Genomic DNA, 144,179 nt, shown 5'->3' with positions numbered 1-144,179 from the left:
CTTAGTGCGGCACTGCAGTGAAGTGAAATCAAAATAAACAGCACACAATAAATCACCTGTGCTTCGGGGCACTCCTGTGAAATGTGCTGAAATGAGTTGTGCATCCCTCTTTCCCATAACTGAGACCACCCGGCAAAGACGAGATTCCCAAAATACCGATATCACTAGAAATGACTAATAATGTTTGAAATATCCTATTAATTCATTTATGTGAGATAGAAAAACATTTGAATGTCTTGTTAAAAAAAAAATCTGTGTGCATGTGTGGGGTGCGGGGGGAGAGAAGCCGTAAACATGCAGGGCAGGTGTTGACGATGCAAATGAAACGGACGACAGATGGTGAGCTTCGCGATCGCTCACTGCGCAGATAATGGATGAAGGTAATCAAATTCCTCTGCGGGTTTGTGACTTTCCTTAGAACTTTCTCATCAATGGCGCGATCAAACACAGCACTATACGCCTGTTCCACTAAAAAAATAAATGAATAAAATATACACCTGCTTTTACTGATTTTGTAGTTCTAGCTGTATTATAAAAGTGAACATCAAAATGCAGCACATTTCATGTAATGGCTTTGCTGAGAAACTAAGTAAGCCATCAGAAGTTTGTTGGTGTGGCATTAAACATTTATAGTTGTTGTGCTTCTACCTGTTTTTGTGTGATGGTTTCCAGAAAGATGTTTGATCAAGTGGCAGACATACTTGCCCCAAGCACAGGCACACACACACACACACACACACCTACAGGCAAGCACTTTGACACACACACAAACACATACACACATATATAGTGAAATGTCAATTTGTTCCCCCAATTGTATCAAGATGACCTGAAATTGGGGGTGCTGTGGCGCAGCAGGCTACAGCGCCCGTAACATAGACGGGTCCGAGTGCCCACGGGGACCCAGGTTCGAATCCAACCTGCGGTCATTTCCCGATCCCACCCCATTTCTCTTTCCTACCTACTTCCTGTCACTCTCTACTGTCCTGTCCTAATAAAGGCAAAAAAAGCCCAAAAAATATACTTAAAAAAAAAAAAAAGATGACCTGAAATTATGATCCTCTCTCCTCCTCCTCTTTTAGTCATGATTGGCTTGAGGCACTGTGCCTAAACTAACTCAAACTGGCCCACTGGAAAGGAGAAGCAGCCCACCTCCTCAAGTCAGATGAGTGCATCCCTGCCCTCCAGGAGAGGGTTAACAAAGTACCAGTATGTCTTTCTTTCAATATTTTCAATAAGGCCTATCAGTGAACATATGCACAGTGCTTATATGCACTCTCTCCAACAGGAGAGGGAAGGATTGGCTTTGGCGGTGAAAGACATAGCATTAACAAAGGAAGCCATTTCACAGGTTTTCTCTTTTGCACAGATTTTCCATTTTCCAAATGAATGTGTTAATTGTGCCTCACACTGTCTCGGGGCATGATGGCATATTGGAGGCAGAAGGTGCGAACCTCATTCACATTTTTGTTTTGTGTTTGCAATGTTGCTGATCGTATCTTTTCTTGAGAAAAAAAGGGTAAGAATTCTGTGGCAGGAAATAAGGGTAAGAATTCTGCGCTAGGCTCTTATAAGGCTTCGAAAGCAGTTTGGGAGGGCATTTGATTCCCAAAAGGAATGACAAATCTCCCTCATTCCACGTGACCATGTAAAGGTGAAGGTAGAAGTAAGAATGTGATAATAATCTAGCAGAAAGGTATGTGGGGGCATCCATGTTCTGTTATTGGTCAGCCAGTTCACTGAAACTTTTCAACCAGGAATTTACCAAATTACTCCTGTGCACTTACGCTGTCTGTAGTTTATACATGTATACGTACATGCATGCACACACAGACACACACACACACACACACACACACACACACACACACACACACACACACACACACACACACACACATACCGTTACTACTATGCGGCACACGTAATGGAGCGCGGGTGTAATGGTGTCCATTCACAGCTGATGGAGCGCTGCTATCCCCGGGCATTGCTGCCAAGCTGCCAGTCTGTGCCGTCACACCTTACTGCCTTTAAAAATTACCCTGCAGAGACGACAGAGGAGAGGGCTGCTTTTTTACCCCCTCTCTCCTCTCCTCTCCCCTCCTCTCTCCACACCATGCCAGCCCGGGAGAGTTTTACGAGCCAGGCACAGTGCCAACACATGCCCACCGGAGGAGGAGGAGGGGTGTGTGTGTGTGTGTGTGAGAGAGAGAGAGTGTACAGATATGGGTAGGGGATACAGACTGGATGCATATACTCAAGGAGTGCTTCTCTGAAGGCCCATCGACAAGATAGGGATGGGGCCAATTTATTTTTTGGCAAAAGCAAAAATGTCCCTAGACTCACCAGAGTGATGTAATTTGGAAGGCATGATTACAGTACGATTTCAATTAAAAAATATTTGCTGAAAATGCTGAGCATTCTCCTTCCCTAACATGCCATTTGTTTACATGTGTTACTGTACATTCTAGTCTTGAAAAACCTTAACCACAGAAGTAAGATGTGTAAAATGCAACATGAGAAAATGCAACTTGAGAAACACCTTTTGACTACATTTGTTCTGTCAAACAGTCAACAGAACTACGCCATTATTAAATTAATAAACATTCCCTGGCACTATATACTACACCATTAACTAACATGTGCTTTCACCATACCTGGACAGGTAATCAATTCATCAGGCTTACATGTGATATATGCACACACATGTCTTTTCTCTGTGCTACTCTTTTTCCTCTTTCCTCACTAATCCTCACAAATGGCGCTGGGCGCTGGGACGTAAATCAGAAGGTTATTACTCCGAAGCGTTCATCAAGCCGCGCTGGAGAGACTTCAATGGCCCTGATGAATATGCATGGAAATTTGTTAATTAAGTTAATTATTCTGCTGAAAATTCATTTGTCTTTCCAAGGACATTTCAGCAATGATTCTAACATGTTTCTGCCATTAGTCATGCACTGTGCCGTTCAAAACCCCCCTGGTCCACTTCTCAAAAAAGTTTCACCCATCACAAAATGTTTGTCTGTGTGTGTGTGTGTGTGTGTGTTGTGTGTGTGTGTGTGTGTGTGTGTGTGTGTGTGTGCAGGTGTGTGTGTTCTCTGAGTATGTTTGTTTGTGTATAGACGTGGGTGGTGTAAAAAGTTACGTATTGATCACATTTCCCCATCCAACAACCCCTAATCCAAAACGAAACAAACCAGACGACCAGCTGCTATCCAGTATGAACATCAAATCACACAAATATTTTTTTTCAGAGCCCAAAATAAAACCGCACGGGCAAGCACAGTCTCTGAGGTTAAACAGAGACTGACGCTACTGATTATTCACTGCAAGCACATATGCATGTCCTCATGGAGATGGAGAGAGACAGCGCTGGCAGGTAGCCGCTCTAAGACTGCTATGGAAACTCTAAGGTGAACAGATGCGGATCTGCTGCAATTAAATCTACATCTGGCTCATTAATTATGCTGTATACTTCAGCTTTGTGCCTTTCTGCACCTACTTAAACTCAGATGAAAGAGAAATAAAGTAGGATCCTGTCGCTCTTTAGAAGGTTTTTTATTTTTAGTTTTAAAACTAAAACTCTCTTTTTCTCTTTCTCCCACTCATACTGTTTATGGTAGTAAAGTGGTAAGGTGCATGATCAATGACTTATGTTTTAGTAACTGCAGTGTTGTTTTTTGTTGTTTGTCTAAATGATCTAACAATGAGCGTAAATGATTCTGTGCCTGATCACAAGTCCTGCACAATGAAGTCAATTCCTTAATGCAAAGTCAGGTGTATTCCAGTGACTGTGAGTATGTGTGTGTGAGAGAGAGAGAAACAAAGAGAGAGAGAAAGAGGGGAGGGGGTCAAATTCCCTGCACTTGTCATGTGAATTATCGTGATCTTTATTTCATTCTGTCTCCTGGACAACCAGCATTAACACTGCAGCTGGTAGTCATCTGATGAAGTCAGAGATCACTCCTCCACCTCAGCCCTAGAAATATCCAGACTGTGTTCCCCCTCTGGTGGATATACTAGAAATGGCATCTCAACATGACTTATCCATGCAACCCACGGGAGAAGAATGATCTCTCTCAAAATTAAATTAAATTTCCAATTCAGATGAAAAACAAATTGATAAAGCAAAAGCACTGATTCGGCATGTTTTATCATAATAAGTCCTGAAGAACACACAAAGACAAACTCTTGAGAGAGTGTTTGTGAGTAAGCACTTATACTAGCAGCGAGAGAGAGAGAGAGAGAGAGAAAGAGAAATGTGAGAGAAGATGGTCAAAGAAGTCTGATGAGGAGCAATCGAGCAGAAAACAACAGCTGTTTGCCTCCTGGCAAAAACACAATTGTGCTTTTGCCAAGGAGGCACAAAGACAGTAAAGGAGAATGTCTTTGGGAAAGTAGCCGACAGATGTAGAATATTGGTTTATGTGACACACTCTACCCCAGCCCCCCCCTATTTTTTTTTTTTTTTAAATGTCCCTGCAGCACAAAATAATTCTGCTACGGTCAGCAGTGATGATACATTCCACACCGTTCCCCCATTGGTGGTCACATCTCCATTCTCACTGCTGCGCCTCCCAGTGTCTTGCGTGGCAGTCACCTGCTGTCTGAATGCCACAACATAGCAGGTTATGGAATGGAACTGAACAGGTCAGGATCAGGGCTGGATCTGGACCTGAACAGAACCACATCTGGGCCAGAGCAGCCATTTCAAGAACCAGCAGCTACGACTCACAGATAGCCAAGAGCAGCCTAATCCCAAATGGCCAAGAAAGGTTGTTTCCAATATAGACAAGACAGTGTCCGATTCCGACATAGACAAGACAGAGGCCAATTTCCACATAGACAGTAGCTGCCGGCCCCGTTCAGACTCAGAGCCGTGCCAGATCAGGGCCAGTTCTGATTGGGGAAAGCCTTTACAGAGAGATTGTTGACTGACTCTCAGGCCTCAGTGTAACAGGGGCTCAGTGTTTTTTTCTCAGGAGGTCGCTCAGTTTAATTTTGTGCACAAGGCTTGCATGCAGGGGAGCATGTGTGTGTTTGGGAGCAGTAGCTTGGCAACTGGTCTCTGATTGTTCTGCCCTTGGCATTCAGCGGAGCGTGTAAGATGTTTTAGTTAATTAAGTTTAATGCGTCCAGAGAGAATTATGCGAGCGCCACTCAGAACCTGGCACTTTGCTCACTTTACCCTCCTCTCTCTTTCTATGTTTCTCTTCCTCTCTCCTCTATATGTGTCTGTCTCTCTCTTTCCCTTCCTTTCTGTCCCCCTCTCTTTCTCTCTCATTCCTTCTGTATCGCTATCTCTGCCTCTCTCCTCCTCTTCCCCTTTGTCTCTCTTCACCTCACTATCTCTTACTCGCTCCTCTGCCTACCACTCCCTGCCTGCTGTGGCTAGTTTCACATCAGCGTTGCCAAGATGCACCATGGAGGTATTTCAATCAGGATATCAACCACTATTTCACATAGCAGATCACTATAGTGACTAAATTCTACTGTCTTTTATGACATGAAAGCAATTGTCACAAACTAAAAACGTCTACCATCAATCAGTTACAAAAGAAAGGAAATAAATCATTAAAGTCAGAGAGACAGACAGATAATGTAGATGGTAAAGATAGCCCCAAAGCCCTACATATTATTGGTTTTGTGGACAAGTATTTGGTGAATATTTTATATTCAAGCTATTCTATCCTATCCATCCAAAGCTCTGTGTGCCACCTGCTGGTCAGGAATAAACACTGAAGAACCAATTCATAACAAGCATTTATATTGGGACATAATTATTTCCAAAAAGGTCAAGATGAGGCACAGCATGTCTATGAATCAGATCTGATCATTTTATTGGTAGAAAATACAAGTAAATGAACAGATGTGTTTTTTGAGAAAGATTTCCTCAGTTCTTCCAGAAGACCTTGACTCTTTCTCTTTACTGATTGGATACTAGTTCATTTGGCCATGTTACAGCCCACACAACTGTGAGAATCCCTCATTAACCCCTGAGTGCTGACTCTAGAATAGATTAGGTCCAGCTCTCAGCGACTTGTCACAACATTCCCTATTTACGGAACCATTCTGCCTAGAAAAGGGAGGTCTGCCATAGGATCAAAAAAGCACAACAGAATATGTTCTTGACCCAGATCGCCTTATTCCTATCCAGACCACTTTTTGATATATGGGGCAGTGTTAACATAGTGGCCAAGGAGCTGGGCTAGCATGCAGTAGGCCTAGCCTGAAAAGTTATGGGTTCAATACCCAGCTTCCACTTGAGGCACTTAACCCCGAGTTGCTCTGGGTAGAATGGCCCTTGTAACAGGGATGGGCACAAATACATCAACATGTATTTCCAAATAAAATACCAAATACCCACATATCCCTTCACTTTCACACTAACTGGAAAAACATCTGAAAGCAAGAGACTCCTTCCATCATCAGTCAACAGGCATTTTCATCATCTCAATAAAATACAAATTACAAAATAGTATTTTGCATTTGAGATATGTATTTTAAATATCTATTAGAAATACTGCCCATCCCTGCCTTGTAATATAATTGACATATGTAAGTGGCTTTGGATAAAAGTGTCGGCTATAAAACACAGACAAACAAAGCCTAACTTTGGCTTGCATTGTTCTAAAATTATGAAACAATAATGGTTGGCACTTCCCTCCATAATCGCAAGATTGAAAAGGAGGAGTCCAGGCAGGATAACGTTTTTTTCTTGCGCAAAATAGTTACAAATAAGCACATTGTTACAGTGAGAAATTTACATTACATTTCATTTATTTATTTTTATCCACTGACTTACAATTGCTTAGCTATGATAATCTATTTATGCACATATTACAAGCGATTTCTGAATAGACAAGACAAAATAGCCTACAATACACATCATATGTAGGCTACAGGTCTTAAACTGACCTAAGTGAGTTGAATTCTTATGACAACCTTTATATGAGGGACAAATTCACACATTTAAATCTTGTTAAAGAATAATGCTAAAATTAAAATAAGCACAATAGTCATAATATGAGATAGGGGCCTAAGACTCAAACCACATGGGTCACTGACCAATCTAGCTCCCGTCACCTTGTATTAAAATGAGAAAATACAAGCTCCTTATCTGTCACTTACTTCATCCTAGACTTGAATCCTTTTCATATCTGTTAACTGTTGGATTCTGTATGAAGTAAGCAAGGACAACACTCTCAGTTCTCTTTCAAACTTTTAATCGCCAACAACTTTTAATCGTCAACTATTGGATTCTGACCAGTGTGCCGAGCCTGACATTTCAAGGGTCTAGGCACGCTCCCCAACCAAGAAGCATTTCACGCTTCTGCACAGGGGCAGGTGTTTTCGGACATTTTCAGCACCAAAGATGTAAATAAGAGGACTGAGGCCACAGTGTAAGTAAATCAAAATGTCTGATGTGACATGTGCAAATTGATAGGCGACTGTGTTGTTTAATCGTAGAAACTGTACCTGGAAGTTCAGTGAGAGAAGGAAAAGAAAGATATTATACAGGGCCCAACAGATGACAAAGCCCACTACACGTACGTGTACGTTTAGGAAGATTAGCTTTATCGGCTGATGCTTCTTTGTAATCCTGCACTGTCGGATGCGGATCCATATGCACAAGTAGCAGAACATGATGACCGCAAATGACAACAAGAAAAACATTACCTGCAAGTAATGACCAAAAATCCACTTATAACTCTGCCTGCAGAACACGTTGTCGCCAAAGTGGTCTGTCTTTAGCAATATAATGTCAGGTATGCTGAAGATCAAACTGAACAACCAGAAAGTGGCACACAAAATATGAATATAGGCTGTGAAAGTGGATGCAGTGAGAGCATGCACCACAGCCCTGTAGCGGTGCACAGTCATGGCCGTGAGGAATATCATGTAGCCATGCAAACCCAAGGAGAGCATACCAAATAGGAGCTTACATGTTGCGTTTCCCATTACCATGTTCTTGTAGTATGTTGTTGCCACCCAGATTCACTTGTATTGTACTCCATAAACAAAGGAATCAATATTCCATATTCACTCGTTGTATTGTCCATAATCAAAGGAAATGTTCTAATATCTGCCTTGTTCTGTTAGAATTATAGTATTGGTCTGTCCTTTTCAATTTAGTAGCCCCTCACCACTACCCAAGTAGGATATCAGATAATTTCACAGAATAGCAATACAACTGTATATAAGACAAATAGTTCGGTGGAGGTAGGGCTGCCAACTTCCTCAAAAAATAAATGAAGTAAAATTGCAGTAAAGCTACTCTGGCTAAATTGTTGTGCCCCCTCTATCCCTTGGTGCCCTACACACAGTGTGTAATGTGCATGGTGGTAGCGACGGCATGTGCATAGATGAGTGTGTGTATGGTTGTGAATGTGTTTGTGAATGAGTCAATGTGCATAGATGTGTGTGTGTGTGTGTGTGTGAGAGAGAGAGCGAGAGAGAGAGAGAAGAGTGAGGGCGTGCAGGGGAGTTGGATGAGGTTTGTTAAATTTTAAACCGATTTTTTTGTAATTGTTAAATAAAACCCCTTATGGATTTGTATGGACTTGGAGTCATTTTTACTCAAAACTAATGACTGGGATAGATTCAGCACTCCTATAAAGCCCTAGTTAAAGACATCTCAAAAGGTAATATTGGTTAAAAAAAAAAAATGTTTTCATTATTTTCGCCCAGACCTCATTTGAGACGAATAAAATCACGCGCAAGGCGGCATGGGTAAACCCAGGCTACCGGGCACCCCAAACTTGATGGGCTCTCCAGGTGTTTGGCCGTGGATAAATTGGGAGGTGTTACTAGACACCCATAGGAACACATAGTAAAAAAGCTATTGGTAAGATTTTTTTTTTTGCCGATTGTTGAAATAAAAAAGCCTAACTTTTCCTACTAGTATTGTGCAAAAATAACACCAATGTAGAAGCTTCTAATATACAATACTGCAAGTGGGCGAGCCTATGTCAGCAACATGTTGAAGTTCATTGAATTTGAGCGAGGAGATGTAAGCATACAGAGCTGAGGGCGAGAGCTACATGCAACAAGAACTCAGATGGAGCAGGTAGGCTGTGTGACATGCCATGCGGACGATGATGATTATTACCATGTCATTACATTATCACAATTAATAGGTTAAATAGGTTGTGAATGTGTTTGTGTAATGACATGGTAATGGTAAGGCCGCGCTGTGATCATAATAGCAACAATAGCGCAACTTCAGTTTTCTAAATAAATGATTTGCAAACCCGGTCAGTTTCCATCAGACGCCCAAAATTCAACATCGACAGTATGAGTGGTGGTAGGTCTCTTAAAGTAGGCCGTCGAAAGGTTTCTATCTCGGAAGGGTTCTCTTGGGGTAAAGCTGGGCTAAAATACTGTAGGCTGATGGAAGTGTAAGCTACAAAATGTCAAGTCATATTACAGTTTTTCTCAATTGTTTACACACAAAAACTGGTACTTGAGACGCAATGACCACAATATGTAACACATTCATTAACCCCCTGAACCAATTCTGCTAAACTACAAGCACAATTCCTGCTTTACGCTCAAATTTCAGTTGTAAAACACACTTTTTTTCACAACACAATTCTCATGAAGAAAATCTCTTGTTTTCACAAGGTACACACTGACATTCAAATGCTAAAGTGAATTGCCCTACTATGCACACTGACTCATCACATGGGCAAACACCTGTCACACAGTTTTACAATTAGCAATCAGAGCTTTAGCATAATGCTTGTGATGTGGATGAGGTGCTGTGGCCAGACTGAAACAGAAGAGAGGATGCAGCATAGTTTTTTTTTACTGTGACTGTATACTACCCTAGAAATCTAGATGCACCCTAGCTAGATGCACCACAGGGCAGTCTAGCAACTCTCGTTGGCTTGCGAGCTGGAAAAATGAAACTTCGATCAGGCCAATCACATCGTGTATTCGATTAGCAGACACCCTCCCTATTGTGCTCTCGCGAGAACTCTGGATTTCCAGGGTACCTATTTTTAAGTCTAGACTGAAAACATACGTCTTTAGTGCCTCCCATAGTTAGCTATTGTGCTGTGTGAAACTTCAACCACCTCAGGATTTTTTGGAATGGACCACCCTGCTGTGTCCTTGTGTGACGTGCACCCCAGTCATGCGTGCGACAGTGGTCACTGACCATACCTGCGCTGGTGTTGACTACCCTTCACCATGCCTTAGTTATGCTGCTATAGCATAGTGCTGTCATGGACTTTTCATGTGTCACACCGTATAAACCCTCCTCTCCACTTCCCTCTCTCTCTCAACTCTCACTCACTCTCAGACACTGCCTATTGTCACTATGAGACTATATAGTATAAGTACAATATACTTATTAATATTAACCATTTTGATTTATAGTACTAACCCACCCACTCTCTGTCTCTCTCTCTTCCCCCTTACCTCACTTGTGAGGTATGCCATTACCAGTCATCAGCCATCCTTGTGTTTAGCCCTCATCTCACTCATTTCACCTGAAGTCCCATCCCTACGACTGCCCTATCATCGCTTATTGCTGTTCCCCTGCCCGGATTCCTGGCCCGCTCAGCCTAGGGACCCACTACTTGCCCCAATGACAACTCCTAATCCCCTTGGACAATTCATTTCCTACACTGGACTATTTGAACTTTCTGACACTAAATAAGATTCATGCATTATCATACTGGATATGTAACCATCCCACCTCTTTGTAACATACACCTCTGGTGGCTTTAAACACCATGTTCTTTTCTCTACACCTAACTAACTTATTCATTTATCATGTAAACAGACCTTACTGTTTAAGCGCCAATTTGAAGCACCTCTAGCCTATACTAGACAAAGCATATATTTTGAGCAAGCATAGGGTAGGCTAGGCCCATTCAACAGTGAACTGAGACCACAAAATATTTTACGATTTCAGAAGGCAATATGATTGATCCACCACAATCTAGTTAAGCCTACATGCATTCACTGCCCAACAACGTGGTATTCCTGGGTTTCCAGGATTTCGGGTCAACATAAAAAAAAATAAATTAAACTTGCTGATTAATGGGTTCAAGGAACCAGCTGTGGAATATCCATCCTTGTTTCAGCTCAAATTTAATTTTAAGTGCACGTTAACATCTTAAAAATAGCCAAGGCTACTCAGTTTTTCTCCCCAATTAGGCTACTCTTATCTTGCCTTATTTCTCCTCATTTCGAATGTTGCCTTTTAGGCTACTTATTTTATTTCACATTAAACATTAGGCCTAGGCCTACAATCTTCTATTTCTTGAATTTCCCCTTGGGGATCAATAAAGTATCTATCTATCTATCTATCTACAACTAGGCTCCATCCATCTATCCTAATATTATACATACATATATACATAGCCTAAACACACGTTAAACATTATGATGCTCCGGACCTCGCTGAAGATTAATTGAATACCCCTGGTCTACACAGTATTCATAATATTTTGCCAGCTCCATTCAAATATAGCCTATGGTCATTCCACAAACAACATTGTTTGTGCCACATTTAGGCCTATAGCACAATGATATATTAAGTTGGTGTAAACAACCTTGGAATTGGAAGCATGTAATGATGCTAGCTAGATATTTTCTGTTTGCAATTAAAAGTGAATTATGAACCTGGTAGCCACCTTTCTAAGTGGAAAGTGTTTCAATTGGCATAGCCTATCATGTGCTTCATGTAAATGCTTAGTTTAAGGGAAACGGATTATTGGAGACTTCAAGACTCACCAATTCCATTACACAAAGGCAATTGACCACTCTTCATATTCTATCAGTCCAAATCACAGTTCGTGCAGCCTATGACAAAGTGCCCTCACATTTTGTAAATGGTCAGTAGCATAGTGTGAACCGGATAATTCCGCAATCTCCTCGCGTTGTTTTTGTTGTTCTCACTGTCTATCTTTCACACACTATATCTACAATAGACATTGGGTGAAAAGCAAGATTCATCTTTACAAATTGATATTTTCGTGTTTTTTGATGTCGAATTTTGAAGGTAGTGTTTAATAACAATGTGTGTTACACTCAAACTTATTAACTATGATATGTACCATTTTAAAGGGCTAGTTCTCCTGATTACAATGGTGGGTATATCTTATCTTTGCCATGTAGCATGGCCACACAATAAGCCTTTTTGTCTCACAAGGGCATCAAGTATGAAAAATCGGAATGTTTCGTGCCGTCTGCAAAGGTCTAATACATTTATCATAACTTTTGAACAAAAGGTGATACATTGATTCTGTTTTCATCACTGAGTAGAGGACAGAATTGTGAATCTCCCATACACTCTAAGTTTTTCTCTATCTACAACAGAAATTGGGGGGAAAATGAGATTAATCTTGACAAACTGATAGTTTTGTGTTTTTTGGGGTTGAATTTTAAAGATATTTTTTAAAAAATATGTGTGTTCTCCTCAAAATTATTTATTAAATAATTTTATACCATTTGAAAGGGCTATTTCTCCTGATTATAATGGTGGGTAAATTATATCTCTGTCATGTAGCATAATCACACAATAAGCCTTTTTGTGCCATAAGGCCATCGAGTATGAAAAAATGGAATGTTCGGCGCGGTCGGCAAAGGGTTAACATGTAATAAACTCGGAAATTCTAATCAAAACACAACCATATTTTTATTGCTAACATAGTGAGTCACTCGTGGTGTTTAATGCATTTCATCACAATAACAAATTGCACAGATAACCTTCAACTCAGAATATATCCTACAGTACATACAGTATGAACTTAGATAGCGGGAATAAGCCTAATGCAGAACTGCATCTACCATCAGCAACAACCGGCAAGTAAAAAACATTTTACTTCTAGTAACACTGGATTTGGTATGTGTGCTTGCCTCCATACTAGAGCTTGATAATGTGCTCTTCTAATATGCCATTGAGCAGCATCACTTGTTGGTGGTAGAGCCTCCGATCCTCGACATCTAGAAAACAGAGTGGCTCTGTCATAGTGTTGTCACGATACCAAAATTATGACTTCGATACAATACCTGCCATAAATATCTTGATACTCAATACTGAAACGATATCCAAATCCTAAAATATCTGGAAGCAGGCCTCCAAGTGTATTGAGTCATTTGTGTTGAATTTGGTGCACTTTTGGTCAATTCTGGGTTGACCAAAGGAGAGGAGTTCTAAACTTCCTACATAATTATTATTTTTGTAGTCAGTAAAATAGTAGTTTGTGTGTGATTAAGTCCTTTATTGTTTGTTATAGCTCATTTATATTGTGTGATGTTTTGGCAATAAATTACCTTTAAATAGCCAAAGTAGGCTAGATCAAGGTCAGTGTTCAAATTACTGCATACCCATCACTTAATGCTATGCAGAAGAGCCTAATCTTTAGGTCATCTGATGTAGGATACCCTAGGCCTTCCTGTGTTTATGGGATTTCTTTGACAGTTGCAAAGGGAAAAAAGTAAAGATAGTCTGTTCTGTAGTTCTGTGCTCCCAGTGTTATTTAATAAGTACGTTTCAACCACTCTTTGGGTCTTAATCAGATAGGCCTACACCATTATTACATTACATTACATTACATTTGGCTGACGCATTTTTAACCAAAGCGACTAATAACATGGTAACAGTTAAGTTTTAAAGCAATTCTCTCAACAATTTTAGGACAATTTAAAAACGGTACAGTAAGAATAAGTGCATCAGTGAGTGCTGTTTTAAAACAGTTGAGTGTCAGTTCAAGACGGCTGGTAAGTGCTAGCATCAGCAAGACTTGTTGTAAGTGGTGCTATGAAAGGAGATGTTCTCTAAAGAGCTGGGTCTTGAGGAGTTTTTTGAAAATGGAGAGGGATGACCCTGCCCTTGTAGGAACTGGCAGTGTGTTCCACCAACGAGGAACAACAGATGAGAAAAGTTTGGATTACAGTAATCAAGGATCTTTGGTAGGGTGCAGCAAATGGAAGCTTTTGATAGCGCAAAACGCGAAAAACTATAGGGTGACCAGATGTGCTCTTTTTCTAGGACATGTCCTCTTTGAGACCTTACCAATCGTCCAGAATTTTGTTATTCTAGAGCCTCAAACGTGTTTACAGCGAAATTGCACTGCGTTTTTCTCTGTCGTTCACAAATAAGTTCAAAATAGCCTTTTGAGGCAGTGTTTTCTCTTATGTCCTCTTTTTCACAAACTAAAAAGAGGACACAATCAGGTCACCCTAGAAAAACAGAAAACCACCAGGTCAAACCACTCAGGGGTGTAGGCTACTCTGGAACCATCACTAGGTCACTAATTTGTGCGTTATTTATGTTTGATTACATTTCAGATGGTGGTGGTTGTTGGTTTCCTGTAGAGTTTTTTTAAATGTATTTATTTTTCTATGTCCATTATATTGGGGCATTTTGGTCATATTTGAATATTGGGGGACACACGTCCCCCTCAATGTCTATGGTGACTACGGCCCTGCTAAAGACATAACTAGATCTTGAGCATCTATTACCAGAGTTGAATGAGCAGTTTTTGCAGTGATAACTACTGGACATTCCACATTGCTAGACAGCACTTATTGCTAGGATAGACGTATTTCCACTTCACAAATAACCATCGCTATCTGCAATAGCTACAGAACTGACATTAATCAGTTCATAGCTGAGGATTTGTCCTAGGTCCACTTCCCTTTCAGAATCATATGCAGTAATGATGCACTGGAGAATGTTTCTTTTTGTTGCACTATAAAGGATATCTTGTCTAATTTTTTTGCAAATAATGCAATCTCCATAGCACTCTTCAGCAACCCTCAAATATGCACACTCTTCCATTTTTTTGCATGGCTGGAATTTGAATGATAGGAAAGAGCACCAGTGAGATGTTTTAACTAGGCAAGCACAGTCGCCTTTACAGTAAAATAAAATACAATGTAAATCCTCTGTAGAACTGACAACTCTTCATAATAGTTAGTGACAAAGTACTTTCTACAGAAAAATGAGCAGTCACCTACTATTCTATCAATTTATCAAGGAATCTATTTTGCTTCTAAACGTCATACTGAATTTTAGCTATTATTTCAATTTATATTTTAATTTTAGCTTATTTTCATTTGCTACTTGAGTCATTAGGGTAATTCCTGTCCTGTCCTACAACATCTGATACATACAGAGCATATTAATGCCTTATTTTTTGCAATTCCTATGATGGCTATCTAATGGCAAAACCAAAAAGTATGTGAATTATGATAATTATGCTAATTAGCAAGCTTAAAACTCAAAATTGAGCTTGCTAAACAAAATATTTGAATTCAGCACCCTCAAATTGTGTGAAATAGACCCTTTACCGACTTTTCCTCAAATTTGCCAACAGGACTTTTTCTGAACGTTTGTTAGCTATCTGCTCTCCCTCTACTACAGTGGTCCCCAAACTACGGCCCGCCACCTCATTTTGGGTGGCCCCCCAAAACATGTCCGTGGTATATCAACCGGCCCGCACGGGAGTACGACATCGTCAAACTATAACCTCCGCAATTTCCCCCATTCATTCTCTATGGCGAGTCTTAACCCTTAAAGGAGTAGGTTTTTGAACATTCTAAGTTCCGCAACAATTGAAGGTTCTAAAATTCTATGTTGAATTCAATGAACCCAGATATTCTTTAGAATGTTAATTTCCCAACATTCCCGTCACACCGGTGTGTACTCCTTTAAAACAGTACACATGTAATACTCTTTTTGTCCACTTGTGGTTATTTTGGCGCTGTTTCGCGTTTGCCATCAAAAACGGAATGAAATGTAGGCCTACCTGCAAACAATGTAAGAGGCCTATGCTGACTGCATCAGTGCTCAAAGTATTGTAAAAGTTTATCAATTAATTGTTCACGCTTCAGCGCTTCATAAAATTCTCATAGTTTGAGAACTTTACATTTTCAGAGTTCAGAGTTCACCCATTTTTAATAAAATATACTTTTGGGAATGCAAAAGTCTTTTTATTAGTATTATTTAATTTGAGTTACGTTTTACACTGATATGGCATGATGGCAATAAACACAGCTAACAATGGTATTAAATTGCAATAGCCTATAGATTAAATGTAATGGAATATTCGACTAAGGTAGACAGCTGTTGTTCACAGCACTAAGCTATTTATGGTTACTGATATACTCTGAGTCTCTGGCCCTCTCTTAGAGCCAGGCATAGTAAGCTGGCCCTCGGAAGAAAAAGTTTGGGGACCACTGCTCTACTACATGTATCTCCAATTCTGGGAAGTTTTTTCTCACCCCTGTTAGGCTACTCATGGGCATTCTCTGATTGTTTAACACTCTGTAAAGCGCCATGTTTTGGCGCTCTATAAGTGATATTAAATTGAATTGAATTAAGCGCTAGTCAGCATTTGTATTTTCAAGATACTGTCGAAACAGCATGTATGTTCGCCTTTTCTAATGTTTGTTGGTGGTTTCAGCAATTTCCCCTGACTCACCATTCCTCTAGGCCAGCTGCGAAGTGGTCAGGACATCATTATTGGTCTGCTGTCATTTTGTCCCATTTGAGCTGTTGGTCTTGCTATTTCCCCCACAGTTCCTGTAACTTGTCCATTTGTTTTGCATTGAACACTTACACATGAGGCCCTTTTCAGGAAGCACCATATTATGACTGAATTTGACCAGAACAATTCCTTGTGTAACGCTAGCTGGCACGGTAGCTGTAGCCCACATAAACCCCCCTGCATATGTGTTAGCAAAAGATGCTAACACCCACGGATTTTAGCCTTCTTGTAGTTTCAAGCCTGAGAAGGTGATGGGCTGAGCCGTGTGGTTGGTCAACACTATGCAAGTCATGCTTCATTGTGGTCATTAAAATACGCCTCTCACCAGACATGTGTGCAGAGTATGCCCTGTTAGAAACTGGGCGCTGGCGTTTTGAGCACTACCCAGGTGCATCGTATGCTTCTGAGCAGGTGGTCCTTAGCACCAAACATGTGAATGATGGGACTGCAAGTAACTCAAAGTGTACACTACATTATCACACATATTTGGTGGCTGGGTTGCTGAGTGGTGGAATCAGTCCCTGGAGTCTCAACAAGATATTTTAGCAGCTCTTCACAACCAAGTGTACCAATGTGAAGTGACTCGGAAAGTAGTGTTATAGCAGTAAGTACAGTATAGAATAGAATAGAAAAGAATAGAATAGAAACTTGAATTGCCACACAACAATGTTTGTGGTATTTAATGTAGGGAGGTAGAGTTTAAAATGTCTCCATGTGTGATAATAAATATCATCGTTTATGGGTATTTCCCAGAATTGGGGCCTATTTCTGTCCACAGGGTGTAATTCTATTAAAAACACATTAAATCTAATAATGTTTAGCATCACTAATTAGTATAAAGAAAAACAAGCCTAGACTCTTTTAATGGTTGCTCCTACTCATGATTTAGACACATTTTATTGGTGTTTTATGGTACAATATCAGTGTTTTGGTGTTGTCCGCAACCAGAGTTTTCACATATTGTGCCATATCTCAAACATTATTTATCAAAAATTAATTAAATTATCATGCATATGAATTAAATGTTATCTGAACTAATGAACTGCATGCACACATTATGCATATATATGCATTTCCTGTTTTATTTTGCTTAATGTTTACCTGTCCCATAGTTTAGCCGTCATTACCAGCACACTCTACATAAAGGCACTTTGCTACTGTTTTTTCATCAAAAAATATTTGGTAACCATGGTCACCTAATATCACAGTGGAATACATGGGTGTCAAGCCGAAAGATTGATGCCTTGATGTCCAGAAACATAAGAAAATCTACTCTTTATCCCTTGTTTTGGGCATGTACACTTATTATGTGTCATTACCATACGCATTGTATTTCTGTATTTTTGAATATTCCTGAAATTTTAAAATGACTTTAATAGTTTAAATGATGTACATTACATGTAGAAAGCTAGCTACACTTGCATAGTGATCATTTTTGCTTCTCAGGGTAGTTTTTCGGTATACATGTAAATGTCATCACCAACCCAGTCATTACCAGCACATTATAGCTTGAAATGTAGTGGTAATGACCACTGTGTTGGTGATGACATTTTTGCAGATACATTTAAAGTACTCTTTTTAAAAGAAATAAAAAAAAATTCTTCACAAAGTCAGTTCAACTTGGGTTTCTATAAACATTTAATTGCAATAGATTACGATCAGTGATTTGTCATCACCGCAACAAATGTCATTACCAGAACTGCAATGTCATCACCATCACCATGCATATTTTTGCCAATAGATTATGTATAAATTACAATAAATTACATTAATTAGATATTTTTGACAATGTTGGACAGTCTAAATTGCCACTGGATGAAAACAGATATGATATATGGCATTTATTTCAAATAAATGAAATTCCAAGCCAGGGTCGAGTGAAAAAATCTAAAAATAAGATACTTAAACGACTATAATTCATGTTGTAAGTAAAATTCAACAATTCTAATAAGTTCAAGATAAAATAGACTTCATGTGAAACCATAATTGATCATTGATTGATCATTGATTGACCATTTCATCTTTAAAATGTACATATTAGATGATGTGATGGTAATGACATTTACCTGAAAAATGACAAGCATAAATTCCCTTATATTGTGGTCTCAACCAAGCTCACAAGGTTACTCCTATCAAAATGACTGATAACTTGATGCATACCAATTAGTAAAATTTTGATTTTTATTTTTCAAAATTTCAGTAACCCAAATAGGCCCGAAATCTGAGAAATGCCCTTATATAGAAATACTGGATAGATTTTTCAGTTCAGAGGTCTATTTGTACTCCCTGACAATCAGACCCATGATAAGAGTTATGTGTTTGACTGTCTTACATGTGAGTGAATGGGAGTTCACTGAGTTGTGTTGCTCTAAAGGTGTTCTGTAAATGGCAGGGCACTTTGGTATTTCATAAGCTCACATAAAGAAGGTATTTCATTGTGCATTATTTTACTAAAGCTTGAAACTCTCTCCAGTATTTCTATTTAAACCATAAAGTTTATTTTCACACATTTTTAGATTTGAAATCTAGGCAGACGGTGAACAAATTTGAAAGATGTGTTGAGTCCCAATGTTTTTATTTGACCACTAGAGTGCAGTATAGCACAAAACGGATGCACACAAGCGGAGAGGTTGCTGATGTTCATCAGTTCACATTCATATACATTTAAAGGGATGATTGTAGTTGACATATACCAAATAGAAATTTCTGCACCTGCTTACATGGCCATTACAGTGACACAGATGAACAGCGAATGCTAATGTTCTATTGTTTACCTGCTAGTCAGACAGCAATACAACAATAGGAGGTGGGGCTCACCGAGAAAAACATACTCAAAAATAACTCTGTTATAACTGACTGTTACTGTACATGAATATATATATATTGATTAAAAATAGAAAAAAATGTACAATTTATTCAGAAGAATATGTGTGATCAAACCCATGATCTTGGTGCAGTTATCACCTTGCTCTCCATTTTTGTCTATCAGCTGAAACAAGAATACTTGCCGCCTGGTATAACTGGCAAATATGAAGAAAATAATGGCACATTTACAGGCCTACATATTTCAATAATGCTACAATTTTGGAAAAAAATCTAACATATAATTCTAATTTCTAATATATTTTAAACTAAACATGTATGCAAAGCAGTATACAGCTTCATCAACAAAACATCAATTGCACTAAAAGGTTATGGTCAAAATGTTCAGAAACTTAAAGCATTTAAGTCATTTTAGTGAAACACCATTTGAGATAACCAGTTATTGTGACATGCCCCACCATTGAGGTTTAAGTTGGCAGATTCTTTTGTTTGCCCAAAGATTAAAAAGCAGATGTTAATTGGAAGTGGTTAGACATAGTCAAGTAAAGTCAAGTCACTTTTATGTACAGTATATAGCATATTTCAAAACAAAAGCAGTTGACCCAAAGTGCTTCACAGGTAAGGCTAACTTTACAAAAATAGATAGGGAACTGATAAGCAAATAAAAAGGAGTGATAAAGGGGGGTAAGATGACAATAAGACACAAGCTAGAAATAAAGGTTATAATGCCCATACAACTAGAGATAAAGCATAGAATACCAATGAATAAATAAAAAGATAAATAAATAAAGACAAATAAAGGGGCTTAATAAAAAGGGCAAAATAAGATCATATTAAAATCAGTGTCAATAGTGCGCTGATTGAGCTGGTGACGATGCTGGAGGAGCCAAATAAAATCACTTCAGTTTTACTGTCATTGAGTTACAGATGGCTCTGTAGTCTTTAAGGTCACTTAGGTCTAAATTGGGTTTCTTTAAAAGAGGTTGGACAGAAGCATTCTTCAAACGGGAAGGGTCGACACCACTTAAAGAAATATTTATTATGGCAAGAATAAGTGTTGAACAACACTTTGGGTCTAATTGCATGATTGTTTATAAGAGTGGCTTAGTAGTCTGTTTTGGCCTCCATAACTGAATGTTGGTATTGTTTTAAAACATCTCGTAAAATTTCATTAGACACCTGGAGTTTATCCTTTTTCCCTTTCCTTGAGAGGGGATACACAGGCAGATTTGAAAATAGAGACTAGTTCAAGAGTGTCAGAGCAGGAGAATAGGGCTTGGGTAGGTATACGTATAAATATATAAGTATACTCTTTTGATCCCTTGTGGGAAATTTGGTCTCTGCATTTATCCCAATCTGTGAATTAGTGAATCACACTCAGCACACAGTGAACACACAGTGAGGTGAAGCACACACTAATCCCAGCGCAGTGAGCTGCCTGCTACAACAGCGGCGCTTGGGGAGCAGTGAGGGGTTAGGTGCCTTGCTCAAGGGCACTTCAGCCGTGCCTACTGGTCGGGGTTCGAACCGGCAACCCTCCGTTACAAGTCCGAAGCGCTAACCAGTAGGCCACGGTTGCCCCACAAGGTGGGTATTAGTAAAAGACTTGGAGAGTTTTATAGAATGAGACAGGGAAGGGGTGGATGTGAGTTAAATTAAAAGACTCCACAATACTTAAAAACTCAGTAACCATAGGCTTAGATGGACAGTGTGAACTACAGTATGTGAACATTAAAACCCCCTAAAAACAATAACTTATAAGAGTGAGAGGCCATGACAGACAAAAGATCAGAAAATTCCTGAATAAAAATATAACTTGTTTTGGGAGATCTGTTCACCAGAGCACATACATGTAGGACAGGAGTAGACAGATTAATCAACAGAAGCTGCACCTCAAAAGAGGAGTAGACATTTGTGGGTACTGTATACATCGACATTTGAAAGTCAAGAGTCATTGAGGTGAAAGTTTGAGAGTCATTGAAGATGGTGGCGAGGCCACCTCCATGAACAAAAGACCTTGGGGAGCTTACAGAGTAGAAATGGTGAGGGCAGATATCAACAAGTTACAAAAGGTCACGTCTCAGTCACAAATAAAAACTCCAGGTGATGGGACGCAATAATGTCATTTAAAATTAAGCACTTGTTAGTTATCAATCTAACATTTAATAGTGCAACGCTGACTTGCTGTGTCGCTGACAATGACGAGGAAGAGTTCTTTTGGAATGTTAGAGGATGGAGGTTTGCCGCATTTACTCCACCATCGGAGCGTAAGAGTTTTGGGGTGAGACGAGTAGACCATTGGAGCGGGATGATCGAATGTAGGTTGGTCCAGAGGTTGAGAGTGCTGTTTCATGGGTGTGTGTGCTGAGAGTCTGGGCCCTGTCTCTAATGGACAGCCACCGAAAGCTACCAGAGAGGCGTCCTCTGAACTTTCCCGCACCAAAGATGTGGATGATGGGGCTGAGGCAACAGTGGGAGTAAGCCAGGGTGTGGGACACGGTGTAGGCGTAATCGGAGGCGTCCGAGTTTATGAGTTCGGCAGGAATCAGGCCGTGGAGGCTCAGCGACTGGAGGAAGAGGAAGATGTTGAATGGTGCCCAACAGACAAAGAAACCGACCACAATGAAGAAGATTAGCCTTACTGCCTGGTTCTTCTTCTTCATCCTGCATTGCCGAATGCGAAACCACATCCGCGAGTAGCAAAACGTGATGACAGCAAATGGCAACAAGAAGAAAATTGGAATCTGAATGTCATGCATGACATACTCTGGCATGTAGGTCTGGATGCAGTGCACAGAGTCATATACATTCACTGTCTCTGAGAACACCATCTCTGGTATACTAAAGGTCAAACAGAAGACCCACAGCACACCACTCAGAAGGTGAACATTTGGCTTGAAGGAGGACGCTGTGACGGCGTGCACAACCGCCCTGTACCGGTGCACAGTCATGGCTGTGAGGAAGGCCATGTAGCTGTAGTAGCCCAGGAAAAGTATGCCACTCAGGAGCCTGCATGCCACCTCGCCCATCACCCAGCCATGGATGGGATACACCGCCCAGATTGGAAGCGGCATGGTGAAGATGAGGTCAGACACAGTGAGGTGCAGGAGCAGAAGGCTGGACGTCTGCCTCAGGTCCTCCTGCCGCAGGATGGTCCAGAGGAGGAAGCTGTTCCCAGCCAGGCTGACACAGAAGATCAGGCTGTAGCAGACAGCAGAGAAAATCCCATGGAAGTTCCCAATCACATCCTCGAGCAGTACTGGTTCATCAGTCAACGAGTAGTAGTAGTAATCATCAGTTGTCGGTGTTACATTGAATTCCATTATTCATGTAGTTATGGTATTTGGCAGATGCTTTTCCTGAAAGCAGCACATTTTAAAAAACATAATGCATAATACAGCAAAATGCATGTGATATATAATTTAGGAGCCTAAAAGTAGTCTATTTAAGTTAAAATATGTTTACATTTAAAAAGGTACAAGTTCTTTAAAAGGATAAATAGGATTTATAATTTCATGATTTAAAAATGTTAAAATGCATTGAATTGCTCTGTAAGCAGGACTTTTAATGTGATTCTGATGCCCACTATTGGGGTGCTTTATTTTGATATGTGGGGAGTGGGGGTAAATGGAAACAGAAAGGAGATTGGAGCGAAATAGTTTTTTGACCTCTCTCTCTCTCTCCATGCTACCCTCGAAATGTTTATATTTTATGGATAACTTTCTTTATTTTTGTAATGTTGATTTGAGTTTTAAGTAAACAGTAAACATAAGAAGTGGACTCGTGGAATCTTTTCAAGTGTTTTTTGAGACGAGGGAGTTTGCTGAGCGTCAAGCTAAAGCTTCAATTGCAATTTTGGAACCTAGGAAACTACAATTATGCAAGTATGGAATACAACCCCAAATCAAAAGAAGTTTGGACGTTGTGTAAAATGCAAATACAAGTAGAATGTGATAATATACAAGTCTTGTAAACCCATATTTAGCAGCAAAAAGGACATTGACAACATATCAAATGCTGAAAATGAAACTTTTGACTTTCATGGGAAATATATGATCATTTTGAATTTCATGCCAGCAATGTTTCAAAAAAAGTTGGGACAGGGAATGTTTACCGCTGTGCTGCTTCTTCACCTCTTACTTTAACAAAATTCTGTAAATATTTAGGTACGGAGAAGACCAGTTGCTATGTTGTCCCATTCCTGTCGATAGGATTTTAGTTGCTCAACAGTGTGAGGTATTCTTAATAATATTTTTCATTCCATGATGCACCTAAATTGACAGGTAATAATAATAAATAATAATAAATTTATTTATGATGCACTTTTCATCAAAAGATCTCAAAGTGCTACAGCTTAGAAACAAAAAAGATGAGTAGTTTTAAAGAATACGAAAAAGAAAAAAAAAGAAAAGAAATTGGTCTGGACTGCAGACAGGGCATTTTAGCACCTGGACTCTTCCTCTATGGTGAAATACTGTTTAAATATGTGCAGAAGGCCCCAGCCAGTCGCGCCACAGCTGGGGCCTTCTGCACATATTTAAACAGTATTTCACCATAGATAGATGCACCATACGCCGGCAACCGGTGTTCGATTGCCGCTCCTTGGTCCGTTCCGGATCCCACCCCGACTGTCTCTCCCACTCACTTCCTGTCATTCTCCACTGTCCTGTCTCATTAAAGGCATGAAAAGGCCAAAAATATATAAAACAAAACAAAAAAATATGTACAGAATTCATTTTGCCATTGTTTTCCTGAAATATTCAATGTCTGCCTTATTCAAGCATTGCCTGGATAGCAGAATATGTTGCTCAAAACCTATACATTATTCAGAATTGATTTAGCCTTGCCAGATGTTCAAGATGCATGCTGTAAGAATGCACCTCCACCAGGTTTTCTTTACAGATGCGGATTGGCCTTTCATTTACATGAAAACGTACTGTAGGTGGTATCACTAAAAACAATTAGTTATTCCAAAGTGGATAAATGGGGAAACTCCGGTTTCACTTTTATCAAGGGAAACCAGCGTTTTACAGTGTGACATGTTGTTCAGGAAGCAGCTAGCGGATGGTGAGGTGATGTTTGCTGTATAACAACAAATGTTTTAGCTTAGTAATATCACTTTGAGCAACTTCATTTGTGGAGAAGAAGGATGGTTCGGGTCTTCCTACAGTACATCTCAATGTAAGCTATTTCGTTGCTCTGATTGGTTAGGTCTATCCAATTGAGTGCAGAGCCATTTTCCCCACTGTATCGGTTGAATCAAGTCCCAATGGACCAGTATCAGACTGACTAGAATTATATAGTAGGCTATAGAGTATAACAACGTCAGGCTAGGTGGTAATAGCAATTTGCATCAAAACAACAATGATAACATCATTACGGCACTAGAGGAGGGGTGGCAACCAATGTTCCCTCATAAGCTGCGCGCGGCCGCACAGGCCAGTCGAAGTGGAAGATTTTTTTTTTCAGGGGTTAAAAATCTGAACATCAAAGGCGATGTAGGCTAGGTAATAAACATTTAAAATACTGACATATCTGACAACCAAGCCGGATGTACGAATGTTTACATACAAAGTATCCTTTAGGCTACTCCAGGCAGGCCCTATTATGCGAACTTCTGGGTACTCTGATTAGGCAGGCCCTGCTCCAGCAGTTATGCAGTAGGCTACTATGGCGAAAAGAAAGGCAGAGCAGATGCCCCAGAAAAGGTCTGCGTAACGTTTAAACATGAGTGGCTAGATGAAATACTCCAAATTGACACAAGATGGTCCAGGTAGGGAAAAACCTTCAGACATATTTACGAAAGCAGTGGCGTGATCTGCAAATTCTGCTCGGAGGCAAAAGCGAAAGGAGAGTTTGCTCGTGGGAAAACTTGGTCTGAGTGGAAGCTTGATTACCTAAAGCGTTATCTGACACACAGAAAGTCCATGTAGACGCATTGAAAACATTAAGACTTAGACATGGGAACTCTATCGATCAAATTCTCCCCGAAACGAACGAATCCCGAGAGAGACGAATTCTGAGAGCACGATCCGACCCTAAACAAATAAAATTATTAATCTTTGTTGTGCAGCCGTGGCCCACTGGTTAGCACTCTGGACTTGTAACCGGAGGGTTGCCGGTTTGAGCCCCGACCAGTGGGCCGTGGCTGAAGTGCCCTTGAGCAAAGCACCTAACCCCTCACTGCTCCCCGAGCGCCGCCGTTGTAGCAGGCAGCTCACTGCGCCGGGATTAGTGTGTGCTTCACCTCACTGTGTGCTGTTTGTGTTTCACTAATTCACCGATTGGGTTAAATGCAGAGACCAAATTTCCCTCACGGGATCAAAAAAGTATTACTTATACTTATACTTAATCGACAATGTGATGCTAGCAATTAACACCAACATGTCCATGTTATCAGTTCAGGATACACGATCATATGGCACAATGCATGGCTACATGAACAAAATGGTAATGTTTACTTCAGATGGTGCTTAAAGGTTGTATCAGCGATTACGGTTCACTTCTGTTGATGTTCAAACAAAACAGAGAGCTAGCTTGCTACTCCCTCCTGTGCAATTGAAACTCTCCTAAACGCGCATCTCGTCGGTTATTGGTTGGAACACTTTATTTTGCCTTTGAGGGGTTGCCAACTAACCTGACTCTCGCCAGATGAATTTCGTTCCGCTTAGCTCCGCCTAGCTTCACTCACATCCATCTGGGACCTCTTCCATTGAGAGTGATTTTTGCACCCGATTTTATGGTACAGCCAATCAGGACGCAGGGCGGGAGTTTCATAGATGTGACATAGCATAGAAGCGACTGTGAGACTGTTATCAGCGTCACGGGTTGGCTTCGATGTGAGTGGTTGAAGTAGCACGTCAATAGATGACGGACAAGTGGCTTATTCAATCATATGCAAGCATTTTTTGATTACAGACATCCCAAGTCTCCCGGAAGTTCCGGGAGTCTCCCGCATATTGATAACGGCTCCCTGATGCCCGCAAATTAGATAAAATCTCCCGGAATCTAGAGCGCAAGCGAGCAAGAGCGCGCACACGAGACCGAAACTTCAAATCGTGTATGCATCTGAGTGTAGCGCGCACACGACGGGGATGGAGAGAGAGAGAGGTAGTGCGTGTGTGGCTGTTCAAGACAAACAGCATCCTGATTGGCCTGTTTTTTATGTTCAGTTCAGTAGAAACAGGAGCGTCATGGCAGAGGCAGAGTGCCCCCCAAAAAGGACCCATTTCACATCAGACTACACGAAAGTTATACCCTTGTCTCATAAGAGTTCAAAATAATGATAGTCTTGCATGCTGCACTGTTTGTAGGCTAACAGTGACTTTAGCATTGCCCATGGCGGGTTAAATGATTGCAAAAGACATGCTGAGGTGAGTTTAACAAGTGTCATTTCATCTGCATATTATTCCAGACTAGCCTACTGGCTATTTGCTACATATTTTATCATCACAATTTCTAACTATAGGCCTTCCTTATTTGGTGTGCTGAGTAGAGACAATTAATTAACAAACATAGGCTATTCATCACTATTTCAGTATCTAAGAAGGCTAAAGTATTTTTTTATATTTATTTTATTTTTTTTTTATTTATTTTTTTTTTTTTTTTTTTTTTACCTCCCTGAAATGGCTTTTTGCAGGTTGGGATGTCTGTGATTAGGCCCAGCCTTCTGAAGCAACACTCCAAATGGATTGGTCCCAGATCAGGGCTTGAAATTAACTTTTTTTTTCTCAGTGTCAAGCCAAGCTGTCCCGAATTCTACTTGGCACTGTCCCGACTTAACCACCAGTGTCCCAAATTCAAGTTCTTGTTTTTTTTCCCATTCTACATAATAAACAGCATAATAATCAGTAACTTGCATCACTTAATTAACTCGTTCTGGTCCACCATGTCAGATCTGAACAATTTATTAAACACCATTTTATTAACATTAATCATCTGCTGTTTCACACAACACTCATTTTCAGAGATTGGCGCTTTTGGCTCTTTTTTTTTGAGGTTGCACTAGACGTTCTCATTGTCCATCGTTTTGACTGACAGGGTTGTAAAACATTACGCCAATAATCTATTTTCACGTGTCTTTAATTTCAATGTCAGTTTGGTGTGATGTCATGGCCACAGATCTCAGTGAAAACAATTAGCGTGGGAAATTACCAGAAGCTGTCAGATAGGCTACTCTCCTGCCGTGTTCTCACCCTCTTGTGCACACTCAAATGCGTTCCCAATTAAATAAAGTAGCAAAACGGAGTTAGATCTGCTGCAACTATCCCGATGTAACAAGCTGTTTTGACATTGTAAACATTCTCTAAGAAGAGTGTAAAGCAGTTTGCAGTAGCCACAACGCCGTCTATTGATGGAAAACATAGCGAAGCGGTCTATGATAACCTAAATGCTCGGCAGGCTAGATTAAAGCGCGTGGCGGGCGGATCTATGATAAACTAATAAATGCTCGGGCGGGTCGGATTAAAGTGCGTATGGGCCGCAGTTTGGACACCCCCTAGCCTTAGAACTGCCACAGCGAAATGTCAAATGCTAACTTAAATAACTGTTATCATTGTTATAGGCTATCTTGCAACACTATCGTTTTGTCAAATCGCAGTTGCAGTAGGCTATTTAGCTCAGCATGATATTGGTGACGTTTGTCTGTCACTGACAGAAAACACGCAGCGTTTTTAGTCAGAGAGGACTGTCATCTGCCTGTCATGAAAACAAATGCCATTTACCTGCCTGCTAGTTAGGTAAGTTAACCTCTATATCGGAAAGTGACCCATTAGGCCTACCGCCCGTCACTTAATATTCATTTAACCAATTAAACATGGATTCCTAAGGAAACGCAAGCACCCAGCCCATTTGGGTATCTTACTATATTTGTACCAAAAAAATAACATTGTAGCCTACCATGATTTGAAGAGCAGTAGCCTAAACAGTGTTGTAAGGCTGCGTGTAGGCTACAAAACCACTTATTTACAGATCAGCTGGCTGACGCTTTTGCCAGCTGTCCGTTACTCCAGGTCAAATGTTGTATCATTTTATCCAGACGAGAAAGATACGTTTAGATTCCCATGTGAACAGTTTAGGAAAAAAGTACCTATTTTGAAATTTGCTTTGCCATTTTTTCTACTGTCCCAGAGTTGTCCCAGACATCATTCTATTGTGTCCCGGAAGCATTTTTTATGGTCCCCGGGACGTCGGGACATCGTTAATTTCGAGCCCTGTCCCAGATGGATGAGTGGAGCTAGGCGGAACGAAATTCATCTGGCGAGAGTCAGGTTACCATTATAAAGGATACTGAATAAATATCAACCTTCTTAGACATATTGATGCATTTGCTGTTATCTCTTTAAATTCCCTATGGCTAACGCAGGCTCGTTATTTTCAGCAGGTCGTGTGGTTGCAAATTGCTCACAGACACAGTGCTGAAATGTGCGCTCAGAAAACAAAATATTTGCTCAGTGCTCAAAAAAATTAGAGGGAACATTGGTGGCAACCCAAGTTAAAGTTCACTTTCACAGGGCATAAGTCTCACGTCACACCGACACCACAGCCCCTTACCAGTGAGAAAGCAAAAAAGTTAAAAATGAAAAGCACAACTCTTGGAGAAACAACTTTAACTTTAACATGCGTCTATGTTTACTTGTGTGCCCCCATAGACAGGCTGACAATAAAAGGTCTTGAGTCTATAATAATAACAATAATAATATTAATGACACATAGCATATAACAGTCTGTATTAATATATACTTATAAAATAATATATATTATAAGTATTTATTTTTTTTGATGAGCAGATACATATAAAACACTTTTAAAATGTTTTAATTATTATTCACTCAACTTCAAAAAATATAAGAAAAACAACAGTAGACTTATATTAAATAACAGTAGGCTAATTGTACATAATGGTATAATAGTCATAAAAAATGTGAATGCATTTTACATTACCATCAAGTGCAGGATTTTAGGAGCATTTTTTGTGACTGCTGCTAGTATGCTAAAGACGAGTCTAAGCTGGATGACTTGAAGCTCTGTGTTTAAAGACGTCTGCAGAAGGGTACGCCCATTTTTGATGCTTCAACTCCATGACAAGGCTAACATTTTTTACAAATCCATCACTGCTTTAGAAGTAACCATTAATACAAACAGAAGTAGCTAGTACACAGACAAAAATACTATTGATTTAATATTTGATTTGTTTTGATTTGATTCTGTCTGTTGCTGTATATTGAAGAGACACAAAAGCAGAATAAAAGCACTCTTAAATAGTTAAATAGTGACAGTCTTTGATCAGACCAGTTAAAATATATCTTGCAAATATTCATATATTAGCCTTACTCCATCAGCGTCATCTCCACACACTTTTCAATAGCAGAATGACTGATTGGCTTATTAGCATTCTCCGAACAATGGGCGAGTCTGCAGAACAGGCTCCTGAACCTCGGCCTTAGCATGTAAAGCAGCGGATTGATGCAGCAGTGAGAATAAGCAAGGATCCGACAAATGACGTATGCAAGGTATATGTGCTCATTTGTTTCCCAGACTGATAGATCAAGAACTGTGAATAGGTACAACACAAGATTGTAGGGTCCCCAGCAGATGAAGAAAGCAGTGACAATACTAAACAGTAGCACAACTGTCCCATACCTGCCTCTCATATTTGGGACAGATAGCACTGTCCTGAAAATACAGCTATAGCAACACACAATGATGACAAGAGGAAGCAGAAAGAGAAAAACTATCTGCATGTAGGTCCAAAACTTGTCTTCCACCTCTTCAATTTCACATGAGTATGTTCCATTTGTGGAAGAATGGACGGAGATGAGGACCTCTCTGAGGCTCATGATCACACTGATGACCCACGTAGCTACACAGACCACACGCGCATAGCGCAGCCTCCGGCCTGGTTGGGCTGTGTACCGTCCCTTCAGCACCACAGTACAGAAGCGGTCCAGCGTTATGGCCGTCAGAAGCATGAGACTCCCGTACTGTCCAACAAAGTAGGCTCCAGTGAAGAGCTTACAGGCAATGTCGCCGAATACCCAGTGGTACAGAAAGTAGACAGCCCAGAACGGCAGTGTGAGTGTGAAGAGGAGATCGAATGAGGCAAGGCAGAGGAAGAAGAGGTTGGAGACGCGCCGCAAGTCCTCCAGGCAGACAAGGGCACTCACCACCAGGCCATTGCCCACCATGCTGAGGACGAAGACAATTAGGAGGCACACACCGGTGATTCCATCGTGTCCATCGAATGGGCTTTCAAGCTCAATGGGATAATCCCCAACATCAAGAGTAGTGTTTGATAAACTGAAATTTGTTTCTCCTGTCCAAGAGTCATGTAAGAGACAAACACAAAGAAGAACTGAGCTCTTTTGTACACCCTGGGCTCTTCAGTCACACATAAAACAATTAAGAACTACTGTCGCCTATTGACATTTCACTAAACTCTCCCTCTCACAAAGTATCAGATAGTCAAGTAAAGACATTAACAGAGGGTTTGTTTTTATTTATTTACTTTGGTGAAAGAGACAAAAACTTACCAGACATTTCAAAAGCCTTCTGGTAGAGTATGTCTTGAGAGAATGCGTGTCTGAGGGGCATTTACAAGAATGAGGAACAATTACATCTGTTTCTTCACAGATCGTCTAAACCCTTCCCAGATTATTCAGATATGTCTGCAAGACAGGGATGGACATTTCTTCAGGGTTTTCTTTTTTCACATTGTACTTTGCAACTAATTTCGATGTTATTCAAACATTGTATTTCTTTCTATATTTCTGTATTCTGCACAATATCATATGAAGGCTGTGAGTTTGATATAATGTATTAGTTCTTTCATATTCATAACATAATGAAAATTACGTTTCACTAAGACAAAATATTTAGGCCATGACCATATAAAATATGAATTCTTGTTTTCATTGTTTATCGTGGGATATTGATATGGATGTATGTTGGAGCTACATTAGTTTGCTTTCAGTAGTGGTAAATTTGTTAGTTAATTTGTTTATTATGATTGTGCTCACATTAGTAATATATATTTTGGTGATATTATTTTGCTCGTTATTTGTTTAGTTAATTGTTTTGATTTATATGTGTAGTCTTTATTTTTGGTTAGTTTACTAAAATATTTGGTTTAGACACCTGGGGGCAGTAGTGGGCACAGGTAAAGGTGAATAGGTAGGAAGTAGGAGGAGGCCTGTATGCACCTGGGCGGTGGGCACATGTTTTTTTACCAGCGCAAGAGATGCCGTGTATTGTTTGCTGCAGCTGGAAGAAAATAAACCAGCCACAAAATCCGAATCAAGCCTGGAATTGACTTTATTTCTTGCCTGCGTACATCACCTGCCCAGGGTGCCAGAAGTTGTCGTTTGAATGTTTGATTTAAGTTTAATTTTCTTTTGTTGACAAACGGCCACTACAATGTATAAAATAACAATTTGGTAGATCATCCAATGCTGATACTGATATTTATTTGTTTACTTAGTTTGTGTTGTTCATTGTACCCTTTAATAGAGTGGAAGCAAAAATATTCACAAAAAATAACTGAACCATTTTTAAGTCTTTCAGGCCTTCATAACATAGAATTTATCTAGAATTGATGCAACATAACAGCTAAACATCAGCCACTGTCATCGATAAATGTCACATCAATTTGCAGATAGCTGATATCATTCCGTAAGGCTGATAAAGTTTATATCCCTAAAGTTTATATCAAAATATTGATAAGAGCTGAGATTCCCAGTATTGGTATGAGACCTAATGACATCCTACCAGATATAAGAACAAAATTATCGATAGCCTGACGAGCCAGACCCACATTAAAATGTAGGGTCTGGGCACTCACCGTTCAGTGCTCAGTCCGAGGGGCGGGATAATCAGTTGTCTTTCAAATTCCCTCTGCACGCTAATAGACAGCGGCAGCTTATGAGTCCCGCGCTTCCCACCAGCGAGGCTAGTTCAAACGCTTGCCAACTTAATAAAAGCTTAACTCGTGGTCACACTGTTCGCCAACAGCAACATCCATCTTATTTGTTTTCAAGTAGCAGGGAATTCAAGCCAAACCGTTGCAACTCTGCCATCAATCATTATGTTAAGCCCACCTAACGACTCTATACACGATTTCATTGGCCTGATTGAGTTTCAATTTCTGGAGCTCACAAGCCAACGGAGAGTTGCTAGACTAGCCCTGGCAGCAAATGTAATTTGTTGCCGCTAGGGGCGCGTCTAGATTTTTAGGCTACATTATCGATACACTTGGGCTGAAACAGAGGGACCTGTTTCATTAGTTAATGCAAATTTGGCATCTAGCTGTTTTGTTTTCATCTGTCAGTAATAAATACTTCCTCTTAGTGAGTGACCATTTAGTTTTTCCTTTCATTCTTGTCATTGGATTATAGGCGGTTCAGAGAAGGTGTTTTTTGTTTTTTGGATGACTGTTCTCAAGAAATAGATACATTTCCTTTTTATATATAAAAAAAAAAAATTTGGAGTGCTAATATTAAAAGTCAATTTTGTGCATTACGTTTAGGGCTGTGAAATGTTGTGAAAAGGGTTGAAAACAAACCTGACCTAATAGGACATATGTACCTCTGGTGACGTTCTTGTAGAGCCACCAATACAAAAGTGAGGATGTAAAAAATATTGTGATGATGTAAAAATGTTGATGTAGAGTCTTCAGTGTGAACTCCAGACTAAAGAGAAGGACTGCAATGGCCACAGCAGACCACTAAGTCACAATCTTAGCCCTGGTTGTTCTTTCATTTTCAGATGTGGAGTTTGTTATTTAGCCTATAGATGTAGAGAAATAATAAAGATGAATAAAGAAAGTAAGATGTATTTATTTCCTGGGACTGGGAAAGTTAAAACCGATAGGGAAAATGGGATTGGGGGTTCCCCTCTTCTATTCTTGATTAATTATTTTTTATCGCCGGGGGATAACATTTCAAACATTTATTCACCCTCGCCCCTCATACTGGCGCTGCAACGTGAGAACAGTCAGGTAATAATCTGACATAAGAAACACACTGTCCATGGGCGTCGGAGGCATTCTGAAAGTGGGTGGGACATTTCAGCGGGGGGTATGGGGGTCCTCCCCCAGAATTTTTTTTTGGACTAGATGCAATTTTCTGAATTCTGGTACATTTTAACAGGTTATTTAGATACTTCTATATAACAGAATAAAGCTATTAATTCAATGACTAATTCGGAACCAGCTTTATTAACCTCATGGTATAGTTAACCATGCAGTTGCAATATCTGTTAAATTAAGTTATTTAATGCTTTGAATGCAACCCCGGAGTGGCTATCGGGAGCTTCGGGAGGATTCCCGGTGGGCCGTTAACTTTTTATGCCAGTCTGAATGTCGTGAGCTTAAATACCTAGTTTATATTTGCAACAATTAAGGGGAGTTTATGAGCGGCCCCTCCTCCAGTGGTACGGTCCTAACGAACGCCAGGGTGACACACAGTTACAATTGAGAGTTAAAAGAAATCGTTATTCTTCCACCGTCCAGTCCAGCAGCTGTGCAACAACGGAAAACAGGCGATTTTAGAAGGTGTGTAGCCTATCTGCTTTAACTTTTTTAATCTAGGCGGCATTCCACCCAGTCCACCCAGAGTCAGAGGCCTACCCTCTGTGATATGAATGAATGTTCTGCCTTCATATGCTCAAGCAGGCCTTTATGTCCATGTCGCAAATGTCCCACTTGCTGCAGCCACAATCATCTTGAAAGTAGCCTAGCCTAGGCCTGACAGGAGATAACATTCTACAATTTACACAGATTTTTTCTCCTCTGTTGATCTCGTGACGTTGTTGGCTAATTTGTATATGCTTATAAAAAACAAAATAGCACTTAATTTCGGGTTAAAATGCATTAACACGCGTTACTGAAGTTTGTCCCGACTCCCGAGTAAAATATGTACCAATTTTTTTGTAATGCCTTACATTAGCCTACCACGTTACAGCAAATTAGGCCCATTAGGCCTACATTATGCCATTTTTATAACGCGTTACTCCCAACACTGTATAGGCACAACAAAACACTAAGCAGGGAATTAACCCAAGTGCGTGCGTAAAGTCAAAAAACGCGTAAATACGCATATTTCACCCTGCCAGAATTCTCCCGTGTCATTTCCCCGCGATAGAGGGAGTTACGCGTTTTGGCACCCCAAACTCTGGGTGATCTGTTTCGACCTCACTCTGACCGTCACTACGGTCTAAAAAAAGAATGATCACCTTCGTTCTGCCTATCACCGAGACCATATGTCAACAAAGTCATGCCCATGACCTCCGGAAGCAGAACGACTCAAGCTTGTAAATAGCAGAGATTGCTCCCGGTTCAGTCTCTCACCTTGATCGCCTCATCTGAGACCTGTGATACGTGAGTACTTACTTTCACTGCTTTCTTGCTTGACTGTGTTTGTTAGTCTGCATGTGGCAGTAACCTGTGTTTTTTTCAGGAAACTTCGTTTAACTTTGTTTAACTTTGTTTAACTTGTTGACGCCTTTCCTGAGTTCACCCCATACCGCACGGCGGAGGGGCCGACCAGTGTGAGCCTGCTGCCTGCGTTCGCGCACTGCTGTGGGCCGCCGTTTCAGTGTTATTTTCCTTTTGTGTGTGCCAGGTTTCCGGGTTGTTGTTTGTTAACTACTGTGTACCTTATCTGGCTGTTCGCGGCTAGTTGGGCTTGGTGTGAGCCTGCTGGGTGTGTTCGCGCACCGGCGTGGGCTACCATTATTATTTCTGTTTACTGCTCTGGCAGCCGGAACCTGTGTGGGCCTGATCAGCGCCAGATGTGCTCGGCCGCTTAGGGCTTAATGTTACTGTGTGCTTCTTGTTAGCTTTGTTGTTGTGTGCTAGGCTACTTGCAAAAGGTAAGTGAGCTGTTTGTGTCTGCTAGGTGCAGTCTTGCACGAGGTGCGGGCTGCAGTGTGTCTTTTCTCCAGTTGTCCACTGATGTGCGCCGGCGTCGCGTTCAGCAAGACTGGTGGGCCTTCTTTGTGTATCTGTTGTGTACCCCGTCGCTGCTGTCCGCAGCTAGCTGGGCCAGTGTGAGCCTGCTAAGCGTGTCCGCACGCTGCTTCAGGCCACCCGTGTACTGTATTACACCACTGCTGTATCTCTTTACGGGCTGCTGCTTGCAGACCCAGTGCGTTGTACGGCCAAGGTAAGTGCCTTATTGTATTGTATTGTGTTGTATTGTATTGCATTGTGTTTTTCTTTGGTAGGCTATGGCGGCACACTACTGCAGAGTCTGTAGGGCCACGATGGCCCCCAATGATGGGCATAGAGAGTGTCCCGCTTGCCTTGGGGCCGCCCACCTCCTGGAGGATGTCGACAGCCCCTGCAGCGCAGCCTGTGACCTTCCTAGGGAGGAACGGCTCCGCCGGGCTGACCAGGCATGTGGCCACGTGCGTGGACGGGACAGGCGGCGCTCACCCGACCGACCATCCCACTCTCATAGGCATGGCCGTAAGCATACGCACAAGCGTAAACGGCAACATGAGTCACCTTCCAGGCATGATCAGGTGGAGGTCCCTGGACCTGCTGGCGCTTCGGCTCCAGCTGCCGCGGACCGAGGGTAATGGCACGGAGTCGCTTCAGATTCTCTCAGCTCTCCAGGCTCTGGCTAGGAGGATGGACAGGCTGGAGGGTCTCCAGAGCACGTCATCCCCTTGTGGATGTGCTGTCGTTCCATGCCCCTCGCTCTACGATCGATGACGTAAGCGGGGACGGCCTCCTGGATGAGCTACATTCAGACATGGTGGAGCCAACTGATGAATCCACGGTGCCAGGGGAGGTCCCCGTCGGTTCCTTGATGTCACGGGTGTTGAGTGCCTCCAAGATCCTGGGTCTTCAGGCCCCTATGCCAGACATGGCTTCCCTTGGGGGCATCTGGGAAGGCGTCTCGCACAGCAGCCCACCACCCTGTATACCCGTGGCAGAGGATTACACGAAGGTGCTGCGGACGGCATGGGGTAAGTCATTACATTGCATTACATTTGGCTGACGCTTTTTTAACCAAAGCGACTAACAACATGGTAAACAGTAAGTTTTAGAACAATTCTCACAATTTTAGGACAGTTTAAAAAAACATTAGAGTACAGTAAGAATAAGTGCGTCGGTGAGTGCTGTTTTTAACAGTTACTTGTCAGTTTAAAACGGATAATCTGTCCCAACGAGGTGGTGTAGATAGCAAAGAGGAGGGGGCCCAGCACTGAGCCCTGGGGGACCCCTGTGGTGAGATGGTGAGGTGCAGATAGCTGACCAAGCCATGATACGTTAAACGAGCGTCCTGTGAGGTAGGATTCAAACCAGGAGAGAGCAGAACCGGAGATTCTAGAAGTCGAAGATTTGAGAACCGGAGATTCTAGAAGTCGAAGATTCGAGAAGTCGCTACAGCGCCCCCAATTCAATCCAGGTTGCCGTCAGCTGGCAAAGGCTGCCTATCCGGCCGACTCAGGGCTAGGGGATATGCCACCGGTCGAGCAGTCTATCGCCGCCTGGACTTCCCTGGGGCCTGCCAGTGCATCTCCCAATCCACGCTGCCCGCGTAAGGAGTGTGCCAAGACGGACCGTCTCATCAGTCACTGCTTTGACGCATCAGCACGGCAGCCCGTATGGGCAACGCCCTGGCTATCACTCTGGCGACTCTGCGAAAAACGATGAGCCCGGAGGACAATGATGCAAGGGCCCTGGTGGATGCCGCACTGTCAGCCCCACCCCAGCTGACGCGTGATGTGGGGAGTGCTATGGCCTCTGCGGTGCTGTGCCGTAGACAGGTGTGGTTTGCCATAACCTCTCTCCCTGATGCCATCAGGACAGACCTGTTAGGTCTCCCCGTGGTGCCTGGGCATGTGTTCCATCCAGACTCCCAGGGGGTGCTGGACAGAGTGGAACAGGCTGGCGCTTCTAGAGAAACTGGTCAGCGTGTGTGCCACAGGCGGGCTCCGGTTCCCCACAGGGCAGCATCAGGTAAGTATCAACTATGCTGCCCCATGGGACCGGTGCTTTCGTGCACCAGACCAGAGCTCAGCCCCAACTCCCTGGCCCAGAGGACAGCGAAGACCTCGACGGGGCGCAGGCAGAGGTGTAGGCATGGTGGCGGTCCTGCCTAGGGATCCGGGCTGCCTCGATTGCCCTTCCCAGCTGTCCAGGACCTCCTGGGAAGGGATTGTGCCAGACTCTTGGGTTGTGGCTACGGTGACTCCACGGTTACCGCCTACAGTTCGGACGGGCTGCCCCCTACGTTTTCAGGGGTCAAGATGACGTCTGTGAAAGACCCCCCTTTAAATTCCGTGCTTGTCAAGGAGGTCCAGGAGTTGCTTCTGAAAGGGGCCATCTCAGAAGTACCGCTGCACGCACGGCACACTGGGTTTTATTCCAAGTATTTTATTGTGCCCAAAAAAGACGGAGGTTACCGGCCGGTCCTCGACCTCAGGCCCTTGAACCAGTACCTCAAGGTGCTGCCATTCAAAATGGTCCACGTTGGAATAGTGATTCGTTCCATCCAGGAAGGGGGAGTGGTTTATGTCTCTGGATCTAAAAGACGCGTACTGCCCAGCACACAGGTCCTTCCTCCGCGGGCCTTCCAAGGCAGGGTGTTCCAGTTTCAGGTCCTCCCATTTGGCCTTTCACTGGCCCCCCAGAATTTTTTCGGCGTGGTGGCAGCCGTGCTAGCCCCCCTCCAGGTCCAGGGCCTAAAGATCCTACCGTACCTGGACGACTGGCTAATTTGTGCCCCATCTCAGGTGCAGGTGGTGCACTTACACCCGACATGGTTCTGACCCATATCCAGGCCCTTGGTTTCACGGGTCAACTGGAAAAGAGCAACTTGCAGCCCCGCCAGCAGGCGGATTTCCTTGGTGTCCTCCTCGACTCAGTCAGCATGACGGCGTCCCTCACTCCACGGAGGGCAGACAGCTTGACCGAGGCTCTGACAGGCTTTCGGCTGGGCAGACTGGTCACCGCCCACAAAGTCCAGAGGCTGTTGGGCTTAATGGCCGCGGCAGCTGCGGTACTGCCATTGGGCCTGCTGAAGGCACGCCCCTGCAGTGTTGGTTCAATGCCTTTCAGCTCCACCCGAGAGACGACAGGCATGTGAAGCTGCGGGTGTCTCCTGCTTGCATCCGAGCCCCAAGGCCCTGGAGGGACAGGAGGTTCTTACTCCAGGGTGTTCCACTGGTGAGCCTTCCTCACAAGAGGCAAGTCATCTCGACAGACGCTTCTCTGACAGGCTGGGGAACTGTCTGGGAAGGGCTGTCAGCGAGGGGCGTGTGGCCTCCCTCCTGGACGTCAGAGCACATCAACGTCCTCGAGCTGAAGGCCATCCATCTCGCCCTGCAGAGGTTCCTGCCAGGGTTGCGAAGCCAACATGTTCTGGTGAGGTCAGACAGCACCTCGGCGGTGTATCATGTCAATCACCAAGGCGGCACGAGGTCCTGGCCCTGCCTCCAGATGACGTTGCTGTCATGGGCATGGCCGCGTCTGGCTTCAGTGAGGGCAGTGCACGTTCCAAGCGTGGAGAACAGGGCGGCCGACATTCTCTCCAGGACCGGGCCACTCCCGGGGGAATGGAGATTGAACCCAGAGGTGGTCAGCCAGGTCTGGGCTCAGTATGGTACTGCACAAGTGGACCTGTTTGCGTCGGCGGAAACGACTCACTGCCCAGAGTGGTACTCTCTTGTGGGACAGGGAGGCAGTTTGGGCCTGGATGCTCTGTCACAAGACTGGCCGACCGGCTTGTTGTACGCTTTTCCTCCATCCCCTCTTGTACCTCAGGTCCTGCGGAGGATCAGGGAGGGCCAACACACAGTTCTACTGGTTGCTCCACGGTGGCCGGCGAGGCCTTGGTTCCCAGACCTTCTCCAGCTCCTGCAGGGTCAGCCATGGCAGTTACCCTGCCGGGCGGATCTTCTGTCACAAGCAGACGGGCAGATCTGGCATCCGAACCCAGGAGCCCTGCGCCTGTGGGTTTGGCCCCTGCAGAGTCCGTCATTGAACAGCTAGCTGAGTCTGTGCAGGAGACTCTGAACAACACCAGGGCTCCTTCTACTAGAGCTTGCTATGCACTCAGGTGGAGGATCTTTTCGGATTGGTGTGCCAGCTTGGGTCTTGAGCCAGCGGTTTGCCCTGTGCCACAAGTTTTGCACTTCTTGCAGTCCTATTTGGATCAAGGCAAGGCGGTCAGTACTGTGAAGGTTTATGCCTCGGCCATTTCAGCCTTTCACCAGGGTGCGGATAACAGGCCCTTGGGTAGGCATCCACTGATTGGTCAGTTTTAAAAGGGGCCGCCGGTTGCGTCCAGTTCGTGACTATGGGCACCAAACTGGGATTTGCCCACTGTTTTAATGTCACTTACTGAAGGCCCTCAGATGAGCCCATTTTAGATGCAGATCTGCGATCTTTGTCTCTGAAAACTAGCTTTCTCCTGGCTCTTTGTTCGCCAGATCGGCCGGGGAGCTGTGCTGTAGCGCCCTCTCCTCCAGCTTAAGACTGCCTGAGGTGGCAGGCAGGGGCACTGGCATGTCACTTTGGCCTAATCCAGCCTTCCTGCCTAAGGTTCTAAGTCAGCAGTCTATCAACCAGGTTCTGGAGCTGACCCAATTCCAGCCGCCTGCCCTTAAGGGGGTACCAGCAAGCGATATCTGTGCAGCGGCTTCATGGGCGACGCCTTGCACTTTTACCAGGTTTTATAGGGTGGACGTCACTCGCCCAGCTCCAGTTGGCGATGCTGCCCTCATGTCCGTGACCGAGCGAGATTTTAATGGTTAGCTTAGAGCTCCTCGCGACTTTTTTGGTATGTGTCATCCCTTTTTTAGACCGTAGTGACGGTCAGAGTGAGGTCGAAACAGATCGTAAGTTACGCATGTGAGACCGAGGGATCTGTGAGACCGAGGGATGACCGTCACTATCCTTGTCGCTCGGACCCAAGGGCGTAGGTTTGGTCTCAGCTTTGGTGGGGACACATCCCCAACTCCTGTTGTCACAATACCAACATTAGTGTTTCAATACCAATACTAAGTGAAGAATCTCAATTTCGATACTTTTGCGATTTTTTAAAACTTGATTTGGTTTGTGTGATTTGTGAGATCATTCACATCAGTGGCAATCATAGAATTTGATTGACCCTCCACACACACACACACACACACACACACACACACACACACACAAACACAAACACAGACATACATAGAAAGTGATGGTTGTCATCAGTGTTGAGCAAGTTACTTCAAAATCGTATTATGTATTACTCATTACTGTACTTTCAAAGTAATTTGTTACATTATAATATGTATCTGAATTGTAAGGCATTACACTACTATTGTATTACTTTTGAGTTACTTTCACCAAAATATCTAGAAATATGAATTTAGAATTCTAAATGCAGTTTATTATGCTCAATGCAGCTCATTGCACTTCTAATGGAGGGTGATGTGGTATAACATAATGACTGAGCTAGGCTTAAGGCTAACAACAGTAGAATGCAATAGGCACAGTGATGGCTCATGATGCAATACAAGGAACAATCATAGCCAGAATTTTGTTAAAAGCAGACCAAAGGTCAAAGTCTGGTCAATTGTGATAGAAATGCTGTAACTTTAGGCTTAGGCCTACTCATTAAAATTAACAGAGCCCACTACCTGTATATTGCAACCCAAAACTTAGACATGTCAAGATTTCTGAAACATGTAATATGTATTTCAAATACAAAATAGTATTTTGTTATTTTTATTTTATTGGGTTGAAGGAAATGGCTCTGTATTTTGTATCAAAATACTTTATTGGTGTGTATTTTTGTATTTTAAAAATACTGCAAAATACTATGTGAAAAACACTAAAAAAAGTAGATACTATGAATAATTGGTAATTAGGCAACAGTGGTTAATGTTTATCGCAATCAGTTAATGTGAGAACAGCTGTGTTCAACGACATTCATAGCTTTTCAGTGACGGCCTTTGCTGAAGCATCAGCTCTGGTCTGAAGTATAAGTATAAATACTCTTCTGAAATTTGGTCTCTGCATTCATCCCAATCTGTGAATTAGTGAAACACACTCAGCACACAGTGAACACACAGTGAGGTACCCACTAATGACGGCGCAGTGAGCTGCCTGCAACAACAGGGGCGCTCAGGGAGCAGTGAGGGGTCGGGGTTCGAATCGGCAACCCTCGGTTACAAGTCGGCGCGCTAACCAGTAGGCCACGGCTGCCGAATTGAAAGCTCTGTCAATATCAAAATGTTTTACTTTGGCCTTTTATGGGGTATGTATTGGCAGACAGCCCTGGTAACTTACCGTTGTCGTTGACACACCTGCTCGCTTGACTGCCACTGCAAAGTAACCTGTGCATTGGAATTCTCCATGCGTGTAGCCTGCGTGTCAGATAACCCTGACGTTTCTTGTATTGTCGTGCTGGCTGTCGGAATGATCAGCAGTACAAATAAGTTTGCTAAAATATTGGTGGGGACAATTTTGTCATCTTAAAATTTTGATTAGGACTAGTCCTTAGCGTCCCACCCTAAATCTACGCCCATGCTCGGACCATCCTGAGGCGCTCAAGGTAGGAGACTGAACCGGGAGCAATCTCCGCTATTTACAAGCTCGAGTCGTTCTGCTTCCGGAGGTCATGGGCATGACTTTGTTGACATATGGTCACCGGTGATAGGCAGAACGAAGGTGATCATTCCTTTTTTAGACCGTAGTGACGGTCATCCCTCGGTCTCACAGATCCATAGTTACATGCGTAACTTACGTTTCTTATGTATACAACTCTTGCGTGCATTCGGCCACTGACTTTCCAGCTGGGTCTCCAACATGTCGCTCTCAAGCTCAGTCGCTTGCCGCCTTGCCAGAGCTTGCCAGAGGCTGAAACACGCTACTACATTTAAACACAATTGTTGCCGCGACTCGAGGCATTCCAGCCTACAAAATTAATAAAAAGTAAATTATGCATAATTTAAAAATAACTCAATAGGCTACTTGGCTACATAATAAGGTTTCCATTACAGCACCGTGGACGTTCAATGAACGCATGAAAGCGGATGGTTTGTTTGAAATCCCGACACTCTTTCAACTACATGGAACGTAGGCTAATAGTGATCATCAAATACCTCCCCAGATTTCAGTGCCCATCAGTCCCAACATTTAACAATATAATTAAACAGTCCAAAAGTAAATTAAATATCAAACTAAACCGAAAATGTCATGCTTTTGAAGGCCTACCAGTATGCCCTCCAAGAAACGCATGTCTCAAAATAAAACTCGCATAAGAAATAAAGGGCTGTCTCGAATACAATCCTGCCCATAAAGGCCTGTACTTTGTCTTAAGACCCCGGCCATAATTTGACGATTTACAGTATCGAAGTAGACAAACTGGCTTCAGATATCCAACAGAGTGAATACGAGATTGTGCAGTCTTAGCTGTGGTTAGTGACGTGATGCTGTTAATGGGGGAGTTTTACATAGCCTAGCGTAAATAGGTTATTATTTATTTGACGTACCGTATAAGGCTTTTTTCCTTATCAAAAGTGAGGGGGACGACTGATCTCTTCAACACTGCGGGGATTTGCGCTTGTGTCGTGTTAATGACGGAAGCGGAATGGGAGAATGCGTGTAACAAAAAAAAAAAGCTTACGAGCGATTTACGCACAAATGGGAGAATCCAATGAAAATGACAATGAAGCACTAAAAAGATGCTGAAAACAGCACTGGTATTTCGCACGGCAAAAGTGAGGGGGGTCCAAACTAACATTTTTTTTTTTCATTCTTTTTTTTCACAAATCGCACCCTGCGTAACTGTCCTGCAACTCTAGCCATCATAACAGTAATAATGCGAGAAATTCCCGCCCACATTTTATAGTGCTGTTTGAAAAAATGCGGCGGCGGGAATGCGGAACTATTGACTGGACGGACCAACTTCTGACTTCAATCGAACGTAGCCCCATGCAGAGATACACACACGCGCTCAGACCACTTTGCGGGGGCCTTTCTCTCTGTCTCTCTCTCAGCAGGATTTGTCAGCGCTGAAGTCAAATTAAATTATTATAGGTGCTTCTACATCTGCTAACCGACAGGAAAGGAAAACAAAAGTTTAGCGATCAGGAACTGTCAGGAATTTTGCAAACACAGAAGCATGACATAGCCTAGCCTAGAGTGGCCATTTGAGGAACGTTATAATCGATTGCGGACGTGAACAGACAGCTCCAGACACAGAGCGCACATCCTACTTTCACTTTCTAGAGTGCACATTCATTACGTGAAAGAAGCTTTAAAGCAGCCTACCCCCCATTTTAAAAAATGAATTTGAAAGGTGCTCTAGGCAATGCTGGGTAACGTCACTTCTGTTGACTTTCAAACAAAACAGAGAGCTAGCTATACTTCCTCCCCCTCCCTCCCGTGCTGCTCCCGCGTGCAATTGAAACTCTCCTAAACGCGCATCTCGTCTGTGATTTGCTGGAACAGTTTGTTAAGTTTTTATGGGCTACTCTAGGTTTGCCCAGGTTGTTTTTGTTGCCGTTTTTGGAGCCTGGGCTGTCCACAGAGATTGCGTTTTTTTAGTGTAAAAAACTCATGCATGCACACACACACACACACACATACAGTGTTTACAGAGTAAAAACACTCATGCATGCACACACACAAACACACACACACACACATAAAGACACATGCACACACATACACACATAGGCTACACACACTGTAGACATGCAGGCATACTTAAGCATGCACGCAAGCACAGGCGCACATGCAGACATCACACACACAGATAAATTTCCTTTTTTTCTATTATAAGAAAAATGTACTTCAGAGCACTTTTTTTAAATGAAATTATGGCCAATGTCATACATTATATTAGGTTTAAGGCTGTGAAATGAAAACGGTGCAATTACAGTAAAAATGTTGACCACAGTGTGCAAACATAGCTGTTTTAAACATCACGTGTGCTAATTTTCACTGTTAACCACATTCTGAGACGCTGTCAAGTTCATAGCTCTAACCAAGGGTTGAAAAAAACCTGACCTAATGGCACATACAGTATGTCCCTCTGATCACATTCTTGCAGACCCACCAATACAAAAGTGAGGATGTTGTAAAAAATAGTGATGATTTGGAGACTTCAGTGTGACTAAACTCCTGACTAGAAGAAAAAGACTGTGATGATCAGTATTAGTCCTGGCTGTTCTTTCATTTTCAGATGTGGATAAAAAACAAGTTGAATGTGTAGTTGGTATTTGGCCGACGCTTCTTCTGAAAGCAATTTATAAAACATTGAGTAGAAAACCACATTTTTTAAAACATAACTTAATACAGCAATCATTCATTTTCAGATGTGGAGAGTTATTTTATTAAGATAGAGAAATAATAAAGATGAAGCAAGAAAGTAAGATGTATATGTACTGGTGCAGACAAAACAGATAGAGAAATTGGAGGATGCACATTTTAAAGTCTAAAGCCATACCAAGGGGGCGTATAAGCTAATGGAATGGCTGAATAACACCAATTTGTATAAAGGACCAGGAGAGGCAAAGTCATGATTGTGGAGTTTATTTCAGTATTGTCACCATCTAAGCGTGTTGCACAGAGAAACGGCTCCCCAAAAAGGAAAACAGGTTCATTCATCTTCATGCAGCGCTGCACAGTTCTGGCTTAACATGATGCATGGTAGGTTGAACACAATGCATGCTGGTTAAAATTGCTGTCCAAATCACCCTAGCAGGACAGTCACAAGCCTGGTAATCAGAATCAGTACTTTGTTTCACTTTGTGAAGAGAGTCTCGCCTCTAATGATTGGGACATGTTTTCAACTCTAGCATAGTAACAGTCATAGACTTAATGTCAGTAACTTTGAAATCATTGGTCCAACCTAACCATTTGTTACTTTGTAACGTAACTAGAGTGCCCATCCGTCCGGATTTTGAGCTCTCTGTCCGGACAGAGAGAGTGTGTCTTCCTTTTTGAACATTTGTCCGGATTTTTGTCATGAGTGATAGCAATAATTTTAGGGTTTTAAGACTACTTTTAGTTAGCCATGTGGCCCCTCTTGGTATTAAACAAAGACACCCTCCCCTCCCCTAATGAAATGCTAATGTACTGGTTCCAAGGGCTATCAGATCCACAAGACAAAGATTGTTACCTTGCTATACTGTATCCATGTCATGAAATGTAAATATATTCATGTTTGGTATCATTGTAATAGTCTCAGTAAATTGTTACTGAATTAATTGTTAGAATGTTTGGAACATTCTATAAGTGATATTTCTGATGTATAGGATATCTCTCCTCATGCTGATCAGATAAGAATGGGTAGGTGTGAAGTAGGTGTGTCTGATGCCATCTGGAGAACCAACCACGTGGGCTTGTTTTGCCGCCAATTCTTTCTTTGTTTAACCCATACAAAAGTGACTAACTTGCATTGTTTGTTAGAAGAACTAGATGGAGAACTGAAGAAGAGAGAGAGAGATGGATCCAACAGAGGCCATGGCCTACATAGACCATAGACCATTTTTACCCTCTCTGCTTGTAACATAATAAACCTGATTCCTGAGTGTTCCTGAAGTTTGCCAGTCTAAGTTAATATTAAGTAATTGTTCACCACAATTACTTTCATGAGTGGCCATCTGTCCGCATTTCATGCACACTTTTTCCTTTTCGCGAAGCAGTCAATGCAACAACCTCCCTTGTGATTGAATGATCTGCGTGGTATTCTGAACACCACTTTGCTACCAAAAGCAGGACAGATGCATACCATGCATTTTGTAAACAGTGAAAAAGATATTGATGTCAGCTCCAGGGGTAAGAGTGCCATAGAGAGGTACACAAAGAGAAAGCCAGATCTGCCGGGAAATCTTCTGTGGCATCATTTTTGCTCCAGCAACAACCACAGCTGCAGAGCTCACTAAGTTATTAAGTCACTAAAAAGTTATTGAGTTAAAAAGGTGGCTGTTGACTAATGTGGAAAAAAAACACACACAAACACACACAAAAACTAATGTTACTATGTTATTATAATGGGAATGGGAATGCTGGAAATAGCTGACTAAAGTGAAAAAAACAACAAATGTTACTATAATAAATTATGTTATAATAATAAATAGGTGCCTTCTATAGAAATGGTTTATTTTTAAATGTTATTCCCCATATGTTACTCCGATTCCGTATGTGTCCTCACTTTTGGACCTTTGTCCTAACTTTTGGGCACAAGTGTCCTCATTTTCAGTGTCATGGCGGTGGTCACCCTAGTTGTAACGTTACTTCCTACTTCACCTAACCTTTCAAACTCTTATTATACGGCTCTTCCCAATGCTAGTAGAACGCTCCATTAACTTGAATGGGATTTCCCAACGTTCTACGGTAAAATATTTTCATGTAATTACTGCTGCAAACATATAATTACCGCTGTCAATGGCAACGGGTTTTGTGCTGCTGATTTAAGTTTTTCATATCACTCTGCAAGTAGTCCGGTCACTTCTTGCATTGGAACCTTATTCAAAAGTGAAAGCAGACAGTTGATCAGCTGTGTTCTAAAGAATGATGGATTCAAGTTCAGCGTGTGTTGCGAACTATTTGTTTCTCAGCAAAAGCCACGACGAAACGGTAACAAATAAGTGTAAAGAGACATATCGTGGAGTTTATTTTTTCGTTTTGGCAAGTAGCCGTATAATAAGCGGCATAATGTATAGAACGCTGGTCATTATTGGGAATATAAGTCCCAATAATGACCAAATAAGGCCCTGTCGGGACTTATTATGACCGTCGCTAGCGAAACTAGCGAAGCGGTCATATAGGGATTGTCAAAGTTTTTTTTTTCCCCTGTCATTTACTTATTGTCCCTGATTACTTTAAAACTGCAAGTTTGAGCCCATTGCTAAAGAAATCAGGGCTTGATCTCATTCACCGAGAAACCGTTTAATACTGTACTTGTTCCTTTCGAAATACTATAGCTCACTCCAAGTTGCATATATATGCTGCACGTGAAAATGATCTTCTACCCCCATTGCCCGCATTAGCCAATGAAAGAAAATACACGGAAAAACAAGCGATCAAAAAAAGCCCTTCCCTGTAACGCCGCAGGGAAAACAATTATTCATGGCCTCGCCCACCTTGGCTTGTGACCGCCCACAGGAAGATTTTGGCCAGGAGATTGTCTCTCTGCAGCTAGCTGGAGCTAACAGCAAGTTGCTAACATGGCGGAGCAAATTCGTGCCTGTGTTATTTGTGGCAATAACACATCAATGTTGCATGTCTTGTCTTAGAAAGAAGAGTTGAGGAAGAAATGATTGGAATTTATCGTTGGAACACCACCACCGAAGTATAGTGCAACATTAGTTCTGTGTTCCAATCATTTCGACCACACTCACTGTGCCTGCCTACAGTTAGAAAGTGGTTTTGCATCGATGTTCTGAAAACCTGGACCTGTACCGTCACGACGATCGACCACCAGCTCACAGGCTGTAAGTACAAACAAACTTTTCCCCCTAACGACTGTTACAAAATAGCATGTTCATATTCTTCACGTTTGCCTCAGAGTACCCTTGTCCTCTCTGTAGTATGACACACACACACACACACACACACACACACACACACACAGTTAGCATGAATCAATGAGCAATGTAATAGAATCATCACAGCCAACGAATGTGTTTTGTGTGTACTCCCTTCGGATATTCAGGACAACACAAGCCGAAACAACAACTCAGACCTTTTTCTCTAAATAATCTCAGCACCATCTTACAAAGGATCTGTAGGCCAGATGTCTGCATTGTCTGGCAAAAAGAGGACATTGTTAATTCTGTGCATAGTTTGGATGTTCTTGTTTTGTGTTTGCATTATTTTAATAGACTGCAAAAAAAAAACCAGTAGACCTACTTCAACAGTATATTACACAATAAGCCTTCTCACTGAACCACCTTGCTTATTGTCTTTGCACCTTGCTTATGGTGTCAGAGGATTCATATGATTTAAACTGGCATACTGTAGGTTACATCAGTGTTGCAGAACTATTTGGATTTACATACAAGTTGGCTCAATATTGCAAACAACTCATCTATTATATTTTACCACATCTACTTGTGGAACGCTTTGAGTACCACTGCTGTATGTAAATATAATAAAGCTATTTATTGAAAATTGACCTGTTTTGTATATTCGTTTTAGGAGTTGCATCAGTTTTTGTCCCTTTTAGGCTAAAGGTTTATCTTACCTTTCATATCTTCTGTCTCACAGGGGGCCATAGTCGTCATAGTCGAATGTTTAGTGCATTTTGAAGGGAGTACATTATGTTAAGGCAGACTGGTTCTAATCCTGGGTACAGGGTCATACAGACAACAGGGGTACTGGTGTTGCCAATTTTTCTAACCACATGAGCAATCCCCTTACGAAAAAGTAGTATAGGAATCTTATAGTATTTTGGGACAAAATATTATAATAATCTTATAGGAATACGTATTTTGGGACATACTGTAGAAGTACTACTAATAACTCCATAATATCCTATAACTGCTATAGTTTTTCTATAGTAGTCTTATACTATAAGATTCCAATAGTACATTTTCCTAAGGGTCATACGTGACAGAAAACAACTTGAGTAGGCTAACCTCTGCCAAGGCTATCAAAGCCATAGTTCTCATTACCAGAGAAGTCTTGCAGCACACGTTCTCTGCTTCTGTTGGCATTCTGGTGCAATTCCAGCGAAATATAGCTAGGAGTAGGTAAGTGTGTTTGCATTTAGATCTATATTGGGCTATGACCAAGTGGTCTTTCAATGATAGTCTCATGGAATTTAAACCATAACTATCTATTCCGATAGCATACAACTAGCAGGCTAGGTCAGTGGCTGAACTGCATTTAGGGTGCTTATAACCTGTGTTGTGAAGTAAAATATCTACTAGGAAGATTGCAAAGACTTTTGACTGTATAAAGAAATAGGTCTTTATTTTAAAACGTTTCCAACTGTTTATTACTTGAATGCAAGATGATGATTGCCACAAACGTTTACCTACAGTAGGAGAAATTTTAAGCTGACATGCAATTGTTACCATTCTATTAAACCAACGTTCACCGACAGTTTTGACTTGAGTTTTAGCCAGGTTTTAGCACTGTAAAGTTGAATATGGAGCATAGCACAGGCAGAATCGGATGAGGACGCACTGGAAGGAGCGTCACAGTACTGTAAACCAATAAGAGGTGAGGTCATTAACATGTCATGAATATTCATGAGCAAGAGGCAAATCCTGACGTTCCTCCCCTCCCACCTTCCCCACCAAACTAGAAGAGCATGAAATAGACGCAGGAGAGCATTTTTTCACCAAAACTGGCTCACAGGGCATTCATTAATACTAGAGACCACGGCAAAATTAATGAAAAAACGATGAGATGAGACCTTTAATCGCCCCTCTCTTCAGTTAAGATGTTCAGAACTGCACCAAATTGTATGTGTATGATTAACCTGACATTCTCTGGGGGTATGCCAAGTTTCACTTGGCTTACAGTATCAAGCGGACTTAAGCTGCCACCTCTTGGCGAAAAGTTGTAATGTTTTAGAGAGATGTATCCAGGGGCAGGGCTGTAGCCTACCTATTGCACGTGCTACAAAAATCATTCTGTGCGATGGATGATTTACTAACGTTACGTCTGATACAGTTTTGCCTATGGCTATACATGTGTGAGACTGAGACGCTTGTTTGTTTGTTTGAAGTGCTTGTTTAGGGTGTGACTGTGAGAGGTGAATCGATGTGCTTTGATTCCAGCTTGGTAGTTGTAGTGTCTATGCGATTAAAAAGCATGTGTGTGTGGGAAGTATCCAAACAATGATAACACTTTCATTATGGCTGCTTTAGCCACAGACCTGCAGCTACTGTACAGCGGGTCCCATTTAGAAGTGGCCACTTCTAAATGGGAAGTGGCCACTTCTGCGCTTTCTGTGATTCACTCAGCTGGGTGAAATGTATTACAACTTTTCGCCAAGAGGTGACAGCTTAAGTCCGCTTGATACTGTAAGCCAAGTGTTTTTAACCAGTGGTCCGCGGCACACTCGTGGTCCGTGAGGACATTGCTGCTGGTCCCTGACCATGGATTCAGTAGTTGCAATGTGGAAATCAGTATTTTTCCCACGAACAATAACAGACGCAGCTCTGAACTTGGCCCGTTAAAATGTGAACAATCTAGCAACGCATTTCATGAAGGCCCTTAACATGTCAGTTATTTGTACCACTGGTTAGATGTAAAACTGCATTTCGTTTTAGACTATTGGTATTTAATTTGTGCATTGACAATAAAGTTGAATATCATATGAACTAAAGATGACTAAAATTGTGCATATGTAGAAGAAGAAACATTCACAAAAATCCATGGCATGACCTCTCTTCTTGATAGCAGTTGAAAACTGCATGGGAATGACAGGTATTGTTTTGTTTGTTAATAAATAAATAAATACATAAATGTAAAACTGATACATTCTGCTTTCCCCAAATACAATGTAGCCTACAGGTGTACATGACCTTTCATCAGTCCAGTTGCAATGGATGAACTGTGATTAACTGCCCTACTTGTGATTGTTTAGAGATTTTAAAGTTTTTATAACAATGCTACAATTTTTTTTGGCTAGTGCTACAAATCTATTCACCTTCGCAGCGCCAGTAGGCTACTTGCTGTGCGGTCCGCACACACACACACGCACACACACACAGGCATGCCAAACAAGCATACACAAAAGTTTCAAGAGTGGGGGTTGAGTAGAAGATGGATACAAATTGATTAGTGTGATTTATGTCCGAACGGATGTACAGGACTGAGCGGCGGTCATATTTGTACCGCTATGCGGTACATCTAGTTTTCCCAATAATGACCGGCGTTCTATACATTATCCTTTACATAATGAACCGAATTAGCTGTCAGGAAACAAAAATCTCACTAGAGCAAGGTGTCTGCAGTCAGCATGTGCAGCAGTTTCATGGTGCACCCAAGATGTCTGGCTTTCACACTATCTCTTGGATGCTAATTAGACTGGCCAAAGATATATGATCTTGTTGAGACAAAGACTACATGTTCTTGGGGGGCGCTGTGGTGGGGCTGGCTGCATCACCCGTGTCACATTTGGGTCTGCGTGCCCACAGGGACCTGGGTTCGAGTCTGACCGGGTTCATTTCCAGATCCCATCCCGTCTCGCGATCCCAGGAGCCAAGCCAACCAGGGCCCCCTGCACTTACAGCAAGCTGTATGTTATTTCGTTGTAAAATCATATTGCAGTCTTACTCAGAACTACTCAGAGGGATGTCGTTTTGGTCCCCCAACAAAAGTGTACACCCATTATCATCTATCTATAAAATAGACCCTAGGTTGTTTTTAGATTGGAGTTTTCCTTTAAAATCTTCCCTTAGTCAAGCAGCAGATTCTTGGGAGGGGCTAACAATGTAGTGAAGTCGATGAGTTCACAACATCAAAGTCAAACACTCCAGCACTACATTACTCTCTCCCACTAAGCCACTGCAGTCCCACACTTTTCTGCTCACTTAACCATTTCCAACACCTCTGTAACACCTTTTCTGCATCAAAACCCAAATACAACAAAGCCGTATTGGAAATGTACTCAGTATAGTTAATACTATAACAATACACATTATTTGTTGTACTTACATATTTATTCTGGCCACAAGTGCACATAATTGAAATCCAGGCTGAGGAGCCCCTGAGTCGGACTAAAGGAGAGGAGAGTCTGCCTGCATGCATCACTCATAGCACCAGTAATAGGCTTGTCATCTCTCGTTCTCCCTATGTGTAATGTGGAGAGGGGGATGATGCGATGCAAACGATAGTAGAACACAACGGTGGAATTCTGTTTGTTTTATTACACACACTACTTGACCGATTGTATTTTTACGATTTATATTAAATACATTATGAAAGCAGTGAACTAGCTCATTGCAAATAATGGTAGTGTGCTGCGAAGAAAATATTGGAATATATAAGAATTGCCAGCTCATGAACAGGTGGCCATCCATTTATTCAGTGAAGACACTGACCAGACAGCTGGTTTATATTATGATGTATCAAATATCACCTCAAAAAATAGAAAGGGGTTGATTAGAGCGATGTGATGGCAATGGTCACCCCGTCGTTCCACTTGCTTTGTGCATTGCACCATTTGCTTCAATAGATTCTATTCAATTTTGCCACTCACCTGCCATAAATCGGTGTCGCATCACCAGCCATGTACAGTACCGTATGTAGGCCTTAAATGTTGTTACTCACTTTCAAGTCACTTTGTCAGATGTGCCACAAGACATTTTGGGCCCAATAAAATAATATAATCCCCCAGCCACACATACAAACAACATAAATAATACAAATGGTGTTCATTATATATTAGGTTTTATTACACGGCTCTTCAAACATGTAATTACCGCTGTCAATGGCAACGGGTTTTGTGCTGCTGATCATATCACTCCGCAAGTATTCCGGTCACTTCTTGCATTGGAACTTCGTTCAAAAGTGAAAGCAGACGGTTGATCAGCTGTGTTCTAAAGAATGTTTGATTCAAGTTCAGTGTGTGTTGCGAACTATTTGTTTCTCAGCAAAAGCCATGACGAAACGGTAACAAATAAGTGTAAAGAGACATATCGTGGAGTTTATTTTTTCGTTTTGGCAAGTAGCCGTATAATAAGCGGGCCGGTCATTATGGGGAAAATCAGTCCCGACAGGGCGAACCGGACCCTGACTCGCCCGCCAGCGGCATTCTATACATCATCCCTTACATACTGAGGGCCCCCTGTGGGTGTGTGGCCTTTGAATCATCCTAACTTTCCTGTGCCTTATAGTACCCTTGTGCTTTGGATAACAGCTGACTCATTTCAGGGGTTTTACATGCAATGTCATGATTCAGAACTCCTCTTCCTAACTATGTAGTATAACTTTATTTATGGCCATGTAATCTCAGCTTCATTGTAACTGAACTTTCCGAGAATTAAATAAAGTTATACTACTACTACTAGAATGAGATGCACTCCTGGATGGCAAAAAGAAGGTCCATGTTAGCAAATATAGCATAGACTTGTGCTTTGAGTAACTGCAGCTGACACATTTTGGGGGTTTTACAGAATGTCAGAATGAGATCCATTCCTAAAACGGCAAGAGGAGGGTCCATGTTAGCAAAATGGTAAAACACTGTAAAAGACAAAAACGTTTTTGAACTTTTATCTCATGACAAAATTTACTCAGACACAAATACAAGTACACATCAGACAGACATAGCATACAGTGTGAACCATACCATGCAAGACATACTCTACTCTATACGTGAATGTTTTATTAAAGATTACCAAATTCAAGTGGAGAAAGAACTGGAAATGAAAGGGAAAAAAAATAGGAAAGCCTCAAAGTCACATCTACTCTCCCGTGCCTCTTAATCAAAATGAGAGTTCTGATTAAAATGAGAAAGGTCCTAATCTGTCACTCACTTCGTCTTAGAGGCTTTTTCAAAACTGGTCTTGGAAGGAGGTAACAGTTGGCATACTTGCTGAAATGGAAAAAAAAAAAAAACATTTTATCAATTTTGAACTATGTAAAATACATGTTTTGAAGGTTTCATTTAACACTGTGTCTTTAGCAAAGGAGACATCACTGCAAAAGCTCACCATGATTTGAAACAAGCTCACATCAGAATTATTGAACAGCCAGTAGTAACATTACTGAAAGTCTCATTGACTGCCTTTACATGTTTTTCAGAATTCCAGTCATATGGTTAATCCTGATTTTGATCATATTCATGATATGGTGTTTACATGAACACAGAGACACTTGGTTATTAGGGCCACTTGTAGGGTGTACACAGTGTCCAGTATTCCAGTTAGCATAACCCTATATAAACCAGGATAAGGGTTTAAGGGCCGTTCACATCAGGAACAATAGCTATAAAGATAACTATAATGATAAAAGCATCCAATCCACACTGACTAACGGTAAGAAAAGTTTCTCCTCATGTTGATGAACGTGATGGCTAAAATTTGATGGATTCTGATTGGCTGTCAGCTTTTTATCGTTCTCAGAATCACTCCTGAAAGTGATCCCCAATGATATCGTTCTTTATGTCATTATTGTTATAGTTTATGTGTGGACATAGTCATTTATATTAGCTACTGTAGGACTATACCTTTTTGTCATTATCGTTATCATTATGGTTCTTGATGTGAACAGCCCTTTATTCTTACTCCTACTCGAGATGTTTGTATGCGCAAACACTAAGTCAGAAAAATTCAAAACCCAATAATAACTGTGATAATTCCATGTAAATGCAGTAATTGTGTGTGTATATATATATATATATATATATATATATATATATAATATAAAATAGAATATAAAAAAAGAGTATAATGCTTTGTGAGTAGTATGAGGGAAGAATATAGAGGGCCCCAGAACCAAACAACCTGCAATCAAGCCCTGCTCAGTACATTGAGCACTCCTCACCATTTGAGTATATGAGGCGACTGTGGCGTCGGTGGATGTTGGTCGTATCCCCGCAGTACCACAGCAGCTGCTTCAGATGGTTGCGGAACTTGATGCCCATAAACATGTAGAAGATGGGGTTGAGGCAGCAGTGGGAGAAAGCCAGCAGGCGACCCACATAAAACACATAGTCCACTGTGATGTTGATCTTACAGCTGTCGAAAGGCTTCAGCTGCCAGTAAGCCAGAGACTGCAGGAACAGGGTCACATTATAGGGCGCCCAGCCCAGGAAGAAGACCACAACAATAATGAGGATGAGCCGCACAGTCTTGTGCCTGGTATGGGAATTGGGCCGAAAAAGGCGTAGAAGGATCTGAGTGTAGCAAAAAATGATAACAGCAAAAGAAATGAGGAAAAAAACATTTCGCTGATAAGTGCCCACCAGTTTCCATCTGGTGCTTTCGTACTCGCAATGCAAGGAGTTGTCATTATTATTGACATAGCTGGTCTTGAAGAGAAGGGCCGGGGTGGCGGCCAAGCAGCTGGCCACCCACACGATGGAAGATGTCACCACACAATAGAAGCTCTTTCTGGAAATGACCACGGACATAGGGTGGACCACAGCCATATAGCGGTGGATGGTCATGGTGGTCAAGAAGATGATGCTGCTGTAGTAGCCCACATCAAAGATGAAGCTCACAGCTTTGCAGGCGGTTTTGTCGAAAATCCAGTTGTGGATGTCATAAGAGGCCCAAAACGGCAACCCCAAGGTGAATATGAGGTCGGATAAGGCTAGGTTCAGCAGGAAGGCATTGGTCATAGACTTCAGGTTCTCATACTTCCCCAGGATCACAAGGACCAATAGGTTCCCAACCACGCTGAAAACGATCACCACAGAGAAGAACACCGTTGTGACTATCGCTCCAAACTTCCGAACCTCTGTCTTTACGCACATTTCATCTTCATAATCTTCATTGTAGTAATCTGAGGAATTCTGCTCATAATCTGCAGTTACCATATCAGATGTAGCTATCAGATCACTCATCTCTGTTAAAAGTAGGACAAATAAATCAATTAAAAAATATATATTATTGCTTGTTTTTTATCAAATGTTTTGTAAATTCCTTTGGAAGTCTCTGCCGAATAGATAAGTCACTAGTCTGGTCACTAGCGCCAAATAGCAAACTTAGTCAATGTCAATGTTTTCTCTTTAGATTCCTTTCTAGAAAGCATGAACAGATGAAGACTTGTGGCATGTTGAAAATGTAATTTTCCATTTTGTCATTCCAACTTCCACCATTCATAGCTCATTTGATATGGCATGTGCTGCTTTTAAACTTGACAATGATGCTCCCCTGAGAGCTTTGCAAACAGTGTGATAGACAAAGCACCAATTTTGGTCCTATTAATTGACATGCCAAATGTATGCAGTAGGTTAAACTATTTTACTGTAATAAGAATGTCAGAATCATTTCTTGAAATGTGCCCTAAACACCATGTTTCAAAGCTGCACATGCTATATCAAGGGGACTATGAATATCAGAGGTTGAACTGAATGACCCATGACATGTTCAACATGTCCCCCAAGTCAATCTGTTCTAATATGCTTTCTAGCAAGGAATTCGAAGAGAAAAATTTGATAGGGGAAAAAAGCATATTTTTTCTAATAGATGACCTGTCTAGAATACTCAAACTTAAACTCTTCCCTTACTACCTCTACCTCTTCATCTCGCATATCAAAGTACACATCCCATCGAAACCAACAAGAAATTCATGTATAACCAGTACAAAAATCTCCGCCGCAACTTTGTGAAAATACATGGAAGGATGGAAAAGCAATTGAATTTTAACTGATGTCACCTGTTTACTGACCTTCTCTGGTGCAAATACAGATGCAACGTGACTACAGGTGATGTCTTACTGTACAGTAAGACTGATGCCCTCAAAGACAAAAGGATTATTTAAGTGAATCTCATCATATGGGTGGGTTCTGTAGTGAAAGTGACCTTTACTAGTACTGAAATTTACGTGCAGGTACCGAAATTGTATGTGGTTTTTAACAAGGAACAAGGAACTGCAACCAGATGTTTTTTGTTGGTGTGTGTATGTTTTATATTACTTTTTGTGTTGACCAATGAACAACTAAGCCAAATATATATTCTATAACATGACACAGAACAGCAATGCTCAAAGAGACAGTCGCAACACGTGCTGCACACATGCTGTACCTGGAATTCAGAAAGGCCCTTCATCTCAGACTATGTACCCTGTCCATAACCAATCAACAACTTAGCTTAATCAATATAACACAACTGATACAACCAAAAACAGCCACATGATGTGCCACATACTGTACCTGGGATCTATAGGCGCTCCTGCAGGCCTACAACATTTTTACAACTTTTGTATGTTGCAATGCTTGAATGAGAAATGCTTGGAAGGGGCTAAGGATATCTATCTATAGATTACAGGAACGTCTGTTTGTGTGTGTCACCGACACAGGCTCAGACAACAGAGATTCGGGTTCAAGACAGGCAGGGTTTAGTAAGTCATGACGAGCCCCTAACTGGGCAACTCTGTTAGCAAAATCTAGCCCCAGTTTCCGACCTCTGACTCACACATTACATGACGTGAATGATGCAGAATGATGATGTTTTCACTGGGAAAAGGTTTTTCCAAAGCCCATGACCGCTAGATAAGAGGGTAAGCAGAGTTGTGGCAGCATTGAATCAAGGCACAGCACGGGTCAAGATGCAAGATGTTTGGATGATTATCATGTCTGACATCAACAATAAACAGTGTTTCCCCTACAATGTATTCATCAGTGGCGCAGCGCCGCTCCTGGAATTCAAGCGGCACTGCAAAAAAAGTTGCATAATTAAAAAAAAAAATAGACGCAAGTGAACTTCAGGAACAGCTACCGTTCGTTCAGGTTTCATGTCAACAAATAATAGTAGGCTAACTTTGAATGAAGGCGCAGTCAGGGATTCCACAGGAGATCACGCTTGTTTGTGTTTATGTTTAAGTTTATTAGCAGACGCAATTTTGTGCAAAATAACGTAGCCTACATTATGTTGGAACCAAATTAAACACTCCAGTGAGATAGCTCGCCCCTACCTTCAGTAGCCTATTCCCAGATAAATTCCACACATTGTTTCGTTTTTGTTTGTGATACAGGCAATGCTTTCAAGCCCTGTGTTGCTAACATACCTAGGCTGTGAAACTAAGGTCTAGCTAGCCTATTGGTGGGTTTAATTGAATTTGAGTAATAGGATATGCAATCATTTACATCTGAGATAGTTTTCTAATTCCTGTAGAGCTCACCAAAATTATAGATATGATACAAGGATACAAGGATACAAGCCCCACCCCCACCCCCATCCCCTACACACACACAAAACACACACATACTTACATCATCACTGTCATCACCTCACATACATACAGCACACTGCTTGCTACAGTAAGCCTCCTCTACATACTTGCAGCACACTGCACCCCCCCCCCCCCTACATACACAGCACATTGTCTTCAGGATCTTCTCCAACACACATCCTCTACATACTTACAGCACACTGCCCCCACCTACCCACACACACACTACACACACACACAGTCACTGCTCCACTCCCCTCCCGCCCACACACACATCTTCACTGTCATCACTCACATACATCATACATACACTACTCTGCTTGCAATAGTAAGTCCCTTCACCATACTTGCAGTACACTGCCCCCCCTTTTCCCCTACATACACAGCACATTATTTCATCTGGAAGCTTCTCCAACACACATCCCCAACATACTTACAGCACACTGCCCCAATACACAGCACATTGTCTCATGAGGAAGCTTCTCCAACACACATATTGCACACTGCCCCTCTCCCCCACATATACAGCACACTATCCCATCTCCCTTGTCATCCACCCAACACACACACCAAGACCCCTGGCAGTTGGGTTAGCCCCTTGAGCCGATGGATCTGCCCAAGGTTTCTTCCTTGGTAAGGGAGTTTTTTCATACCCCTGTTGCTCTTGGGTGCTCCTTGTTGGTGCCCCCAATCCCAATCCTCCCCCACCTTTCTTATGCAGCCCTTGCCACTTAAAGGGGTGGTTCAGGATTTTGGACATAGGACCTCATTACCAAGTAAGCAAGTGTGATATTTATCAGTGGAGACCGTTTTCAACACGTTTCATCCAGTCGCTCTAATTGCAGAGGATTAGGTGCTAGGCTAAGCGCAAGTCAACGGGGTATGTGCTAGCCTGCCACTAAAAACAGTCTTACCTACTCCCCAATAAATGCACAAATAGGCTGACACCAGACATAATTTCACTGCATTTCTTACTTCCAGTAACTATATGCATGTGACAATAAACCTTGTCCCCTTGTATCCTTGTATCTGAGATAGTTTTCTAATTCCTGTAGAGCTCACCAAAATGATAGATATGATACAAGGATACAAGGATACAAGCCCCACCCCCACCCCATCCCCTACACACACACAAAACACACACATACTTACATCATCACTGTCATCACCTCACATACATACAGCACACTGCTTGCTACAGTAAGCCTCCTCTACATACTTGCAGCACACTGCACCCCCTACATACACAGCACATTGTCTTCAGGATCTTCTCCAACACACATCCTCTACATACTTACAGCACACTGCCCCCACCTACCCCACACACACACTACACACACACACAGTCACTGCTCCTCCCCCTCCCGCCCACACACACACATCTTCACTGTCATCACTCACATACATCATACATACACTACTCTGCTTGCAATAGTAAGTCCCTTCACCATACTTGCAGTACACTGCCCCCCCTTTTCCCCTACATACACAGCACATTATTTCATCTGGAAGCTTCTCCAACACACATCCCCAACATACTTACAGCACATGCCCCCAACACACACAGCACATTGTCTCATGAGGGAAGCTTCTCCAACACACATATTGCACACTGCCCCTCTCCCCCACATATACAGCACACTATCCCATCTCCCTTGTCATCCACCCAACACACACACCAAGACCCCTGGCAGTTGGGTTAGCCCTTGAGCCCGTGGATCTGCCCAAGGTTTCTTCCTTGGTAAGGGAGTTTTTCCTTACCCCTGTTGCTCTTGGGTGCTCCTTGTTGGTGCCCCCCCCCCAATCCCAATCCTCCCCCACCTTTCTTATGCAGCCCTTGCCACTTAAAGGGGTGGTTCAGGATTTTGGACATAGGACCTCATTACCAAGTAAGCAAGTGTGATATTTATCAGTGGAGACCGTTTTCAACACGTTTCATCCAGTCGTTCTAATTGCAGAGTTCGCAGGTGCTAGGCTAGCGCAAGTCAACGGTATGTGCTAGCCTGCCACTAAAAACAGTCTTACCTACTCCCCCAATAAATGCACAAATAGGCTGACACCAGACATAATTTCACTGCATTTCTTACTTCCAGTAACTATATGCATGTGACAATAAACTTCCTTGTCCCCTTGTATCCTTGTATCTGAGATAGTTTTCTAATTCCTGTAGAGCTCACCAAAATGATAGATATGATACAAGACACTTATCTGCTATAATCCAAGATAGATTTTCTTCGAGTTTTTGAGAATTTATTTTACCAAATGACATGGGAAACATAATTAATTTCATTCACATATTCTTTTGCACAATGCACAACAACGCTAAATTAGCTTAAAACCGTGAGAATCAAGCAAGCCTCACGGGTCGTCACGGCATTAAAGTGACAGGCACTCAATACGATTTGCACAGCACTGTATAAACTATATAGACTTCTCTTTCATGTCATTACACTGTAATGGCTAAAAGTTAAGACACCCATGCTGAAATTGACTAAAGGGAGGAATAAAAATTGTCTTAATGCCTTAATTTAAAAAAATAGGACATCAATTATTTTTTAATGTATCATGTATCGTAAATAATAAATGTTATTATATAAATAAATGTCTTAACTTATGCACAGCACTGTATATTCTAAATAGTAATAGTTTGTACAGTGGCCTACAGTGTACAGTTGTACAGTGGCTAATTACTAATAATGTAAATGAAAAAGGTGAAAGAAAAACATGAATAATCCTGTTCAAGTAGGCTACTGCAATAATCATGCTTTGTAAATGCTTGTGTTGATGGTTATGTCATAATTTGTAACTCAATTTGTCCATTTCAATTTCTAGGGGGAACACTGATAAAGATTCCCTGTATGCAGTTTGCTTGCATAAAATGATTTTGCCACAACACCCCAACAAATAAGGGTATGTGGCTATTCAAAATGATGTAAAAATGATGTGCAATAAACTGACAGTTTGAAGAGCAAAGGCTACTTTGGACTTGAGACTTTGAATAAACAAACGACAATTCCGACTGCAAAATCCCAAATTGAAACGAGCCATAATGGTCCCGAATTTAACAATGTTTCAGAACGCCACACAGCTAGGACGACGAGTGGCAGTGACCGAGCGACATGTCACTTATTATTCAATAGGCCAAACATATAGCCTTACATCAAAGCTTTAGGGTTATGTTATTTCGATCAGCTACAGACAAAGAGTGGCAGCGTGATGTCACTTATAGGCTACCAGAGATTGTTGAGTCACATCTTTGCAAATTTCATACGATGATGCATCATTCCATATAATGGTTTGTCTTCTCTATTTGGAAGTTATTCAATCAGCTTAACAATAAACATATAGCCTTAACTCAAAACAGCTGTTAGGCATATGTCATTTTGATCTGTAAGAATGTCACTCACATGCAGCCATGCCTAAATTCTGCTTACTGCACATTAATTATAGGTTAATATATTATAATATAATATTCAGTATTCATTATTGAATGCTTAGCTGGAAGTATGCTTTTTCCCCTATCATCCTGTTTTTAAAGCAGGTAGCCTATAGCCAGGGTTGGGTAGTAACTGATTACAAGTAATCTGGATTACGTAATCAGATTACAAAAAATAAGTAACTATAATCAGACCAGATTACATAAAAAAATGTGTAATCAGATTATAGTTACATTGTTGAAGATTACATTGATTGATTACATTTTGTTTATGTGTTTCAGTACATACAGGGATGGGCAAAAATACATCAGGAAGTAGCCTATTTTAAAATAAAATACCAAATACCCTCTTTTTAGTTTATCATAATGAACTACAAAATACTGTATTTTTGTATTTTGAAAATACTCAAAATACGTTTTACAAGGGGGCATGGAATCACTTTGTAAATCAGCTTTTTTATCCCAAACATTTAGGCTATTAATACTTGAATAAGGCTACATATGGAATATCACAAACCAGAAATTCCAAAAGTGTTCAATAGTTCTAAACAGGCAAATTTATGAGCAGGGATGGATTACTGAACAGGCCTAACAGGACCAGGGGCCCAAGTGTTCAGGAATCCCTGTCTGCGTGAAGTAACTACCATGTTCTCCAGCCCTGATATCGGAATAGGGCCCCTCAGCCAAATAACATAGGTTATGTTACTGTATGTGATATGTCTTAATAGGGCCCCTCAATCATATAACATAGGTTATATTATTCACCCTGATATCTAAATGGGGCCCCTCAGTCAAATAACACAGGTTACGCTATGTGTGATAATCATGCTTTGTAATTGCCATCTTTTTTCACAGCAAGATGCCTTACATGTGTTGATGGTTATATTTGTAATCTCAATCTGTCATTTATTTGCACAAAATTTGCCAGAAGTCCTAATTTAAGGGGTTGTTGCCTTTTAGCACAACCAACCGCGACCCATTTTTTTCACTTCATGTGAGTGGTTCTGTGCAGAAATACATGAGCAGTTGATAGTCATAATTTGTTTTTAAAAGAGGAAGTAGAGGCTACATGTATGCTAAATTGTAGCAGAACTAGTGACCGCCAACCAGACTTTGAAAAGGAGGACAAGTTGTGTATAAAGTGAGGACAAATTGGCCAAAATGAGGACACCCCCTAATGTCTGCTTATAGGCTTATTAGTTGTGTAACTGTAGCTAGCTGGTACATATGTGCATGTAGGCCTATGTTGTGTACGTTAGCTTCCTTCCCAACGCCTTAAGAGATGTGCTAGTTGCAGCAGCCTGGGCTTTTAGCTCGATTGTTAGCACGCTCGACTCCCGAATCCAAGGTGTTGCTGTTTGTGGGGCGAGTGCATGACTGAGCGTGCAAATCACCACAAGGCATTGGTGCCGTGACCCGGATCAGGGTTGAGGTTTAGACATAAACATGCAATTTGTGTGCTACATGTTTACCACAGTGATAAAACTCTATCACTTCTTCTGAAACAGACAAAAAGGGTAATTCTCCTACCCGTGAGAATAACATTAGGCCTACATAATGCAATAGAAGGCATTCTGGGTGTGCATTGGCAATGTCAGACATGTTATTCTCCGTAAATATCAGTGTAGCATCAAAATGATCTTGATTGAGTGACTTTTTTATTCAATGTATTTAATTTTTCGTTTCTTTACTTTTAAGTAATCCAAAAGTAATCCAAAAGTATTCAGATTACATTACATTATTTTTTGTAATCCAATGGATTACGTACGGATTACAAAAAATGGTGTGTAGTCTGTACTCAGTAATGGATTACGTTTCAAAGTAATCTGACCCAACACAGCCTACCTGCGGGGATGTTATTGGGCTACAGGTTTTCTACAGGAATGGCATGTTTGAATGGGCACTGCACTAGTTCATGAAATAACAAATATAAGTGTCTAGGTGTCCGGCCTCGCTCAGGTTAATGATACCTTAATTGGCAGGTTAAAACATCTTGTGGCTCTATGACTCAGTTTAGGCTACATCTTCTAAACCAAACCTCAGCAAACTTGACAAAGAAATTTTGAAGCGGAAAAAACGCTTTATTCAATCAATTTGTTGACAGCAAACAACCGGCAAGTACTAGCTAGAAAATCTTGTGAAACTGCTAATTTTAATTAAATTTCAATCTGAGCATAAGCCTATGTATAATATAATTACCGGTATTATTAGCCATATTTGTGTTATTTATAGTTGCATTGAGCTATAGGGCAAAAGTAAATGAATGGTGAATTGATATTTCTAACACTGCAGCCAATGGTGCGCCAAAGGCATCAGTCAACAGACTGCTGGTGCTCCATCCAAAAAGGCCAGTCCACATGGTGTCCACTCATCACCTCATGGTGCGTCACGTGCTCTGCGGTTTATTTACCTTGCTTATACAGTGCAACCGCACTAGGCTTTTGTCACGCAAGAGCCTGCGCTCTGGCAAACAAGAGGCGTTTCCATTGATTCACGGCGATGTCAATCATAGCCAATCCCCTCCTTACTGCCTACTAGCAGGAATTCACTGTAAACCTATCGATCTGCTGGATCATCTATCCCTTAACCAAAGTATGGTATATTTCGAGATGTGTGTGCTTCAAATGATGGGAAATACGTGGATTTATTAGCCAGTGTATAATGTCTATGACTGTTGAGTTCTCTGTCACTTCTCACGAATGAAAGTGAGTGGTGGAACAGCAGGTGTAATTCACGATACCATGTCGCATACGATCTGTCTGATTATTTAAATCTGTTTGTTTCCTGTAAGAAGAAAGTAGGACTCTGAAGTGAAAATGGTTAGACGTGGTGGGGAAAGCTTAAAAAAGTCAAACGTATGCTTGCCTGTTTTCACGTTGTTATGATGATGCCTAGTCTGAAATCTGTCTTCATTGCTGTGTGGCCTGTTTGTTGTAAACGTTATTAAAGTAGTCATATGAGTAAGCTATTGGAGAGCCCAGTGGTGTTGTGCAATGATGCAGGCTATGTTCGACAATATTTGAGTCAGTTGTGAAGGACAATGATATATGCTAGGCCTAGGCTACTTAACGTCAGTGGACTTCACGGTTTTGAGACACGTAACTGTGGTGGTGTCGGACACATTTGCATAGGATGTTCTAGTGATTAGAAGAGCTGAGGGAAGAGATGATGTCATGAACATCGAAAAGCATTTCCACACGTTTTTTAGCTAACCTTTTCTGTTGGTTAGCTCCATGAAATCCATAGTTGTAATGTAAAACCTCACATTTTGTCTACTTGTGACTTCTCAGATACCATGCTGACTGTTTGAAGCCCTACTATTCCCCATCAATCCGCCATGGCATCTATTTCCGTTGGGGAAAATCAGCTGCAGAGGATCATCAGAGATCTTCATGGTAGGCCTACCGGAGGGAGATAGTCACTGTAGCTTACCAATGTTTCTGATGATGTGAAAAATAAAGTAGGAAAGGATGTAGCTCACTGACTGACAACACTCAATTTGACAGCTTGGAACTTAATTTTGCCAAAAGAAAGTGGAAGTATTTGAAGTGGTATTAAAGGTCACATGTTTTACCCCTTTTCTCACAATTTAAATAAGATGTGGTCTTAATAAAACATCTATGTCATACTTTGGTCAAAAATACCAAAACACCAGAAAAATACTAGAAGCACTACAAAACCACTTTCTACCCTGTCTGAAGAGCCCTGTTCAAAGCGGCCCTTTTTTGTGCCTGTTCTTACAAACACATATTGCACAATGGCTTTGTTTCAACGTTTTGGTGACCGGTCCCAAGATTACTGGATAAAAGCAAACTATCGTAATGTCCACATAGGTTGGCTATTATTGAGATTGAATCTGACTGAATCACATTTCCAGACCTAGGCAGCCGATAAACAAACAACAGGGTTTTGTTATTTCTGTGTTTTTGCATTGGTAACCCTCCCAGATGTGTAAAGTATTTTAAAAAGTGTCATTGTCATAATATGTAATATTGAAAGTGTGTGTATTAACACATATTAGTTAAAAATGCAGAAATTAGTTGGGTAAATGAAGGTCAGACTATGAACAACAGGGTAGTGTTCTCTCACTCAGAGACAGACATGACCCAGGGCTGGTGTGTACATCTTCCACTGTGTGTGTGTGTGTGTGTGTGTGTGTGTGTGTGTGTGTGTGTGTGTGTGTGTGTGTGTGTGTGTGTGTTATATCTGGCATGCAGATGCTGTGGCTGAGCTTAGTAAGGAGCACAGGGAGACAGGAGAGCCCGTCACAGACGACAACTCCAGCCTACACAAGTTCTCCTACAAACTGGAGTACCTGCTGCAGGTATACAAACAAACACACACAAACTTGAATATATCCCAGAGGTATACTGCACGAAAACCCACCGCAATGTTTCATCAAGCCCTAAGTTTGTTTAATCATCATCATGTTATATATTTCTTCTTATATTTACTTTATCCCGATGACATGTCTTTCAGTGAATACCTAAGAATTAACCAATTATATATCATAGACCGAACAGTGGTTCTCAACTTTTTATGAATGAATGCCTCCCAGGTGTCCCAGTCTGATACCCTTTATACTCCCACCCACCACCACAACCAGACATCGACAAATAAGATGTTATGGATGCTTTGGGTCCATACATTGTACCTATGTCTATTTTGTTTGACTTGGAAGTGATTATTTGAGTCAACTCTTAATTACACACAGTGATAAAATGGCTGGTTAATAAGCTAATAAGATCAGGGAACCCCTACCTTATTCTGAAGACATTTTCAATCATAATGTGTGTGAAACACAATTTCACTTCAGTTTAAAAAAAATAGTGGTGTTAATGCAGGTTCTGACCAATGGTCAATAAGGCTGTCATATCGGTAAGGAAGCACCACAAATGTTCAGTTTTGGGTTAAAACTTTAACTTTGTGGTAAAATGTAGCTCAACAACCTGTCAACTATACCTGCAGCAAGTCTAATCGGGTTAGGTAATGAAACCAACATGGTGAATTCAGTGAAGTTTACAAATGAGCAAACTTAGACAGATGACAGTTACTTACCAGTTAGGATATCTTTATGAATTTGGTGTACATCTTATGTTTTGTGCAAGGCACTTGCAGTTGTGTTTAAAATGCAGTGCTATTATATTGTCACCATTATAGACCTATAAAGAGTATATAGGCTATCGTGATGCTGTTCTCACGCCTTAGTTCTAGTTTTGTTGGTGGTAGGTGAGTAGTCCAAAGCTTTTACGTGTTTGATTGCAGATACTAAGGCTTCTTCACCCTCTGAAACTCTATTGTACTTACTGTAGCCAGTATGTGGGTAAAGGTACACATATTTGTACCGAACTGTTTAGGTATAGGACATTAGGTTCCATATAGATACGTGTACCGAATGCAGTAATCAACACTAGGCTTTTTTTGGGTATGGACCATGTTTCAAATTGTGGTGGACCAAATGTCAGTGAATTTTAGGCTAGCATTACCTACAGGCTTACCGAAACCGTGACTTCAAAACCGAGGTATACACTGATCCGTGATTTTTCTATCCGTTACACCTCTAGTAGCCAGCTGGTACCATAGTTGTGCATGAAGTGCGTAAACATCCCTCCTGACGCTGTACTAAATGTGTTAGAAATAGACGCAAGAGCCTCTCAAACTGATACTGTTCAAAGTACTTACCGGTAAATGCCCTTATTCCCTCCATTGCACAGTGGCATAATAGTTAATTCAAATAATGTGTATATATATATATAATATATATATATATATATATATATATATATATATATATATATATATATATATATATACACACACAGTATATATTAAATTACAAGTCAATCAAAAAGATAGAGCTACAATGTATTCTTCCAAAAAAAAATATAATTATTTTTGTGCACATCTGGTGGTGATGGATCAGTGGTGGTTCAAATATGCAGTATATTAATGGTTGATTGTATGTAAACATACGGTGTGTAAAATAATTTTGATTTATGTGTGCTCTTTGTCTTTTGTTAGTTTGACCAGAAAGAGAAGACAACTTTTCTCGGTATCAGGAAAGACTACTGGGATTATTTCTGTGACTGTTTGGCAAAGTTAAAAGGAGCTAATGACGGCATTCGCTTTGTCAAGTCTATCCCTGAGGTAATCCTGCACAAGTGCACAAGTGTGACAAACAATTAAACTCGCAGTCTGAGCTACCGGTTCACTGGAACACCCATCCCTGAGATCTACAGGACTATAACGTCTCAGGCTGTAGTCTAACCATGTTTTTTTTTTACTGCCTTGCATGTAATGAAGTTACTTTATTATTAGTGACCAATGACTTGAGTATGCCAATGCATTGAGGTCTGTTGGGCTGTCATCCATTGGAGGTAAGTCATGGAGGAACAGACATAAAGAGGACTGTGAGATGAGGTTGGTGTTGAACTGTTGCTTAAAGAGCTTATTGTAGGGTGCTGCTTGAAACTCTGCCTGTGTTTGGAATGATATGAGTCTAGACATATACTGATATGCTGTATGTTAGTTTTGTGCTGATCTTTCACAAAAGTATTAGTTTATTTGAAGTTGTATGTAGTGTATGAAAGATATATTTTTTGTATGCCAAAGATGCTTGAATGATGCTCTATAGTACATAGAAGCATGCACGTAGTGTGTTTTCCACACAGTCACTCTTGGCTATAATTTAGAAAAAGAAAGATTTTATTGTCTTTTAAGCAAGAAACCAATAGCAATGCACAGGAACTCTCTGGAAATCTCTGGGTCAGGTGATATGTGACTGCTGATGTTGTTTGAGTCATTGAGGTTATTATTTGAGACCGCTATCTCCAGTACGGCTGCAGAAACAGCTGAATGGGAGTTGAGAATGATGCTTATTATAAGGAAATGACATTGACAGGAAGAAATAAACAACATTGAACATTGCAATTGAACTGTCTGTCAGGGTCGTCTGTAAGTGACCAAGTGTGACTGATCAGCAACTGACAATAAATCAACATTTCGGAATTATGGTTTAAAGCTACCTTAACAGCATGCAAACATGTTGGAAACACCACTGACAGTCAAGGTGGTTATAAGCTTGCTAACATGGTTGGATATATGCTTGTCTTACATTTTGGTGTGATGTTCCATCGCTGGCCACATACAGCATGGCTTGGATGGTTGGTGCATACAGTGGGTTTATCTGACCTTCACATGACCATATTCCATCAACATGAATTTCAAGATGGTAACAGAAGTAGTTGCCTGTAGAAAAAAAGCATGCCTCAGAAAGTGACAGATTGTTGCATTGTGTTAATTGATGCTAATTTGAGCCCTTTGAAGTATATGCCACAGGACCTTAAAGACATGTCATTAGTTGTTTATTTTGGAGTGAAAAGTCCCCATCTGGTGTTGTGTTGAATTTGGACCCATGCCTTTAATCCTGTCCATCTGTGCTTCTGTGGCGGTTTGTCCCAGTCAGGGGACACAAGGTATTCCTGACCGATAATCTACGGGATAACATCAGGTCAGCTTTTGAACCTCAGAACCAAAGGGACACATCAGAACACATCACATCAGTGGGCAATGGGAGTTGTGGGGCTAACAGGATTTGACATATTTGGTCACTTAGAAATGTACAGTTCAGAGCAAAAAGCCCTTCCTGACAAATATGTTGCGTGTGTGTGTGTGTGTGTGTTTCTGTGGTGTGTTTGTGTTTGTGTTTCCGTCTTCAAGTGTATGAGATGCAAAGCCAAACCACAGAGAGTAACCTTTCGGCTGTAGTCAGCTGTAGTGGCCTGTGAGACAGCTTCGCTGATGCACAGACCTGTGAAGATGAGACATGGCGTTTTCTCCTCAGGAGGACACTTTTCAGGCCTCGCATGTCACACATATCTGCTGACACCGAGACCACACTCTAATGGTTCTCTCTCTTGGTGAGCGACAGTGGTTGTACTGTCAGCGCTTAAGATTAATGGGGTCACATCAAGTCACATCCTGGATGCACATACTGTATACATGACATATTTGACCTTTGACCTCTGTGTCCGTCTGTGTTGTAGCTCAAAACTTCGCTGGGAAAGGGTCGAGCCTTCATCCGCTACTCGTTGGTGCACCAGAGGTTGGCTGATACCCTGCAGCAATGTCTGATGAACCACAAAGTCACCAGGTATGCAGCCAAAGGAGAACGCACGCATACAACATGCACACAAACAATTACCAGATATGGCCCCAGATACATTGAGATAGACATGCGGTCACAGTGGTCACATAGATACACAAATGCAAAGGTGTGGCTTTCTGGCTATTCCTGCTTACAGCACAGTGTGTCCAGCCACATATGCATCCAAACCTGTGTCCACAGTTAGTGCCACTCTCCAAGTACATCTAGACATGTACCAAATATCTCCAGTTTCATACAGACTCGCACAGGAGCATAACATTATCCTCACATGAACAGGAAACAGTTTTCTCATTTCCTCACCTCCTCGGTACCTGGAGTGGGATGGAGACGCACTATGAGAGAGGAACTGAGACAGTTAGCCTGACCATCACTTAGGTCAGCCTTAGAGTCGATAAAGAGAAGCCATTCATCTCCGAAACCCCACTTTTGACCTAGATTAGCCTACTTTAGACTGCTAATAGAGAGGTAGTTATGTGTGGTCTTGTGTTTGTTGTGACATGAGCTAAAATAGATGCTATGTCTGGACTGAAGTCTAAAGATTTCTTGAAGCTTCACTTTGAGCCTTCCCTAAACCTGTGAGCTGTAAACTAAGATCTGTGTCTGAAAGGGATGTCTCTTCCTTAATTTACTCTTGGTTCCGCATTCTTAGATTTAACCATTTCTGTTTTGTTTGAAATAAGCATTTCATTTTACAAATGTCAGCACATTTTTTTTAGGTGTTAAACAAAACATGCCAGCCTGTGGTTGATGTACACTTGGGTGCACAGATAGCAAGTGTTGAATGAGCAGGGCCAAATGGATGTCCAGACTACATTCCCTGTGAGGATATAAAGAAATATAATTGTTCATCTATGGTAATGTTGCATTATATCAGCCAAAGGACCTTTTAAGGGTTTTAAGAAGGGTCAGTCTAATCATATACAGTATTTGTATACAATAGTCTGTGTGTGTGTGTGTGTGTGTGTGTGTGTGTGTGTGTGTGTGTCTGTGTGTGTGTGTCTGTGTGTCTACAGAAAAGTAGTGCTTGGCGAGTGTGTTTATTGGCATACTTGGCATGCAGCAGACAGCGTGCCATCAGATCTACAGTCTGGGATCACACAGACCACCTGCAGTGTCCTGTCCAGATTTGTCCCAGTTATTGATTTGATCAGTCATTCTCTCTCTCTCTCTCTACCCCACCTCTGTTTGTGCATCTCTCTCTCTCTCTCTCTCTCTCTCTCTCTCTCTCTCTCTCTCTCTCTCTCTCTCTCTGTCTGTCTGTCTTTGTGTCTGTAATTCTGCACAGTGAGTGGTACTATGCCCGCAGCCCGTTCCTGAAATCTCACCTAAGCATTGACATCATCAACCACCTGTACGAGCTGAATGAGATCCAGTTTGATGTGGCTTCCAGAGGTCACGATCTAGACTCTGATTGGCCCACATTTGCCAGGTAACCCTTTGAAATCCCTGTTCATGTACTCCTGCCAATGGTGAACTTGATAAATCCTTACTATGACAGAATCTGGCCATATGCCTTGTTTTTCAAGCCTGATCATACAAAACATATTCAATTTGAACCAACTAACTTAATCTGCAGTGGTACATTTTTTCCCCCCGAAGAAATTAGCCATAATATCAATTTCAAATTACAGTTGTGATAGAAGGCCTGTTCCTGATATTTCTGCTTATATTCTGTTCACAATTTTTCAAAATGAATTGAGTTGAGTGAAATGAGTTGAATTAAAGAAAGTGGTTCATTTGAATAAAACAAAAATTATATAAACCTCACCTTCTCGTAGTAATGCTTATAATAAAAGCAGTTATGGCTTATCCAACATATCAGAAGGTTAAATAAAATGGCATGAAGTACAAATAATGCACAAAGGAGGAAGTAAAAAAATAGGGGTGTCGTGGATGGAGAGAGATATGCTTAGGGGTGCCGTGAGCCAGAAAAGTTTGGGAACATCTTCACAGTATGGGTATTCCACTCAGATTTGTATTTGTTTTCACAATACCAAGACACATAGCACCAGTAACCATGTGATGTTTTTCCTAAACTGTATTCACTGTGAGCAGTTTCATGTTACCATATCTGTTCTATATTAACTGCCCACTGAACCTTGGCATGTAGCAAGAACATCATGACTTCCTTCAAGATTTCTTTGGAATGTCTGGTTGTGTACAAGCCCAGTAGGAATGTCACGAAGCGTGTTTTCTTGAAGGATCTTTGCTTGTTTAGTTTCATTAATTTATGTATTTTACAATTTATTCTATTCAAGCCACTGGGGGGCGGTCTTGCGGGCGGTGCTTGGTGCGGGGGCATGGCCTTGAGCCCCTATTACCTAACAACCACCATGAAAAGCATTTTAAATCACTTTGGCTACATTCACATCACAAGCCTAATGCTCAGATCAGATTTGCCTATCTTGACGATTCACATTTGGAATTACCTTAAAAGAGTCCTTGTATTATAACTCTAGTTAAATGAGAATGCATCTATCTTCCAAAACGCCACGCATGTGCACATTGATTTGTTTTGGCATGAGTCAACAGGGAAATGAGAACCTAAGTTCCAATCTTAATGTTTTCTCTAAGTGACAAAGGAACTGCGACTTTGAGTGATGCTACTCTATAACTTTTCTGGGGAAATCTCAACCTCTGAGGTTGTCTAAAATACATCATTAAAACCGACAAGAAAACATCTTTAAAAAGTAGCTAATCTATGTATCACTTTTCACTCTGGAGGATGAGAAACTGGTGTGATCATGTAATCTACAACTGACACAAGCAAAGAACTTTTGCCATTTTTGCAGTTTGTTGTTGCTGCAGGAGATGTCGGTAGCCTTTGGTAAAGAAGCATCCATATATATATGCAAAAAAGACGCATGAATCTATGAATCTGTGCATTTTCATTTATGTCCCATGGCCACAAATCAGATGTATATCTGATCAAGAACCACATACGGGAGTGACTCAAATCTCATTGTAAAAAATGTGACGTTCTTAGAGCACTGAAAAAATCAGATATGTGTCACTTCGAGAAACAATCTGATTTGAGTCACCTCAGCCAGGTAGTGTGAGCATAGCCTTTGTTAATTGGTCTGCTAGTTCTAACTGCAGGTGTGTGTTTCTGCACTGTTCCAGGAGGACACTCGGGACAGGTGTCTCCACTTCTCACCTGTGGAGACCACCCAGTCGCTGCTCCAGTGTCAACAGCCTGGTCAGCAACTACTCACAGGTGTGTCTCACTATCTGTACGCTCACTGAGACGATGAAATTACAAGTGGTCAGTTCTAAATACAAGTGTAAACAACCTCCAGTAGTTTACTGCAATAGTAACTGGTCCTTCCCGTGTATATACTTTCATGACTTGAAATGGACCATAATATCTCAATTGCATAGATAAAACATATCAACATAAATGAAAGTAAATGAAAAGATGTGGTCAGTATACAGTATATATGAAATGTATACCATATTAACTGATATTGAGTGATTGCCGGTGTCTGGTTCAGTCCCTACAGCAGCCTGCTGAGTTCCTCCCTGGGCCCGACTTCAGTCCGTGTCTGCTGGGTGAGCTTAGCGAGCTGGGTAACCTCTCCAGTTGCAGCGCAGCCGACGACCTGCGCGTGGAGCTCGACCAGTCGGAGCTGCGGCAGCAGGAGCTCCTCGAGCGTGTGCGCCTGCTCACTAAGGAGGCCGGCGACCTGCGATTGGTCATCTGCAACCTCGAGGGCCAGTTGTCTTCCACAGAGAGCGCCGGGCAGAAGAAGAAGCAGCAGCAGCAGCAGTGTGCAGCAGGCGTGGTCAGCGGTCGGCAGGAGGTCGCACACAACCAGCAAGCGGAGGAGACGAAGGCCAACGGGGAGTTTGTGAACCACGTCGTCCAGGCCGACGCGCCACCAGAGGTCCTCGGCGTCAGGGAGGCGTCCGAGAGCGACTTGCAGGCCAAGCTGAGCGTCGCCGAGAAGAGAAACATGGAACTCCTGGCCAAACTGGACGGGGCGCTGACCGAGAAGAGTCAGCAGGCGGCCAGCTACTGCGACTCGGCCTGGAAGATCCAGGAGCTGCTGGCCAAGCTGAAGGAGGCCGAGGCCGAGCGGCTGGAGGCCCGCCAGCGGCACGAGGAGCTGGGACAGCGTGCCGAGCGCCTGGCCCAGGAGCTGCGCCTGCGCGAGCAGAGCCCTGCGCGAGCGGGCGAGCGGCTGGCGGCGGCTGAGGAGGAGCGCGCCGGCTCGCTGCGGCAGGCCGAGGAGCTGCGGGCGGCGGTGGCCCGCCTCCAGGGGGCGCTGTCGCTGAAGGAGCGCGAGACGGGGAACCTGCGCACGCAGCTGCAGGACCTGCAGGGGGCGCTGGAGACGCGCGAGCGGCAGGCCGAGGACCGCGAGGCACTGCAGCAGAGGAACCAGAGCCTGAAGGAGGAGCAGGTCAAAAGTCGCGATGCCCAGACGGAGACGGCCAGCGCGGGGCCCAAAAAGGACCCGACGGCTAAGAAAGTGGAGGACTACAAGGCCCAGTGCACCACGCTGATGGAGCTCAACGCCAAGCTGCTGCAGACGGTCAAGCGGAACGAGGAGAGCACGCGCGAGCTGGCCCAGGCCCGGCAGGCGGCAGAGCGCGAGCTGGCCGCGCTGCGCGTCTCCGAGGCGCAGCTCCGCACTCGGCTGGAGGAGGCCCAGCTGCCCCTGGAGGAGCGCGAGAGGAGGCTGCTGGAGGAGAACCGGCGGCTGGAGGAGAGCGCCCAGCAGGCCCTGGCCCGGGCGGAGGAGGCCGAGGAGGAGGCGCGGAAGCTGGAGAGGGAGCGGGAGGAGCGGAGGGAGGAGCATGCCGAGGCCAGGGAGCGGCTGGCGTCAGCGAGAGGAGCTGAGCGCACTCACGGCACGGACCGCCAAGCTGGAGGAGAGACGGGCCACCTCCGAGGAGAAGCAGGAGGAGCTGCGGAGGCAGCTGGAGGAGGCCGAGAGCAGGAGCAGGAGCGGCGAGGAGGGGGAGGGAGAGCTAGGAGCGTCCGGCCATGCGGTGGTGTCCAGGCTGGCCCTGGCGGAGGCCCAGCGGGAGCTGCAGTTGCGGGAGGTGCTGCGTCTGCAGGAGGAGGCCTCGGGGCTGCGCGCCCAGCTGCAGCAGAGCACCGAGGAGCGGCTCAAGACGCAGGCGCTGCAGGAGGTGACCGAGGCCTCGCGCGAGGACCTGCGTGCCCAGGCCCAGCAGCTCAAGGCGCAGGTGGAGGAGATGAACCGCCGGCACGTGGACGAGCTGCTGCGGGGCCGCGAGCGCGAGGAGGCCCTGGCCGGCGAGAGGGACCGCGAGGCGCGCGAACGGGCGGCGGCAACTTCGGAGGCGGCGGCGCTGCGCGAGGAGCACGGCGTGCTCAAACGGCGACTCGACGCGCTGGCCGTGGAGAACGCGGAGGCGCGCGAGGCCCTGCACCGCGCCAACACCGAAACGGCCGAGCTGGGCGTGCACGTGTGCGCGCTGACTGGACAGAACGAGGAGGCCGCCGGCGCTGGGAGGCGCTCTCTGAACGTCTCCGGCAGATGGAGGAGGAGGCGGCCGCAGAGGCGCGCAGACTCAACACGAGCCTGAAGACCCTCCTGGGAGGAGAACAGCAGGCTGCAGGAGGAGCTCAGGCAGGCTCAGCCGCTCCCCGCCAGTCTGCAGGAGGCGCAGGGCAACCTGGAGGAGACGCGGGGGAGGCTCCGGAGTCTGCAGGAGGAGAGTCAGCGGGAGATCCAGGACCTCAAGCTCCAGCTGAGCAGCAGCGGCGTGCAGCACGAAGCCAGGCTCCAGGTGAGACACGCCTGCCTGACCTGAACCTGCTGCACACACCCACTCAGAGGAAGAACATTAGAGATGTCAAAACAAAGGCCTCAGAGATACCTAAAGCTAAAGCATGCATAGAAATTGTCAAAGGCCGTTTCCAGACGACAAATGCTCTCAAGCAGTTTCCAGAAGGCATGTCATAGATCAAAATATGCATGGAAATGCACTGGGATAGGTGTAAGATTCTCACTTGTCTTGTGTTCAATAGTTATTGAATATGGTCTAGAATGTGAGAAATGCATTAGGAAACATATCCATAGCTAATAATAATTATATCCATTTAATAATAACCAAAGACAAACAAACTCTGATACATGCTTTAGAATACACGGTGTACTGGTATACATGGAAGCCTCATTTTGTCAGAACTGCCTCAGAATTCCCATACCACATGCCATCAAAATATCAAATTTCAGTTTCCATAATAAAGGTGATAATAGTGTCAGTGAGATGAGGTGTCTGGAGCATTATTTGTGGCTGATCATGTTTTGCCATTTGCAGTGCGCCACAGAGGAGCTTGAGGGTGTGAGGACACAACTGGTGGCCGCGCAACAGCAGATTTCAGTTCTCCAAACTAAGCTGAAGGAAGTGGAGGTGTGCACACTGGATGTTGGTGTAGTGTAAAAAATAACCAACTACATAACAAAGTGGAGATATCAACTCCCGGATTAATAAACCTAGAGTTTTTTGTCTTTGCCACTGCTCGGTTTGGATTGTTTCCGCTTTGTTATGTACAGTAGTTGGTTATTTTTTACACTACATTGGAAGTACACAAGGCACTACAGCAGCAAGTTCAGAGCACGCATACTGTACACAAGATGTCTCTGGACTGTCATTGTTACCTCATACACAATGCTTTAAAACAAATAACTTACTATCACTAAACAACATGCAATAAATGTTTGTTTTTTTTGGATCGCAGACCGTATCTTTGAACAGCGGCCAGTCATTTGAGGTCACAAACACCCACGTTGCCAACAGTGTTGTTCTTCAGAAAGAGGAAGAAGTGAGGAAACTGAAAGGAGATGTATCCAAGTAAGTGGAGAAGTGCCCACACAACTGGGACTGAAAATTCTGTGTATTTAGCTTTTTTACGCATCTATGACTCCACAATGGAAATCACTACTGTTCTCAGAACTGTCGGCCTGCCATGGCTGGGTCATGACGTCTGACACCACATGATTCCTCATTCAGTTGGTGTTTTCAGTGTGCTTCTCTTTTCTCCTCTTTCTCCTCCCACCCCATCTTTCCCTCTCCATCTCTCCTTTGCTCTCTCTCCCCCTCCCTCCCTCTATCAGAGCGGAGGAGCAGCTGGCGTTGGCCCAGAAGGCCTGTCAGGACCTGAGTGAGAGCCTGCGCCGCACTACCGTGGAGAAGCAGACGAGCGATCTGAAGACGTCGGCCGAGATCGACGACCTGCACCGCACCAAGAGGAACCTGGAGGAGAGGCTCATCGAGCTCATCAGGTGATCACGCCTTCTCATGGCGCAGGCTCTACTCGTCATTGTTTTATCACTTGTGCAAATGCCTCCATTTGCATACACTTTCTTGCCATAAATTCAGTCAGTATGAGGTAAATGAGTATTTGTTATACATAATATTTCAAAGTGGGACAACATTATTGTAGCTAAAAAAGAGAATGCTAAAGATTATATGCCTCTGTCTATAATCATCATAGTCATACGACAAAGCAAACAAAACAGCCATGAACAACATTTTGGTGTAACCCTTATTCTGAAACTCTTGGGCGCCCCCTGCAGGGATAAAGATGCACTGTGGCAGAAGTCGGATGCGTTGGAGTTTGAGCAGAAGCTGCGTGAGGAGGAGCAGACGGACCGTGAGCAGAGCCACTGCCTGGGCTGCCACAGCCAGTTCAGCTGGTGGCTCCGCAAGCACAACTGCAGGTGAGATGGGGTCAGACACAGAGACCAGATCCAGACCAGATAACCTAGTCTTTTTAGCACACAGACCTTCTCCATTATGAGAATTAGAAGTAATTGAGAGTGGGTCTGGAAAAGGTTCATTGACTTATGACTTCCAGCAGGGGCGTAACTAGTAGTTATTCTAGAAAGTGTTGTAGACCCACCCTACCAAGAAAAATAAGCAACCTTTCATCCAGACTCTATCCCTCCCTCACACACATGTGCACACACATGTATGCACATGATATGCACACAAACATGCATATCCTTTACATCTTTTACTTCTTTTGACAGAGAACAAAGTATTGACCAATAGTATCCCAACTGGTATAGTACTGATAACCGCCTCTTGATGACCATCAAAAAGTCTAGGTGTTGCAATCTAAACAAGAGGATGTATATGGCCTATGGCCTACTACTTAAGGGAAACACTCATGAATCACAAATTGACAAGAAGACTGCTGATATGGCTGTAAAATGTTAGACTAGGCTGTAATTACCGTATTTTCCGGACTATAAGTCACACTTTTTTTTCATAGTTTGGCTGGTCCTGCGACTCCGGTGCAACATATATATATTTATATATATGTTTTTTTCCTCTTCATGACACATTTTTTCACTGGTGCGACTTATACTCAGGTGCGACTTATAGTCCGGAAAATACGGTATAAACCAAATGAATTAGCCTAAAGGCTATTGCAAAAGCTTATTGAGTGTAGTGCGGGTGTTATAGTTTGGTAATGCAGATGATTGACAGTAAGGACACATGAACGGGACCCACATCCGCCCACAATGTGCAATGTGATCTGATAAGCTTGCCCACATCCGCCCAACCTCCTGACCAACCCCGTGACGACGAGACTAGGAAGGGTTAACGAGTGACTTCCTGTTTGGCAGGCTGTGTGGACGGGCCTTCTGCTACTACTGCTGCAGCAACACGGTGAGCACGCAGCAGGGAGGGACGCGCGAGCGCTGCTGCAAGGACTGCTACACGCAGCACAGCGCCGTGGTGGAGCGCCACCCGCAGGAGGAGCTGGGCACGCCGCCCTACCCGCCCTTCAACCCCCTCACGCCCCCCAGCTCCGCCGGGCCCAGTGTCAGAGGTAGGCGCAGGAGGAGTGGCCACTTCCACTGCCTGACCACACTCCTTGTGTGATTGGTGCTAGCACCCTCGTCCCATTTCACACACTGGCATCCTTGCCAACTTTGGTAGTCGAGATGGGGAGAGAATGAGACAGATATGATGAGGCTGCACTTCTATCTATCTATCTCACACACTGTTCACCTTGTCAAAACAAACAAAACAACAGAAAGTACATTTTGGAAGAACATATCACTTACTTTGGGAACAGCTTGGAAATTACCTTAGGTACCTCAGCATGTTATATACAGTGTGTATATATATATATATATATATATGTATATCTTCTTTATGTTAGGGTTCATATTTACCCCATAAATCTTCATGCTTGAGTTTGTATTTTTCATAAATGATTAAGTTTCTGAGACAGTAGACTGCGTCTCTGTGATAGCATCGTGTGCAGCCCATTTAGCCTGCGTAGTGTTATAGTGTAGTGCTGTGACGGCTCTAAGTGCTGTGAGCCATCCCTGGTGCTGCAGGAGGCGCCTGTGAGGTGCCCAGGGCCCTGATATTGTGTCACGTTGGCCCCTCCTGCAGTGGCCGAGCCGCCCCCCAGGGCACCCGATGACGGTGTGTTTGACATTATCACGGAGGAGGAGGTGAACTGCATCTATGATGGCGACTCACTCTCCTACACCACTGCCTGCTCTCCCGGGACTGGACGACAGGAGGCAGAAAAGTTGTGAGTCATCACACACCCACTCAAACGTTTACACAAACGTACGCACACATACACATACGCACACACACACACACAGCCCGAGCACTATTTAGATCATCGTCTTGCCTCCTTCGGTCTTTCTATCTATTTCTGTCCCTTCTATATCCCTCCTTCTCTACCTCTATCACATCACCTTTTCTCAGTCCCTTACCCTGTCTGCATTTTCTCTTCTATTTTCCCTTCTCACTCTCTCTCTTCCTCTCTCTCTTCCTCTCTCTCTCACTCTCTCTCTTCCGCTCTCTCTCACATTCTTCCTTTTTCTCAACCCCCTCTGTTTATCTCTCCTTCACCTCAATGTCTGTGCCAGGTTTTGCTCTCTCTCTCTCACACACACACACTCTGTTTGGGTCCCTCGGTTTTCTCAAGCATAAACAATTCCATTCTGTACACACTTAAACACACACACACACACACACACACACACACACACACACTCTCCAAAAAGCATTTATTAAGCCGCCCCCCACACATCTTTATGGCCGCATTGGCGCCAAGGAGCTTTATTTCCTTTGGGCCAGCTGGTACTGTGTGTGGGGGTTGTTTAAGCACATCTTCAGCAGAGTTGATCGCCTGTGTGTGTGTCTCTCCTTTCTGTGTGTGTGTGTGTGTGTGTGTGTATGTCTCAGGAACAGCAGCACCAGTGCCGATGACGCCACAACTGAGGAACCAGAAGAGATTATCGCCACTGTGCAGGACGCTGAGCTGTGCCTGCTCAAGTCTGGAGAGCTCACGTAAGTACTCACCACCACTCACACCGTGTGAGTGTGTGTGTGTGTGTGAAAGAGACAGAATGCCGCCATTACGGTTGAGTATGCGCTCTGACTGCCATACCAACCAGGCTTGCCCTCTGGCATTGAGGTCAAGCTGCAGCTGCAGGTTTAGTGCCCCAGAGACCTGGGTTCGAGGCTGGGTGGGGTGCCTGCTCTCTCCCTTTGCTAAATGTGTATGTGCAATATGACCTACAGTTCAGAAAGTGTTCTGGCTGGGTGGGAGGGATGGATGACGAATACCTCATGTGGTATCTGTTTTTTGTGTTTCTTGTGATGGTTTAAAAATAAGACAAAAACATCTGATGTTTGTTTGATGTTTGTTGTTTCCCAGACTGTCAGTGCCCTTTGGTGTGGATGAGATCGCCCAGTTTGGAGACGAGTTTCGGGAGCTGTTCGTGAAGTCCAGCTGCTACAGTATCATCCCCATTGCTGTGGGCAGTGCCGGTCCCACTATCAGCTGGGTGTTCTCCTCCGAGCCCAAGAGAATCTCTTTCAGCATGGTGTACAGAGACAACACTGACATCCCCCTGGAGCAGGGCAAGGTAACACACACACACACACACACACAGAGAGATATGTTTATTATATTGACAGTATCAATATACCAAAAAAGTATATTAATTTCACTACTGTGTAATACTGTGGAGTCCATACACATTTTGTGGATGATACTGTATACATCCAAAGCTCAATTTTGCACATTTCAGAGCCACAAATAAATATTTTATTTTATTTTTTTACTTGAAAGGTGATGATCCCTTTGACGAGATGCAACTCTCACAAGGAGACCATCCAGGGGCAGCTGAAGGTGCGAAGTCCTGGCGAGTACACCCTGATCTTTGACAACTCCTTCTCTAGGTAAGAGGCTCCCCGCTGCCCCACACCTCTCATGTGCAATTCTCCCCTTGACACAGCTCACCTGTGACTCCCCCTCTTTCTTCTCTCCCCCTCTCTCTCTTTCTCTCTCTGTCTCTCTATCTGTCTCTCTCTCTCTCTCTCTCTCTCTTTTGTGCTGGTGTAATGATCTGACAGGTTCATCTCAAAGAAAGTGCTTTATCGCCTGTCTGTGGAGAAACCAGTGGTGTACGACGGCAGCGACTGTCCTTAAACACGCACACAGAACCCTCAACCTCCAGATGTGTCCGTATGCATGTTTGTGCGCGTACGACAGTCATACAGACAGACAGATGGCAGCGGGTCTGGGAGCTGCTGCCTTCGGGTTTGTGTGGCACCTGCCAAGACAAAGAAGAAGAAGAATGTGTGTTACTGTAGCGAATTCAGTAGTGGCCAGAGGATGGCTTTCAGGGTAGAACTCTCCAGAACAGCAGAATGTTCTCCTGTGGAACCTCCCTGTCTAGAACCCAAAGAATAGAGCAGTAACCCAAAGCCACATGTGCATACGGTACTTGGGGGAAAAGGTGTAGTCTTGACAGATGATCATTATTACTATAGAAAGCTCTCCTATATTTATCTCTTTTCGAGAGTCTGTTTCATAGGAAATCTGCTAAGTTTGGAATGATGTGTTACATAGTTTGTATTTTTGGTGAAATAGTTTGTTTTTAAAGGTCAGGTTGTGTCAAAAGATATATAAAGGAACTGAAGTACACAACATAATAGATAAACTTATCTATGATATGATATTGCACAAAACTGTTTTTCTAAAAACAAAAAAGTTGAATTTTTTTTTAATTTCCACTGACAGCTTGAAGCCTTTTGCAGAGAACACAATTTTTGTCTTATTGTAGGAATGTTTCAAGATTGATTCTTACCAAGTCAGCCTTGACTGTCAAATATTTATACTGACTTATGAAATGCCAACTCTTAACTTTCATACTTGATGGCGAAAGTTTAGGAAACCAATGTGAAGGACCGTTTCAACTGAACGCTTGAATTGCATAGCATGTCAAAACTATGTAAACAAGATAAGCTATTCCTTGTGGTGACTGGAAATAATGCATGTATGCATTGTGGCTGTCATCTCTCAAACGGTATTGTGTAATAACATAAAGGTCAATTAAAGGTAAATTATTCTGTACTGATAAATCATTTTAATAGGCTAAGCAAGGTTAGAAGAGTGAGTGTATGTATCAGTACCCTTGTTACCCTCTCAGAGAGCTGACAGAAGCCTTCTCTCAGATTGGACTGGACTCCGCCAGATCAGGGCCAGACCTGCGCCAGGTGACCACACATCTCCGTTCTGGTGGCTCTCACGTAGCTGATGGAGACTGATGGCTGTGTTCCGTACTCCCTTGAAACATGACCATCCTAACTAAAAGAGAGAGTGTTCACAGGAATAGCACTTTGTCGCTTACAGATGGCCATTGCACAGTGCTCTTTGGAGATACATTGTTGGCCAATAGGAAACACTCACAGACTTGGCCGTGGCATTGCTGGCTGGTTCTCCATAATCAAATGCAGGTGGTTTTCCAGACCTCTAATATCATTTTTACATTGAACACATTTTTTGTATTCCATTGAAATACAACAACTTTTATTTCTCTCAGCTGCTGAAATTCTCAGTGCAGATTCATCTCAGTGCAAATGATGAATGTCTTTTATTATGACTTTTTTTTCTGTAGAAGAGAAAGAGTCCTGGAGCCTTTAGTAATCATGCACTTTTTGAATGTCCATTTTTCCAAACTGACCGCAGGCATTGCCATCAGCTGCACTGAGTTGATTGCTCCAGATTGTTGCCTATGGCTGTTTCGATGTAAACTTCAAAACAAGAAGAACCCTATCTGTCAGCCACTACTCTGGAAGATTTCAAGTGAACCTTGTGAATGTGATTACATCAGTAGTATGGTGTGGTACTTTTTTCTTTTTTTTCTGTTTTCATTTTTCATTTGACTTTTTTTGCTGTGAGAACTGAATGTACTGTACTGTGACGTACGGTGTGAATCTTCAATGAATGGACTGTCCTGTATGTACCACTCTTCCTCTGGTGTCTTTTTTTATCTCTAAATGTCATGTTCACACATTCACCTACATGTAAGCTCTGTGCTCTCTGCTTCACACATTACCACCAAAGACATGTTGACAAAAAGGTGGTTGATTGGTTGAGTCAATGTACCCTCCCCTCTGTACTGAAGCAATATGTTGATTGGCTGAGATCGCTGTTTGATTCACATTTACAGGGTCAGGACAGTTCAAACACCAGAGTTTAATTTGAGCTCACACACAGAACAGACAGCCATAGGAACACGAGGAGAAAATTGTTTAATTTGACAAACGTAGTGTATTGGAATAGAATCATGGACTGCTCTTTTAAATGTCACCATCACACGTTCATCTGACCTCAATGCTCTCTCCACGAGACATTTTCATCCAAAAGATGTTGGCCATGGCTCTCTGTTTTACTCCATAATGCTAGTTCGGGATCTGTGGTTGCCCGTGGTAACAGCAACCCCCTCATCACCACCCACCTCCCCTCTGTTGTAGATGGCTGTCCACATGCTGTGTGTGTGTGTGTGTGTGTGTGTGTGTGTGTGTTAGGGGGTGGAGTCCATCTGAAGGCTCTGTGTTTATATGGTAGCCGGGCCCGGCTATTTCCCAAGGTTAATGATCTCATTGTAAATCCCATCACATCCACCCCTGGCTGGCCAAGACGGCATGCCCCCACGGCTCACTGATTTATACTCAGGCTGAGCTGGGGGTGGGGGCAGTGGCAGGAGGAGGAAGGGGGGGGGTGATTGTGGGGGGTGCTTGCTTGTGGAGGAGAAGGCGACGTGCAGCGCATGCCAACGCTGTCCTGTGGCCAACAGCCAGGGAGAGAGAGAGAGATACCCCGTCATATCACAGGGAGGTGGAGGCACACACACACACATACACACACTTACACATATGCACATATAAAGGGACACATACAGTACACTAATGCATATGTACACAAACTGATACACACATAAGCACATGCACTAACTCTCTCTCTCTCTCTCTCTCTCTAATGCACTCTCTCTCTAATGCACACTTTCTCTCTCTAACACACACTCTCTCTAATGCACACTCACACAAACACACAGACAGTACAAGAAAGCATATAATGGTTACACATTCACACAGCCAACACTTTTGTCTCTCTGCACAGACACAAGCACACACACCATGGCACAGAGATGCATTATTAGTTAAACACACACAGCCCATGGTTTTGTGTCTCTACACACACACACACAAACACACATTTGCACACAATGCTAAAAGCAATTTCCACTGTTCAAGTAGCAGTAATGGAAATAGATGAGGGTGTCTCAGAGAAGCAGCAGTGTGCACTCCCCCCAGCACACAGAGAGAGAGAGACAGACGCTTTGTAAGGATCCCTGTAAGGAAACAGATGAGAGTGTCTGAGTGTGTTTTTGTGTGTGTATCTCAGTATCTGTGTACGTGTGTGTGTGTATGTGTGTGTGTACGTGTGTGTGTGCCTTTTCCCTTTTTCTTGTTCTTAATGATCTCCGACTGGAGAGTTGGTCGTGACTCAGCCCATAAAACAGTACACTGACGTTTTGTTTTACTACCGGAACTTTCCTGCCCGTCACACACTCCAGGCCATCCGTCACTATGGGAATACACACCAGCCTCCCAACACACACACTCACACAAACACACTAGCACACAAGGTTGACTGTACATTGTCAAGCGTGTGGTGTTCACATTTCAGACTATAACTAATTTTACACACTGTCTGAACACTGTCTTTCAGCTGCAGGCCAAGCACTGCTGTTTCTTTTAGGGGACACAGATATAGTAGTTCAAAAATCACACTACTCAGCATTGATAGCATCCTCCTTCAAATGTATTGCCCTCAGGAAGCAGGCATCCGGTGCATCAGAATACTGCAGCAAACAGGACCCATGGCATCCTCCTCTGTTTACCATGTCTCTCTACCCACTGTCCACCTCTGCACTGGGCATGGCGTGGTGTGTTGCGTGGCTGATGCAGGAAGAGAGAAATCAAGATTGGGAGTGTGTGTATGTGTGTGTGTGTGTGGGGGGGCTGGGTGAATGAAAGGCTGAGGGGATGAGCTGGGTATGATTCATCTGTGGCTGGCTCTGAGGAACCACTCATTCTTCCCTGCACCTCTTTTATCAGGGCTAGTGCACTTTAGCCAGCCAGTCCGCCTCGAGAGCCATGCGGACAGACGACAGCCGTGGCCTTTGTGTTTGCATTTCAAAAAACAACCTCACCTCCTTACTCTCATTAAGTAGGTGCAGTGATACCATATTAAAAGCTTAAGATATGCTCCTCTGTAAGTGACAGCCATGTCACTGTCAAATGGATTGGAGTCACACACGTCTCTGGTGACCACAGTTATGTTTGCAGAAGACAAACATGAATAAAGACAGAAAGAAATGCATGAATGGTTTGGGTGTGGGCGTTTGCAAGCTGAGACCACTGGGTGGCGATCTTAAACACCAGTGTGGCAAACCCGCAGGTGCTGTGAGATTTTCTGTAACTGACACTTTCCCATCATAGCAGTTCCTCACTCGTCTTCCTCTGCTTAGAAACAAAGAAACAATCAGGTCGCAATATATATGTCACATCTGGTACACAAAATCGGATATTTCAGGCAGTAAAAGCCCTGGTAAGAACCAAACTAGATTTTGTTCAAATCTACATACACTACTCACCTATGGCTACTAAAGAATATAAGGTTAATTTATCAAATGTTATTTTGAAGTATTAAAAAAACGTTGTTGTTTTAGAATTTTCGAAGGAAATGGTTGGTAATTAGTACGTTTACAATATATAACTCAAATTGTATGGTCATTACTTGAAAAAATCAAAGTAATTCATGAGGGCTGAAACGTTATCAGAGGACTCCCACTTGACCAGAGAACAGACTTAAACATGAAACCTTCCCTCTAGCTATGTTTTATGGAGCCACATGTGAGCCCCCTACTGCTAATTGGGCTCTGGCGTGAATAATACATACAGTTCATGCTACATTCATTATTGGGAATAATATGGAGTGCGGCTGGGCTTTAAAGCACTTCCGCTGAAACCTGTTTGCTTCCCTGAGGCTGTTTTTTATTACCATAATTGAATAAAACAGTGTCATTGCACACCCCTGCCTGGGAGAAAAGAGTGTGGCTGGTCCCAGTTTTACACTCTGACTCATTACACACACACACACACACACAAATGCATGAGTTTGCAATCCTCTCTTGTTGTATCATTCATATCCCAGTGTGTGTGTGTGTGTGTGTGAAGGGTGCTTCTGTAATCCTCTGTGGCTTCTTCTAAGTGTGTGTGTGTGTGTGTGTGTGTGTGTGTGTTACCAGGTTGGTTAATGAATGCAGAGTTTGTCTGTGTCAAACACAATTTCTTTACCAGTGTTTCTCCTGGAGTCTGTGGAGAGTTGTGTGTTTTGTTAACCCCCTCACGCAAACTACAGTACAGGCCCTGCAGATGACAAGACGAGAGGCACCCTGCCGTCTTGCTTTCCCTCTTTCTCTCTCATTATTTTCATCTGTCGCTCTTCCTCCTTCTTATTCCCTTTGCTGTTTCACAGTGTCTCTCCATCTTCCCATCCTCTTCACGTGCATATTATAGCTGCTGTTGTCTCTGCTTTTCTCATAGTTGTTTCTTTATCCAATCACAACCTGCTGTCTCATAATAGACCCAATCATGCCGCTTGACCATATCACCAAAGCAACTCTCAATTCAATTCAATTCAATTCAATTCAATTCAATTCAATTCAATGAGCTTTATTTAACTCTCTCTCTCTCTTTCGCTCTCTCTCTCTCTGTCTCTTTGGATGCTCATTGGAGGAGCACAGAGGAAATGACAGCCATAACACAAAGACTGTTGACCTCAGGGGATCCCAAAGCCATCCAGGACTTTTTACCTTTTTATTTTCCTTGCTTGACCCATGAGGCACCTTCCACTTCCTCTGATCCATCAGAGTGGATCACATTTTTCTCTCTCTAGCTCTGTCTCTGTGTGTCTCTCTCTCTCACTTTCTTGTGGAGTTTAATTTGTCTGCTCAGTGAGGCCCGGTACCTTCCCGGAGCGCTCAGTTCAGTCAGGAGTTGGCTTCTCTCTAAGAGCTCTGATGATGAATGAGTGAGAGGGTAGGCAGTGCTATGCTTGGAGATTTCTGCTACCCATCACACAGAAGAGAGAGAGACAGAGAGAGGGGGGAGAAAAAGGGGGGGGGTTCTTTAAATTATTCTGCTGCTGGGGATGTGATGGCTTCTGTGCTATATCTATGCTGGATACATTCTTCTGTGGCATACACACAGCTGGGGGGGGGGGGGGGTTCGCTACTGTATTCTCTCAATCATTTCAATGAAGATAATACACATAGATGCCTTCTTTTATTTTAAGTATATAAGTATATATACTTTTTTGATCCCGTGAGGGAAATTTGGTCTCTGAATTTAACCCAATCGGTGAATTAGTGAAACACAAACAGCACACAGTGAACACACAGTGAGGTGAAGCACACACTAATCCCGGCGCAGTGAGCTGCCTGCTACAATGGCGGCGCTCGGGGAGCAGTGAGGGGTTAGGTGCCTTGCTCAAGGGCACTTCAGCCGCGACCCACTGGTCGGGGCTCGAACCGGAAAACCTCCGGTTACAAGTCCAGAGTGCTAACCAGTGGGCCACGGCTTTTACACACATTAATGGACTGTCAAATATTCTGCAGTACAATGATTGACATATTGGTAGCTTTTATGTAAATTTCATCTCACATACTGTATTCCATATTCTTTTGTATTTACCTTTTCAATTTACCCTTTAACCCAATTCAGGCTACCACACTCCACATCCTGTACCTGATAAAAAAAATGGTCTTAAGCAGCGAATCTCTTTGGCTGGTTGAGAGCTTCTTATGTAAAATTATGGCAGTATGTTCAAACCAAATGAGACAGATCTGAGAACTAAGAGATTTTATTTATTGACCATGTGGGCACTAGACCACACAGTTCTGCTGGTTGTTTGTCAAACCAGGTCCGTTTCTGGCCTTAAAATCAGATAGAAAGAAAACCACTTCATTTAGTTCCTACCACTTCGCTAGTGCTGTATTATATCTGTTGTTTCCATGGCAACCTGCAGTCTTACAACCTAGCTCTGCTATACAATTTCAAAACATCAGCAATGTTTGCGAGGCAAGTGGATTCATGGTGGACGCTTCTGGGAAGGGAGAGGAATGAGGTGGGTAGACCAGAAGTGATGAAGAAAGATGCCAAGGCAACACATTCAAAGCCCACCAAGGATTTTTTTTTAAATCTCCTATGCTAACCCCCAACCTCTCCCACACACACACACACACACACACACACACATCCCTGTATGAATAATAACACAACCACATCACTGCCAAAGGGTTTATTCTGATGCCTGGATGGAGTTCAGCAGAGACATGGGAGTCATTGTGTGGGTTAAGTTGAATTTCTCCAAGTCTAGAAGTAACCTTGGTGCTCATGTTTGGTGATATAATGGGAAAAAAGGAAATTGTGTTTAGTCATTAATGGAGAACTAGTCCTTACACCTTTCTTCGTTTAACTAAAGAGGTTATTTTTTGTTGGTTGTAGATTTAAAGATCTAATGAAATATTGTAATAAAGAGTCCGTAAATCTCTATCCCTCTCTAATCAACCAGCTCAGACATGTGATCTCCCCCCCCCCTCCTCAGCCACTGGATAGTGATGTGCTGCATCTGATTGGAAGGCGAAGAGGGAGGAATAGGGGGGAGCGGAGATGGCGGTCAATCACCTATAAAGTCGTCCATATCTCTCCCTCTATCCTCTACCTCTTGAGAAGAGCCTCTGAAATGGATTTCTCATTGAGCGGAGATGTGCAGTAGGGTCTTTGTAGTGACTATGTGACTGGTTTACGTTTCGACGTGCTTATAAATGCCCTGAAGAGTATGTGCAGGACTGAATGTGAAGCACACTAAGAGTGCCTTGCCTGCAAAAGCGCAAAACATCTGGCAGGCCAGTAACTGACCTGCCTGAAACGTTTGTAAAAAGCTGTGTTGTGTTCTGCATGCATTGACACGGATGTCATGTGTCGCCGCTCAGGCAGATGTCTCCTTTCTGGGAGCGGAGGAGGTGTTCACTCTTGCCTCCTGATTACTGTGATTTGTGTGTTTTCTGATGTCAGCATAAATGGCTGTGCAATTACAACACACAGCTTCCTGCAACGGACATGCTCACCAATACCGGTTTCCATGGATACTCGGCCTAGGTCCCCCCACACACACACACACACACACACACACACGCACACTATAACTCCCACTGTAGACTTCCATTAGGCAGCATGTTCTCTTAGACACTAGCGAGGAGGGGCATTAACCAGATTATAGTAGGGAGGCTTAGACTTCTCTTCAGCAACTTGGCTCATCGTGACTTCAGCACAAGATTCATGAGAAAATGAGATTCATTTTGAAATGACCCCTTTGAAATACATTATTTTTCATTTTTGAGCAACCATCAGGCTTTGGACTTGAAAGATGTTGAACTAATCCTCTTAATAACTGTTGAAGTGGGGTGGGGCAGGAATGACACCCGAGTCTTAAAATGACACCATCCTGTCACTCAGAACATACACCATCTAGGGAAGTCCAAGAGTGATGGAAACTTCTAAAGTGTGACAAAAAGAGAAACAGTACTTAAGGTACAGCATCCCACTGTGTGTGCTATCCTCCTGCTCCGTGCGAGGACGCAGAGAGATGAAGTAGTCCAGTGTACTGTTTGTCCACTAGAGTGTAGTATAATTCAGAGTGGGTCCCCACGAGTGACTGCCTTGCTTCTGTGTGTATTTACATGGACACACACACATACACACACACACACAAACACACATAAGAATTTAAGGAACTGTTACCTGGACACCCAATGGTGCTTACTTAGAGATATCAGTCAAATGGATGACTATGGGTCCTAACTTATGTGTGCTAGCAAAGCATTGTTTGTTATTGTTACATTATGGATCTTTACTATTCATTCCAGATGAAGCAGTCCTCGTTATCTTACCCCGCTGCCTGCACCTAAGGGTTTGTTTGAGGCATGATCAGCATGACGGTAGTCATTCATTCATTCAGCTGTGACATGAAGAAGAGAATGGCAGCGAACCACAGCTTGGCAGTATGTCACAGAAGATAATTGGACGTCAGTGATGACAGTGATTTGAGATACACATGAAGTTGACTTTTCACTCCTTGCAGAAGAAAAGCCATTTCACAACAAACAATGACAAAAACATGATATTTGTAGTAGGCTATATAAATGTAAAAAAAATTGTTTGATTGATTGTTTTTACATTTAAATTAAATTATTCCAAGAGTCACTTATGTAAATGTTTACTACCCTATAGCTCATTTCAATATACAAGGAAGTTTATTGTCACATGCATATAGTTACTGGAAGTAAGAAATGCAGTGAAATTATGTCTGGTGTCAGCCTATTTGTGCATTAATGGGGGGTAAAAAGTGCAGTAGAAGAGGGGTTTAGTAGATTAAGGGGCAAGGGCTGCATAAAAAGGTGGGGGAGGATTGGGATTGGGGGGGGGGCACCAACAAGGAGCACCCAAGAGCAACAGGGGCAAGGAAAAACTCCCTTACCAAGGAAGAAACCTTGGGCAGATCCACGGCTCAGGGGCTAACCCAACTGCCAGGGTCTTGGTGTGTGTGTTGGGGGGGATGACAGGGGAGATGGGATAGTGTGCTGTGTATGTGGGGAGAGGGCAGTGTGCAATATGTGTGTTGGAGAAGCTTCCTCATGAGACAATGTGCTGTGTATGGGGGGGCAGTGTGCTGTAAGTATGTTGGGGATGTGTGTTGGAGAAGCTTCCTGATGAAATAATGTGCTGTGTATGTGAGGGGGGGGGGCAGGGACTTACTATTGCAAGCAGAGTACTGTATGTAATGTATGTGAGTGATGACAGTGAAGATGTGTGTGTGGGGGGAGGGGAGTGGAGCAGTGACTGTGTGTGTGTGTGTGTGTGTAGTGTGTAGGTGGGTAGGTGGGGGCAGTGTGCTGTAAGCATGTAGAGGATGTGTGTTGGAGAAGATCCTGAAGACAATGTGCTGTGTATGTGGGGGCAGTGTGCAGCAAGTATGTAGAGGAGGCTTACTGTAGCAAGCAGTGTGCTGTATGTATGTGAAGTGATGACAGTGATGATGTAAGTGTGTGTGTTGGGGGGGGGGGTCAGGGACTTACTATTGCAAGCAGAGTACTGTATGTAATGTATGTGAGTGATGACAGTGAAGATGTGTGTGTGGGCGGGAGTGGAGCAGTGACTGTGTGTGTATGTGTGTAGTGTGTGTGTGTGGGTAGGTGGGGGCAGTGTGCTGTAAGTATGTAGAGGATGTGTGCTGGAGAAGATCCTGAAGACAATGTGCTGTGTATGTGGGGGGGGGGGGGCAGTGTGCAGCAAGTATGTAGAGGAGTGCTGTATGTATGTGAAGTGATGACAGTGATGATGTAAGTGTGTGTGTTCTCAATATTGATGACTTGTTAAAACTCTGGGCAAAAGAGAAATGTAATATTTAACAGAAGTTAAGGTCAACTGCCGCACATGTTGGATTCCTTCTGATGTCTACTGAGACTTGCCGGGACTCCATTCCGAGACTCACAACAATCCCTTGGTGCCACACTAATTGGCCTGAGCACATGCTTGAATGTATACTGTAAATATACACACACACTCACACACACACACACACACAGAGAGAGAGAGAGAGAGAGAGAGAGAGAGAGAGAGAGAGAGTCATCTGGCTTGCGTGTTTTGCTTTTGAGAGTAGGCCTACTAGAAACAGACAGATATTTGTAGGTACACGTGAACTGGGGAGATTTATGATGAGGCATTTTAACCATGTCCATGAAACAACTAGAAACATACAGAGAAAGGGCCATCTACTGTATTTTCCTGTACAAACAGTATTTTACAGGAGTGTTCAACCATGAAATCCATTCCACAATAGTCCCAACACACACACACACACACACACGCACACACACACACACACACACACACACATGCACACACACATGCATACCTCACCATCGCCTCCTTCTCACACACTCATGTCATGTTTCGCCTAGCTTACAGCCTGAATGGTTAATTTGCGGTAACAGGTGCACCGCTCATGCCAGCCAAAGTGGAGTTAAAAGATTTCATTGAGAAATTGTAGAGAGATTAACCTGGCTAATTGCAACCTTAAAACCTTCTGTGGCAGCAGGAGAGATAAAATGTAGTGGTAGAGCCCTGGGTGCTGCCTAAGCTTTTAACTGTCACTTTCTAGCAGCTGTAGAGGCTGTCACATGATTTCAGATACATCTCTTTAGCATTTGGGCTAGAATAATTTATTTATTTATTTGTTTTCCTGTCGACGTCATGACACGGTGTAGTGACACCGTTGTAGTGGCTGCCACTCAGTTAATCAGAAATCAGTAGAACACACTAGTGTGTTCTAGAAATGTTTACTTGAATGGTCATGCCAATAAAGCTTATTGAATTGAATTGAATTGAATTGAATTGAATTGAATTGAGCTGAATTGAATTGAATAGAAGAGATTCATCAGGGCCTCAGTGCTCAGCAGCGCTGATAGTGTGCTGCAGCACTTCACGCGTCTCTTAGGTAGGAATCGCTTCATTAGAGGGCAGACTGAGAGACTTGCATACCAAGTCTCTGATCTTTTATTCATCTGCCTGTGTCCCTCCCACCCTCTCCTCTCTCTTTCTCTCCTACCCTTTCCTCTCTCTCTCTTCCTCTCCTCTCTCCTTCTCCCTCTCTCTCTCTCCTGCTTCACACACTCCATCTCTGTTTTTTCTTTATTGCACCCTCCACCTCTGCCCTGTCTCTCAGCCCACCTGTCTTTCTTGTTCCTCTGTTTCATTCCCTCTCTCCCTCTTTACCTTCTTCCACCCTCCACCTGTACTCTGTCTCTCTGTCTTTCTTTACTTTTTCTGTCTACTCCACATCTCTTTCACTTCTCTCTCTCCTTTTCTCTCCCTCCAGTTTCTCTGCCACCCCTCTTCCTCTCCATACTCTTCTCTCTCTCTCTCTCTTTCTCTGGTTTGCCGTGTGTATTAATGGGGATTGAGTAATTGATCCATAGTATGGTTCAATAAAAGGAATTTTAAAAGTCAAAAGTCTCTCTCTCTCTCTTATGCATTGTTCGGCGTCTTCCTCTGTACCCGGAGGATACTTTTGCAGAACTCTGCATGCAGGGCTTCAATTGGGTGTTTGTCCCAGGTTGAAAATTCATATCTATATTCATATCCATATCTCTCTCTCACTCTCTGTGTTGTTTCTCCTCTGTGCCCATGTACTCTCTATCTGACATCCATCACAGCATCTCCACCAGCTGGGGTGTCAGATGAAGAGACAGGAAGCAGAGAGGAGTGAAGAGAGGTCAGGGAGGAGTGAGAGAAGAGAGAAGAGGGCAGAGGGGAGAGAGAGAGACAGAGAGAGTATAGAGGGCAGCAAGCAGAGAGGGAGAAAGTCACTGCTTGACTTTTAAAAACTCTTTTCATTAAGATTACATTTTATTGTTCTAAATAATTGCCCTAAATAAAAATGTCTCCAGATGTACCAGGATAAGTAACCCTGTGGCATCATTTTTGTTTTCACCTTGTAGGTCCAAATAAATGTGATGTAAATAAAATATACTTTAAATATTTCACAGTATGTATAACTACTTGCTTGTAACTGTACTTTCTGAGTAGGGTAGTGTGATGTAACGTTATGTGCAATTAGGGCTATATTGTTGACAGTTTGGACAGGACATATGTGTTGTGTTGTTGTTCATTTGGTTAAAATCATTCCAATAATTTTCTTGATTCCTTGAACAAACCCTATAATGGCCCTAATTTAAATTATGATGAGCCAAGTGCAACGTCTTAAGTGTAACTAAAGCTAATTTGATATCTAGACCAAATCAATTTGCTCATTCAATAGCATGGGCAAGATACTGACGTGAAAACATTGATGAGTCAGCTCAATGTTCCAACATACCACATGATAGCTATAGTTCATGTATGAGAACTTTGCTTGTTGATAGACTTAAAAATGAAATTTGGGCCCTAAGGCTTTCTGTTTCATGCGTGTCACGACAGTGACGACACAACAAATATTCCACCCTGAACAGACAACATATTCACTCCCCTACCTGTGTACCCTAACTGAAACCAAGTGTATCTGGATACATTACACATCAAAATAAAAATCATCTGTGAAAATGTTAAGAAGGGTCTTCTCTCCTGCTGCCTGTCACATATATAGTGGGGGGAAAGGTAGCAAAGATTCACAGGGAAGGAATGGAAATGGCAGAGAGAGCGAGAGAAAGAGAGAGAACAGATGACAATACAAAAGGGTGTTTGTGTGTGTGTGTGTGGAGGGGGTTTGAATTTCACCCAAAATCGTTTATTGACAAATTTAATGAAAAAGTGGAGGCCTCTTCAAGAGCTTTCTGAAGCTTTCTCCCTTTGACAACAGGGAGAAAAAATACAGCAGAGCAACACACAAGGCTGACTTTCAAAATAATGTCAATTTGCAGAGATGTGCCAAACATCCAGGGATTCTGGGCAGAATAGCTAAAGCCAACACACACACACACACACACACACACACACACACTGAAACATGCACTCTGCATCTTAATGTGGTCGGCACCCTCACATGCACTCCTATTCACTACTGTAAAGTAGCAACCAAATTATTTGTGCAGCTTGTGCTATTCTATCTGAACAATGTCTCACAAACAGGACCACAAGGCTTAATGGACATGGCATGAATAGCACATATGAAATGCCATTTGGCATGACATCAAATTAAAGTCTATCAATACAATTTTGATTTCTTTGCTGATATTAGGCTACACACAGACATGGATATGAAGAAGAAGAAGAAGAAAAAGAAGGAGAAGAAAAAGAAGAAGAAGAAGAAGATTATTATTATTATTATGACCGCTGTTAGTGTACCTAGCGTAGCGGTCATCAACTTCCAAATTTTTGGTTAACGATTCCTGGGACACCAGGGCACATGAAACTTGGCGGACATGTAGCCCCACTAGACCCAACAGAAATTTTTAGTTTGGTCCCCGGGGGCCACTCCAATATTATTGGCCGATGTTAGGCATTTTCCAAACTATCAGTATCGGCAATTATAACAGCCGATAAATAATTTTAAATTCAGTAAAGGAAAACCGAATATTGATTCTTCATTTAGGCTTCAAGTATTGGCATTATGCAGTTTGTCCACCAGATGGCACAGCGTCTTGCTGCAAGACGAACATGCATTACTTGACTTGGTTCCACTTCAATGTGACTTCCTACAACGCAACAGTAGCTTACAATTTCACTGCTTTGTGGCTTGTGTATTTATGGTAGGATGATTTTCAGGTGAAATGTAATTCCCATTTCTTCTTGAAGTCAAAATAAACCTGAGGATGTTAATTAGCCCATTTCACAAGATGGGCCACTGTGTAAATCAACTTCCTGTGGAAGAGCACTGTCCCATAGACAGCAAAAGAAAAGTCCATAGGAAAGACAGAAACAGAAAGACGTTTTACCCTGCCAATTAAAGAAGCCCTATGCAAGTCTGGTTATTCCTTCGCTGTTTCTGGGTTTTCGCTGATTTTGGCTCGCATTTTTCACGACATAGCTCCCCCTGCAGCTTTGGTAGCAAGTGACTGCTACACTAAACCCCCACTAGCTAGCGAGCTAGCCATCAAGAAACCAAGCTAAACACATACAGGGCTCACAATAACGGTCGAGCAAACACATTGTTCAAGAGTCTATCAAACCACATTACAAAAACGAAGTTCACCCAAGGGTAGGCTACTTACAATTTCAGCAGCAACAAAGCCAAGTCGGAGTCCGTTTTGCAGTCTTCTTAGAAACTACAATCTTACTACATTTCCGAGGCCTTCCGCCGAGTCACATCCGGATTTCTTCGGTCCGAGACCAGAAAGTTGCACATTCGGTTTTTCCACGGAGAAGCACTAGGGGGAGACGAAGCACCCACCAAACGACCCAAAAAGTGTTGTAGAACTATCAGAACGACTCTCAACCTGCATAATTAAGGTCATTTTTGCTAAAATTGTTGCATAGGGCCTCTTTAAGGTATCAATAACATCAATGAGGCCGGACACCTGGACACTGTGAAATTGGTCTATCAGACATGCTTGGATTTTACTGCAGGAAAACGTTAATCTTACACCAGCTTAATTATGTCCATAGGAAAAATAATGTTACTGTTAACGTTAGCATTGGTTGAGTGATAGAGGCTAGTTTGATTGTTGATGCATTTGTGATACATAAACGCGGTTATACCCAGCAAATTGATAACAGTGCTGTAATTGTCTTTTTCGACTGTCATCCCATTATTTTCTGACCATATTTAACAGGAGCTAGGTTAGTTAGCCACAATGCTAACGTTTGCTAATGTGACAGCAGGGCATAGATAGGCTCCCAGTCCTTGGTGGCCCTGTCAGTGCTTTGTGAAATGTTGCATTAAGACCACAAAAAGTCTACACAAAATAAATGTGAGCATCTGAGCTAACACACTAGACTATTCCCTAGTTTTCAGTCTTCAATTTCTTGTATTTTAACAAAGGTGTTAAAATGCAAGGTGTATATGAAGAGCCCTATTCAAATACATAATGCCCCGGTGAGCTTGATTAGAACTTTGTTATGGGAGATTTTTACACTGTGTTTATTAAAAATGCTATCGGCCGATATATCAGTTATCGGTTTTTAAAAAATCGGTATCGGCCTTCAAAATCCCATATCGGTCAGGCTCTATAGGAGATAGAGACAAATTGACATACACACACACTCACACACAAATTAACACACACACACTCACACGCACGCACACACAGACACGCGCATACAAGCATACACAAAAGTTGCAAGAGTAGAGAAGAGTAGGAGATGGAGACAAATTGACAAACGTGATTTATATTCGCAGAGAGGATGTACAGAACTGAGTGGAAACTAGAGAAATGTATAAATAATAACCGAGAGACATGTGCGTGTTTGTGTGTGTGTGTTTTCCCCGGCTGCTGGCCCGACTGCAGATACTTCAGGTGAGGTGAGAGGGTGTGATGGTGTCTGTGGATCTGTGTAAAGCCCTTGTAAACACTCTCTGTGTCAAGGGCCCTCACCGTCCCCAGCTAGCTCTCTGTGATTACTGTGAGCCGATTCTAGACAGTGTCAGCCTCCAAACATGCTTCTGTGTGGTCCATAGCCTCTACGATTGTTCTACAACACGCTTTGGATTTCTGCGGCTCGGGCTGCAGTTAACCACTGCTCATAGTGATGAGGACCTTCTGAACATCATGTTCTGGGTCTGTTACTTTCTGTTGTCTGTTCTTGCAGAAGAATTGTTGTCTGTTTGTCTATATCACTCTATTCTCTATGTATGTTTGTTTGTTGAGAAACAGTGTTGTGTCCAAAAGCATTGGTGTGCAGGGGCATGGTTTTGAATGCCAAGTTCAGAAGATGGCGCGGCGAGGCATCAGATCCAACTTGTAGGGCTTAACGAGGCATCTGTGGTCGGCTGTCTTCCTCCCCCTTTGCACAGCTTTTTATACGAGTCACCGGGTAGAGCACATGGACAACTGGGTCTCAGTTGCCATGGAGAACGGTAACTACAGAATGAAACTCTGAATGGGCGTCTGTGGCTGACGGGATTGGTGGAAGACCCTCTTTTTTCTTTCTCTCCATCTCCATCTCTCTCTCTCTCTTGCATGCTGCAAGGCATATACAATGGCAAGTAAAATATCTGAGCCCTTTGGAATTACCTAATTTTCTATAATAATTAGTCATGACATGCGATCAGATCCTGCTGGAATGTCATTAACATTTTGCATACTGTAACATGGGAATTCATTTCATTCCCTTCAGGGGTGTAGTGGTAAAAAAAGAGGTGGGTATACTATATTCTGTGATCACGCTGTGTATCCTGACCACATCACTTTAGGCTACCATTTGGTGGTACCAAGGATATCACTGGGTGTTCCCTCATAGACCACACGATCACTATTCAATTCCTATTACTGTAATATAAGTTCATTGTTAACTTCAGAAGATCAGAATGACGCTTCAGAAATCGGTGTATATCCATTTAAAAAATCCATTCATTATCCAAACTCATTTACATGACATGCTGTGTGACTAATCTTTGAAGCTTCTTGCTGATCTCTAACTCTAGGGAGAGACGGTGAATAATTTCATAAAACAGTGGCATGTTTCTTTAGGTAGACGGACTTCACACTCCTCAACCACAAACACTTAAAATCCCCCTTTTTTTCTTGGTAAGAATGACCTGTTAGTGATCAAGAAACTGCAACTCGAGCAACTAGGTAGCACTGATTGTTTTTTGTTTTCGTTTTTTTCTCGTACTGACAGTACTCATGTGACTTTGAGAAACAGAGATCTGTGAATAATGGCCAGAGTTTTCCTTTAAGGTATCAGGAGGGAGGTCTACCTAACACACATACTGTAGGTCTACTGCACAACTATGTACCAGCTAGCTACACTCAACCCCAACTCATCTACATTTGTTGTATAAAATTATCCTATGGGTTGTAGGCATCATGATGAGAGAACGAGTTTGAAACTAAAGCATGTATTCATATAACCTTAATCATAATCAAGTAATACACTGAAGTTATTACTAACCATAATACTTTTATAACAAAATATGACCGCCGCTAAGTCCTGTACATCCATTCCGCGAAAATAAATCATATAAATGAATTTGTCTTCTTCCATCCCCCACTCTTGAAACTTTTGTGTATGCTTGTTTGGAATGTGTGTTTGCGGGCCGCACACAAAGTGGCCTACTGGCGCTGCAAAGGTGAATAGATTTGTAGCACTTGCCAAAAAATTTGTAGCATTGTTATAAAACCTTTAAAATATCTAAACAATCACAAGTAGGGCAGTTCATCACAGTCCATCCATTGCAACTGGACTGATGAAAGGTACACCTTTAGGCTACATTGTATTTGGGAAAAGCAGAAGGTAGCAGCATAATGTATTTATTTATTTATTTATTATTAAACAACACAATCCCTGTCAGTTCCATGCAGTTTTCGACAGCTATCAAGAAGAGAGGTCATGTCATGGATTTTTGTGAATGTTTCTTCTTCTACATATGCATAAGTTTAGTCATCTAGTTCATATGATATTCAGCTTTATTGTCAATGCACAAATTAAATACCAGTAGTCTAAAACAAAATGCCGTTTTACCCAGTGGTGCAAATAACTGACATGTCCAAAAGGGCCTTCATGAAATGCGTTGCTAGACTGTTCATACACATTTTAACAGGCCAAGTTGAAGAGCTACTGTCCGTTATTGTTTGTGCAAATAATATGCTGATTCATGTTCCCTTGCATTTTGCAACTATGAGGTCCATGGGTAGTCTGGCTTTCGCCAGACCAAGCTCAATCTTTTAAGAAATCGAAAAGGAATCGCCGGCAGATCAGGCTGAGTTCACCCAGCCTAGTCCATTGTAGGCGCCCGATAGAAATAATTTTGCAATTGAGATATCCACACATTGAGATAACCCCCCCCCGCGCGCGACGTGTTCGCCCCCAGTTTCAGAGCTATTCTAAATGCAAAAATGCATAGAGGGAGTTATGACAAAACCGTGACTGTTAAGTAGTTAGTTAGTTAGTTTATTAGTTGTCCCCTTGAGGAAATTCTTTTTCACATTTTCCATACAGCTTTTCATCCTTCATGGTCACAGGCACAGAGATGCACATACATGAACACATACATGGGGATGACATACTGACATACACCTTACATACATCACAGGCAATTGACACAGACCTTTACATAAAATATTGGGGTTTTCATGGGAAAAACTGTGGGTCTTTGTGTTGTTGAGTGTTTGGATTCCTAGGGGGATTAGGCTTCTGCTGAAGCGGGCTTTATTGCACCTTATGCTACTAAACCTCCTGCCAGAGGGTAGGGGTGAGAAGTAGCGGTTGAGTGGGTGGGTAATGTCCAGGGCTATTGAATGAGCAATTCGTGCGATGGCCTTAGTGTTTAGTTCTTGTAGGTTTGGGGTATGTAGACCTATTATTTTGGTGGCAGTATTGGTTAGTTGGGTGAGTTTGTTACGTTTTTTTACAGTAAGGATGTTGAAGAAGCAGGTGGAACAGTATAAAAGGATGGGTTGGACAATGCTGGTATACAGTAGTAGGAGTAGATGAGGGGCAACATGAAGTCCTTTTAGTTTGCACACTGCCGACAGTCTTTGGTTTCCTTTTTTCTGTATGTCTGTTGTGTGATGTTCAAAGGTGAGGTTATTGTCAATTGTTCATTGCCAAACACCCATAGGCCTCAATTGTTCATTCCCAAACACCCATAGGCCTCAACGTTCATTCCCAAACACCCATAGGCTACTTCAATCCTCTATGATTGAAGTAGCCTATGGGTGATTCAAGTAAGGAAGAGCATGGCTCAAAGTAAAGTAACTAGGACTGAAACTGCATAAATTCGTCAAAGTGAATACCGGTAATTTGTGTCAACTCGCCGCAATGTAGATTTTTTAACGCACCCGTGATCTACATCTCCATTTAAACCAAATGTTTTAGAGCGCACATTGAGAGATGTATCCAGGGCAGGGCTGTATGTCTATAGTAGCCTATATACCGTGAGACTGAGACGTTTTTTGTTTGTTCGAAATGCGTGTTTAGGGTGTGAGAGGGGAGTCGATGTGCTTTGATTCCAGCTTGGAAGTAGTAGTCTATGCGATTAAAAAAACATGTGTGTGTGTTTGCTTTCCGTGATTCACACAGCTGCGTGAAATGTATTACTGATATGCAAAACTATTAACTTTTCGCCAAGAGGTGACAGCTTAAGTCCGCTTGATACTGTAAGCCATTGGTTCCCAAATGAGATTTTATTTGGGTCGCCAGCATAGCCTAGTGACAATTTATGTTGTGTAATAGGCCTAGATGCTTTTTGAGACTGAGCTAAATGTCCCAGCCCGGTGTTTTGCATCATCAGGTTATCTTTCAGGTAGCCATCACGTAGCGAACGTGTTGTGGCTAACTCACTTAGCTCCTGTTAGTAGCCTAGGTTATGGTTATAAGCAAATGAGATGACAGTCGAAAGATGCAATTAGTGCTGTTATCAATGTTCTTGGTAGCCTATAACCGCATTTATGGTTTTCTACAAATACATCAATAATCAAATTGGCCTCTATCACTCAACCAATGCTAACGGTAACATTATTTTACCTACTCTAGGCTATTGATATAACTTAAGATTAACGTAGCCTACCTGCAGTAAAAACCAAGTATGTCCGATAAACATTTGCAGATTTATTTCGGCTTCAAGAAGAAATGGGAATTACATGTCATGCAGAAAACATCCTACCCTTATTAGACGTTCTCAGCAGTAAACTACAGTCTTGTCCTTGTAGGAAGCGTAGTGTCTTTCCAACCCACTTTAGATTAACTTCCAACAAAATTACGTCTCACTGCAATGATGCGCCATCTGGTGGACAAACAACTACGTGACGCCAATACTGGAAATGCAGCCAAATTATTATTATGATGAATATTTGGTTTTCCTTTAATCCTACTGAATTTGTAATTATGTATCAGCCGTTGTAATTGCCGATACTGATGGTATGTGCGTACCTGTGTGTGTGCGTGTGTAGATGTGTGCACCACCATCTACAGGCCAATGAGTGTACAGTCAGTAAATGTACTTAATTTTTTTGGACCCCCCCATGGATGAAATTCTACGAAACTTGGCATACCCCCAGAGAATGTCAGGTTAATCATACACATAAAATGTGGTGCAGTTCTGAACATCTTAACTGAAGAGAGGGGCGATTAAAGCAGAATGATATTGCATTTTCATTTTTTACCGGGGGGGTGCAAATCACAAATGAGTCATTATGGGCTAGGTTGATGTGGGCCCTTGAGACATCGGTGTCACGGTTCAGGTAGTTATTTAGGAAAAACTACATTTTTTGGGTTTCGGGGGGCCCACCGCGGTGGGGGAGTGGCCCCCGGGGATCAAACGAAATTTTTCCGTAAAAGTCTAGTGGGGCTACATACCCACCAAATTTCATGTGCCCCGGTGGTTCGGTGTCCTGGGTATCGTTGACCAAAAATTCAGGAAGTAGAAAAAAAAAAAAAAACTTTGACAATCCCTATATGACCGCTTCGCTAGCTACGCTAGCAGCGGTCATAATAACAAGTTTAACTAATACTATTAACATACTGAAGCTATTCTACCAGAATTCCCCCTATGTGCGCTCTGTATCCCTGTGTCTCATTTTGTTGCACTGCGTCTCATGCTGCCTTAGCCTGGGCCTTTTGAAGAAACCAGAGTCAGCCTTGAAGCTGCAAGATAACGTACACAGGGCGAGCTCTACTCATAACAACCAGTAAGAGAATGCAGGGGGGCGAACAATATTTAACCCATGCCCAATGTATGACCTGTGATCACTCTATACTGTACACCCCTGAACTTTCCGTAAACTTAAGGTGAAAAGTTCGTTCAGGGTAGTGTTGTGTCAGCATTTTGGAGGGGTATAAGTAAGAGAGTTCTTTTCCACGAAACTCTGCCGGACTTTTGAGCCTTCTTTTTGGGACAAGTTTTTTACTTCAGCACTTATAACTTAATGGTGTATTTTTGTTACATTGTAGGCAAGATATTTTGACTTAATTTCTGGCCCGAGTCTGAATATCTGCCACGACACATTCAAGCTGGGTTTGAGGCTGTATACTGTGCAGATGCACAACTGAAAACAAAATATTGACTTTGTTTGGATGGGCAAGACACAATACTTGGATCAGCTTAGCCCACCCTGGCCCCAGCCTAGAACCAGCTGTGTTTTGAAGCCCTTTCCAGATCCATACAGACAGTCGCCGACATTACTTGAGTACATTTACTCAATTACTACTCAATTACTGTAGTTAAGTCGCTTTTTCATGTATCTGTACTTTACTTGAGTATTTCAATTTTTTACTTTTACTCCAGTACATTTCTTCGCCAATGTCTTACTTTTTACTCCACTATATTTTGTGACAGCTGAAGTACAGCTGAAGTTCCTTTTGGAAAAAAGACTGCCCAAATACATGTACTTACATGTGTATTTCCTATTAAGCGAGCTAGGCTTTGGATAATGGTGTTGCCTAAGTTATGTTATTATATCCACTATGTACTGTACCTTGGTGACCCCTTTTCACAATATTGATGTTAACATAACTAGCCTCATGACACCATCGAGCAAATGATGAGACAATGATAGATAGACATTTAATGATAGACAATGATAGACAATCTGACACTATCAAACACAAAAGGGAACGTGTTGATTTGGTCCGAAAGTGTAAAGCATTCAACAAAACAAAAAGTGGTTACTTTGAAGAATCTAAGATAAGATATCACATTAGTTTGTGTTAGTTACAACAATTCTTAGTTGATTTTGTCCTTGAATGAAGGAGAAAGGCTCAATGAATGCCTGTGCTGAATCATTTCAACAATAGGAAATGCAACTGTATTAGTCATAATACACTTCAGGACTTTTACTTTGGTTAAGTACATTTGAGGGCAAGTACTTTTGTGCAAGTACTCAAGTGCAAGCGCACTGTGGCCAGAGCGAAGTCAGACGGACAAAATGGGCAGAATCAGGCTGAAGTTAATTCATTAAAGATAGATAGATACTGGTAGATCAGAATTTAACACGGGTTGCATATATTGGTTTATTCAATTTCACTTCATCGGAGAATTCTCTTCAGTCCCTGCCTTGATGTAGCTTCCCAATACCTATATCACCATTGAACTCAGGCCCAGAATGTGTCCATGTTTTAATATTAATTAAAGAACCTCTGACCCACATGTCCAAAGTTGTTGAACTTCAGGTTTGCTAACTTCTGGGTTGTCTGGAACATAGTATTAAAATGTCACAAAAAGAAATTCTATGTATCACATTTCACTCTGGAGAATGGGAAACAGTTTGTCGGCTGCAGCTTAAATGATCAGGTCAGAAGAAAAACATATTTTGCTATTTTCACTGTGGTAGCATAGTGGATAAGGAGCGGGGCTAGCAAGTAATGCAGCCAGAAACGTTGTGGACTCAATTCCTGGCTTCCACCGTTGTGCCCTTGAGCAAGGCACTTAACCTTGAGTTGCTCCATTAACAATCAGCCCTTGTAATGACATATGTAAGTAATTGACATAACAACATCATTTTCACAGCTATAGCTGACAGTCACTACTGGATACACATGTACTGTAGGTAGCCTGCAGTAAAGTAGCATGCAAAAAGACACATGAATTCCAATCTGACTATTCTAATTAATGCTAAATGGCCACAACTGATCTGATTTAGGACCACTAAGTCCAGTTTCCCAGTCCTGGACAAATCAGTTCTGTCACATTGTAATATAAGGGAAGAAATTTTGATAAAGAGTCACTACAGCTTGATAATATGAACATAGCCAACCAAGTTTTCCAACCAGCATTGTGAAGATTTGAATTATGTTGTGAATATAGACCAGAACAATTCAATAATTTGTCTGTTATCAGAGGAAACAGCTTGTGTTTGTTCATTATTGTAATTCAAGTGAAGATTAGGCCATATTTGAAGACATTTACACCTTGAAGACATTTACACCTTTACTACCAGAGGATTCACTTATTTTTTCTCACCACTAGGACACATGTGCTGCACTGTCCAAATATACAGCACAAAATGATGTAGCTTAATGAAACGTAATTCTTCTGATGCATTATCTAAATGCATGGCCTATGCATGACTCAGAGCATTGTTGGGTACGACATAACACAATCATGTGGTCTAATTATATTAGCATTCCTCTATGGAGAGCTTATTCAGTATCATCCTGACTTTGGCACCCAGCGTGTTTGAACTGTGGATCAGAACTCATCCCTGGAGCACACATCCCGTTTATCTGCAGCTGGCCTCCACCCCAGCCCATCGCCCCCCAGAGAGTCCCCACACTACATGCCCCACTGAGAGCTTACTGCGCTGGGCTGGGAGATGAAATTACAGAGGGGGCTTTCATTGTAAATCATATTACCCTTCTGCTGATCGAGCATACCCAAGGTTTTGAGGTTAGGGGGGGTTGACTCTTTTGTTTTGGGAGATGGGAGATAAATTAAGAGGGGTCTACTTGATTAGAGGTGCGTGTTAAGAGCTGGGGTGGTGGTGGTGTCAGGATGCTTTTCTTTTCTTGGCTTCAGACATCTTTCAACTGCCACCCCCACTTCCTCACCAGCCCCCCTGCCCCCCTTTCTTTCACACAGCCCTCGAGAGACACAGAGTGACAAAGCCAGATGAAGAGATAGAGAGCGGAATGGAGAGATGGAGCGATAGAGCGAGAGCTCTCTCAGTACAATCTGCACGCCCACTCCCCTTGCAGCCTCTTCTTAGAAACACGCAGGATCAGACGGAGGTACACTCTGTGGGCTGGTTCAACACGCATGGGCATCAGGCAACAGAGAGTGTGCTGGTTCAACACGCATGGGCATCAGGCAACAGAGAGTGGGCTGGTTCAACACGCATGGGCATCAGGCAGCAGAGAGTGGGCTCTGCAGTGCTGCTCACACACATTCTCTCTTCTGCTGTTTACATAAGAGACACCCCTCCAAGCTGGACTGACGTGCACGAGGTTCCTCTTCATCACTCTCTCTTTGCGAGTATGTGTGTCTGTGTGTGTGTGTGTGTGTGTGTGTGTGTGTGTGTGTGTGTGTGTGTGTGGTGTTCATATCTGGATGGTTTTCTTGATTTGATCAGATAATCAGATTTTTTTTTACTTATTCTCCAGTTCAATTTAAGAAATTCAAGAAAACTACACAGAAAACACAATATGCGCCTAGAATGTGTGAAAATAACATTAAATGGATAAGTAACATCATTGACAGGGAATTATTTTCAAACAGAATAAACCATTTGCAGATATTTCAACCTGCAGAAAGTCATTTCAATGGAGCAGCACTCCCTTTTCAGGGAGATAGACCCTAACCTCATGAGACTGAGGATTTGATAATTAGTAGGCTGTGTTATTCAAATATGCATGTGGAATGTTTTTGAGGTGGCTCACAACTTTGTTGTTGTTATTATTATTTGTTAAGTATCAGTATGATTGTTGTACGCGCTGTTGTGTGATATTGTTGTTAGGTATGAGTAGTTGCAGGTCACCATGTATTATCTTTTCCTGTGTATCTGGAATGGAAAGTCCTGTTGTCAGAGACATGCGCTGAGCTAACAGGTTGTTAGCACTGACATATGGCCAGCATCACAGCAAGGCAAGGCATGTTTTCAACTGATTGTTTTTCCTCACCTCCCCTTATTTATTTACATACGTTCCTCCTTGTAACTAACTCAACAGATCTTTACTGTAGTGCTCTCCCTTTCCTCTCCCTGACAGGGTTTTCATTTGCGGTTTTGTTGTTGTCGAGCCATGGTCAGAAAACGAACCGGTGCTGTGAAACGCGATCCCCCACCGAGACCTCTACTCTTGGCGGCCTGCTGGGCTTCAACATGGCGCTGAGCAGAGCAGAGCTGAGCACACAGGCCAAGGCCAGGGCTAGTGCCAGGGCCAACCCACCAGCCTCACTGCTTCAGTTTCTCCACACTGAAGCTTCTTCTTCTTCTTCTTCTTCTTCTTCTTCTTCTTCTTCTTCTTTTTCTTGTTGTTGTTGTTGTTCTTCTTCTTCTTTTCCTCCTTCTTCTTCTGTGCCTTCTGTTTCTTCTGTCCTGCTTTTATGTAATATATCTTTAATTTCAGCATTTCGAAACTATCCAAATAAAATATCATAAAACATAAAACAAACACATACACATATATATACCAACCAAAACATTTAGTTCTTTAAAAAAAACACTCCCCATACAGTAAGTGATATTTCCAGTTTCAACATCTCATGATTAAATAGACAATCACAGATAATAAGATTAAATTAACTCACATACAAAAAGCTGTTAGGATAGGCAAAAGACACATTTCATGCAGATCTCTGCATTAATTATTATATCGCAGGGAAAAAAAAACATTTTGAGTGACACAGAAATTACTGTGCAATTAAGAAGCGCTTATGAATTTAAGAGCATCTCATCAAATCACCCATCAGATTTGTTTAACAAAATTGTCTTTTTTTAAAAAATCAATTAATACATCCTTGAATGACATTTCTTTGTTACTTTGGCTGTCTTTTTTTTTACAGTATTATTTTTTTTTTTTGGGGGTTATGCAACAGGATAGTGGAGAATGACATGAAAGAAGTGAGTGGGAGAGTGAGTCGGGGTGGGATCTGGAAAGGACCACAGGGGGGGAATCGATCCCGGGTTGCTGGCATACGGTGCCCCAGCGAGTTGTGCCACGGCTGGGGTCAACAGTATTATTATGACCGCCGCGCAGCGAAGTGGCGGTCATATAGGTTTAGTCAGATTTTTTATTTTTTATTTTTATTTTTCGCATGTCCAAATTTCCGTCAAGGATTCCCGGGACACTGAAAGACCGGGGTAGACGAAACTTGGTGGGCATGTAACCCCATATGGATAGCATGGAACCATCGTTTTTCGTTTTGATCTGTAGCCCCCTGGACTGCACCCCCGGAAAGGAGGGTAGGGCAGACACAGTTTTCTGTGAATATCTCGAGAACCGTAAGGTTTAGGAGGACCATTTTTTTTTTGTATGTTGATCTCAAGGGGCCATGTCAACCCATTCCATAAACACTCATTTCATGTATAGCGCCACCTAGTTAAACACAAAAAAGTAAAAATGAGGTGTTGTAATCGCAGGTATCTGTGACCTAACATAGTCAAAACTGCACAAAAAAGTGTAGGATCATTATGACACCTTCTGAATGCACGCCAAGTTTCGTGGAATTCCATTCATGGGGGGCCACATAATAAATTAATTTATGTTACTATACACCAACTGGCCCGTAGGTGGCCGGAGACAGTTTTCTGTGAATATCTCGAGAACTGTAGGGCCTAGGAGGTCCATGTGCACACATGTGCATAAACACATGACATTGCTGGTATATTACTGAGTAGACTCAGCTGTTCTAAGCAACCCCAATAGCTACCATGAAACCAAGGTGATATGTGTCAGTAAGCCACAGCCTTGGCCTCTGGGCCAGATCTGGGTTGGACCCGGTCGCCATCAGGGACAGTGAAGCTCAGCTGGAGGAGAGATTAACACTCGGGCTGCTCCATCAAACATGGGCATTTTAGAATCTCACTGGAGGGGGACGTTGTTCTTTGATGTCCTCTCTGATCTGTTTACACTCATCATAATGCTGGAGTGAGGGACAACAACAGCCAATTGCTCCCGCATGTCTCACGTTTATTTTTGTTTGAAACAGCACAGTTAGCAAGAGCCAACACGCAAAAACTTCAAATCATAACACATTACAAAAAAAAAAACTCAAACTCAAAATGGATAGAGAACTCCAAATAGACATGCAATGCAGACTACAGTATGTTGCCATGGATTTAGCTCATTTTGTGGTGGAGGTCAGAGTAAAATCATCAGTTTATGTTTTATGGATGAGGAGAATTAACATTGTGAATTAACAGTGCACATTGTTAAGTGCACTATGGTCAGTCAGTATGTCCACCTGGTCTAAGTCTCCTAAAAAGCAAAATATTATTTCAATGGTGCAGAGTGTATGCTGCAATTAATTGATTATGCATGCTCAAACTAATGACATGTTCCACTGCTGAAGGTCAAAGCCTTTTCTGGCTCTTTTGGAAAAGCTGTCACATTACTTAACTCCCATCCCTCTAGACTCTACCTCCTGTGTCGCCTTGACCTAACAATATCCGCTTGTCCAAACTCATCCAAACAAATATCTTTTCTCTGCAGCCGCCTTGACCTCCCAGCGCGGCTCTTCTTGCGGGCGTCAAAATAGATTCTCACACTCAATACTGGCTAGCTGAGAAGTTACGTGTGCAATGAGCCGACTAGTGCTCTCGCACCAAAATCCGCTGAGGTCCCACGTGTGAGAGGGGGTGATGGAGGCTTTGGAAATGTGTGAGTGTATTAAACCCCACTCTCTCAATCGTCATGGTAAGAGACATCTCTGCTTGCAGACTCCCAACAAGCTGCTGTCATCCGGTTGACATTCGAGACGGGAGTTGATGCTTTTTTCCTGTCATGACATTTAATTTGAATTTGCCGAGGCTTTCAGCATTAGAGTTTCCAATGCTGAACAGCCAAATATATCTTCTGCCAATATAGTGGACAGTATTTAGAAGCAGTATATTATGAGCAGTAACCAGCTACTCTCTTTTCAGCTTTGCTTGCTTACTGCAAAGACAAGGGGAATTGTTTCTCGTCCTCATTGTTTCTATTCATTCAGCTTGTCTACAAGACAGTTATGGGCCTCATTCATTCACTTGACTCATATGGACACAAACTCACACAACACAACACACATGCCGTAAGCTTACATCTAGACCAACACTACACTCATTCATCACATTTATGCAATTAGACAGCCAAGACCCTATGGACAACATGCATTGTTGTCATCCTCTTCATTGATGGGAAAGAAAGAAAGAAAGAAAGAAAGAAAGAAAGAAAGAAAGAAAGTGTGCAATAGCATTTGTCATTTATGCAGCCATTCAGCAGCGAACAGCTGCTTGGCATTTTGACAGCCTGCAATTAAACCAGAAAGCTTTTCATGAAGTCATACTGTTAGGCATTTCAAACACTTCAGCCTATCAGATGTGTTTGGAAGAGCTTGTCAAAGACAGACTGAACGTAATAGTGGGTGACAACAGTCATGCTGAATGCTAAACGATGCGGACACATTCCACGCTGAACATGCTGATGGCCTGAATGAATGTAGGTCTGAGCTGGTGCCGACCCAGCTCTAACGCTAACTGCTCAGGGTGTGCTTGCTAAACCACTGAAATGGGCCATTTGGTTGTGTTTTTTGAAGATAAACAGTCAAAGCTATATATAAATGTTCAATGAAGATATTGATATTGATCAGAAGATGTCAGAGGCAAACAATAATGTGCCAAAAATAAGCCAGGCACAGCCAGGTGCACGCTTTATGTCTTCGTGGCTTCTTTAGCAGAAACTTTGCAAACCCCTTGAAACTTCAGTGATCAATTCTAAAGCCTACAAGCTGTTTCTAATGACAGTACAGGGCTGGGGAGCCCTCTGAGAAGAATACTGTATGTGTATGGGGTCGGAGGATTCGTGAGTTGCTTCAACACTCAAACGACTTCGAGCTTCCATCCACTCTGCGTCAGCGACAGAATCACCATGGCGATGTGGATGCACAGGGGCCTAATTGAGGCAAAGTGGAGTGGGGGATGGAGGGGGGACTCTGTGGGATGTCTCAATCGAGCCGGAGAGCACTTTTCACACGAAGGAGCTGGAGAGGAGAAAGATGAACGCCAACAAGGCCACGTCTCCCGACACGCTGTCCCTGCATCTCCAGCTCCACTCGCATCACATGATACTCTGTGTAGGCTACGGCAGGTTGTACTAACACTAACTAAACTCGATCACTCCTCCAGCAGGGCAAGAAGCAGCCTCTAATATTAGAAGGGCTTTTTTATATATAGTCCTCATCTACTTCTTTATTAAGAAAAGTAGAGCAAATTGTCAGCGGTGATGTGCAAGACTGAACACAGGTTTTTGCCATGGAAACTGTTCAACAGGCCATTATATAAAGATATTTTACCAACTGATGATTGAGATATAAATAGCTCCACAGGAGATAAAAGCTAAGATGTCCACTGTTCTGTCAGTGCGGTCTATCAGTAGCCTGTGCAGCCTACACGAAGAGCTATTTCTCCACACACGCAACAAGAACCTTTATGTTGCTAAATTATAGAATACTGTAAAAAATAAATCCCAAAATGTTTCAGATCTTTGGTCAAATTCCACAGTCTACCAGAATTGGCTTTCTTGTTCAGTAAACTAAAATCATATTATGTGACTAGAGAACTATATTGTGGAAGGCTTTTTAAATTTGAAAGCATTCTTTATCTCGTATGTCTGACAGACATCAGCATCACTTAACATAATTTAGACTTACTCTCATCACTTAACATATTCAGACTCACTCTCACTGCTTGCCAATGGCTCTATTGATTTTATAGTTTGTGTGCTTATTTTAGGCCTTAGTTCCCTGTCCATACTTGAGTCCTAATATTGAGCTCCAGTATAGACAAGCAATCTGATGACATAATGCAGACAGACCTGTGTGTTTTATGATTCAGAATGTAGGCCCATGCTCATATCATACCACATAATGTTAGGCAACTTGTGTGAAAACGTGTTTCTGTTCAAAACAGGTTCCAAAAACCAATGCTTAGTTGAATGCCACAGATGTAACTACTCGCACAAACTTTTAAGTAAACTCCTTTTATCTTTCGAGTCAGTAAATTCAAAATCCAGATAATTCCAATGGAAATAGACCCGCAGAGTGCACCGCTCCATCTCCCAGAGTAATGCGTGATTGTGCAATGAAGCGTTTTCATTGGCTGTCGATGTGCTCCTGGAGCGACTGGTCTGAGCAGTGAGGTGCGTTTCAATAACCTGAATGATATCATTACCGAGCGCTTGAGGCTACACGACAGATATTTTTTGTTTATTTTTCGACCCCGTACAAACAGGACCCCGGAGAATAAGGACAATAGGCTATCAACCCATCTCGGATTGCACTTCACGCCGCAAATGCATGAAATGTTATCATTCCAATTCTGCCATCTCCGTTACGCTGATATGCATTGCTAGAGTGCGAGTTTCTCGTAGCCTATTAAGCTATATTGAGCGTTCAGACATTGTTCGGCGCTACTTGCACACCCCCGTAGCGGAGAGCGGGCAGTGGAGAGAACGCTCTGCAGTAGCCGCACAACACAAGGCGATATTATCGACCTGCGTCTTACCAGAGAGGGTAGTGGGACCGAGACTTGGACACGCTGGATACGCTGAGTAGTCATCCCATAGGAGAATTACAGCGGTAATGGTAAGACCTATTATCTTAAAACATGCTGTTTACTGTTGGTTATTTGGAGTCACGATAACAGCCAGGAGTACACGCCGTTTCTCCTACACTTCATTTGCTTCATCGCGTTGAATAGATATCTGCATTTAGCCATTCTCAGCGCTAACATTGAAATGTATTGGTGTGCATTGTTAAAGTATGGATCTTCTAGGACTTCTGTGTGGCGGTTGATTATTCTCATACTTACTGGTTGAATTCTCTCTCTGGAATGCTTCAATTATTTATGGGAATTAAAAAACAGCAGACGGAAGAGTCTCTGTAAAAAAAAGGCGCTATTAATAGGGCTTGTAACGCGGAGGAGAGGGCGAAGTATGTGAACGGCGCATTCGGGTTTTGCGGTATGTGGCGTTGGCACCCCATCTCTTGGGAGTGCTTAGGTAACAGTTGATGTTCCTGTTAGGGCTCAAAAACTGATTAAACGCTCCTGGGTACCATGAAGGTAACGTGATGTAGCCTACTGCGAAATGTGCCAAAAGGATTCATTTAGCTGACACAAACAGACAGCAATCGTGTCCTGCACGCAGTGCCTTGTCGAGACATATAGGCAATGCAATGTTGCAGTGTTTCTAGGATCGTTTATCTTACTGTATGCATTGTTTGTTTGTTTTTTCACCTGTCAAAGACATGTCGTAGCCTAACACTAAAAGGACCAAATGCGGTGATTAATTAGCTTGCAATGCCTCAGAAGTTAATTGTAAATGTTCAATTAATTGCTAATTAGATTATTGGACCCTGACTGTTTGTTTGCTCATTTGTTTTTGTTCATAATGAATGAAACACTTACATCTAGGCTACAATGTAGTTTGTCACACCCAGTCTGTCACACCCAGGTTGTGTGTTATTGGCGGTTTGCTTAATATGCAAATTGAGCATTTGGGAACGGTCTGAAACGATACAAATCATTCTCATTTGTTTAAGTGAGAAACATTTTAAACTGCCCGTCAGAAAATAGTGAATGACATGACTAGGCGTTGTCTGTTTGCATGCGTCCTGTAATTATTTTTCCATCTGATATTCATGTACAATTCACGACCTTTTTATCTTTTCTCATATCAAGCTATGCACAATAGCCCTAGTACACAGACGGTAATATAAGGGTGCTGTAGACTTTTTTCATATCTACCTCAATGCTTGGTGGCCTTAGTGCTGAATGAGTCACCAGAGAACTACCCTTCTCCTGCATTTAAAATTATTCAAGAATGAAATCGCCCTCTCTCTTTTGGTCAAGAAGAAGCTGAAAGAGCATTGCTAGGGTTTCTTTTGTTTGAGGAATATATAGTAAGATTGTTATATGACACGAATGACCTTGGATTAGAGATTTGGTTGGAGCTGTTGTTTCTGTCCCATACATTGTGGAATAGCAAAAGAGGCAGGGTTAAAAAAAAGAATGCTTTTCTGATATATATGGGCCATTTTCCAAAAAGACTTGGGCTATTTCTGACGTGCTTCTGCACTGTGTTGTTTGTGTGTGTTTGATTACCACAGTAAAATTTACCATAGGAACTGAATTTATTTTTGGTATAAGCGGCTGCTTTAAGTCTTCATCAGACATGGCCTTTAATTGGAGTGGCACCTTTTTTTGAAAGTCTTCCCAGCAATATAGAGCTTAGAAGACAGAAGATGTGCTTGCCCTGCATGAAACTATCAATGGTCTAAGGAGGTTTAAAAATACCACACATCAAAACAGCTTGTTTTCGATCAACCTACAAGAATGTGGCCGCGTCGTCTGTTTTGTCAGTCTCCCTCTAGCCGGCATCTTGAGTTGATGGCTGGGATGAAGGTCCAAAGATTGACCAACTTTGGTGTTGATCCACACACAAGTCTGTCCCAGAACCAGAGCCAGCAGTGATGTCAGATAAATGGTTCAGTTGTATTGTTCTGTGTCCCCAATTAGAGGCACAGCTCTCTTTAAAATATAGAACATTTCCCTCGTATGGAGTTGAGACTGAACACTTCAGCTGAAATAAAAGGATGAATAAAAGTAAGAAGCTTGCGTGGTTCCTCTTGTGGGTTTATTTCCTGGTAAATCTGGCAACATCCTTCCTGGACACTATACCCCATCTCTCTCTCTCTCTCTCTCTCTCTCTCTCTTTTTCTCTCTGTGTATGGTCTGTTATTATTTAATAAACCATCCGCAAGCTGGTTCAGAAGTAATTGGATTCGCTACTAGAAGCTAGAGATGGATATGTGAGTGTATGCTTGCTTGCGTGTGTGTGTGTGTGAGTGTGTGTGTGTGTGTGTGTGTGTGTGTGTGTGTGTGTGCTTTAGGGACTATCAGAAAAAAATGTAGGTGTACCATACAAATCATTCACAGTAGCTCAGGGCTGGCCTCTGCATTGAGACAGAATGTAGCCTGTGCAAGAGCGTGAGAGAGAATGAAAAAAGGTCTAATTTTTTTGTCGCAATGAGTCACACGTTTCTTTTTCATAAACACCAAGCCTTCCTGTCTGTGCAGCCTGTCACATTCTGGCATTTGTGCGCCCCCTAAACGATTCAAACAGCCTCTGATCGAATCAAATCACATGTTCCATTGATGAGACTGATGGAAATAGCACTTAAGCATAGAATGAAAAAATTAACGCAATGTCAAACACCCAGCACAACAAAACAGACAGCTGCTATCTGTAAATATAATCTCATGAGAGGACTACGAAGCTCAGACAGTGTGCGTGTGTTTTCCTCTTGTTTCTGTGAACCTTGTGTGCTTATAATGTGCAAAAGTGTGTTGGTATAAGTGTATCTGTGTGTCTCTCTGTGTGTGTGTGTGTATCTTTGTCTGTCTGTGTTTTTGCGTGCATGCATGTGTGAACATTCATTTGTGTGTGTGTGTGTAAGAATGCAGATGGGGTGAATATTAGCACATGCTGGCGAGCAGACATCCTCAGGAGCCAGCGGTAAGAGTGCCCTCCATGATGTTTTCACCCACTCTGAGGTTTTGTTTGGGCAGTGCGCACGCAGGGGTTCTGGCTTCTCTCAGGCCCCTAGCGCATAAACTTTCGCTGTCAGAGGGACAAACTGTCCACCCACACAGACCTCACTACCAAACACATGTCATATGGACAAATGTCCTGGATATACCAGGGACTGCAGCAGCAAAAAGCATTGGTCATGCATTACCTCGACAGCATTTGTTGTTGTTGTTTATTTTGAACTACCTGTTAACCTGTTTTTTTCCAGATCCTGTGAGTTGGAGGGGAATTAAGCGATTTGCTGAAGCAGAGGATCCGGTGAAGGAGAGAATCTAGCGCTGAGCCGCGGTGAGGTGGCCTCTGCTGCCAGGACGTGAGTCAGTCTGCGGGGGGTCGCTGCTGAAGCCGAGCGGAGAAGATGAGCAGACACCTCCTGGTGGCAGTCCTCCTGTGCCTGCCGGTAAGGTCTGAGTGAGAAAGAGAGGGAGAGAGAGAGAGAAAGAGAGAGGGAGAGAGAGAGGGAGAGGGGGGACCCCAGCCTCCTGGTACCATCTGAGAGAGAGAGGGAGAGAGAATTAGTGGGAGAGAGAAAGAAAGATTGAGAGTGATGGAGGTGGTGGGGGTTCTCTGCCTCCTGGTAACATCTGCGAAAGAGCGAGAGAGAAAGAGAGGATAGAAAGAGAGAATGAGCTGGGAATGACGCATGCATGAATCGCATGGTCGCTTTCCCCGTTAGCTCAGGGAAAAGAAATTCTCCTTATGGAGTTCCAGGCTGATGGTCAAGCGTGTGTGTGTGTGTGTGTGTGTGTGTGTGTGTGTGTGTGTGTGTGTGTGTGTGTGTGTGTGTGTGTGTGTGTGTGTGTGTGTGTGCATGTGGGTGTCTGTGTCTGTGTGTATACATACAAACTTATGTGAGGTCTCAGTACATTCATATGCGAATATTTCACAGGAAGTGCATCAGCGTTATTGATAAATACATTTTTTCCATCATGATCAGTTTTATCATACTCAAGAAAAACACTGACCTTCACCGTCCATTTGAAGTGCTCTTCATTGGTTTTACCATATAAGCAATGGGTGATGGGTCAAGCCATTTAAAGTAGTATTTTCCACCATGTTGAAGGAGTTGTGTATCTGGTCTGTGGCTCTGTGGAGAAAAAGGATGGCCTACAGAGGGTCAGACACAGTGGGTTAAGTGGGCTGAGAACACAACAAAAAAGAGGGGGATGGGGAAGCATTAAAAACAAGAAGAAAGGATAAATAGAGGCATAGAGAAGACATGAGCATGTAAGAGAGGAATTAAAAGAAGAGAGGACTGCCAAGAGATTCGAAGAGAACATGAGGTGAAGGCGTGGTGGAGAAGGGAGGAGAAGAGCGGAGAGGAGATACGCACAGAGGAGTAGAGGAGAGAGGAGACGAGTGGAGACGAGAAGAGACGAGAGGAGATGAGCACAGAGGAGTAGAGGAGAGAGGAGACGAGTGGAGACGAGAAGAGACGAGAGGAGATGAGCACAGAGGGAGGACAGGAGAGGAGACGAGTGGAGACGAGAAGAGACGAGAGGAGATGAGCACAGAGGAGTAGAGGAGAGAGGAGACGAGTGGAGACGAGAAGAGACGAGAGGAGATGAGCACAGAGGAGTAGAGGAGAGAGGAGACGAGTGGAGACGAGAAGAGACGAGAGGAGATGAGCACAGAGGAGTACAGGAGAGAGGAGACGAGAAAAGATGAGGAGATGTAAGAAGGGGGCAGAAAAAATTGGCTGTGATTGGGGAGCTGTGGACTTGGATCTCCCATCTTGTGACTGAGGAGCTGTGAATGTGGTTGTTGTCTTCTCTGTCTCCTAATCGGCTCTACGGAGAGTGCTCATGGCAGTGGCAGCAGTGGTTGGGTGATAAGTCGCTGGGTGAACAAACGAGGGGCCTCTCTTTCTCTCTCTCTCTCTCTCTCACACACACACACACACACACACACACACACACACACACACACAGCTGTTGGCTGTCGACTCCAGTGGGGCGTCTGTCAGCTGGGTGAGTCAGAGTGGTCGTGTCAGGGCACAGCTGGCCAACGCAAAGCAGCACAGCATAAGAGTGGGGCAATCTATGTGGTTCACCCTGCAATCACAACACAAACAAACACACACGCACACACACACACACACACACACACTGCTGACTCTTTAGGAATGTGTGTGTGTGAACTGCACATGAGTGGGTATGAGGATACACTCATGTCTGTGTGTGTGCGCACGCTTGCACCAGATCATTAGCACACAGTCATTTATCATTATGTTGAAAAAAGAAAACATTGTTATTAATTGGGGAAAAAATCTGAAGATCAGAGAGAAAGCGAGTGAGTGTGTTGTTTCTAGAAGAGTTCAGGCCAGAAAAAACAAAGAATCAAATAGTATGCTCAAAATCAAAGAGTGCTTACAAGGGTCATGGTTTGTTTTCCATCTCTCATTATCTTGTTAGGAGATTTCTAAAAATATGCGAACCGGCACAAAAGTTACAAATGTTTAGTAACAAAAATAAGATATTTCTCACCAAGTTATACTCTTGCTTCTGTGGGACTCTCAAAACACTAAGAGGTTTTGTGGGAAAAAAGGGGAAAAGTGATATGTTAGATTGTAATGGATGATGATGCCGGACATTGGCCTGTTTAGGGACAGAACGATCCCCCTTTACTTGGGATCCACTGAATCACCACTGCATTTCCATAGGCTAGTCCAGTCCAAGAATACTCTTCGGCTAACAATAAGGTAATACCAATAGATAGTGTTTTCAATACATTTTGACACAACACTTAGTGGTGCTAACTGTAATTAAATGGCAAACATAATGAAAAGCTGCTGTTTGAAAGGATGAACTATGGGTGCTTTATGGGGTTTTTTGACACAGAAAGATGCTGTAATCGAATTGGCATTGGCTGGATTGTATGTCTGTCGGTATGTTTGCAGATAATTGGGCTGCAGTGAGTGAGTGAGTGAGTGTGTGTGTGTGTGTGTGTGTGTGTGTGTGTGTGTGTGTGTGTGTGTGTGTGTGTGTGTGTGTGCTGTAGCTAGCTGATCTGGCCCGTGTGTAATTAGGATGTCAGGACGGGAGTGGGCCACACAGCACAGACTCTTCTCCTCCTCCAGCCAGCCCCCATAATCACTGCTCAACTACACTGAGGGAGAGAACCAGCACCATGGGCCAGCATAGGCCTACTACCTGCTTTCTGCCCACCTTGTGCTTTGACACCATGATACCGCTTCGTTGTTGGATGGGAATGCCAGGGTTTGCAAAGCTGGGTGGCAGGACCTTCTTGTGTTTGGCATGAATCCAGGACACTCATCTGGCATGACCACTGACCAGCTAAAAGAAATGCATCGTGACTGTGTCACGGTGTTTACGAATGGACCTAATGGGAGTCTGATTAAAGCCTTTGGAGTCATTATCAGTCACAATATAAATCATGTAGCCAAGTTGGAGCGCTGCCTTCATTAACAGCATAGCCCACATGAGAGCACTGAATTCAGTTCAAGTCAGTTCCGGTTCAGCTCTATTTACTCATACTGAGCCATTAATAGAGAGCATTATATCAAAGGGCTTCATATGCTTTGAGACTCAGACCTGCTTAGAGCATGTGCAGAGCCACGGCAGCACTCACAGGGAAATGAATCTTATTTGCACCCTTCATTGGATCAGTCTTGTAGAGTCAAAAATAGATGACAAAGTGCATCTGGAGATAGCCATGTCGGAATAGTAATTGTATTTGCGGTTGTATTTGTATTAACGGTTTGTATTTAAATCCAACTTGCATTTTATTGTGCACCAATCTAATGAGTCATGAAAATTACAAATATGGGGGTGCATTCTATGGAGAAAATAAGAATGGCAGCTGGTGCTCTTGTATCTCAGGAGGACACCCAGACCTGTCTCCATCAGCTCCTCCAAGCATTCGACACCACAGTTTCTTCAGCCTGTTTATTCTCGCCATGAAGTGGCCATGTCATGTCAGACGCTGCCAGACTGCCAGCCTGTCTCTGAGTCGAAGACTCTGATCAGATCCGTGTCTCTGAAGTGCTCACGAGTGAAGCTATCAAGCAGGACAGCGAGGAATTCTGGCCATCCTGAAAATGATCTTTAAGAAACAACACTGCCTGCCTGACATGTTACAGGGGCAGAGTCCAGCTGTCATCTCATTCTTCCAGGCACCCCACCTTTTGATTTGCTTCAAGTGCTCTTATATGTACCTCTTAACTTTTGGTGTGTCTATAAGGACAGATTATTCCTATACAGTATGTCTTTTATGATAAAGTTTTATCCTTTGCTTGTGACTCTGCAAAGGATAAAGGACACGCCTTTGCTTGTTTGTTGGTGTGTGTGTGTGTGTGTTGTAAAGTGAGAGTGTGGTGTTTGTATTTGCTCCATGAATATTCTGTGACGATGTTAGGGTGTTGTTGCGTTTGTGTGTGTGTGTCCTTTGTGCCTTGGAGGCGTCTGAGGAAGAGTGTGTGTCTGTGTGTCTCTGTGTCCTGAACAGGTGCTACCTATGCGCTCCAGTAGCCAGGAGTTCTCCAGCTGCGTCATCAAGCGTGAGGAGGAGAGATGCATGGAGAGGATTGCATTACACGAGGCCCAAGACTATGAATATGGTGAGTGTGAGTTTTGCATGCATATGGGAATCAGATGTATGGACTTGTAGTGTGTGTGTGTGTGTGTGTGTGTGTGTGTGTTTGTGTGTGTGTGTGTGGATTTGTGTATGCATACATGCATGAAGGTATGTTTTGGATGTGAGCATGTGTGTGTGTGTGTGTCCAAGAATGGCTAATGGCATGTGCAGACTACACGATTTCAGCGTGGACAATACATTTCCAGTGTCGAGCCCGAATATGAAAAGTCAGGAATGACGCCAAAAGAGGAAACGTCTTGTAAGGTGACATATTCAACGACCCACGATTTCTTGTCTGCAACATTCTACGACTCCAAAACCAAAAGTCTAGCATGTCAGAATTTTTGGGGAATCTCCTACGACTCCTGTGTTGACACTGACATTATGACGACACGCGACGAGAAGGCTACGATAGATAGGCTACATAATCTTGTAATGTGGCCAGTCTTACGACCAAGACGTGGCAATAATTTGTGGTTCTCTGATCGTCTAGTCTGACATGGTCAATCGTAAGAGACCATCGTGGAAGACCAAAACATTGCGTAGTCAGGACATACCACTACACACAAAATCAAACCATTCCCCGTTATGAGAATTTGCTTAGAATTGCATAATGAAAATGTCAATAACGTTTATGTTCTCTGGTCATACGCAGTGGAATTGTTTCATCACATCATAGCGTCAATACTCCGTGTCAGACATGCAATCAAAATGCTTGCTACGCCTCAGGCATCCAACGGGCTGTGTGCACTGCCATCTTTTGCCTTGATTAAATCCTCACTTACATTTGTGCAATGGTAGCGGGCACAGTCATGGATGCATTTGTGTGTCTTATTTCTTATTTGTCAAAGAGTTCAGAGAGCCACGCAGACATATTTGCAATGAGCAGATCGCGTAATCAATACCGTCAGCCAAATGGTGCATTCCCCATGGCTACGCATTTGCTTGGGGGTCCTAATTGTGCAGCGCTTACAAAAACAGGAAACCAAAAGAGAAGAGTGACACCTGGAAACAATTATTTTCTTCAGGCAGGGGGAGTAGGCAGTGGTTTTCTTTTTTTTTTTTTTTTAATACACACACAGCTTGAAGGAGGACTCGTAATGCGGCTGGCTCGGATAAATAAACCCAAATAGCCCCCCCATCCTCCTCCCCATCCATCCCCAGCTGGATCTGAGTCACGGGGCAGGCAGGCCGGCCTCAGGGCCTGGCTGCATCGTTTAGACCACTTCTGTGCTTGACGGAGATGCTCTTCCAGCCCATTACTCAAAATAGGCTCTAGAAAGGTCAAGTTCATGCATCTTCTGCAGAACACCACCCGAATGTGCATTATTTTCACCTGAACACTGTCATCCATTGTCTCTTATGTATGTGTGAGTGTGCGTGTCATGTGTGTGTGTGTGTGTGTGTGTGTGTGTGTGTGTGTGTGTGTGTGTGTGTACGTTTGTACGCATGCTTGTGTGTGTGTGTGTGTGTGTGCATGTTCATGTCTGTAGTGTACCATTGTCTGTGCGGTCTAGCTGTAGAATGCTATGCGATCCTTTGAACGAACATCAACAAGGGTTAAAAAAGAAATCCTTCACCCAAACAAGTTCCCTTCCTGATTACACAAGAGACTAATGCTATTTAGAGCCAACCCAGACACCCAGTGGTAGGCTGAATGTATTAATTATTCTCTGAAAGCGGCAGAGCCATTTTGACCCCCTAAGCAAAAGGGTCCTCATGTCTCCACCTCCATCTCTATTGATCCCTAGTCCTCCCCTCTCTGCAGATGAGAGCGGTCCAGTGCCACAGACAGGAAATCATTGGGCAATAAAACAGCCACCTTTGCAAAAGCCATGTTAAACAGAGAGATAGATGAGAGATAAAGGGATGTCCAGAATGAGGCTTTTGGAATTAGGTTTTTCTTACACAGTGCAGAAAGAAACATAAATAAATTAGAAAAGAAAAAGATAACAAACAAATTCATATTCAGATTCAACATAACTGTAAAAACAGCCTCAAAATAAGTACAATGTATATTAAAATTTCACCAAAGATATGTGGAGCTCACATGTTGGAACAGAGGGTCCTTATGGGAAAGATCCCCCAGCCAGCCTTGTCTACCCTGTTCCCAGTCCAGAGCCCAGCTCTGCCAGAGATGGAGAGGCTATGCAGGAGAGGTCCTTTATAATGAGAGCCCTGGCCAAGTGCTCCTCCATTTTGATTAAGTGTGTAACTGTAGAGGCAAATTAAACTATTACCTAAATAAGGGTATACTTATATTACCTTGTCTACATTATACTTTACTCTCCTATTTGTCCATATTATTTATGCTGGTCTCTAGACCTTATTCTTGTTGGACTAATGTTGGACTACTTTTTGCACCTTCACCATGACACTCACTCTCTTGAGCACCTTGCCATGCACACATAACTAAAGGACTATGGTTGGACTACTTTTTGCACCTTCACCATGACACTCACTCTCTTGAGCACCTTACCATGCACACATAACTAAAGGACTATGGTTGGACTACTTTTTGCACCTTCACCATGACACTCACTCTCTTGAGCACCTTACCAGTCCCGGCCCTGTCACTACAAGCGTCTTATGCTTGATCACCCTCAAGCACATTGGACTTTTTAATTTAATTTATATAGTATATTGAGTATTTAGTTTTGTTAGTTTTCTTATCTTCTACTGTCTTTATTGTACAGTGGAGTTTAGTTATATGTTTATACTTATACTTATGTTTACCATTTCTGCTGTAAGTGCATGTTGTGTGTGATGTCTGTATGCTACTGAGATCCTTGAATTTCCCCTTGGGGATCACTAAAGTATCTACATCTATCTATCTATCTATCTATCTATTTATCTATCTATCTATCTATCTATCTATCTATCTATCTACTTTGCCTTCCTATTGCGCTCCCGTCACAAGGTCATTCAGGTTGCCAGTATCCGGTTTAACAAACACTGACATTAGACTACAGTAAACAGTTTTCCCCCGAGGCACCAAACAAACAGATCTCTATGGAAATTCGAAGAAATTTGAATACATAATTTAAGGGTAGTGTTTAACAATGAAGCTTCACAGTATATGTCAGATATGATTGCATCAAACACACAACTTAAAACAGTTACTTATTACATTTCCAAAGTAACCTTCCCAAAACTGAATGTATGTGAGATTCAACACATTTCATCACACATTTCTGTTGTGGGCTTTGAATTGCCATGAATTTAATTATTTAGGAAAAAAGTTTGCACACTCCTTGGTATTCTTTTGTTGAGTTTATTTTCTCATTTGGCACATGACGTTTCGACCTTGCGGTCTTCCTCAGATTCACTTGCAAACACAGGCTTGGTACATGATCTAAATCCCCTGTCTAGAGGGGTGGAGTCAACTCAGTGATTCATTAACCCTTTGCAGGTACAGCATGCAAGCTTGTGGCGTGACTAAAGCCAGAGACTTTCTAATGTGGAGACACAGCACTCAAAAAATACTCCATAGAAATCCATGGGGCTAGTTTGTCACGCCAATATGGCCGTTGTGTCTACACATATCCCACCCCTTCCTCGGCAAAACGTCAACATGTGAATACGTTGAGCCAATCATGTGGTGTGATGTGAATACATTGAGCCAATCATGTGGTGTGATGTGAATACATTGAGCCACTCATATGGTGTGTTGTGAAGACATCGTGCCAATCATGTGTTGTGATCTCGCCGCTGGAGCAAGATGTCGAAGAAGTGTCGTGAAGCCTTGCGCACGCGCATTTCTGCCGAAATGGATGCCCGATGAGTGCCCAAAAAGCGTTGTCAAATGGCCACCGAGTGGAGGGACTTGCCTAAAAGGACTTTGCTAAAGCCAAATAAAAACATAATGTACAATAACACAAGCAGATGTCTGAAGATACAATCATCTACAATAGAGTTCCTCATGTAAAATTCAGTAATCAATGCAATTTTACATGAGGAACTCTATTGTAGATGATTGTCTCTTCAGACATCTGCTTGTGTTATTGTACAAAGTTTAAGGTTCTATCTTTGTTTTTATTTGGCTTTAGTCACGCCACAAGCTTGCATGCTGTACCTGCAAGGGTTAATGAATCACTGATTTGACTCCACCCCTCTAGACAGAGGATTTAGATCATGTACCAAGCCTGTGTTTGCAAGTGAATCTGAGGAAGACCGCAAGGTCGAAACGTCATGTGCCAAATGAGAAAATAAACTCAACAAAAGAATACCAAGGAGTGTGCAAACTTTTTTCCTAAAAAACTTGACCCTTTTTTGTTCAGCACCTGGGATGTGGACAAAGTCTCCTTGGACATGAATTTAATTCCACTTCCTTTCATTCCAATTCAAATTCAAATTCTTCTTCCTGTGCGGCGGAGGCTGAGCCAATTCAATTCAAATTCCAATTCATGAATTGAAAATTCTGAATTTTGCACAAGCCTGTTGTGTGTATATATATATATATATATATATATTTCACAGACAGCATGGAAAGGCTGGTGTGCCCAATGACCACCCTCCCAGAGCACCACCATCTAAATCCGGTAATGCAGCCCGGCTGGCAGACTCCACTGCGCTGTGTGTGGCATGCGATGCCTCGTCCAGCTCGCTCTGGACTCCTCCAACTCTCCTCTCTCCCCTCTCCTGTCCTCCTCCCTTCTCTCCTCTCCTCTCTCCTCCTCCTCTCCTCTCCTCCTCTCTTCTCTCTCTTCTTTTCTCCTCTAGCCCACTGCCCGTAGCTGCTGGTGCTGTGTGGCTGTGCTCGTTTGCCCTTTAAAAAGTAATTGGCTTTGTGTCCGGCCTGCCAGACAGAACAAAAACAGATTAGAGCTCAGGGGGAGGCTGCTCTCCCACCACACAGACATGAGCAATCTACCCATCTACCTATTCTGCACCACCACGCCATGCACTCAGTTAGGGAGTCCGTTGCCTTAGGAGCGAGATGGGGGGGGGCAGACAAACAGACAGACAGATAGCCCAAGACAGACTGCGAGTCAGAAAGAGAGGGAGTTGAGAAGCGTGTGAACAGGAGCCGAGGGTGAGGTGAGAAAGAGTCAGAGTGGAGCGGAGAGCACAACCAGTCACATTTCATGACTGCAACTCATCCCCCCCCGCCACCCCCACCCCCCGGAACATGGCCAGCACGCGCACGACTGAGGATTTCTCGCTCCACTTCCTGCTTCAACCAGTCCGGGCCTTTAATTGTTGAGGTGCATTGTGCATGCTAGTCGATGAAGTAGAACTGTGATTACTCCAGCTGTAATTAAGTATTGAGCGGCCATCTTAGCCTTGCCCTCGTGGCTAACAGGATTATGGCGTGACGCTTCTGTGACTGCTGCTATGTGTGTGATGTGGTCCAGTGCTGCAGGGTTTTTTTTTTTTTTGCTGTCTTTTTCTCCCGTTGAATTTTTTTTGCACGGTTAGCATTGCTGTGCAAACTCAGCCCAATTTAGCAGTTTGCCCATTGATTCGGCATGAGGGAGAGGAATGGTGTGTGATAATGAGAGGCCCTGGTTCGGGACATGTGATTTGCTATATGGACAAGCAGGCAGAGGTGGGCACAAATACATCAAAAACTATTTTGTTACAAATTACAAATACTGGCTCATGAAATGTAACAAAATAAAATACAAAATACTGATATGAAAAATGTATTTAATTAAAATACAAGTAATTAGTAATTTGGAAATACAAAAATACCCACACAATAATCATGGTATACTAACAAGGCATATTATTGAAAATGTATCCCCAAGAGACAAGAAATACTATTTTTGATTGGCTGGCAGGGGGCTATTAATTCTGTACATTGGGGCACCTATGAAGTAGATCTGGTAAAAAATGTAATCACCATCCCATATCAATGTAAACAATGATTGAACTGACAAGCAGGCTTCGCAACTGTGGAATCAACTGTAACAAAGCAAACTACCCAACATCATTTTCCGTAACCAATGAAAGTAGTACAACAAATTGAACAGGTCGGCCTCTTTTTAAACTGAACTACATTTCCCTTGTTGTGCTATAAATGCATGCCTACTGGCAACATGGGGGATAAACAGAATAACAACCTATAAGGTGTCCCAATATACGGAATGAATTTACTTCTACTAATTTACTACTCCGGGAGGTCTTTGTCTCATATCAGGACACCTCAGCGAATGTTACTCCTTACATAAATCCTCATGTCAAATCCAAGTTTTAATACTGTCCTGCAGTAAGAATGAACATCAGCTATTAGGTACTCAAGGTCATGGGGTCAAAGGCCGTGGTCCTAATATTCTCCCTCGGTATCTTATCTGTATTGTTTTCAAGTTTTAGTCTTGTAGCACTTAACACACCTGACAATTCAAGCTCCTAGTTACTTTTTTCATTTCTTTCAACTTCCTGACATGTTCTAAGGGGTTCTAAGGGGCTTTACGTTGTCTACAGGGTGACAAAAATTGACATAAACAAACAAATTGGGTTTACACCCCATGTTGTCCTTACAGAAGTGTGATAAAGTTGACCATTTTGGCTCCCACAATTGACTTTTCTTTTCATTTTTTTCAACTTTACAAATGTTCAGAGGGGATCGTAGAGGAAAGTTGGATCTAACACTTTTAAGATGGTCACAATGTGGCATACCACAGCAAGAAAAATGGAAAATGGGTAAACATTTCATGCTTTTCTTCCTAAAAAGTAATAAAATGTTTAGGTCAACTTTACAGTTGAATACAGGGAATTGCCCAAAGGATATCTCCCGGCACCCAGCCTATTCTTAAAACCAGATTCCCCAAGATTCTGGCCTTTGGTTTTATGATAAGCATTGCCTATTGTCATGGTTATAGCTATATTTAATTGAGTGATGACATTTTGGCTTATTTGAGAAGTATTTAAGTAGTTGAAATACTCAAATACAATCTCTCAAAGTATTTTGTTACAACTACATTTGAGTTTTTCCAATCTTGCAAAATACAAATTACAAAATACGCTAAAGTAATTAAATACGTATTTTAAATACATATAATTGAAATACTGCCCATGTCTGCTAGCAGGCATACACACACTCACACACACACACACACAAACACACACACACACACACACACACACACACACACACACACACACAGATCACATACCCTCACAGCTCACACACCCATGTATAAGATGAGAATGAAATCTCCATAACTCGGTTAATCAGAGTCTGCGTCAAGCACAGCACGCTAGTCAGTCTCTCTCGCCTGGGGCTGAAGAGTCTTCAGTTCAGACTAGTGCACTAAACACGCTACAGTAACATGGCGGCTGCTAAAATGTGTATCGGGGGAAGATATGTGTGTGTGTGTGTGTATGTGTGTGTGTGTGTGTGGGGCTTGCTGAGGGTGTTTTGAGAGGGGACAATGACATGGCCTCAAATGCCAAAAGAACCTCTGAAAAAATGTCGCCAGCGTCTGCCTCCTGCCTGTCATCCATGGCGATGTTGAGTGGAGATGACGGTGGTGGTTAACGTGCCGGGAGCTACAGGGGAAAGTGAAATCCAATTCTGTCATCTGAATGGGATTTGACATTGTGCTGGATGCAATAGACATTTCTGAGATCAGATATTGATCAGCGGGTCCACTCATCTTTATTGGAGTGGGACCATTGAGGATTTTCTGTGTGTGTTTGTGTGTTTGTGTGTGTGTGTGTGTGTGTGTGTGTGTGTGTGTGCATAACAGTGATACTCTGTGATCCTTTGACCTCTTGCAGATCTGGGTCCAGGCTGCCCCTGGATGTGGGACAACCTGACATGTTGGCAGGCATCGAAGGTGGGCGATGTAGTGTCAGTCAAATGCCCCGAGCTGTTTGTGGTCATTGCCCAGGATAATGGTGAGTACCCAGGTCTCATTGCTTTGTGGTTAAAGCAACAGTAAGGACTTTTGAAAAAAAAAAAAAATAGCTAAAAGCTGAGAGCCTTTCTCTGTAAATGCCAACACCAACAGAGTTGCCACTGATAACAGCTAACTAGCTAGCTTACTAAACAGTGTATGCTTGTAAAAGATTTAAGAAGATTGTGCTCTGAAAAGTTCTCTTACATTTTCGCTGGGTATTGGGCCTAGGGCTGATTCATTTAAAACATGTGAGGAAACATTAGTGTGGATGGCTACTAGGAACAACAGCTCTGAGAGCTAGCTCAACAGCTCTGAAAGCATATGCCATCAAAATGAACTGGATAATGAAAAAAGGTTAAAACCTGCATAATGTGTTTTTGAAATGTAAGGTCAAACTTGTGTCCCATTTGTAATTACTTTGCAGTTCAAGAAACATATACTGTAGGATGGACATTTGAAAGGCATTTAACAATAACACAAGGTTCAGAATAGTGCCATTCATCTGTGCCATTTTTGGCTGAATCAGCTTTCAGTTTGTGATTGTTTTTCACAATTCAGTTGTTTCGATACAAACTGAAAAATGGGTGAAGGATGTTGTCATAATAGTTACCATGCCTGGTGGTGTGTTTGCAGAGTTGGGGGAGATCACTCGTAACTGCACAGAGTATGGCTGGTCAGAGCCATTCCCTCATTATGTGGATGCCTGCATTTTTGACGACAACGCCACCAAACCAACGGTACAAGCTCTCCACAAATCCTCAAGGGATTCAGCAATGTTTTAGTTACTCAAAGATACAATATCCATTCAGTAAAAAATAAAAACAAAATATAAATCAAGATATATAAAACTCATTTTAGCAAACATGCCAACAAACATATACACAATGTCATTAAAAATATGTGATGGAAATGCTTTAGGTCTTGTAATTACTTTGTTTTTCATGTAATTGTCTCTCCTCTTGAAAGGACAATACAAATCTGTCAAAGCCACAAATATATGTGGCTAGTTATTGTGCCAATTGTATATGTGTTTGTAAAAGGTGTTTCTCACTTTCTGATACGCCATTTTCTTCCATGTTTTTCCACGCAATTCTCAGCATCCTGAATTTTATAAATCTGTGAAAGCGCTCTACACGGTTGGTTACAGCACCTCCCTGGTGTCCCTCACCACTGCCATGGTCATTCTCTGCAGGTTTAGGTGAGTACCAGGGTCCTATAGAGTCTATTCCCCTTTCTCTCTCTCTGTCTCTCTCTTTCTTTTTGTTAGTGTGACTGGAGAAAGATGCATATTAAAAACAAAAGCCTCACAGTTTTTATTTTGTGTTCCCAACAGGAAGCTTCACTGCACCAGGAATTTCATCCACATGAACCTCTTTGTGTCTTTCATCCTGAGGGCTATCTCAGTGTTCATCAAAGACGGAGTGCTTTATGCAGAGGAGGATAGCAACCACTGCTTTGTACACACCGTACGTCTCTTTCTCCTGTCTGCGTTTCTTTAAATGGTGCATTAAAACTGTGAAGAGTAATATAGTCAGCAATACAGTCAGAAGATGGAGACACTAGTGATGGTCAAGATGTTAAATCAGAGCCAGACCGCCCTACAGTATACGTGCAGTACAGTAAAGTACAAACGTTGCGTAGGGCCCCTGCAAATGAAGCAGAACTATCAGGGCATGAGAAGAGAAAAAACTCGAGTGAACTGCGGGAACAGCGGTTTGGTAAACTTGTTTTCCTCTTCAGGTTTAGTGTCAACAAATAATAATAGCTGATCTGCTGACTTGCATCTCTCATGTCTCTAACATAGGCAATGAAATTAAGTTAAATCATTGTTGGTGTTTAATGGCATCATATGAGTAACAGGCTACGCAACTATTGGCAAACTTTTACATCTGAAAATAGCCTAGTTCCTTCTAGCTATCCAGTTAGCTCACGTTATGTTTGCTTGTCATTTGTGCATGCAGTGCTCACCAGAAATTAACTTTGCATGACACTCCTGCGATCCAAGAAAGGTTCTCTTTGGTTTTTCAACATTAATTTTAGCTAATCAAATAGCAAACATCATGACTCATATCCTTATGCACACACAAATAATACAGACACAGACACAAATTACTCTCCTTAAAGTGAAAACCACCTAATTAGACTTATGCACCACCAATACAATGTAATTGTGACATTAAAAAGAAAGAACATCAATATGCAATACTCAAATGAAAAAATATTTTAGGCTACTTGTAATTATGAACTCCAGACACAAATTACTCTCCTTAAAGTGAAAACTACCTAATTAGACTTATGCACCACCAATACAATGTAATTGTGACATTAAAAAGTAAGAACATCAATATGCAATACTCAAATGAAAAAATATTTTAGGCTACTTGTAATTATGAACTCCAAAATATATGAACTCCAATGCATATGAATACAATATTATAAAATATATATAAAATAGGCTATCTATATAGGATGGCTAGTGATGTGAATGATCAGGCATTGACAATATTCAATATGACTGGTAGGGTATGACTGATAAGGTGGTATGTAAATAATAGTAGAGGAGCATGATATTGTCTCGTCTTGACATCAAAACTGGCTATCCAGGGCAGTTACATTTATAGTCTCAAAGTCTCATAGGGGACAAGCAGCTGCCGAAGCAGCCAACGTTTTTATGTCTTCGTCTGGGAAGGAGGGTGCCAAAGATAATAGATACATGAGACTCTCACACATGTTATCACACATTCTCCCCACCCATCTATCTATGCATCCATCCATGAGAAGACAAAGCCTTATATGCATCCAGTGTTCTTAGATTTAGACTGAAAGCCAAGGCCTAAAAAATCCATTCCTTTCAGCCCTCTAAACTAGCCAATGACAGCCCTCTACCTTTGTCCTCTCGTGTCTCTGACAAACAGTGGTAATTATGGAGTGGCGTTGAGTTCACCCAGCTATGGAAATATCCCATTAGCAGCAGAATTAGCATATCAATACCTGCTCCGCTCTGCACAGGTTCATTATGGCCCAGCTCAAGGTCCTACCGAGCCATCAACAAGCTCATCAGTAGGCGCCCTAATGACATCACCACTCCCCAAATTGGATCAGTGAATAATTGATCAGCCTCACAAGAGATTATGTCGTTGGCCGTCGGAGGGTTTAGCAGCAGAAGCACACAGAGGGGATGGGGATGAGCGGGTGTCGAGAAAATGCTTAAGTGATGCAGAGCTGATATGTTAGTTTTATTGGTGAAACACTGATGGAGTTGAGATTTTACTTTCATTTTTGAAACATTTTTGCCCAAGGTAGTGTCCTCTTTCATTCAGGCAATCAGGAAAGTCCAGCACTATGTTGTCCTCAGTCCATGCTGAGAAGGAATTTATATTTGCAAATACAATATTGTACGATAATTGTTCCTCCCGCTGGAGACGCCTTATGAGATATGTAACATGTCAAGAGTACATTTGAAGGAATTTCAATGAATTTGAAAATTCATAAGTAAATTCAGATTTGTTTGTGATTTTAGTTTTTGTCCTTGATCTCCTGCTGGGCATAGGTGGCCTGTAAAGCGGTCATGGTGTTTTTCCACTACTGCGTGATGTCCAACTACTTCTGGCTCTTCATAGAGGGCCTCTACCTCTTCACTCTACTGGTGGAAACCTTTTTCCCCGAAAGGAGATACTTCTACTGGTACACCATCATAGGCTGGGGTGAGTATAGCTACACTTTTTATTTTAAGTTTAAATGTACTGCTCTCTGAATGTGCTACGATGGATCACTCAGACAATACTGGTGAAATGTATTAATGTCATGTCTGGTTTCTTGACTGGGGATTATGTCTTGTCTTATTAATTTAACTGGGGATTTTAAGAATCCGAGTGCAATTTAGTCCGGTTCTTGGCTGAACTAAGATCTCGGTGATAATCTCCACTTTCAATGCCATTGCAAGAGGATTTCTTAAGACATTAACTAGATCTTCTACATTATATAATGATGTCTTTATGTAACATTAAACGCTGATGAGAAAGATACCTCTATCCCTGGACAAACATATAATTCTGCTCGCAGACACTCTCCTACCGTGACCTCGATGAAATGTTAATTGTGTTTGTGTGTTTGTTTGTGTGTTTGTATGTATGTTTTCTCCCAGGCACACCTACAATTTGTGTGACCATCTGGGCTGTTCTGAGGCTGCACTTTGATGATTCGGGGTAAGTGTGGAGCCAAAGCATTAATTACATCACCACAGAGCCACGTTCCTATGCACAGTATCGCACGTTGGAAATCTTTCAAATGGAATTGTAATCAAATCTCGTCTTATAAAAGCCCCCCTCTGTCTCCATCAAACTCCCGTAGGTGCTGGGATATGAATGACAACACTGCTCTCTGGTGGGTTATTAAAGGACCAGTCGTGGCTTCGATCATGGTGAGGGAATTAAACGCTTGGTTCTACATCCACACCCATGCACCACTCTTCTCCTTCAGCACAAGTGTGTAAGGATGGCAAATTGATGATGGCCACAGACATGCACACATTTTAGTGCCTCATTGTTAAAGATAGAAGAATATTTTGCTGTGGTTTTAATACCCTATCCCCATGCAAATCCGTGATCAGCTTTGACGTAACTGATTGGACTTGAAAGACATGAAAGGCATGTGTAAGTAATCCACAAAATGGCTTCTCCTGCATTTGTTTCACACAGATCAACTTTGTGCTCTTCATCGGCATTATCATCATCCTGGTGCAGAAGCTGCAGTCCCCCGACATTGGAGGAAACGAGTCCAGCATTTACCTGTGAGTCTCGCATCGCCATGGAAACAGCATGCCATGCACGTATATGCTAATCGGGGTGCAGGGGCTGATGCTGCGCTCTGATTGGGTGACATTTTCCAACTGATCTCAGAGCTGACAAAGGTGCAGTTTTATTAGCAACTTGAGGCGGAGTTGCCATGCGCAGGTCACTGGTTTGCTTATTTTGTTTGTAGGAGAGATCTTTTATTAAGGAGCAGGATGTTCATCTGTGTTCCTCTAAATGCTTGCTGCTCTGATTGTGTTGTCATCTGTCCTTCTTTGGTGCTGATTGGTTGAGATGTAGTGCTGTTTGATTTTCATTGGCTCATACGAGGACAGACAGAGTGTTGAGTCATTGATAGCAACCATTCTAAGGTATTTGGTTGCTATGCATTTATCATGAATGCTTCTCTCATGTAGTGGGAAATTGGAATTTGGAGGTTGTTTTTAGAGGTTATATGATGTTATGTTTGCTTGTTGATTTCCCCTGCTTCTTTGTAGATTCGTCAGATGACGTCAGATTGCACCTCACTGACTTTCTTGGTCTGCCAAAATCCTAATGTGTTGGTACAGTGGTCTAGATGTATGACCATTTGAGGGATGACTCAAAATGCTGGTGTCATACCAGTGATAACTCAGCAACTTCTCAGGAATTAACATTTATGTCCGACTGTTTGTCCATTTGTGTGTCTATGTTCATTTGTCCATATGTAGATGTGTCATTGTGTGTGTTCTGTCATAGTTAATTCAATTTCACCACTCCCTAACCAACAAAACTGTTAGTGCTGGGACTAACTGCTCAGGCAAATATAGAACCTCAGATAGATAGAGCCCTAGCTGGGTGTGGACAGCTGTGTGTAGGGGTGTGTGTGTGTGTGTGTGTGTGTGTCTGTGTGTGTGTGTCTGTGTGTGTGTGTGTGTGTGTGTGCAAGTGTGTGTATGTGTGCGAGTGTGTGTGTGTGCATGTAATTATGTGTGTGCCTGTGCGCAAGCATGTGTGTGTGTGTGTGTGTGTGTGTGTGTGTCTGTTTGGTGTGAGTTTGGAGAGTGTGTCTGAATGTCTGTTCTGTCCCTAAGATGTGTTGTCTTCTGTTGTGTTGTGTCTTTGTCATGTTTAGCAGCTGTGCACAGAAATGCTTCAGTGAGCCCACACAGGCTGTCCAGCATTCGTGCAGGATGTCAGAACTTTCCACCATCACTCTGTAAGTGTGTGTGTGTGTCTCTGTGTGTGTGTCTGTGTGTGTGTGTGTGTGTGTGTGTGTGTGTGTGTGTGTGTGTGTGTGTGTGTGTGTGTGTGTGTGTTTGCGTGTGAAAGAGAGAGACACACAGAGATTGCTTGTTTATGTGTGTGCATTTGTGTGTATGTGTTTCAGTGTGGTGTGCATGTTTGTTTGTACATGTGTGTGGTGTGTGTGTTCAGTCTGTCACATATGTGTTTCTGTGTGAGGTGGTAGTTTTGTTTTTTGTGAGGATTTGTAAGTGCCGTAACGGAGTGTAATTAGATACTAACACTATACACTGTGTGATATGTAGAGGGATCACCTTGTTAAGCCGAGACCATCTTCTTAATTTTTTTCTGTGTACAGTGTGTGTGTGTATGTGTGTGTTAATAGCCAGGCCATTTTAATTAAATGAAACATATTTTCACATTAGTTATGCTGTCATTGTCTTTTTTATTATTTTTTAATGCTTGAAGTTGAAGCGGTACTGTATTGTCAGTGAGGTTGAGAACTGGCTTGTTTGTGATGGCTGCAGCCAAACAAGTTCAGATGGAAACCCGCCAGGGCAGTGTTTGTGGCCTAGGCTAGGCGAAACCTCATTAACATTTTTCTCATATTGTGCTGAGAATAGATCTTGATTGTGATTGTGGTTGCCTAAGCTTACGCCTCATTGCCTCTGCATGGAGTTTTAAATTAACGCTGTGCCTTGTTTGGCCTGGTATGGCTAGTTTCATTGTGTCTTCATTTGCATAATCATAACAGTGTTTCCTGGGTGGTTGTGATAGAAGCAAGTGTTTCAAGACTGTTACTTTGTCATAGAAAACGTACTGCATTTGTTCAGTTCTGTAGTGCTGTGTAAACAGTTCATTCTCCTTGGATCTGCTGTTTCCCTGAGAGGCTTAGGAAGTTGATATATATCAACTTCCTAATATATATATATATATATATATACAGATCCTCTCCCCAGGTCATGCACTGGCCTGTTTAGCAAACTCAACTCGTGTTTGCACAACAGCTTGGTCTTGGTGGACCAAGACTGTGCAAACGTTCCTGTGAAGTTGTGGTCTTGTGTTCATCCTCAGGTATATGGGCTGACATTCTTTTTGTATTTGTTGTGTGTGTTGGTGTGTCTGAACGCTTGCGTGTGTGTGTGGGTATACATGCATATCTGTGTGTCCGTATACTCGTGTGTGTGTGTGTGTGTGTGTGTGTGTGTGTGTGTGTGTGTGTGTGTGTGTGTGTATAGGAGGCTTGCCCGTTCCACTCTCCTGCTCATCCCTCTGTTTGGAATCCACTACACAGTGTTTGCCTTCTCCCCGGAGAAAGTCAGCCAGCGGGAGCGCCTGGTCTTTGAGCTCGGCCTTGGCTCCTTCCAGGTGAGACACGTTCCCATATACACAATCCCGCCCCCAGGTTAACAAGAGTTCAACTCTTCCTCGTACTCAAACTGGGATTCCCCACCTTAAACACTGAAAACATCTACAGTACATATACTCTCATGTTTCTCCACATAACACTGTGCCTGTGCTCCAAAAATATAACACTGTAGCTATTTTAAACAAAATATTGGGAAATTACAAAATTAATGTTTTCCAAAACAGAGCATAAAACCTCTGGTTTATGTTGAGCATGTTTTTCTTCTTGATTACTTTAAATTACATTTTTAACCCCCAACGGGAGACTCTTCCTTCAGAGGATAGACTAATTGGTCTTACACAAGGACAACAAAGTTTTAGATTAATAATTTCCCACTACCCTGGGAAGGAAATGCACGCTTGAACAGCAGAACACTCCCTGGGAATTTGTCCAAGAGTAGAAACCACAGCACCAGCGACCCAGAAATGAGTGTAATTACAGATAAGAAAGAGCTCAAACACCTCAAATAATTTGGTATTGAGCTAGGCATTGAACCCAAGGCCCAGGGCAGCACACTTATTCCGACTGACACCCTTCATGTCTTTGAGCCCGTTTCTATTGTGATCATGTTATGGTGCATTTACGTTTAAATGTTTCGGTAAAGTCGTTTTTATGACCTGAATGTAACATGACCAGGGTAGGAATTTCACGGCGGCCACGTCGTAGCCCCTTGCGTTGGCCGTGAGGCCCCTTTGAAAATCAGAGGTTTACAGGCCACGGTGGCCTTGGTGCCCCCTTCTTTCAATATTCTGCTTTGCGTCCTACTAATAGCAATTTTATTTAGCCTGTGGCCTGTCAAAATAATCTTAGCATTCACAGCGCAAATTTATTTAGTATTTTACGCAGTGGAGAAAGTGACAGCGCAAGAAAGAAATTGCGTCCAAATTCACCCATTCTCAGTTGAACTACTCGCGAAGTAGCCTATTCATCACACAGACATCACAAGTATCACATGAAAGAGCTTTTTCTCAGCTTTTAAACGATGTTAGCCGATAATTGCTGTGTTGAACGGTTCGCGAGAAAAGTAAATAATATAATTAAATGTAATCATACATTCTACTGAAGGTTTTGCGTCCCATGATCTCCCTACCCATTCATCTCGGTGGAATACTTTACGAACCCTTCTTTTAACACATGACAAACCATATATCAGAATAAACAGGAGACCTTACCGAACACAAAGGTGTAAAGCAGTCCCCTGTACAGTTAGCCGTTCCAGAGTAATCCAGTTTTGAATTTGCAGTAAAGTTCGACATACATGGAGGTCTCCAAATTTGGGCTTTAAGTTTTACAGTGTGTTTAAATTGTTCCACATGATTTCATAACGGGCCAAATACAAAATAAATGTTACAAATATCGCCTAGATATTGGTAAATCAGAGTACAGCTGACTAAGAATTTGTGAAAGTAGCCTCAATGATCACAAAATGCTAAGCATGCATCTAGGCTATTTGAGTTTCTTAAAGCTGAGCTGTGATTAAATTGTTCAATACATGATTTCATAACAGGCCAAATATAAAATAAATGTTATATATAGCCTAGATAGTCAGATGATTTACAGTTCTATGTAATATGTCATGTTTTCATTTCATGTTTTTGTAATGTTTCATACAGTGATGCAGGTCTACTGCAGTGAATAGGCTAAACTTTGATCATTTTTATAGCCTACTACTGTATAGTTAACTTTGGCCTTGGTGCCCTGACATGTGGCCTTTGTGCCCCCCACCAAATATGCCCAACTGAAGGCCAAGTGGCCTTGCCCCCAGAATGGTGAAATTCCAAGCCTGAACATGACACACGATAACTAACCGGAATAACATGTTTGTGCACATTATACATGTTTCTTTGTTTCAGGCACTGGATTTTTATTTCAGGGTCTTCTAAATTGTTAGCAAAAGATTAACATCCACATAAAAAAAACATTAACATCCACATAAAAAATACTGATTGCAGCTTTCATCTACCCTGAAGACCTAAGAGACTTCTGTGTTTCCTTTTCCAGGGATTCGTTGTGGCTGTTCTCTACTGTTTCCTGAACGGAGAGGTAAGCTGGGTTATTATTGCTCCGGGCAAATTGTGGTCAATGAAGTGCACTAAAAAAAACATATGGACTCTCTCAGCAGCAGCAAAAAGAACCTGGAACTGTGGGCCTGCATCCCGCAGCTAAGCTGAGACATTTAGTGCGGCCATTTCAGCGTAGCTCAGGACAACATGTCGAATGCAGAGTACACTTGGAAAATCTGCTGACTATTTGTTGAGATGGAAATAAATGTAGGTAACAAAAAAGGTGATGAGCTAAGATGAGACAGCAGTTCAGGAGCCCATGAGGTAGTTCATTTTCCACTCAGCTCATGTCAATATTTGGAGAAATCACAAAACATCAATAGTGTGTTATTAACCAGTTAAAAACTAAACGGTTACACTTTACTTGACAGTATGACACGTAGAGTGACACGTTTGTGACATGTTTATGACTTTCTGTTTCTTTCTGTTATGAAGTGACATTCGGTTTTTGTCATAACAAGTTAGGGTTAGGGTTAGAGGTTAGGATTAGGGTTAGGGTTAGGGTTCATGTGTCATGACAGTGTCATATGTTCATGACAGAGTCATGTCACTCTTATGTTGATACTGTCAAGTAAAGTGTTACCCTAAACTAATGAATGTGTTATGAAGCTGCATTATATATCAGAAAGTCATTACACCTTTCAGTTCTATTGGCTGTGGTCTTGTTTGTTCTGATCATTGGCTGATACAGTATTTTATTGTAAATTTAATCTTTTTACACTACTTTGTATGTATATTTAATTGAGTAAACCCTTTTAATGGCAACATGTAGAACCATATGGGCTCTTGGAAGCAGATATCTTAGTGCTGTGAACCTGCAACCAGGCTGTTATATTACTTTCAGCTAAGATCATGCTTTACAATCCCCTGATAGTTTATAAATTAAGATCCAAACAAATATGTACTTTCCATAATTCCTTGAATTTTTATATATATATATATATATATATAACCTAAAACACAGTATACATCAGTTTTTCATAACTGCTTTTCTTATACTTATCTCACAGGTAGATAAGGTTGTGTCAGAGTGTGTGAAGTTAGAAGGACAGCAGTAAAGGAGGAAACCGTAGGATACACTTTTGGCCCAGTAGATGGCAGCGTTGTACAAGTGTGTTGGTTGGCATACTGTCATAAAGTAACAACCACCAGAAATAGACAGTAAAGTAAAGTTTACATTACTCTAAATGATAATTTTTACCATTTGATAACTGCTGTACTTTAAATAAGTCATTCATAACCATAAAGAGACAACTCAATGCAATTGACATTCATTGATTTAACACTTCAAGATGCTTCAAACTATGGGTCCAGAACACCAGTGCCCTGTCTTGCAGTATATCAAACGTCTTGAAGAATATATTCTTGAAGAAATTGTTCTTGAAGAAATAAATTCTTAAAAGAAATGTTACGACTGAATTGTTTTATACTGCATTGTGTATAATTTTATCCTAAAACGTTATTGTATATTGGTGTATTAAACAGCAGAATTCTCCTAATTCTTTTTCACAAACTAAAGTCTATTGGTTCTGTGTTTGTGCTTTTGAAGAATGTGAGAGACAAAAGGATGGGCTGTGTAATGGAGGGATGAGTCGAGCACCTCTTCAGCGAAGTACATTAAAAAATGACCTCTTCAAGTTTCTCCCTCAAGGTGCAATCGGAGATGAAGAGGAAGTGGCGAAGCTGGACGGTGAACCGGTACTTTGCTGTGGACCTGAAGCAGCAGCGTCACCCGTCCCTAGCGAGCAGTGGGGTGAACGGGGGCACTCAGCTGTCCATCCTCAGCAAGAGCAGCTCGCAGATCCGCATGTCCAGCCCGCAGGCGGAGAATGCCAATCTCAACCTGCCCACCTGAGTGTCTGAGCGGCCCAAGCCCCGCCCTGACCGTAACAATTAACAACAACACACACACACATCAGCAGACACATATGCACACACCTGAAGACACAAACATGCACACACACAGACACACACACACACACACACACACACACACACACACACACACACACACACACACACACTGTGACAGACAGACATATAAACTTCTCCCGCCAATGCCGAAAGGTCCACTCCCTTTTGTCCCTATACACTATTCCAAATACAACAGGCACAAGAGGCTGCCATGTTTGCTCTTTGCAGACTGAATCTATTTAAAGAGGAAACAAACAAACAAAAAATGCATAACACTGAAAAGCAGATGGCATGGCTGTCTTGATGAGAAAGGCAGGTAGAAACAGGTGCGGATAAAATCTGATATGTCTTAAATAGTGCCATACAATACAATTTAATACAAACTGCTAAGAAAGTAAGACATTAGTTTGCCACGTTGAAAAGAGTCAAGTTTGCGTGCCACTCCATGTACAGACAGTAAACATGGATATATTATATAAAGAAGGAATATAGATGACCTATCACTTCAACTAATATGTTAATTGAGAGCCAATATTGGTGTACTAAACAAGGATAACAGGAATTTAAATGGACATGAAGAGTAAATTATAAAACGTTTACAAATATTAGCTGATATTTACTTCACTAATTTCAAAATGTAACTGGGATAGAAGGAATTACCTCAAAAGGTCCTCTCTCTTCTTTATTCCCATGACATAGGAAATCAATGCAAACTAGATTAGTAGTCTTATTTACAACTACAGGCTACATGTGTACCAAATATTGCAGCATGTATGAAACTAAAATATTGAGTTGAGGAGGGTAAAATATTGTTGACATAAATAGTGTAAGGTGTATGTACTTGTAAGAAGTGCCAAAATATGATAATTTTAATAATCCTTCATTCTGCAAAACATAGTATCTATGGCAACATAGACGAAGGAAAACTGAAGAATCTTAGCCTTGCTTGTATAAATGCCTATGTGACAGATTAAATGTTTCATCTTTTTAGGGAGGTTGTAAAATTTATTTTTCTTACAATCAGCCATAAGTACAGAGTATGTCAAAAAAATATGAAAGCTCAAGGATGAGCGCTTAATTGTACGTGTAACTCTTGTTGTTGTGCTTTGGATATATAATTTTCTTTTCTATTTTCGTATCATGACGTTAGTAATTTTTTGTGATGAAACTGTCAAATTAATTGGGGTGGGATGGGAGGGGTAAAGCACTACTGGAGTCCAAATCTGTAGAGTTCATTTGCGATACAGAAGAAAATGTGTTTTTTTTTTATGATATTCCGATAAAAGTACAGTAGAAAACCTTTGACATGGTCAGAATAGAGTATAGCCTCTTACATTGTGAGCTAAAGTCAGTGACTTTGTGACTTGTATGAATATATTATAGTGTTCTTTCTCAGAAGTCTTGCGTAAAAAGTTAATTGTTCAGCTGAGACGCAATGAAATCACTCAGATCTTTGGCACAGCGTGTTCTGAAAAACATGCTATGGTGACAGTCTGTACGTAGATGTCAGTACTGGTCTTCTGTACCCCTGAGGCTACATCCCCAGGGGCATCAGAGGGCAATGAGGGGGCCTTAGAAACCTAAATCAGAGTTCTTTAATGCAAAATTGTAACCTCCCTGCTGTGAATCGCTCCTTTGATAACTACTAATACATATCTGATGGATATATATATATATATATATATATATATATATATATGGAAATATTGACCCACTATGACATTGAATTGTCCCCATTCCTCGGTAAGGATGGTCTGCTCATTTTTTTATTCACGCTTCCAAAGTGCCTGTTGGGCAGAGTGACTCTAACTATGATCTGTCTAGTTTAAAAGACCTCACAAATTTAATTTCTTTTCCATGGTAAACTGAAGAGGATATACGAGTATACACATTCTTTAAAAGCTATTTATCAATTGTAATAGCATATTTGCCTTTATAGAGTATTTTAGATCATGGTGTGAGTATAATTTATGGAATGCAAGACACAACGATACGACCACTATGTATCCGTTTGATATACTGATACATTCTTCTCTATGTGCCAATGTGACAAAATATTCTCTAAATCATTTAAAACTTTTTTTTTTGACTTCTAGAACTTTTTTCCCTCATATTTTGCATTGAGGATAGTACACATTTTATCAAGTACTGGATGTGACAAGCCACTTCTCGACCCTTTATAACCAAGCCAGTTTGATATTGAGATAACCCTCATACCAAAACATGTTTTCTCAACAGTTCCTGACAATCCTGACTGTCCTAATTTGAAAATTTGTTCAATGTTTTACTTTTGTAGTCACCTATGGGCAGATTGCTGAGAGAGTATAAGCTAATGGAATGTGATGTAATTCATTGCTATTATGTACAGAGTAAAACATGTTTTTTTCTTATCTTTGAAGCTACTGGACCTCAGTGTAAATTATATAGTTGCAATATATTTATTTGTTTAGAAAGGGTTTTTCTCATGCGTTAGTGATGTTAATTAACTTGCATACTTCATCATTACTTGGTTTGCTCATAGAAGACACAGCAATGTTATGACAAATGATGTCAGAACTTAATGTGTGTGTATAAAACTGTAGCACAGCAGTGTTATCCAGATGTGAAACTGAAAAACAAATTGATGTGCGATATGTATTTGCTTTCATTGCAGCTCTTACTCAATAGGTGGCGCTAGAGAGGCGTGCATGTGTGATTGGCCTGTATCAATGATAAAGGCTCATTTCATGCCACTGTTCATGCCACTGAAGGATTTTAGAATTCCTCTATAGTATTCGTACAGTCAGTATTTTAAGGAAGTAATATATGTCTATGTGTATGGGTTCTCTTGCATTTCAAATGGTTTTTAATCAATGAAACTAGTGAAAACACAGCTCTGTCATTGTACAAATGGGGAGAACGGTTGGACTGTGTAAACTGGGTGTGGCTGCATTCAACCCTTGGATGTAATTGAAAGCAATTGCATAAAGAGACAGTTCAAAACATATATGGTATAAGGTATCAAAACAAGTGTGAGTTGGGGGGGGGGGGTGGGGGTTACCAACGATGGCTGTCTATAGATGTTGTGTGCCTGCATGACAAGAAAAAAATATTAAAAACAAGATCAATTTCTGCTGCTTTACATGTTCTATACACCAGCTGTCCGTCTGAGTCTGCGCACTCGGATGAAAAACGACCATGTCTCAAAGCTGTTACAAACGAGTATCTAGACGAGCTGTTGATCTGTGCTTGTGTTCATGTCTGCTTGCCACTAGACGGTGTTGTGTTTTACTTTGTACTTTTACCCGTGTTCCTCGTGGACAGGAGACGGAAATGTGAAGATGTGGTTTCTGACTCTCTGGAGACCCCGGTACCAGAACCGTTCGGCTGAAGGAAACTGGATGCCAGTGGAGAGCCGTTTTTTGGCTCCTGGGCACTTGTCAGTGGGCCACACTGTGTCCTGTGACTGTGCCAAAGACTCTGGGCAAGCGGCAGCCTGTGCCATACTGTAGATGATTATCATCTGAATACTGAATGTAACAACTTGAAGAGGAGATGTACTGTAACTATAGCTACGCTGCTCTCTGCGCCTGCCATCATTTTGCTTTATTGTACCAGCGATGTCTTTGTTTGGTGTATAAATATTCTCTTTTGTATATGACTCAGCTCTGTTTTTGAGAGGGGAAATTGTGTGTGTGTGTGTGCGTGTGTCCTCTAGGTTGATTAAGAATCTTGTCAGTGGTGTCCTTTCCCTTGTGTGTTTTTTGTGTACGTATGCGGTCCGAGTAGGAAGGTGTGTGTGCAGAAGATTCATCTTCATATCATGAGTACAGAGACTCTCCTTTGTCATTCACAGATATTCACAACTACATCTGATCTTCATTCCACTTCAATTATGCATGACGCCTTTTTCAAGCACCTTTACACCATACCCATTTAAACATTAAACTTTCCTGGAAAGGAATTCTGCAGAGGAGATAATAAACTCCTGTTAGACGCTGTACCATAATACCTCCGTGGTTAGAACCGACACTGATAGAATTAGTTCTCACCTGCTTTATTTTGTATGTGTTTGAAGCAAAGGTGTAATAGGAAAGAAGTCAACATACAATTAGAATCATACACACCTACAATCATGTACATTACAATCAGTACATTTAAACCCTTTATTAATAGGCTACTGCATTCTTCAAATCCCAACTTGATTGGTGAGCCAATTGAAAAGAACAATCCAACCCCAAATGTGAATGTGCAACTCTCAGTGTCATTACTACTTATTACTTATTACATTACTACCAAAAAAATATTTGGTCAGTATATTAGGCCACACCACATTGACGTCTTCCATTCAACTTTTCATTTCCTCACATGAGATGAAGATCTAAGGACAATTTTGGATACATGTGTCAGATGTAGGTCTCACCTGGCCCAGAGGGAGCTACTATGCTAGAGGTACTATGAGTAATGAACATTCTAATAAAAAACATTTTTTCATCAAATTCCATGTGGTATCTGCGGAGCCCAGATATTCTTCAGAACTTTCATTCTACAACATATTTTAAACAATGGCGTGAGGATACCTGCTGAAGGGGTAACTATGAGCCACCACAACAAATAATCTCAAGGGGGTAAACACACACTACACATCACAGAAGACATGTTCTGTATTAGGGCTGCACAATGAATCGATTTTGAATCGAAATCGCATTTTCAACTAATGCAATTAGTTTAAATTGTGATTAACTAATGCAATCACAAAGGCTGCAATTACTCATGCAGCTTGCATCTCTGTCTGAATGGTTAACATTGTCACATCTATGACTTTTATAGTCATGTCATCCTTATTGTGTGACTACAGTGAAGCTAAACAAATTGCAATCGCAATATCCGTCAGAAAAATCAATTCAATATATTCCCCAAATCGTGCAGCCCTGCTCTACATGCGGTCTCATCTGCACAAAGAAAAATCCCCTCTCCCCTTAATGCCTATAATGCCTGGTATTGATTTGCTCACTAAACATTTTTCTGTTTGCCTACTTAACTCATATTAAGGGAGAACACAAAATCTTTCCCACAAGTGGTCAGACCACATTTAGCCTTTGGTCAGTTCCCTTAGGGAAACATAAGGTGACGTTTTCTGAGCCATTACCCTTGACTGGCTTATTCTCTCTGCACACATATCAAGCCAAACAGCAGCGGGTGGCTTTGTTTCGCTCAGGGAATGAAGCCACTCGGCTCTCTTGTTAGGAGGTTTACCACTACACTAAAATAACCAA

The 144,179-nt window shown here is 42.4% G+C and overlaps 5 protein-coding genes across 12 annotated transcripts; 2 read left to right on the top strand and 3 right to left on the bottom strand.

Moving 5' to 3' along the window:
- Positions 1-20,956: 20,956 nt before the first annotated feature.
- On the bottom strand, positions 20,957-22,660 carry xcr1b.3 (chemokine (C motif) receptor 1b, duplicate 3). Its single transcript, XM_048247933.1, has one exon. It carries the CDS (start codon positions 22,658-22,660, stop codon positions 21,587-21,589), a length of 1,074 nt encoding a protein of 357 aa, XP_048103890.1. The 3' UTR covers positions 20,957-21,586.
- A 6,510-nt stretch (positions 22,661-29,170) lies between these two features.
- On the bottom strand, positions 29,171-30,915 carry xcr1b.2 (chemokine (C motif) receptor 1b, duplicate 2). Its single transcript, XM_048259112.1, has 2 exons — positions 30,869-30,915; positions 29,171-30,651 (listed from the first exon to the last, which is right to left on the bottom strand). Exons 1-2 carry the CDS (start codon positions 30,873-30,875, stop codon positions 29,666-29,668), a joined length of 993 nt encoding a protein of 330 aa, XP_048115069.1. The 5' UTR covers positions 30,876-30,915; the 3' UTR covers positions 29,171-29,665.
- A 22,105-nt stretch (positions 30,916-53,020) lies between these two features.
- Positions 53,021-56,719, bottom strand: xcr1b.1 (chemokine (C motif) receptor 1b, duplicate 1). Of its 3 annotated transcripts, XM_048255806.1 has the most exons (4): positions 56,650-56,719; positions 54,799-55,824; positions 53,790-53,848; positions 53,021-53,451 (listed from the first exon to the last, which is right to left on the bottom strand). In XM_048255806.1, exons 2-3 carry the CDS (start codon positions 55,820-55,822, stop codon positions 53,808-53,810), a joined length of 1,065 nt encoding a protein of 354 aa, XP_048111763.1. In that variant the 5' UTR covers positions 55,823-55,824; positions 56,650-56,719; the 3' UTR covers positions 53,021-53,451; positions 53,790-53,807. The 3 variants fall into 3 exon arrangements, with proteins under 3 accessions (XP_048111763.1, XP_048111748.1, XP_048111756.1); XM_048255791.1 differs by lacking the exon at positions 53,021-53,451 and having other exon boundaries at positions 53,475-53,848; XM_048255799.1 differs by lacking the exon at positions 53,021-53,451 and having other exon boundaries at positions 53,475-53,848; positions 56,638-56,698.
- Positions 56,720-64,097: 7,378 nt separating this feature from the next.
- fyco1b (FYVE and coiled-coil domain autophagy adaptor 1b) lies at positions 64,098-83,035 on the top strand. The gene is given in 21 exon segments (XM_048251479.1): positions 64,098-64,180; positions 64,879-64,983; positions 65,806-65,912; positions 67,610-67,735; positions 69,634-69,740; positions 71,041-71,184; positions 72,879-72,972; positions 73,250-74,586; positions 74,588-75,231; positions 75,234-75,328; positions 75,330-75,521; positions 76,056-76,148; positions 76,477-76,589; positions 76,853-77,020; positions 77,315-77,458; positions 78,374-78,579; positions 79,155-79,299; positions 79,965-80,069; positions 80,440-80,650; positions 80,857-80,966; positions 81,141-83,035. Coding segments are annotated over 20 exon segments (4,275 nt in total). The 5' UTR covers positions 64,098-64,180; positions 64,879-64,925; the 3' UTR covers positions 81,217-83,035.
- A 28,538-nt stretch (positions 83,036-111,573) lies between these two features.
- On the top strand, positions 111,574-142,564 carry adcyap1r1a (adenylate cyclase activating polypeptide 1a (pituitary) receptor type I). 6 transcript variants are annotated; one of them, XM_048247851.1, is made up of 15 exons: positions 111,574-112,071; positions 115,288-115,479; positions 119,547-119,658; positions 127,404-127,523; positions 128,159-128,262; positions 128,623-128,723; positions 128,859-128,991; positions 131,076-131,229; positions 131,670-131,730; positions 131,876-131,945; positions 132,223-132,314; positions 133,433-133,513; positions 134,778-134,907; positions 136,949-136,990; positions 138,649-142,564. In XM_048247851.1, the coding sequence occupies exons 2-15, from the start codon at positions 115,438-115,440 to the stop codon at positions 138,871-138,873; spliced, it is 1,467 nt and encodes a 488-aa protein (XP_048103808.1). In that variant the 5' UTR covers positions 111,574-112,071; positions 115,288-115,437; the 3' UTR covers positions 138,874-142,564. The 6 variants fall into 6 exon arrangements, with proteins under 6 accessions (XP_048103808.1, XP_048103801.1, XP_048103821.1 ...); XM_048247844.1 differs by having other exon boundaries at positions 133,430-133,513; XM_048247864.1 differs by having other exon boundaries at positions 111,575-112,071; positions 138,662-142,564.
- Positions 142,565-144,179: the final 1,615 nt, after the last annotated feature.

The sequence above is a fragment of the Alosa alosa genome, chromosome 1 (assembly GCF_017589495.1).
Source record: "Alosa alosa isolate M-15738 ecotype Scorff River chromosome 1, AALO_Geno_1.1, whole genome shotgun sequence".
In the NCBI taxonomy this organism is placed as follows: domain Eukaryota; kingdom Metazoa; phylum Chordata; class Actinopteri; order Clupeiformes; family Clupeidae; genus Alosa; species Alosa alosa.
This window is presented reverse-complemented; position numbering and strand designations above follow the sequence as displayed.

Coding starts and splice junctions, on each gene's coding strand:
- xcr1b.3 (XM_048247933.1), bottom strand. CDS start 22,660: ATGGAATTCAATGTAACACCGACAACTGATGATTACTACTACTACTCG.
- xcr1b.1 (XM_048255806.1), bottom strand. CDS start 55,822: ATGAGTGATCTGATAGCTACATCTGATATGGTAACTGCAGATTATGAG. Junction 53,849..54,798: donor TCGCCTCATATACTCAAATG/GTGAGGAGTGCT, acceptor TTTCCATTTCAG/CAAGTATGCCAACTGTTACC.
- adcyap1r1a (XM_048247844.1), top strand. CDS start 115,438: ATGAGCAGACACCTCCTGGTGGCAGTCCTCCTGTGCCTGCCG. Junction 128,263..128,622: donor ACAACGCCACCAAACCAACG/GTACAAGCTCTC, acceptor CGCAATTCTCAG/CATCCTGAATTTTATAAATC. Junction 134,908..136,948: donor TCGGCCTTGGCTCCTTCCAG/GTGAGACACGTT, acceptor TTCCTTTTCCAG/GGATTCGTTGTGGCTGTTCT.